The sequence below is a fragment of the Budorcas taxicolor genome, chromosome 5 (assembly GCF_023091745.1).
Source record: "Budorcas taxicolor isolate Tak-1 chromosome 5, Takin1.1, whole genome shotgun sequence".
NCBI classification, from domain to species: Eukaryota; Metazoa; Chordata; class Mammalia; order Artiodactyla; family Bovidae; genus Budorcas; species Budorcas taxicolor.
Window position 1 is genome coordinate 75085769 of NC_068914.1, and position 144179 is coordinate 75229947.

Genomic DNA, 144179 nt, shown 5'->3' on the forward strand with positions numbered 1-144179 from the left:
TGACATGCATGGATTTCCATTTTGATGGGAATACTCTAGCTGCTATAAAGAAACTGGAGGAGAGGTGGTAAAGATGAAAGCTGGGAGACTAGTTAGGGAACTCTTGCCATAGTCCAAGTGGGAGACAATGAATCCAGGGGATTTGGATCAGGAAACAGTGGAGAAGCTGGTGAGATATGACCAGATTCTGGATATATTCTAAAGACAGGGTGGGAGGGGTTGTCTAGTATCCATGCAGTTACTCAGGCCAAAAATCTAGATCTTATCCTTGATTTTTCCTTTTCCCTCATATCCCAAATCCAGTCCATCAGCAAACCCCTGTGGTTCTACCTCCAAAATACACATCAAAGTTACTATGTCTGTCCATTTTCACTGCCCCCACAACCCAGCTAAACCACCTGAGTTTACCTCTTATTTGGATTGACAGAGTAGCCTCTACTCTGTTCTCTCTGTTTCCTCTTACTTCCCTACAATCGGTTCTCCACAAGCAGGCAAACGGATCATTTATAAAACTAAATCATATCACAGAATGGATGCTTTTGCATCTTTTAAGGACTTTCTAATGCAATAAAAATAAAGGCCAAGGGGACTCCTTAGTGGTCCAGTGGTTAAGACTCCATGCTGCCACTGCAGGGGCACAAGTTTGATCCCTGGTCAGGGAACTAAGATCCTCCATGCCGTGTGGTACAGCCAAAAGTAAATAAATATAGTTAATATAGTTTTGTTTTTTTTTTAAGAATAAAGGCCAAAATTCATACCATGAACCACAAGGCCTAAAATGATCTGCCCTGATGACCTCTCTGTTTTCATCTCCTCCTTCTCTTTCTTGATCATCCTGCTCCAGCCACACTAATCTCCATCCTGTTCCTCAGTCTCTCCAAATTCTTTTCTGCTTTGGAGCTATGCTGTCCCCGCTGACTAGGCCATCTTACCCCAGCTCTTTGCCCAACTGAACCCTTTATCAAATGTCAAATCTCAATTCAACCCTCATCTCCTTAGAGACCTTTGTGATAACTCTCACCTAGTATAGCTACTATGCTGTATTTAGTATAGTCCATCACATTTTGTATCAGAAAATACAATCTTTCAGGGGAAATACAGTAGGTTAATGCTCATTAAGCAAGATCACAAATGAACAGGGGACTCTTGTCCCCTGAGAGTGTATGAAGGCTATCATACACTCGGGGCCGGAGGGCCCAGCCTCCCATCTAACACTTGAATCGCCTGGCAATGTTCATGTGAGGAGTACTCCACTGAGGGGGTCCCACCTAGCTGCTAGACAGCTTTGAAATTGTACTTTTCTTATTCTGAACTGCATTATGTTTCTTTAGAGCTATTACACTTCTGTGTCCCTCCAAGGAAGCATGAAACAAATAGAAACTGTCTTTTAGAGGACAGTCTTTTTGGTTTCTCAAGGCAGCTCTCACACCCTCAAACGCCCAACTTTTCCTGTAGGCTTGTCCTCCCATCTTCAGGGCTTCTCCTCTTAAGGTGCTTCCGCGGGTCGTCTTACCTCCCAGGGCCAACAGCTCCCTCCAGCAATCCGGGCGTGGTGGGGCTGACTGGAAGGGCACTCCTTCTCCCAGGGCCTCTACTCTCTCTCTCTTTGGCCTCTGCTTTCTAGAGCCGCGGTCCACAACTCTCCATCCTTTCGTTAGACATCAACCTCCCGGCCCCTTCTATACGCCACATCTGTCCGGCTGGAGAGAGCTCCTCAACATCGTCTCCCCATATTGTGCCTAGCACAAGCCTGCCACAGAGTAGTTTCTCTAAAACCGCTGGTGGAATCAAACAGTCTACAAGTGGTCCTGGGAAACTCTCAGAGTCCTAGATCTCTAGCAAGGCGGCAAGATTCGGAAGCCGAAATCTAGTAGCTGCGCGGCCCCACCCTCCTGCCCACCCCCTCCCAAGGTTGCCTCACCTAGCCGCTCAGGCTATCTCGCTCCAAGTCTCGCCTTTCCCTTTAATCACTTCCTCCAACTTGGGGCCTATAATACCTGATGTCTCCCAACAAGGTGTTTCAACTAGGAAAGACTTTAATTTCGGCAGATAACAAAATGGTAATATCTTCGCTACCATGGCCACGCCCCTTTACTTACGTAGTTGGGGCGAACCGGAAGGGATTGCTCAACCCTTAGTTCGTAGACGCGGAAGTAGACGGACCTCACGGAAGCCGGCCTTGGCCCTGCGGCTGCTGCCGTCGCCGCGGAGAAAGTGTTGGAACTGGCAGCCTAGGAATGGTGAGACTTCGCGGTTCGCCTTTGAGGGTTCTGAGGAGAGTTGGGGGTGAAATGGGGTTTCCCAGAGTGCTGCCGGGTACGACCCCCCAGGTTTGGGGCCCCGCCCCGGTAGCGCCCCGAAAATCTGCGCATGCGTGGGCCGGACCGGGCCAGAATCTGGTCCGATAAGTTACGCATGCGCAAAGGTAGCTTGCCAAAGGTGGGGTGAGAATTAGCCTGGGAGTTGACTACCTTCCCCCGCCACCGGCCCCTGGGGCTTGAATCAAGGCTCCGAGAACATCAGGGTTCATTCGGTGCCTTGCTTTTGAGTTGCAGGACTGACTTTACCACTTCTATCCCGAGCCTCTGAAACAGACCCGGACAAATTCCCTACTTTGGGTGTGCATTTGGCGGGGAGAACGAAGGGCGGAGGGCCAGAAAAGGAAGGGGGCGCAGACCCTGCCTCAGTGTAACGGCGGCATCGGGCTCTTCACCCTTTCCCCACCCAAGTGGCTAAATTCCCAACTGTATCCGATGGAGCGGTTTGACGAGCGCACCTGCGGGTAGGGCTGGAGCGCTTCCTAGTCAGAAGCGTCCCTGATCAGGAGGGGCGGGACCGGAGAGTCCCCAGAACCTGAGTTCTCCGGTCTTAGGCGAGGGTCCCCCAGACGGCGGTTGATGTTTGCTCAGTGACCAAGCCGCGTTTTTTAACTTGCACGAAGTAACGCCCTCTAAATCTTCAGCCAACGCTTCAAATGAAAAAAAAAAAAAAAAGGTAAACTGGTTGGAGTCCATCTCCTTTTCCTTTCCCGTGCTTTGGACTGGGAGAGCCGAGTGGGCAGCTGACGAAGCCAAAGAATCCTTTGTTTCTTGCTAGTTTGGAGTCAAGGCCCTTCACCTAGGGGCTGTTAGTAGAATTAGAGGGGTTTGTGAACTTCCTAAAATGTGTACATTTTTCTAGGGTTCCTAGCTTTTATCACTGTCTCAGAGATGTTGGTGACCTTCAAAGGGCCACTGGTTGATTAGGGTCATATTGGCAGAATATATTGTGTCTCTTCCGGTGTTTTCGCTAGCTTATGGGATGCTGAGGACCAGTTCCAGTATAAGGAGGTGAGGTTGGCCAGATGGAAATCTGAGCCTCAGGGAGCCTCATTTCTCCTTTGCAGAATCTCCTCTCAGCCTCTAAGCTCACCTGGTCAGAATCCTTGGATGAGCCTGTGGGACCCTTCCTTCTAGCCCTGTGGTTTGGAACCAGTGGCTTTGGGACTGTAAGAGGATGGACAAAGGTAGTATGAGGCCGGGCCAGCTCCCCAAACGCTCAGGCGCCAAGCATCTGCTGATTCCACCCCGTGCCTGGCACGTGTGTCTTTCGGTCCTGGCTGGGCATTGCCACCTCCCCCTGGGCCAGCACCACCCACGTACCTCTCGGCAGAGGCCACAATTGACTGACTTTCTGTTGAGCTGCTGCTCTTTGGCATGGCTGCATTTTGATGGCAGAGGGAGCAGTTATGCCCAGAGCCCGGTGTGTCGGCATCACCAGTCTGACCTGAGCACCATGTGCTGCACGACATGACACGCGGCACCGGGAGAACTGCCCAGCGTGGAAGGTCTGGGCCCAGATGGGACTGGATGGCCAAGGAACTCCCACCTTAAAACCTCAAATGTGAAGGAGGCAGGGGAGGGACCGAGGGCTGCCTGGGAAAGGGGGGCTGAGGAGGGGTCCCTTGTGCAGAGGCTCAAGGCTCTGCTTGGCAATTAGGAGCTCTGACTTCACCACTTCTCTTTTTTCTAGATTCTCAGGGGCTGCTAGATTCATCCCTGATGGCATCGGGCACTGCCAGCCGCTCAGAGGATGAGGAGTCACTGGCAGGGCAGAAGCGGGCCTCCTCTCAGGCCTTGGGGACCATCCCTAAACGGAGAAGCTCCTCTAGGTAATAAGGGTTTGAAGGGCCAGAAACGGAGACTGTGGCATGCCTTCACCCCCGCACCCCTCTGGGGCCTGTGCTGGCAGAGACTTGTGCTTTTCCTGACCTTACTAAGTCCCTCTCCTTGAGACTGAGCAAGGGAGGGAGATCTTAGGTCTTTGATGTGAGGTCTTTGTAGTGTGGTTCCCTGTCATCTCAGAGGGTTGGCGCATAGAGGTTCCACGCCTCGACCACTGAGCCAGAGCAGTGAGCACTCTGACTGCCGAGAACCTGCTCTCCTTTGGAGGTTGGGTGTGGGTGAGTGGGTACTGGGGGTGGGGCATGGAGAGCTCACTGAGTAGGACTCTTCACAGGTTCATCAAGAGGAAGAAGTTCGATGATGAGCTGGTGGAGAGCAGCCTGGCTAAGTCCTCTACCCGGGCGAAGGGGGCCAGTGGGGTGGAACCAGGGCGCTGTTCAGGGAGCGAACCTTCCTCCAGTGAGAAGAAGAAGGTGAGGATTGGGAGAATGGGGAGTAACAGGGGATGGGGGCCAGCGCCAGATTTCGTGTTTCCCCACAACCTTCGCCAGCTGGCAAGAACCCTGCAAAGGAGGCCTGTGAGAGGAACAAGCCGCCCCAGCCCCAACCTCAGATGCCTCCCTCCTGGGAGCCCATCTCACTATTCCCCCTTTCTTGCTGCCCCCCCACCGCCCTGTCAGCGCATCCTGTATCACATTCTGTGTGGGAGGCACAGAGCGTGCATCTATTCTGGGAGCAGACAGCCTGTTCCCAGCATTGCTGGGTGTAAAAATAACCCCCAGGTGGCATTGCTCTGGCCCCAGACACTGTACCAGCAAGAGTGTTTTCCTGGTATCCTCCCCACCCACCCTCCGCTCCGGGGTTGGGGGCACCATCAGCAAAAAGAAGACCCCATATGGTCTAGGACTATGTAGAAATACTTTGATGGGGGCGGGAATGGGGAGGGGCTGGTATTAGAAAGCTGAGCTCCCTGCCTGTGGCTTGTTGTTGGGTGGGGCTGTACAAAGCTCTGGGTCTAAAGCCCAGGCTTCCCTGGTGCCAGCTCTGAGCTCACTCTGCCCCTGCCCTCTGCCCAGGTGTCCAAGACCCCCAGCACACCTGTGCCGCCCAGCCCTGCCTCAGCCCCTGGACTCACCAAGCGTGTGAAGAAGAGCAAACAGCCGCTGCAGGTGACCAAGGACCTGGGCCGCTGGAAGCCTGCGGACGACCTCCTGCTCATCAATGCTGTGTTACAGGTAGTGCTTCCTGCCACAGGGGTCTTGTTCCCTTTTCCTCACCACTTCCAGTTCTCAGCCCCCAGGTAGCCTGGCAGTGTCTGGAGGTGGCTCGGGAGGGTATTTCCCAGTTTCAAGGCTGGAACAAACTGCTCTGGGGTCTTGCAGACCAATGACCTGACATCTGTCCACCTGGGTGTGAAGTTCAGCTGCCGCTTCACCCTGCGGGAAGTCCAGGAGCGCTGGTACGCTCTGCTCTACGATCCTGTCATCTCCAAGTGAGTGAGCTGGCCCCAGTGGCGGCACGGTACTGGGGACACCAGGATTTGGTTCTTGAACAGAAAAAATTTTACAAGAGAGGGGCTGGGAGGCAGGGCTCCCTGGGGCCTGGTATTCTCTGAGATGATACCAAGACCTCCCAGGCTTTGGGGGGAAGCTTCTTCCTGATATCAACCTTGCTAGTCCAGGCTGGATGCTGAGAACAAGGGCCTAGAAGCCGAGGAAGTAGCACTAGAGAAAACACCAGAATGAGTTCTGGGAGCCCTGTCCTACTGCCTTATTCATGGTGGTTTAGGGCGGTCACCTTCCAGCTTTCCCACACTGACCTCCCACAGTTTCTTCCTTCATAAGAAGTAGTTGGAACAGAAGAACACCAGGGTCCCTTCCAGTTCTAGCAGTCTGAGTTCCAGATATACCTGTGCACACACACAACACACACACTTCCTCCTCGGGCACCTCGTTTGACGTTATCAGAATAATGCTTAACATCCATCTTCTACTCCACAGACACTGGTGCACTTAAGCTATAGCCACAGCCCTGATACACCAGGAAATGGGCAGGGTGTGGTTTGGTGTCTAGTGGGTGGCCGCTTTAGTCAAGTAAGGGCGAGGGTCTTGGGGCGGGAGCAGCAACTGGTCTTAGGATCGCCCTCAGGACTGGCCTCTAGGCAGCTGTGCCCTTGAGTCTCTTCACAGGGTTGAGCACAGGAGCCTGAGTTTTCTGAATTGCCTGTTCATGTTTTTGACAAACCCACGAGGCCACCGGTGCCTTGCTCATCACCCTCGGTCCCTTCTGTTGAGGGCTTGGATCTTTGAGTTGTGGATTGCAAAGGCCTGCAGGCTTTGGAGAAGTAGGAACCCCAGATTGCTTGACACCCTGTCTTCAACCCTGCCCTGCTCTCTGTCTCCCTTCTTCCCAGGCTGGCCTGCCAGGCCATGAGACAGCTGCACCCAGAGGCCATTGCAGCCATCCAGAGCAAGGCGCTTTTTAGCAAGGCTGAGGAACAGCTGCTGAGCAAAGTGGGATCGGTAAGGCTGAGGGCTAGTAAGGCTAGAGGGTAGGGCAGGAAGCAGTCACCTGGAAAACTGACTGCAGGGAGGCTGTACTGCCTGGGGATTTACCCTGCAGACACATGTACACCTGCGGGGCCTCTGGACGGGGGCCTCTGGGAGAGCCAAGCCTGGCTCCTGGCAGGCAGGAGCTGTCACTTTTTCCCTCTCCTGATGGGGACTGGGGTAGGGGGTACAGATGGTGAGGCAGGGGCAGGACAAGGAAACCCCGATGCCCAGAGCATACTCCCTGCCCTGCAGACCAGCCAGCCCACCTTGGAGACCTTCCAGGACCTGCTGCACAGACACCCTGATGCCTTCTACCTGGCCCGTACTGCCAAGGCTCTGCAGGCCCACTGGCAGCTCATGAAGCAGTATTACCTGTTGGAGGACCAGACAGGTAACTGGGCCCAGGATCTGGCAGAGTGGGGGTGCGTATGTATGAGTGTGGAGGGGGCTGGATGCAGCCGCTCTTAAGTGCCTTGTAACAAATCCTCAGTGGTTCCCAGGGTCCTGTTCACCTCTTTTTGCAGCAAAAACCACTTCCTTCCAGAGGGAGGGAGCATGGCTGGAATGGTCTTGATGGTAAAGGTAGCCAGAATTGCCTAGAATCCTGAGCAGAAAGACTGAACAGCAGGGTCTTCTACTTCTTGATTAGCCTGCTTTTTTGACATGTTTGACAATTACATAATAACATGTTAATATTTTCTTTATAAGTAACTTTCAAACTTTAGTAAAATGCAAAAGTTTTTCAGTGCTCACCCTCCCCCCTTTCCCTCCCTGGAGATAAAGACCATTTTCTCTAAGCCTTTCTGTCCTTTCCCTCTCTCCACTTTCCTCCCACCAGGCTGTGGGGCTGCCTTCAGGCCACTCAGAAATCCCTGCGGGGGCTTCACACCCATGCCACCTGTCTTCCTCTTTCCCAGGGGTCAGAATGCTCTCCAATTCCTCTCTTCCCTTGCCAACAAGACGCTCACTCTCCTAATGAGTATTAGGAAAGTGGTCCGATTAGATGGGAAGAAACTCTTCAGTTAGATTTAAGATTCAGGGTCAGACCTGCATAGTCCGAGCACACTTCACTCTCGCTTCTTAAGTACTGTTGCATGTTGGCTGCCGTGTAGTGGTTCACACTGATCTGAAAATCAAGCCGTGGTTCTGCCCTTCACCTTACTCGCTAGGTTTTGTAGCTTCTGGATAATAAAAGATTCCTAGCAGAGAATTTTGGAGAGGGCAATGGCAATCCACTCCAGTACTCTTGCCTGGAAAATCTCATGGGCGGAGGAGCCTGGTGGGCTGCAGTCCATGGGATCGCGAAGAGTCAGACACGACTGAGCGACTTCACTTTCACTTTTCACTTTCATGCACTGGAGAGGGAAATGGCAACCCGCTCCAGTGTTCTTGCCTGGAGAATCCCACGGACGGGGGAGCCTGGTGGGCTGCCATCTATGGGGTCGCACAGAGTCGAACACGACTGAAGTGACTTAGCAGCAGCAGAGGATTTGGGGAAATCTTGTCGGGGAGGCCCCATCTTCTCTTCCTGAGGATCCGAATGTAGTGTGCAGTGTGCCTCCTTTGTTCCTGCAGCTTCCAGATCTCTGCTGCTCGCCCAGGCTCAGCTGTCACTGACGTCCCACAGAGAGAGCAGACACTGGATAAAGTTGATTTTTGCTGCTACAGCTAGCTCCTTTGTCACTCTTTTGAAAGTTACCTTGTGTAAATTTGCTAACGTAAAGGTATAACTTTGCAAGAGTCATGTTGTGTGGGTATCTGATTTCTTGGCTATTTGGTGCTTGGAGTCTCTAGCAACAGGGAGCATACACTGCTCACTTTTCAAGTCAGCTGGATGTTAGGTTGGTAGGATTCAGGCAGCTGTGGTGGGGTGACTGTCCCAGCCCCATCTCCCGCCCAGTCTGGACTAAAGTGACGGCGGGGGGTGGGGGTGGGGCAGTAGTGATGGAGCATTTGTGGCTCCTGTGCAGCCCCCCTCCCCGTTGCTTCCCCGTCAGTGACGACACCTCAGGGGTTGTCAGGCTCCTAAGCCAGCAGTTTCACTAGCTAATAGAACTCTTGCTGAGCAGACCCTGCAGTCCTAGGAACCACTGACCGTGAAGCAGGAGTTCTCAGATTTGGGGACCCTAGCTGTTCTACATTTTGACCACAAAGAACTGAAAAACTTTCATAAAACTTTTTCATTAAAAAAAAGTCAGTATTTATCCTATTACCTGGTGGGTGTAGTCTGTATCTGACTACATCTGATTATATTCCATTTCTTTTTTTTTTTTGGGAAAAAAAAGGCATTTAATGGCCCATTAACGCGTATTGACCCACAGTTTGAAAACACTGGCTTTAAGGCTCCCTTCTGGCACCTCCTGAATGAGACTTGACTGTCCTGTGCCTCTCAGCTCCTTGTGGCAGGAAATGTTTGGGAGCGTGTGAGGTAGTAGAGGGAGCAGTTTAGACTTGGAATCAGGAAAGCAGCCTTGATTCCCGATTCTGTCCTGAACTAGAGTCAGAGCTGAACCCGCCCTCCTCTGTTTGCTCATCTGCAACGCGCAGCTCGTAGTAGTGCCTTCCCTGCATAGAGCAAGTTTTATAAGCGGGAACTCTTTGTACCCTGAGAGAACACACAAAGGTCAGCTTTCGTTCCCTGCACTTTCTAGAGCCGCCTCTGCCCCAGCTAACCCTGGGATGCGCTGTGCCAGAGTAGCGCGCAGTCTGATCTGCACGCACTCCGTTACCTGTGTCAGGGTCACTGCTGTGGATTTCAGCGCGAGGCCGTCCCCACAGGGCTCTCTCTACAGTTTATCCTGTTAGTTCCTTTGTCTGCTCAGCGTCGCGGGGGTGAGTGGGAGCATTGGCACTGACCCTCCCTCCGTCCTTCATTCAGTGCAGCCGCTGCCCAAGGGGGACCAAGTGCTGAACTTTTCCGACGCAGAGGACTTGATTGATGACAGTAAGCTCAAGTGAGTGGCTGGGGTCACAAGCAGGGCACAGAGAGCCATGTGTCTCCCAAGGACTCCCCAGGCAGCTCCCACACTGCCCAGCCCTGCCTCTCACTGCAGGGCCTGGAGTCCCGTTTGCAGCTGTTGGTGCCTGGTCTTCCTGCTGAGCCCTCCTTACCCCAGCCTCCTCCCTTTGTACGTGACCCCCCACCCCAGGGAACGAGGCTCAGCTGGGACCAGAGGAGTAGCCTACAGGGCCGCTGGGCTGCCGTACCCTAGTGAGCCAAGTAGTACCTAATAGTGATGGCAGGTAAGCTTGAATTGGAGCTTGATTCATCCTTCTCTTCTCTTCCCCCAGGGACATGCGAGATGAAGTCCTGGAACATGGTGAGTGTGCCCTGGTGGGAACGTTGAGGGGGTGGGAGCTCCTGCTGGAACAGAAAGGAATAGTACAAGGTGCCGATGACCTCAGACCTTACACCCCACCTCACCCCAGAGCTGACCGTGGCTGACCGGCGCCAGAAACGGGAGATTCGGCAGCTGGAGCAGGAACTGCATAAGTGGCAGGTGCTAGTAGATAGCATCACAGGTGAGGAGCCCAGGGGCCAGCAAGCTCGCACTCCCACTCCCTTCACCACACCTCGAGCACCCTGGTTGCTGGGCTGGGCTCACCCTCCTCTCCCAGACCTGTAGCTCCTCTCCCTCAGTGGATCCTGGCCTGGTTCCCCGCCTTCCACACTGGGGCTCTTCCCTGACACAAGCTGCTCTCCCCCAGGCATGAGCTCCCCAGACTTCGACAACCAGACCCTGGCAGTGCTGCGGGGCCGCATGGTGCGGTACCTGATGCGCTCTAGAGAGGTGAGGCCGGCCCGGCCCTCCCTGTCCCCATCCCCATCCCCATCCCCACAGCCCCTTGTGAGGTTCCCCTGCTCTGTTGATCTTCCCCTCACAGCCCTTTCTATGTCTGGTCCTGATTTCTCATCTTTCCCTGGCCTGTGTGGACCCCTCCCATTCCTCAGGTCCCAGCCCTCACCTGCCCCATTTTCCCAGATCACCCTCGGCAGAGCGACCAAGGACAACCAGATTGATGTGGACCTGTCCCTGGAGGGTCCAGCCTGGAAGATCTCCCGGAAGCAAGGTATCTGCAGGAAGCCGCGTGAGAAGGTTCCTCCAGCCCCGGGCCTTGGCCTCCGTGGGAACGTTGGGGACAGACGGGCTGAGGAGCTGGCATTTCAAGATCCCTAACTTGGGGGTGCTGGGTGCCTTGTAGGGTCCCCAGGAAGCAGAGGGTACAATGGGTTTCAGACCCTTTTCTAGCTTCCCTCATCCCGTCATAGCCCTTTCCTTTCTTTTCCCATAGGTGTCATCAAGCTGAAAAACAATGGTGATTTCTTCATTGCCAATGAGGGCCGGCGGCCCATCTACATTGATGGACGGCCTGTGCTGTGTGGCTCCAAGTGGCGCCTTAGCAACAACTCAGTAGTGGAGGTGAGCTGGGGGGAGGTGGAAAGGCCAGGGTGAACCATGGGGTGTGGTGAGCCAGAGTGTAGGCTTGGCCCTAGCCCCAGTTTCACCTCCATCCTCAGCTACCCTTCTCTCCTGCCCACAGATTGCCAGCCTGCGATTTGTCTTCCTTATCAACCAGGACCTCATTGCCCTCATTCGGGCCGAGGCTGCCAAGATCACGCCACAGTGAGGAGTTGCGGTGGGACCCATGGGTGCTCTCTGGCCTCAGCGTCCCCTGCCATCCCAGCCCCTGGAGCTGGGGACTCAGGCTCCTGGAGAAACCAGAGTGGGCAGCGGGAGACTCGGCTCCTGGCCCCTCGATCTGAGCCTCTGCGGGAGGGTGGGGCTGGCCCTGGGGAAGCACCTGAGGCTGGGACCCTCAGCTTCCTTAGTACCAGAGCCCCTCCTTCTCTCTGCAGACGATCCTGCCCTTTCCCCCAGATTCCCGCCTTTGCTCCCTATCTTCAGCTGATTATTAATAGCTTCAGACTTTTCTTTTATTATTTTTCTTTTGTAAATACAAAGCACTGAGTTCCAAAGTAGTTTCTTTATTCTCTTTTTAATATAAAAAACATGGTGACAGGTGAGGCAGGGGCACATGCAGGGGATAGCAGAACCCCTCCTGGGCCTCGGGCCACTGTCCCCCAGCCTGCAGAGGGCGACAAGGTGGTCAGAGGAGCAGGCTGAGAGGAGCAAGGGCCCCAGGAGTAGGAGCCCAGAGATTCCTGGGCTGGGGCCTGCCCCTGAAGTTCCCACCCACCCTGTGAGTCCGGGGCCAGGCCTTCCATTTGCTGTCTAGCTCCCTGCCCTGAGTCCGCAGGTAGCACGGAGTCCCCGGGGGGTGGGGGGTGGCTGTCCCCTTCTCCACCCTGAGCTTGGGCTGAGCAGCAGATGGAAGCAGGTCTGGAAACACTGAGTTCTGAGGCTGGTGGTCAGACCCCTGTGCCTTCTTCCTGGGTCCACTGGACCGTGCCAGAGCCGTGGCAGCCGATAAGCACCATCTCCAGGCTATGGGGCTCCCAGGGCAAGGCATGGCCCCCCGAAGCTGGTGGGGGCTCTCCAGTGCTAGCAGCCTCAGGCTGGGTCACGGGCTCCAGAGGCCCAGTCCTAGCCCCTTCCTCAGGAGGCGGCGAGCCAGGGGTGCTGGGCTCAGGGCAGAGTTCTCCTGAGCCAGGGGGCTCTGAGTCAGAGGTGGAGGTCCAAAAAGCAGTGGCTCGAGGCCATGGTGAGCTCTGAGATGCGGGGGGGCCCCAGGGCCAGGGAGCCACGAGGGGAGGGGGCCCTGGACGAGGGTGGGGCCAGGTCCCACTCAAGACAGAGCCAGCTGAGGGCTGTAGGCAGTAGGAGGACACCCCAGTGTCCACACACAGGGGCTGCAGCAGCCCAGAGGCACCAGCCGGGCAGGGCCCCTCTCCTGACGCCCGAGGGCAGGGGCCCTCCCCGTGGGGTGCCAGGACCAGCTGCACAGCCTGCCGAAGGGACTGCAGCCCCTCCCGCATCTGCAGCACCTGCTCAGACAGCTCCATCACCTGCAGGGAGGGTGGGCGTGGTCAGAGTGGAGTCGGGACCTGCCAACAGCAGGCACACCCCACCTTGCCCCTCACCCACCGCCTGCCGAAGCTTGTCCAGCGTGTCTGTGTTCCTCACCTCGCTGGGCCCAAGGGGGACAGTAAGCAGGCCGTTCTCTGTGGACAGTAGGAAGGGGTTACCAGCCAGGGCTGGTAAATGAAGACAGCGTGGGGTCCAGGCCTCTGCCTAGTGAGTACAGACCACACTGGCCTGGCCAGGCCTGCCGCCAGGAGCAGCCATTTGTAACCTTGCCCAAGTTGCTAAATCTAGTGCAAACCGCCAGGGGGCCTCGGGCACACTGACTCGGGCTTCCCCCTCGGGAAGCTGCCTTCGTGACTGTCTCTTGTTCTGTCTTCCAGGCTAGGGGGACACTCAGTGCTGCCGGGCCTGCCTGGTGGCCATTTTCAACTCTGCTTCCCCAGCCTTGTATCTCCCACAGTGGGCCAGACGCTTCTAAGGGTTTTAGCAACATCATCTCGTTTAACACGCACAACCACCTTTTTACAGATAGGAAGCTGGCAGCAGAGATCTAAGCTCCATTTCAGCTACCTTCCAACACTAGCGTACTGGTGTTACCCACCAAACTCCCCCGCCCAAACCATGCAGGTGGATGAGGGCAAGAAGGCATCCAAAATCTGTGCCCTGCCAGTTTCTCAGAGAACCCCCGGACAAGGGGCCTGCTCTGCTAGCCTCCCCACGGACTAAGCCCCAGTACCTGGTCCAGGAGAAGGGCTGCTGCTACATTCCGGGCCAGAGTGCCTCACTCGGAAGGAGAACTTGGGCTGGTCGGAGCCACAGCCATCCTCAATCCCATCTACGACCCTGTGGACGCAGGTGCCAGGACAACAAATCAGTCAACAAACACCCACTGCAGTATTCTGTTTTACAGGACAAGATGCCCCACTGTTCACAGAAGCTACAAGAGCTGCTAGGCCAGGGGCTTGGGGTCCTAGGGAAAACCCTAGGAGCTTGCAGTTTCCAGCTTGAGCGATGTGAAACAGCAAGAGTTCTGAGCAGTGCATGGCCTGACTGGTGGAGTGGGGGCAGGGAGGAGGTGGGGTAGTCAAGGGGGGCTTCCTGGAGCAGGCTGGGAGGGGTTAGCATGGAAGGATGGGCATCTAGGGCAGCAGTGTGCCTGGCTGGGGACCCAGCCCTGTCACTATCTCTGCCTGACTTCAGTGGCCCAGAGCTTGCTCACCTGGGGCTCAGATCTGGGGGCACATTCCATGGCACAGGAGGCAGCCGCAGCCCCTCCAAGCTCCGGGGATGAGTTGAGGGGCCGGCCTCAGCCAGCAAAGCCCCTGCCCTGCCTGCCCGCCCTCTGCCTCCCAGCCGGGGCCGGGGCGCAGTTCGCCGCGGCGATAGCAGCTTGGCAGCCGAGGATGAGGAGGTGCAGCCAGGGGACAGCAGGGGGCTGGAGGGCTCATCAGCTGGGGCTGGGGAGGCTGTGGGGCCCTGCTCCCCATCTGTCTCCTTCTCCTCCAGGGTGGACATGAGGGTGTTGTCGCCACTCAGGGAGCTGGTGTCCGCCTGGCGAGAGCAGGGGCAGAGAGTGAGCACGGATAGCACCCACGGTGTCCCACTCACTTCTCCCCGCCAGGCCTCACGGTCCTAGAAGCCAGGCGCTGTTTTTGTTAAAACAGGATGCGGGTGTCTCCTACCTCCTGAGGAGGAGACTCAGCAGGGGGAAGGGCTGTTTTCCTGCTGCCATCACAAAGCCGCCAGCCCTGGAGGCATTCACTGTCCCTCAAAATTCTAGCCAAGCACGGACACGCTGTCTCTCTACTTGGTCTCTGAGGCACACTGAACTGTCCAGGAGGACCCGATACTAAACACTGGTTTGGAATTAGTGGCATAAGGCAGAGAAACTCAAAAGCCCCTCAGAGTGGTCCTGGGTCATGGCAGAGCGCTCTGCAGAGGTGGCCTGACCCGAGGGCACCGCCCCTCCCCTGCAGCCTCACAGCCTCCTCGTCTGGTACCAGTGGACTTGGTCAGACTCTCCTGGGCCAGGGAGAGCGGGAGAGGTGGCTGAGCAGGACGGGGCTGGGCTCTAAGGGCCAGTGTGAGGGAGTGAAGGGGCGGGAGAGTGTGGAACCACCCCCATCATGCATGCGGTGCTTACACCAGGCCATGGGCTCACACAGCACCCCCACGGACCCCCTCTCCAACTCCCCAGGCCTCCAGCCCTCCCACGCACAGACACAGCGCCCTCACCTCGGCGGGGCCTCCACCAGCACCCAGGTTGTAGCTGAGCTCCCCTCGGAGGCCCCGGCTGAAGCGGGGGGCAAACTCGGGGTACAGTGCCAGGCTCTCATGCAGCCCGGCCAGCTGCAGACACTGTAGGACGCAGTACGTCAGCCCCTTCACGTCGGCGTTGGCCTTGACCACCTGCTCACGCCGGGGCAGCTCACAGCCGATCAGGTCTCCCTTCCCTGAGAAGAGCCAGCAGAGGTCAGCAAGCCCTGTCCCTCAGCCACCAGGTGGGGGACGCCTGGGGCCTCTCCAGCCAGGACAAGAGCGGTGGGGCCCAGACGCTGGCCGGCCCCCACTGCCAGCCTCACTGGCTTCTCAGAACAGCCCTGTGGCCCGGGTGCTCAGTCACCTTTGGGGTCAAAGCACTGTGCTGAAACACCCGAATTTTAAGTCTAATGGTTCCCAAGTTGCATGTGGATCAGAATCCTCTGGGAAAGTTAAACCTATCAGATTCCCCGTACAGAATCGTAATATCTATTGGAGACCGCACAATTGTTTTTAAGCCCCGTGGGTGATTCAGGTGGAGCGTGTCTAGGAACCAGTATGTAAAACCAGCAAGTTAGTGCTGTGTGCGTGTTGGAGGGAGGGAGGGTCACGTTATTGCACCAGAGCCTTGGTGCCTCTTCTATATGGCAGACCCTATCCTGAACTGAGTCTGTGGTGCTTTCTCCATCTTACCAGAAGGTGTCAACGGAGGGGTTCCCCACCACCCAAGAGGCTGCCACCTGGCTGACAGCGATTGTTAAATGGCGTCAGAATCCACACCCCAATCTCAAGAGATGTTAAATTGCAGGGTGGGAGGGGGGCGTGGGGGGGAACATATGACTTAGAATCAGTAAAATAGGATGTCTCCAATCAGGGACACGATGAGGGTTAAATGAGTTAGTGCAGATAAAGTGTTGGTCACATAGATGGCCGGAGTTCATTTCCTTCCCTTCCCTCATGACAAGAATCCCCTATAGCTGATTCCCATCAGGGATGGCTGGCCACTGGGGCTTGGGCAGAGCACTCATGGCCCTCACAAGGAAGCTCAGCCCACAGCCAGACATTTCACAAGATTAGACAGCTTTTCCTCATCCTTAAGGAAAAAGATGGCTTGCCGCCACCCCCGCTGTGGGCTGCCTCCCGCTGCCAGCAGAACTCACTGAGCTTAAAGGCCTCCTCTAAATGTTCACGGACTTTTGCTCAAACTTAAGTGTAGAACGCATCATCGTTAAATCTTATTTTCTTGGCTCCCGGCCATCCTTCTGGTTCCTTCTGAGAGCTGTTTGGATCTCATTGTGATCATCTGATGAATGAGCTCTCTCTCCTCATGTGTGTCATCTGGAAATAGGATAAGGATGTATTTCTTGTTCTCATCCAAGAAGGGAGAGAAAAACAAGAGATAGGACAGGACCAAGGATGGAGTTCCATGCCACTGGTCTCAGGGACCAGCTTCCGGCTGACCTCAGCCAGAGCTTCCAGCTCAACTCATCAAGGCGTGTGAGGTCCTCCCCACACCATCACTCAGCTCATCTCCCTTTGTCTTGTCTCCGTCCTCCCCCATAACTAACTTTGCATGCCTAGCTGTTAGTTTATACACAGAGGTAGGGGCCAGAATTGATACTGCTAGACATGTGTGAGCCTTAGCTGCCAGGAGCAGGCAGGAAGCACCTGCACGTTCAACTAAAGAGGCAGGTGGGTGAAGGCAAAGCAGAAAGCCAGGCTATCATGAAGGCTAGGGAGCCGGACATCCATCAGGGCATCCAGTGCAGCCAAGTCAAAGGAGGAAACCGTCCATCTGGAACATACAGGCAGGGTCAGGACGGATCAGAGGTGGCGTACGTCCCAGCGTGGAGAATTCTGGAGGCAAAGGCGAGACATGGGCAGCGGCCCTCCTTGAGGCTGCCTTCACACCAGACACAGGCATTCTGAGATCTGGCGCCTGGCATCAAAGAGGGATTCTTGCAGGACCCATGCCAGCTGCCAGCCACGCTGCTTCCTCAGCTCCAAGCTGAAAGCCATCTGCTTAATAATCCACTGGACAATCTTGCTTTGGAGTGACCAGTTTGCAACTGTCAAAATCTTCTTTTTTGCCTTTCTGATTTATCTCCATTTCCTCATAATTTCTCCCGGATTGCCAGCCATACGTGAGTGGCCATAATTCCATTTGCTCAGGGTCCTGGCATTAACTGCACGTAGGGCCAGAAGCCAAACTTGTGAACAGTGCCTCTCTCAGTTCGCATGGTATTTCTTTCTTCTGTTCCTGTTGGAAGACCATCCTCAGAGGGGAGAGGATGGACACATGGTTGCTGCTGGGCATGTGGTTCTCCAGGTGAGTGACAAACTCCAGCCTCTCCAGGCAGCAGCAGCTGTCCCCACAGGGAGTGCACAAGCACTGCTGCCTGAGGGCTGGCTGTGGGCCGGGCACCTTCCATCCGTATGTGAGGCCCTCTGTCCCCCACAGAGACCACAGCGTCCCCACAGCCCCGGAGCCTGCAGCCCCGTGTTGCCCACCACCCTGAAATCGCCCCCTTTTTGCGGATGACTCTCCCCAGAGCAGAGCACTTAAGAGCGCAACGTCTGAAGCCTGAGGCTGAGAGTCAGCAGACCAGGTTCCAGCCCTAGTGGCCTGCCGACTCTTAACTTCTCAGAGTCTCAGTCTCCTTCCATGCAGAACAGGAATAGCAATAGTCTCTCCTGGCTGGGTTTTGTGAGGTTTGCGTGAGTTGAAGCATGTGAGGGCCTGGATGCAGGGTTGGCTCCACTGTGGGACCCCTGGGGCCAGCACTGTTACCACACCCCTTCCACAACTGCAATCTCTCCCTCCTTATCTAAGGGACTGACCTAAGGATCAGTCTTTTCTTTTGCCAAGAAGGGAAATGTATTTGGAGCCTGAGCTCTGTTGTCACCCATCTCAATCCCAGCCCTGCTCTAGGAAAGTAGCATCTCCTGTTTTCTAACAAAAATGGCATACACACACACATACAGTCGATTAATCTTTGACAAAGGAGGCAAGAATATACAATGGAGAAAAAACAGGCTCTTCAGCAAGTGGTACGGGAAAATTGGACAGCTGCATGTAAATCAATGAACTTAGAATACTCCCTCTCACCATACACAAAAATAAACTCAAAGTGGCTCAAAAACATAAGACATGGCACCATAAAAGCCCTAGAAGAGGACATGGGCAAAACATTCTCTGACATAAACTGTACTAGTAATTCTTTTGGTCAATCTCCCAGGGCAATAGAAATAAAAGCAAAAATAAACAGATGGACCTAATCAAATACAAGCTTTTGCACAGCAAAGGAAACCATAAACAAAATGAAAAGACAACCTATGGAATATATTTGGAGAAAATATTTGCAAATGATATGACCAACGAGCTTAATTTCCAAAATAAACAAACAACTCATACAACTCAACAACAACCATAATCACAGCATAAAACAACCCGATCAAAAAATGGGCATTAGAACCAAACAGACATTTCTCCAAAGAAGACATACAGATAGGCAACAGGCATATGACAAGATGCTCAACATCGCTACTTGTTAGAGAAATGCAAACCAAAACTACAATGAAGTACCACGTCACACTAGTCAGAATGGCCATTATTGAAAAGTCTACAAACAACAAATGCTGGAGAGGGTGTGGAGAAAAGGGAACCCTCCTACACTGTTGGTGGGAATTTAAGTTGATGCTGCCACTATGGAAAACAGCAAGGAGATTCCTCAAAAAACTACAAAGAGAGTTGCCATGTGGTCCAACAATCCCACTCCTGGGCAAATATCCAGACAAAATTCTATCAAAAAAATGCAAGCCCCTCTGTTCATAGCATTACTGTTTACGATAGTCAAGACATAGAAACAAACTAGATGTACACTGACCAACAAATGGATAAAGAACAGGCAGCATGTATGTATATATGTATAAGGAATACTGCTCGGCCATAAAAAAGAATGAAATAATGCCATTCGCAACAACATGGGTGGAACTAGAGATTATCATACTGAGTGAAGTAAGTCAGAAAGAGAAATGCCATATGATACCACTTATATGTGGAATCTAAGCTATGACACAAATGAACTTATCTACAAAACAGAAACAGACTCACAGACACAGAGCACAGACTTATGGTTGCCAAGGGGGAGGGAAGACAGGGGAGGGAGCGAGTGGGAGGCTGGGATCAGCAGATGCAATCTATTATATATAGAATAGATAAACAACAAGGTCCTGCTGTGTAGCGAAGGGAGTATATTCAATATTCTGTCATAAACCATAATGGAAAAGAATATTAAAAAGATTGTATATATATATATATATGTATAACTGAATCACTTTACCATAAAGCAGAAATTAACACATTGTAAATCAACTATACTTCAATAAATTAAAAGAAAAAAAATAGCATTCATGCCTCCCTTTTTCCTGCCTAAACACTTTCCAGCACTTGCATCTTTAGCATTTGATTTTTCCCCCTTGACAGGAAGTGCTCGTCTCCGTCCTCTCATAGACCAAAGGCCGGCCCTTTGGTCTCAGTCTGGCCTCCCGAAATCCACGAGATGAGGTCACTTCCTTGTGTTGCCACCTGGTGGTCACTGGGTCCACTCTGAGCTTTGCTTAGGGCTCCATGGCTGCTACCGAACCCACCCTGTATGCCCTTCCCTGGTGGCCTTGCCCACATCTTCTCTCTGCAGAAGGGGCCGTGGTTCCACCCGCCCCGCTCCCCAGCCCTGGCATCTTCCATTTCGCCCTCACAAACCTAGGATGGCGAGCACGGTGCCGCCCTTGAGCACCTCCATGGAGCCAGAGCAGACGAAGTAGAGGGCCTGGAGGGCGTCGCCCTGGTGGATGAGGTACTCGCCCGGGGTGCAGAAGGCGGGCCGCAGGGCCAGGGACAGCGCCCGCAGGCAGCCCCGGCTGGCCGCCTCGAACAGGGGCAGCTGCAGGACCTCCTTGTGCAGGTGCATGGCGATGTCAGCGCGGAGCTCGTCCGGGAGGCTCTGCAGCAGCTGCGGGTGGCACCAGGTGGGGAAGGTCAGAGTGGAGAATGGGGGCAGCCTCCCGCCAGCCCTTTCCACCCGAAGAGCCTGGGGAGCAAGGGGAGGCGTGGGAGGGACCGGCCTCCCGCCCCTCCAGCAGCCCTGCTTTTCTCCACCAGGCCTTGGGCTTGGACGTCAGTGAGCAGGGCCTGTAGATCTAACGACGGTGGAGAGGGGCCTCCGAGCCGGCTTGGCTGCCTTCTGCTCCTCCCCGCTGTCTCCCCAGGAGAGAGCGGAGGCACGGAGGTCAGAACGCTGCCTCCCTTGCCCTCCAGCCCGCTCCTTGGAATCTTGGGCGGAGCGCACGCTCCTAGAAGGAGCAGAGGCTGGAAGGGCCGGCCCTGGAGGCCTGCGCACCTCTGTGGTGTCGATACCGTTGTTCACCGCCCAGGTCGCCTGGAAGTACTCGAGCATGCGTTGCTTGAGGGGCTTGGGGATGCGGTGGATGCGGATGTAGTCGCGCAGGTCGCGGGTGCGGCTGTGGTACAGAAAGCGGCGGGCGTACATGCGCTGGATGATGGCCGTCACGTTCCCAAACACCACCGCGTGCATCAGGGCTGGGGAGGGGGGCAGAGGGGTCACCTCCAGGACCTGCCCAGCCCGGCCTGCCACGTGCTGGACACATCTGTCCCCCCAGTTCCTACTCCGCCCCCACGCTAGGAGAGGCCCCAGCTGCGGTGTGGCCTCTCCCGGCCCTGGCCTCGGGCTCCCTGCTCCTCTAAGGCAGACGCACCTCGGGGAAGGACCTGGGGACCCTTCGAGGGGTGGGGAGGCCGGGGCCGACCGAGGTCATGAGTATGGGAGGGGGCCCTGGACCGGAAGCGGGGCAGGCCTCACCGCCGATGAGCATGGTGCAGATGGAGAAGATCTTCTCCGTGTCCGTGTTGGCGGACACGTTGCCGAAGCCCACGCTGGTGAGGCTGCTGAGCGCGAAGTAGAGGGAGGTGATGTAGGCGCTGCGCAGTGAGGGGCCGCCCAGGAGCTCGGGCCCGGTCCTGTTGGCCTCGCCGAAGCTGCTGCTACAGTTGTCACTCTGGCCCGAGCTGTTCCCTGCGGCGGAGCTCCGGCCCACCAGGTAGTAGGGGGTCTCCAGTCGGCGGGCCAGCTCCTGCAGCCAGCCTGGGGAGAGAGCAGGATGGCGCTGCTGCACTGCGGGGACAAGAGTGCCTGCTGCTTCCCCTGGGGTGAGGGGGCACGTGGCTGCAGACCCACCCTCATGCTTCTTCCAGGAGCGTTCCTCCTCTGCCAGCCTTGTACACCCCATCCTCCCTTGACCCTCACCAAGACAAGCCCATGAGGATGAGACTGTCATCTCCCCAGACGGTGTCTCTGGGCGCCAAGGCTGCAGTGAGGAGTGCTGCACCCTCCTCCCCATGGTGGCACTAAACCCAGGCAGTGAGCCCAGCTGGAGGGGGCACAGGGGCTGGAGGGCTCCGTGTACCAGCCACAGCCTCACTCCCAGGCCTCCCTCCTCTGCCTAATCCTCCTAGATCAGGCCAGGCCTGATCAGGGCCAGGCCCCTCACTTTTTCTCTGAGCTCTGGAAAGCCATCCTCCATTCAGTCCCATCCTGCCCCACAACCACACACAACACCCAACCTCGTGCACATGTTCTCGGGCACATTGACACGGATGTGTGCCTATACCCCACTGAGGCTATAGCTGTGCTCCACACAGTCAAGAGGACAAGGACACACGTGTGAGCACAGACCCAGGAGCACAGCCATGCCTGTGCACACTTGGGAGAGAGACATGGACACACAGGTGCTCGCACACTGACACCCAGGTAGGAGAGGGACACACCTGCATGGACATGAGCACACAGGTAAGTGAACACAGAGGCTCTGCACACACACACACACACACAGGCCAGCCAGGGACACTGCAGGGAGAATGAAGATCGCCCCAGTCTCCGCATCAACCCCACATTCTCTGGTCAGACCTTAGAGGGAGTGGGACTGCGTACTGGTGTCTCTCAGGAGCCCACAGCTGCCCAAAGTCACTCAGTCCAGCTGGAGGGATGTGGGAATTCTAAGGTGTTAGATGAAGGTCCCCAGGGCCCACAGAAGTCCCAAGAGTCCTGGCAGAGATGGGGGCCACGGAGAGCCAGGGAGAAAGGGCAGCTCTAGCACAGGGGTCCAGAGGGTGGGCTCAGGATCACAAGCTGCGGTTAGACCCATCTTTCCACATGCCCCTCCCCAGGCCCCTAGTCCACACTCACCCTAACACCACACACACAGCCCCCTGTGGTCCTCACACCCCTCCTCTCACCCCCAGCCCTTCATTCAGTAACCTCACACATGTGCCAGGAGCTGGGGGACCCCCAGGAGCTTCCTGCAGAGGAAAAATGTACCCAGCACCTGAGGGCCCTGGGGTGGGGCTCAAACCCATGTGCTAGAGTTGGACGACTTCCTGAAAGAGGGGGCACTGGTGCTTGGTCTCAGAGGATGGGTGGTTTTGAGATAAAGAAACTGAGAGGGGCTCATTCCTGATCTAGGGAAAGGCCTGGACTAACCTAGATCTGGCCACAAGTGTAGGCAAGTAGCTTAGCTTAGCTAGAATGTAGGGTCCACGCTGGGGAGCAAGCTCCAGGCTGAGGAGTTGGGGGTATATGTGAAATCCTGAGCCAAGGCGAGGACTCACCCTCCTGTTATTTGAGGCGTGACTACACAAGGCAGTGCGCAGAGCTCTTGAGCTGCTATTTAGGTGGGCCGCTGAGGTGGAGCCCGTGGCTGGGGGGGTGGGGGGGGGGGGCTGGAGGCAGAAGGAGCAGGATGAAGGGAGGAGCCCCTCCTCACTTAGTCTTGGTCCTGGGGCGTCCACAGCCTCTGATGCTGGTGGTGGGATACTGCCTCTGCTCGTGGAGGGTCAACTGCAGAGGCTGTTCTGGAGGCTGATGGTATTCATACTGAGAAATGTCCCCAAACGACCTCCCTCAGTATTTAGCACCATCGTTTGAAAATCCAGCCCATCTCCACTGGGCTAATGGGACTCTGGGGTGGGAACTCTGTGTCCACACCCGGGGCAATGCGGCTGCCCAGAACCAAGGCAAGGAGGCCGAGGGAAGGCACCTCCCACCAGACAGAGCTGGGCCAGCAGGGGGCGCCACTCTCTCCAACGGACATCCCTACCAGGGTGGATTTCAGCAGGTCTGGGTGTAGCTCCCACCCAGTTAAGGGCAGTTTCCCTGGAGACGGAGTTAGGATTCCTGGTTTTCACCCAGGCGGCCCCGGTTCGACTCCCGGTGTGGGAACCCCAACACCTTTGGGCTTTCCTGGTGGCTCAGGGGTTAAAGCGTCTGCCTGGAATGCGGAAGACCCGGGTTCGATCCCTGGGTCGGGAAGATCCCCTGGAGAAGGAAATGGCAACCCACTCCAGTACTCTTGCCTGGAAAATCCCATGGAGGGAGGAGCCTGGTACACTAGAGTCCATGGGGTCGCAAAGAGTCGGACACGACTGAGCGATTTCACTTTCACTTTCCCTGGAGACGGAAGGGGCAGATGAAATTGTGAAGAACTTGGAAACTCCCCTAAAGTGAACTAGTGTGTGTGTTAGTAGCTCAGTCATGTCCGACTCTTTGCGACTCCACACGCTGTAGCCTGCTAGGCTCCTCTGTCCATGGGATTCTCCAGGGAAGAATACTGGAGTGGGTTGCCATTCCCTTCTTTAGAGGATTCCTGACCCAGGGATCAAACCTGGGTCCCCTGAACTGCAGGCAAATTCTTTACTGTTTGAGCTACAGGGAAGTTCCTAATGTGAACTAGTACCAGCCCCAAACAGAAAAATCCTCTGGAACTTAGGGTTCAAGGTATGATCTGCAAAACAGTCAGAAAGCCCCCTACAACCCCCATGCTCTCCATGGAAGGGCTCAGAGCTCCTCTGGGAGCCAAAGGTGCTCTTCATGTCATCTCAGCAACCCCTGTGAGGTGGTCAGAATGGAGAAGCCACATGGACGAAAGACTCAGGTGTCTGGATCCTGCTGTGGAAAGCAACTGACCCCAGGGATTTGCAGGAGTCTCAAGAGACTTGGGTTCGATCCTTGGGTGGGGAAGTTCCCTTGGAGTAGGAAATGGCAACCCACTCCAGTATTCTTGACTGGAGAATTTCACTGACAGAGGAGCCTGGCGGGCTAAAGTCCATGGGGTCACAAAGAGTCAGACACAACTTTGGGGTCAGGGCTTTGCGTCACTGTTACTGATCTCCCAATCCTCTGACCTCAGGGCTGCCTCCACCACAGCCTCCCTCTGGGAAGGGCAGGTGCCAAGGAGCTGACACTGTCTGGAACATTCTGGTTCCTGTGCTCAGCAACTAGAGCTTGGGGAATATCCAAGTGGGCCGCTGGGCTACACACCAGTCTCCATGGGCTTTGTGAATGGGGGAGGATTCGCAGAAGTCTCCTCATCCCCGGGCACTGATCAGAGCACGTGTCTAAGGCCAACCTGGACTCCGGGTGACCAACCCCACCAAGGAGCAGGTAGTCATAGAGGGGCGTCCGAGCAGCTAGCCTCTCACCCACTGACTGGAAAAGGGGGCTAAAGGCCAGTTACCAGGAAGTTGCCGGAGGGCTGGAGGGTGTGGGCGGAAGAAGGTGTATTCAATTTTGGAACAGAATGGTTTGGAGATAGAGAGGATGGAAGCTGAGATGTTCACGAAGTGGTGCCAGTGGAGTCACCCAGGGAGACCAAGGCGGGGGAGGGGTCTGAGGAAAGCCCGGGGCAGGAGGAGGCCTCATCCTGGGGCAGAAAGGTAGCTGGCAGGGTCAGGTGCTCTGGGGACTTCAAGGGGATAAGGGTTTGGACCCAGAAGGTCACTGCGACCTGCAGGGTGACATTTTGGGTTGAGCGGTGGGGGTGGAAGCCCTCCTGGCAGGAGTTAAGTCGTGAGTGGGAGGTAAGCAGAGGGAGGAGCTGTGAGCGTGGAGGTGAAATGAAGGAGAGTGAAGACACTGGTGGGGTGCAGGGAACGGCTGCATTTCAGGCAGGGGGAGGCTGACACGGGTGAGAGAACATGCTGCTGGAGGTGAAAAGAGCGGGGAAGGGGCCCTAAGAGCCACGGTGGTGGGGAATGAGTTTCCAAGAGATTGGCGGGAAAGTGCCAGGCATGCGAGGAGCCCCTGACCATGGGACACCATGGGAGAGAGGTCTCCTGAGAGGGGTGGGCTTCCCAGGTGGGCAGGGAGCAGAAGCAAGTGCCGTAGGCTTGGCCACGAGGAGGCCGCGATGGGTGAACAGCCTCTCCTAGGCAGCCTACCAGGCTTTTTCCACAATAAGGGGCTGCTGGAGAGCGGGCCTGCCTTGAGGGGGAGGCTCTGTCACACTCCCCTCTGCACATACACACCAGCCCCCGTCTCCTCCTCACAAGCACACACATACTTGTACACACGCCCCAGACACACAGCTGTGAGCATGTACACACGCAGGCTTGCACACATCTCTCTGACACCTTGTATCAGCTCACAGATGTCCCCTGACACACACTTGATCTCACATTTCCCTGACACACACACCCTTGAGTGAACAGATCCCTTGGGCACATGTGTACACACACACACACACACACACACACACACGCGCGCGCGCGCATGCAGCCTCTAGTACCGATCTCGGGCAGCTCCGAGGCACTGCTCTCAATTTCCCGCTGGCCGATGTAGAACCAGACACAGGCCACCCAGTGGGCGAGCAGGGCGAACACGGCCATGAGCAGGGTCAGCACCACGGCGCTGTACTGCGAGTAGCGGTCCAGCCGAGGGAGCAGGCGAAGCAGCCGCAGGAGTCGCACTGTCTTCAGCAGGTGCGCCCCGAAGTACTGAGGTGGGGGAGGCGGGGCGGTCACCCCAGGGCTGGCCTGGCCCATCCCGCCCCCGAGCCCACCCAGCCCAATCGCACTGACCACATTGACCTTGAAGGCGTGCAGCAGGTCGAAGGGCAGCGCTGCAATGACATCCAACAGGAACCATGTGGTAACATAGTGGAGGCAAATGGACTTGGGGGCAAACACCACCTGGCCTGACTTGGACACGAACGTGGTACGGAAATTCAGCACAATGTCTGTGGGAAGTCAGGGCGGGACTCAGCGTGGGTTGGGGAGGAGCCACATTTTTCTGGGCCCCGGGCTCAGTATGTGACACTGGCCTGGGCCCTTTATATGCATCGTCTTAGTTTTCACAGTAACTGCAAAGGGCAGGTACTGTCATGCCGATTTGATGGTGGGAGAAACAGGCTTGGAGAGTCTATGATTAGGTTGCGGTCAAGTGACCCATTAGCAGTGGAGACATATGGAACCTAGGTCCTATTTCAAAGGCCACGGGTCATAAACAAAGGGAGGGCCAGGGGGACAGCAGGGGGCAGTGGAAGCCATGCAGACTATCCCCACCAAAGCCCGGGGGTCACCAGGGGTGGGACGCACAGAGTGTACATACCGAGAATGAAGAGGACCTCCACAGCCAGGTCGCAGACACTGGGGGGGCCGCGGGCGGCACTGGGCTCCCGGGCTGTGCTCACGCACACGCTGTAGGGCACGGTGACAGCCACGTAGAGGGTGGCCAGCAGGATGAAGCCATCCCAAGTGGCCCTCAGCGCCCCACAGTGCAGCAGGATGAAGGGCGACTTCCGGATGGCAGCTACCTTGTACTCAGGCAGATTTGGCTTCTCCCCAAACACCCCCTAATGAGAGGCAGGGCAGGTCCAGGCAGGGAGGACAGGAAATTGGCACAGGCTGAGTTTGGATAGAGTCTGGCCTCCTTTCTCTCCCTGCATTCTCAAAACCACCTCTGACACAGGTTTTAGAGCCCGCTGGTTATAGATCAGAAGACTGAGCATTGGGGAGCTCCAGTGACTCAGCTGAGGTCACACAGCTGCTTAGCAGAGGAGCCAAGACTGAGCCAAGGGCCATCTGACTCCAGGGTCCAAACTCCTCCTTTTATCTTTGACAGTTCAGGCAGGTGACATTCTCGCCACAACTCCTGAAATGCTAGTGGAGCCTGAGTGGCCCCCTGAGCAGTCTCTCTGTGGTAGGCTCCGTTCCCCTTCTCCTCAGCCTGCCCCCACAGGGCCCCCCTCCCACACACACCCTAGCGCACAATCCACCTTATTGAGCTTGTGCTTGCCCTTGGGCTGCTTCTGCAGGTGCCCAGACAGGTGGTAGAGCACAGCCCGGCTCCGTCGCCGGTTGGCATTGAAACCTTTGGATCCAGCCCGGCCATATCGGCGTCGGCCACCACCTGCGAAAGAAGAAGGGCTGGCAAGAAGGACGGAGAGGGGCACGCACACACTTAGCCCTGGGGTGTGGGGGCAGACACCTGGCTCTGGCCCAGAGACTGGCTCATTGACTAGTTAGACTGTTCAGAGCTGGGGCTCCTGTGTTTCTCACTTCCTAGAGTCATTTGCCAACAACCCCAGCAACGAGCAGTGAGGAGGGTGCATATGGACCCTCCTCCCAGTGCCTTCTTCTAGGAGGAGGTTTGGACCAGGGCAAGGCAGGAGGGGATCTCCATAGGAAAGGCCTGAGAGAGGAGTGGGAAGATGGTGCCCAGAGTTGGGGAGTGCCGAGCTAGCAGGAGGCCATAGGGCAGAGTTGCTCACAGCTGGGGGATGGGAAGAGTACCCCAGCATTAGCAAATAGCAAAGAGGCCTTGGGGCAGCTTCCGTTAACAGCTCTGTGAGATGTCCAAAGGGCACTTCCAAGCCCTGAGAGGATGCAAGAAGGGAAAGACCACAAGGACTTAAAAGAGGGTTTTGGCTAGGGCTCCCCAGATAGGTTTGTATGAAGAAAAGGAACCAGGTGGGCCTCACTAATCAGTGGGAAAATGGTACTTCATGGACACTAGTGGAATGTGTTTTTTTTTAGTTTCTTAGTAAAGCTGACTTCAAAACTCCAGCTTTGGGGACTTCCCTGGTGGTCCAATGGTTAAGACTTTGCCTTCTAATGCAAAGGGTGTGGGTTCGATCCCTGGTCAGGGAGCTAAGATCCCATGTGCTTGACGGCCAAAAAACCGAAACATCAAACAGAAGCAATGTTTAACAAACTCAATAAAGACTTTAAAGATGGTCCGAAGCAAAAAAATCTTAAAAAAAAAAAACAAAAAACAACAACTCCAACTGTGTCTCAGCAAGCTTTCCCACCTGGGCCTGCAGAGATGAGAGAGCCACAGGCTTCTTAGCCAGCAGAGCGGGAGTCCATCAGTGTGGGTAGGGTGGGGGGTCCTCAAGCCCACACTGGGTGCTATGCCCCCGCCCAAGGCTGAGGTACCCAACACCCCAGGCAGAGCAGCCAGATCAGCGGCCCCTGGGCACCCACCTGACTCCTTCCAGCTGTCAGGCCCCCCTCGGTTCTTGGTTTCACTGATGTCCTTGTGAGAGACCAGGAAGAGGGCCACCTCCCCTTTCTCATTCTTTATGGGTATCACATCCAGGAGACACCAGAACGGGAGCCCTGGGCATGAAGACACAGCTCAGCTCCCATTTTCCGTGTTGCCCAAGACGACAGAGAGGCCATTGACACCCCTTAGTTAAGGCACAAGCCAGCTCCACTTAGGACACTCAGCCTCGATTGAGCAAGGAGAGGGAGGGCAGAGCGGACATTCAGACATGTGTGTTCAGAGATCTGTCCTGCTAAGTAAGATGGGCAAATTCTTCTGCTGGGGGGTGGAAATCCAAGATGGGAACTAGAGGACCGGCTGAGATTGCGGTGAGGACCGAAGAAAGGTGGAGAAAAGGGAGATGGGAATGTGGGAAGATGGGATGAGATGGGGAGATGAAGATGGGAGTGAAAAGGAGGGACTGTGGATGGGGTGGGTACCAGGCTGGGTGAGACCAAGAAAGTAAAGCAGGCTGGCCAGACGGCCCCTCACCACTCTTCCGGTACAGGATCAGCTCAGCCTTGAACTCCTTGTGCTCATCCAGGGCCTTGCGGATCTGTTGGCGGACGAGCTCACTCGTGTCTGGCCCGTAGAGGAAGGAGCAGGCGCAGCCCCGCTGCATGACCTCGGCCCGGGAGAAGCCCGTGAGGTCACAGAAGCCATCAGAGCAGTAGACCACGGGGAAGAGCCCCGCCACCTGGGCGTTGCCCAGCACGAAGTTGCTATCTGCAAGAGAGCGCCTCTCAGAGGGGCTGTGCGGCGAAGGGACGCAAGGCCCACTGCCCTCCTTTAACACTGCCTGCCATCAAAGGGGGGATGACAAATCTTGGGACTCCCGCCTGTGAGTGTTCGGGCTGGGGGGCTGGGGGAGGGTTAGGACAGGAGCTGTGCATGAACTGGAGTTAGAGTGTCGCCTGTGTGTCAGTGCCCTGCAAGGACCCATTCTTAGCACCGTGTGTGTACGTGTATTTGAGAATCGGCACACCTGAGCCCTGAGGCTGGTGAACACAGCCCTGTGTGGGTGCTCTGCTCTCTGGAGTGTGAGCTGAGCAGCTGGGGGTAAGGAGTGGGACTGGGATGTCTGCAGGAGAACTGCAGGACCAGTTCTAGGACAGCCTCAGCCCCACCCCAGCCTCAGCCGGCCAGGTTTGCTCACCTGCCAGGTGCTCAGGTGGGCTATTTGGCTCCTCCCATTGAGCCTAGCTGGGAGAGGCAATTGGAGCCATCATCTATTCTGCACTCTGTCTGAGCCCCAGCTGCCTGACCTGGCTCTGGAGGTAGTGAATGTGATCCACGATGGGAGTGTAAGGACGGTAGCTGAGCTCTGGCAGCCTGGAGCCAGGAACGTATTGTGGGGTGGGGGGCACTGAATCAGCAGGCTACGGGAGCCAAGTGCGGGCAAAGCAGAGGGAGAAGGCTGAAGGGGTCCTCAGAGAGGGGCTTCCACCCGCTATGAGGAGCCAGAGACTGAGGTAGAGAGCTGGGAAGCCACACCGGGGTCGGGGGGGAGGGTGGGGGCGGGGGGGGGGGTGGTGGTGGTGGGGGAGGGTAGTTTGAGGGAGGAGAAGGAAGGGAGCTCTCACGACTTTCCAGGGCTCAGAGCCATAGAAAACCATAACTCAGAACTCTGGTTGCCTTCTCCAAACTTCCCCAGTCTTGGTGGGAGTCACCAAACCTGTCTATTTGGGGATAGATGGGCTCAGTGGGTTTAGGCAGTGAGGTGAGCTTGAACCAACAGTGCTCTCCGGAGACCGGTTTACTCTATCTTGGTTTGCAAACCTCTTTTCTAAATCAGTTTTTTAAGCCACCGGGCTGTCTCTTGACGCTTCCTTGCCTCACTCCCCAACCTGCCAGTTCGAGGGTAGTCGATGGGACAGCGCCAGACGCAGGGATGGGATAGATTAGATTAAGTAGCTCCGGGTTCGCTCCCCCAGGCACAGACAACATGCCCGGCTCCCAGACTGAGAGTTCCAGTCATTTCGCCTGGCCTGGGGCAGCGTTGACTTTGAATTTTTCAGAAACGGCATCTGAAAGGAGACGGTGGTCCCAGCTTAAAGTGGGGCTCGGGGAAGGGAAGGCGAGAGCAGGAGGGCTCCAGTCTGAGATGTCAGGGTACCGGACTAGAGGGAACCCTGGCTAGGGACAGCTGGTCCGGGAGATAGTGGGACGAGGGTCGGGACTCACGCGTGCCGTCGAAGCGCGTGGCGATGGTGTCCAGGAAGGTGTTCTGCGGCGCCAGGAGTCCCCGCATGGCCGGCATCTTAGGCGGCCAAGGCCGCCCGCCCCATCCCTCCGGGGCGCGGGAGCTCAGCGCCGGGGGAGGGCGCCCAAGTCGGCCGCCCCCCGCCGGGCCCCGCGCCCCCTAGCGCAGCCGTCGGGGGTCGATGCCCACCCCGGGCTCGCAGGTCCTGCCAGCCGTCCGCGCGCAAGGGGGCGTCCCCGCCGTCGGGGCCCGGAGCATGGCGCGCTGCTCCTCGCGCCCTGGCAGCCCACGAATCCTGGACTCGCGGCTCCGCTCGCGCTGTGCTCTCGGCACCTTCCGCTCGCGGCGGCTGCAGCAGCAGCTCCCGTTTCGGCTGCGGGTCGGCTCCCTCTCGGGCTCCGCTCCGCACCGGATCCCCGCAGCTCCCTCCGTCTGTCGGGGAGAAGCGGCAGCCTCCCTCCTTCCCTCCTGCGCCCGCCGCCAGCACCGGGGTAACCATGGAGACGGGGCACACCCAGGCAGGGCCGCCTCCTTAAAGGGACAGGCCTCCCGCCGAGGGATCCCCCCTCCCCTCGGGACCTCGTGGGGGCCTGGGAGGCGGCGCCCTCCCTCCCTACCCGCGCCAAGCGGGCCGCCCGGGCCACCCCAAGCCGCCCCGCCCGCCCTTCGGAGAACGACGGGCAAGCGCCTGGTCCCGCTCGGGCTGACTCAGCCGCAGGGGCGAGGCGTCTTTCTCTGCAGCAAGGGGGTGCTCAGAGAGCCTGGCAGCCTCTCCTCCTCCGGAGGGACCTGGGGAGAGCTCAGGCGGGGGCTGAGCGGGGGTTGCTTGTTTTAGAAGAAGCTTTTCCCTTAGGAAAAATGTAACGGGAAAGGGGGCTGGGCCAGCAGGCGGAGGTGGTGAAGACCGGTGGTTGGCGGAAGCTGTGGGGCAGGGGAAGTCTGAAAGGAGATTTGGTGGATGGGGTCTAAACACAGCTTCTGGGCATCAGAGTCTTTCTTAGCCTCTACTTTACCCTCCGGGGAATGGATCAATCCCTCACTAAGCGCATCTCAGCCTGAAGCGGCGGCTGACTGGAGCTATCAGGGAATTGGAGGGTGGGCAGTCTTGGAAATAAGATTTAGACGTTCTTCGTGTGTGATTGGGAGGTGGAGGGGGTAGGGAGTGGAAAACTGGTGTGTGGGGATGGGGGCGCCCCAGAACCTTTGTCTTGCCCCTACATTTCTTTCGGTCACCCTTTGCCGCTTCCAGGCTGCGATGAAGGGTCAGGTTGCAAATACAGGTACGGTAGCCGTCAGAAGCTGGGGGAAACTTCCTAGCCCTGTGTTAGTGGGTCTTTGCGAGCGGGGAGTGAGAGGACCGTGTCTCCTCTGCCCCAGCGCCTTCAGTCCTAGAGCCCTAGGCTCTGCGCAGAAGGGGGTGCCGGTGGCTGAGGGACCCTCCCATCCAGCGAGGGGGTGGGAGGAGGGGCCGACCCTGGGCTGTGCTCAGCCCGGCCCGGGGCCGCAGTCTCTCGCCGGCCTCCCGCGCTGCGTCGGTCCCCCCAGCCTGGCGCTGCCAGCGCCGTTCCTCCTCCCTCCCACGATTTGCCAGTGAGCGCGGCTACCGCCCGCGCCCAGAGGAACCGCCGGGGCCAAAACAGCAATTTGTTCCCGAACGAGTGATGCGGAAGGCTTAGCACCCCCCCCCCCCCCCGCCCCGCCCGACTAAGGAGACACAACCAGAGTCATCAGCATCGGAAAGGGAGTGTCTCCCGCTCCACCCACCCCTCATCTGTGACAAGGGCCGAAGCCCCTGGCACCTGTATTAAAATGAGCTGGTACTACGGAAGGAACAGGAGGAATTTGTCTCCCCTAGTCCTCTGAATTCTGGAATCCCGGTCCCAGGAAGAGCGACCCTGAGTCTGCAGATCTTGCTCCTGACTCCCGCCGTCCCACCCTCTCACCTGTGTCCAGGGTTGCACAGTAATTCCTCCCCCATGTCTCATCTTTTCCCCTCCGGGCCAGTTCAAGCTGTACTGCTATGGAGGGGGTGCAGTTTACCAACTGTCTCACTTTGAAAGGATGAGGCTATGGTTGATAGCACCTAACTTGAGAGCCAGGTTAGGTACCTAGGTTTGAATATAGTTCTGCCACTTGCTGTTGTGATTTTCCTTGAGTGACTCAATTTTCTCCTCTGTGAAGTGGGGACAGTAACTACCGCAGAGTTGTTAGGAAAATTAAAAGATTAAAGGATCCAGAACAGTCTGTGACATTTGCATCATGTAAGTATTATCTGATTTTGAATCTTATAGGAGCCGGGTGACTTATGCAGAATAGATGATACTCACACTCCATCTCACAGATGAGTAAAAAGAGGCAGCGACAGAGACTTGCTCAAGGTTTGGTTTACTGCTAAGGTTCCAATCCTGACACTTTCCTAACCCCAGGTGCAGAGTCCACCTCACTGCAGTATAGTTGTCTCCCACCCTGAGGACCCAGAAACAGCCCCAGGCTAGCTGCATGGCACTCACAAGGACTGGTCATCTGGGGTTGTGCATCAGATCCAGATGGCCCTTGAGTCACCTGTGTGAGCCCAGGTGTTCACAACATTCAGTCTTCAAGCTCATAAGCCCGGGCTGATTTAAAAATGAAGCCGAACCAAACTCTGTGGGTCAGGGCCAGTCGGCGGTAGATGGACTGTGTGGGTGCTCCACAGAGTACCTGTGTGTACTAGTACAGTCCCTGACATCAACTTTGTGCCAAAGCACTGTGCTGAGTGATTTACTTGGATTATCCTGTTAATCTTTATCATAACTACTGTTATAACTGAAATAGCTACTGTTATAACTGACAATTTACAGATGGAAAGCATTAAGGCAGAGAGGTTAAATATTTTGTTTCAGGTGCACTGTCTCCTCCAGCAGCTCCAGGCACAATGCCTCTGATATCGCTTTGGTGCCCTGGTTGGTCCCAATTTCCAGAGTAAAACATACTAACATAAATTGAACATATGATCACTCTTATCTCAGAATGAAACAGCCGTGTTTTGGGCTTTAAACTGCTTCCACCATTGCCCATCATAGAATTTGTGTGGACGTGTATGGGATAGAAATGTGGCCACCAACCCTTTCCTTTTGTGCTGTTCAGTTGCTCAGTCATATCCGACTCTTTGTGACCCCATGGACTGCAGCACACCAGGCTTCCCTGTCCTTCACCATCTCCTGGAGCTTGCTCAAACTGTGTCCACTGAGTCAGTGATGCCATCCAAACATCTCATCCTCTGTTGTCCCTTTCTCCTCCTGCCGTCAATCTTTCTCAGCATCAGGGTCTTTTCCAATGAGTCGGCTCTTCACATCAGGTGGCCAAAGTATTGGAACTTCAGTTTCACCATCAACCCTTCCAATGAATATTCAGGGTTGATTTCCTTTATGATTGACTGGTTTGATCTCCTTGCAGTCCAAGGGACTCTGCAAAGTCTTCTCCAACACCACAGTTCAAAAGCATTGATTCTTCAGCACTCAGCCTTCTTTATGGTACAACTCTCACATCCATATATGACTACTGGAAAAACCATAGCTTTGACTAGATGGACCTTTGTTGGCAAAGTGATGTCTCTTCTTTTTAATACACTGTCTAGGTTGGTCAAAACTTTTCTTACAAGGAGTAAGCGTCTTTTAATTTCATGGCTGCAGTCACCATCTGCAGTGATTTTGGAGCCCAAGAAAATAAAGTCTGTCACTGTTTCCATTGTTTCCCCATCTATTTGCCTTGAAGTGATGAGACTGGATGCCATGATCTTAATTTTTTGAATGTTGAGTTTTAAGCTAACTTTTTCACTCTCCTCTTTCACTTTCATCAAGAGGCTCTTTAGTTCTTCACTTTCTGCCGTAAGGGTGGTATCATCTGCATATCTGAGGTTCTTGATATTTCTCCTGGCAATCTTGATTCCAGCTTGTGCTTCATGCAGCCCGGCATTTTGCTTGATGTACTCTGCATATAAGTTAAATAAGCAGGGTGACAATATGCAGCCTTGATGTACTCCTTTCCCAATTTTCTCAGTCCATTGTTCTATGTCTGGTTCTAACTGTTGCTTCTTTACCTGCATACAGGTTTCTCAGGAGGCAGGTAAGGTGGTCTGGTATTCCAATCTCTTGAAAAATTTTCCACAGTTTGTTGTGATCCACACAGCCAAAGGCTTTCTTTAGCATAGTCAATGAAGCAGAAGTAACTGTTTTTCTGGAATTCCCTTGTTTTCTCTATGATCCAACACATGTTGGCAATTTGATCTCTAGTTCCTCTGCCTTTCTCAAGCCAGCTTGAACATCTGGAAGTTCTTGGTTCAAGTACTGTTGAAGCCTAGTTTGAAGGATTTTGAGCGTGACTTTACTAGCGTGTGAAATGAGTGCAACTGTGCTGTAGTTTGAACATTCTTTGGCATTGCCTTTCTTTGGGATTGGAATGAAAACTGACCTTTTCCAGTCCTTTGGCCACTGTTAAAGTTTTCCAAATTTGCTGGCATATTGAGTGCAGCACTTTAACAGCATCATCTTTTAGGATTTGAAATAGCTCAGCTGGAATTCCATCACCTCCACTAGTTTTGTTTGTAGTGATGCTTCCTAAGGCTCACCTGACTTTGCATCCCAGGATGTCTGACTCTAGGTTAGTGATCACACCATTGTGGTTATCCAGGTCATTAAGACCTTTAGCCTGGCTTGATTGAAGGTGTCCTTCCCATCTAGATGAGTGTGTTCAGGCATAGGGTCTCAACCCACTTGACTCCCTTTCATGTCACCTAGTCCCTCAGGTCTCCCTGCCAGATCTGCCTTATAGAGGCTGCAGTGATGAATTCCTTGCCTCCTTCTTCCACCTCCTTCCCTGCATCTACCCTCCCACTTAGAATAAACCACACACACACACACACACACAGCAGGGACCCACATTTAGGAGACAGCATGGTGGAAGTTGGGGGTTGGGAGGAGTTGAGAAGTAAACAGAGAGCAGGGCACGGGGTGGGGTGGGGGTCAGGTAGCACTGGGCTCCTCATAGTAACCTCCTTTGCCTCTCCCCTTTCCCCAGCTCCTGCCTCACTGGCCACCGTGGGGAGTCACAGGGAAGGGAGGTTAAGGGGGGGGCCCTGTTCAGAGATAGCTCAGAGGCATTGTCAACAAGAAGAAACTCAGGAGGCTGAGTTTTGGAGCTGCCGTGGGAGGCCTGTGGGAGTATTATCTACAAAAGGAACAGGGAGAAAGAGAAGGGAAGAGCAAAGCAAGAAAAAAATTGCTCAAGACACAAAAGATGGAGAAAGCCCCCACCCCACCCCCAAGCGCAGGCGGAGTCGGTTGCTGTGTGCCAGGGTTGAGAACAGGTGACTGTCGGATCAGAGTCCAGGGGCTCCTCCCCTTCCCGCTTCCCACTCTCTCCACCTCGTTTCTGGAGGTCCCCAGGTCTCTCCTTCTCAGGCTGTGTTGTGAGGTGGGGAAATCTCAGGCTTTCAAGTCAAACTAGCCTGGGTTTGAATTCTAGCTCTGCCACTGAGTGACCTCGGGTGAGGACGGAGGACAGGTGCTAATCTTGAAGAGCATCAGTTCCTTCATTTGTGAAATAAACCTTTCTCAGAGGATCGTGGAGAGAATGAGATGAACTTAGTTAAGTGGTTATGATTCTTACTGAAAGTCCCCTGTGCTTGCCCTGGCCCCAGGTGCTGGGACCACAGAAATGAGCTCAACATGCAGCCTCGACGGAGGCTCCCCACCCCCACCAAAACATTCTGGAATACTCTGAGGCCTCAAGTACTTGGCCACCCCGTGTCTGTCTCATTCTAGACCATTCATTTTCTTTTAGTGGAGGGTCCCAGCTAGTATGAAGAAATCATGACAAACTTTCTAAAAAGGAAAGTTAAGTGGCTAATTAATGTGGCTAGTTAACTGGGGGAACCAGATATGAACCAGGAGTTGGTGAAGGAGCTGGCAGTTTGCTATCATGCCACGCTGCTGGGGGTGCCTTGTCCTGTCCTTTGAGAAACAGCCTATTAAAAGGGGACAGAATGGTTATTTTAGGTCATTTTTAGGGGTCCCCTGGTGGCTCAGATGGTAAAGAATCTGCCTGCAATGTGGGAGACCTGGGTCTGATCCCTGGGTCAGAAGATGCCCTGGAGAAGAAACTGGCAACCCACTCCAGTATTCTTGCCTGGAGAGTTCCATGGACAGAGGAGCCTGGTGGGCTACAGTAAATGGGGCCAGAGTCAGACATGATTGAAACACACACACACACACATTTTGATGTCACCTACTGTGAACAGCCACCTGGACTTCAGGCCGTTGGGGACACTGCAGTGGACCACAAGCCCTGCCCACTTGGATTTGCAAGGGAGTGAGTCTGAGAAATGCTCTCGATCTCTCACCTGCGAGTTTGAGCAACACCAGAAATGGGTTTGTTTGAAATCTAGTTACAGAGAAAGCCTAACTGGGTTAAGTTGAAGAGAGACATAAAAAGGAGACCTGACTTTTCCCTGGGGAATCAGAGTGGGTGGTATTTGTTCCTGCTGTTTTGACGGCTGTGAAGGGGCGGGTGGGCTGGAGAACAGTTGTGCTGCTGGTGGTGATGGTGGGTGAGTTTCCTCATCCAGAAAAATCTTCAGCTAGCGTTTCCCCTGGTAGGGAGTCACAGTGTAGGTAAGGAAACTCCCTCGGCACCCGTGGGGAAATGACAGTCCCTGGCTGTCCCCAGGGAGATGCTGCCACAGCCTCGCTCTTTGTTTGTCCTGTTTGGCACCATCAGCATCTGGGCTGTGTCACCCTGAGTAGTTCAGAAACAGGGGGGCAGGGAACAGGGGGGTATCTGAGGGGGGGCGGTGCTTTCTTGACAGCTGTCAGGACAGATGTGCTGGAGGGATATACATTCAGAGGAGAAAAGCTCCGCAAGGAATAGGATGATTCAAGTATTAGTATTTATTTATTCTTTTGGTTAATTAGGTCTGTATGGCTGGAGATTGGGGAAGTCTTTCATGCGATTTTTAACAGGGAGGGAGAGACAAAAAAGTAAAGAGTTGTTAGTGAATGTTTAACTTGTCACAGGTTAGCCTGGACATGAGAATCCTGCTCTCCAGCACCTGCTTGATACCTCCCTTACCCCTCTGTGAAGTAGTGACCACTGTCTTCACTTCCCAGTTCAGGAAGAGGTTCAGAGATGCTATTTGTCCAAGGTTAGCGGACCACATAGCTACCAAGTTATAAAGCCAGAATTAAAATCCAAATATATGTCTCAAAGGGCTTCCCAGGTGGCGCAAGTGGTAAAGAATCCACCTGCAATGCAGGAGACACAGAAGAGGTGTGTGTTCAATCCCCGGATAGGGAAGATACCACGGAGGAGGGCATGGCAACCCACTCCAGTATTCTTGCCTAGAGAATCCCATGGACAGAGAAGACTCACGGGCTGCAGTCCATGGAGTTGCAGAGTTGGCAATGACAGAAGCGATTTAACACATATGCATATGTATCAAAATTCCAGGGTCTTTCCACTCTACCGCACTGCCTGGCCACCAGACACTGCTGTTTAAGGAGCAGATAAGAGCTCTCGTTCCTTTACCTGCAAAGTGAGTGAGGAAAGAGCTGGGACCTCTTGGCCTCAGAACTCAGCAGAGTGCCTAGAATCCAGAAGGTGCCTCAATGTTTAAAGGAAAGAATACGTTCAGGTGGCTAAAGCTACCGGAAGTCTAGCTGGGCTAGTTTTACAGTATGTTGTTCTGGCTACTAGCATTATGGTCTGGTATTCTGAACTGGTTAAAATACTGACAAAATATTTCCTTGAATCAGCTGCTGACCTCCAAACATGTACCATTTTGGATACCTGTTTCTTCCATGAAGTGTGCTTCCCTGTGGATATAATTCTTCTCAGATGGGATAAGGTGGGATGAAACCTGTAGATTAGGCAAGACAAACACTCACTTTGTTCAGTCAGATGGCAGGAATTCCAGGACAACAAGCCATTACTCTAATGACCTTCTCCAAAAGCAGAGGCTCACAGATTGATAACCATGTGTTGTGGCTTTTCCAGGCCACTCCCAACCTAATTAATAGTCCATCCTGTTGTACCCCATACATATTTTCATACTCCCAAGACTATACCCTTGGTTTAGGATTCTGAAATATAAGCCACTGAACAAGTGCCTGATCACCCACTGGTATGGATCTAGCGGAAGCACAGGCCCTGTGAGCAGTGCTGCTCCTGCGCAATACTATTTATTACCTTGTATCGTTTTATCTGTCTATGTCAGTTGTCCCAAGTAGTTTATCAGCCCCAGGAGAGGCTATGTTTTAGTCATCTTTCTCTCTCCTTAGCTTCCAGCTCAGCAACTATAAAAAGCACTCCCAAACATTGTTGCTAAGAGTGTAAACTCATGCATCTTTTAAGAGTACTTTATCAGTAACTGTATGGTCTACCAATTCCACTCCTAGGAATTTATCCTAAAGATATACTCTCATATGTTATGAGTGATATATGTATTAAGAGAGCATTTGAGCAATACTTGTAATAGTAAAAAACTGAAAATCATCATTAGGGACTGGTTGAACTAATTATGATGAATTTATACAACAGGATACTATGCAACCATAAAAAGAACAGGTATATTTATGTATACCAATGTTAAGAGGCCTAAGCAGTGTACATTCTTCTGATATATCAATATAGCAAATCTCTGAAGGGAGACAAGAAACTCAACAGCGGTTGTTTGCCTCTGGAGAGGGAATACATAGTCTAGAGTGAAATGGAAGCTTATTTTTCATCATATATCCATTTGAACTGCTTAGGTTTGTTTTTTCCAAAAAACTATTCACATATATTGATTTTTCTTAAAGCCAAACAGAAACTAGTTATAAAAAGAAAGGACAAATTAAAAAAAGAAAGCAAGTTGTTTAGGAATATGCATAATACGATTTACATTTATATAAAGGAGAGAAAATATATATTTGCATGTTTGGATTTAGAAAGTTTGTGGTAAGTTATACAAGAAACTTATCAGTAATTTCTTCTGGGGAGTGGGACAAGGTAGCCAACGATTCTTTTACTTTCACATCACGTATCCTTTCATACCTTGAAAAAAATGAGCCTGTATTAGGTTTTTTTTTAAAGTGAATTTTAAAAACTGCTGTAAATAAGGGGCCCATTAAATATTTGATGCACCTAAAGAAGCCATGTTAATTTAAATTTTCTCTCTCAAGTGGCACATAATTGACAAAGCTAAACCTGAAGTTTCAATCCTATCTCGTAGTCTGGGAAAGGACACAAGATTGATCTGTAGGACAAAATAGAAAGGGAAGGAAACATGATGATTAGGTAGGATGTTTCTGCACACACAGCAGGAACTGCCCAGGGTACAGAGCCTCCCTTCTCTTGGAAGGAAGAGCTGTCATGGGTAGCAAAGGATGAGCTGCACAGTTCAAACTTAAGATAAACTTCTCTTCACTGAAGAAAGTCAAACCGGCAAATTTAGGAGCAGAATATTTACGACATGAGATCCTAAATTAATTATGGTATAGACATATTATCTAAAAAAAGAATGGTGAAATGCATATAGTATGCTCCTTTAATAAAAAACAAAACCAAAAATTAAAAGCCTATGTATGTATGTGTATATGTATATATATGCTTTGAAAAAGGGTTGTAAGGATATATGCCAAATTATTAACAGTCATTACCCCCGAGGAATAGAATGGGAACATGGAAAACTTTTTTTCCTTTTACATTTCTGCATTATTAGATATTTTATTTTATTAAAGTTTTTTTTAAATGTGGACCATTTTAAAAGTCTGTATTAAATCTGTTACAATATTGCTTTTGTTTTATGTTTTGCGTTTTTTGGCCATGAGACGTGGGATCTTAATTCCCTGACCAGGGATCAAACCTGCACCCCCTGCACTGGAAGGTGAAGTCTCAACCACAGACCACCAGGAAAGTCCCTATTTGATATTTTAGATGCTACTTTTATAATTAAAAACAATATATTAAAAAAAAAGCTTCATAATTTTCAAACTTTTTGTGGTCCTAGAAAAGAATCTTCAAATGTTTTTCTATAAGATTTTAATTTCAACTTGAAGGCAGTTTTGACAAACATGTGGCTTCCCATCTGTTTAGGTGGTTAAATAGTCTTGCCTGGATACAGGGATAGACCTCATAATCCTTCAAGGCCACTTCAATCTCTGAATTTCCTATAAAGTGTAGGTGACCAATTAATCAAAGAAGCAGGACTTTTTTCCTAAATAACAGCAGGCAGATGGTGTTGTTGGATAAATTCCCCCAAATGAGGTAGCCAGCCCCTTAGAAAATGGCTTCCCAGTATTCCTTGACTACTGTTTTCTTTATTGAAAGACACACACACACTCTTTCTCTCTCAATCTGTGCAACCAACCTGAACCCTGGCAGCTCAGCTTCAGCCAAAGGGCCAGGGGAAGCCCGGAGGCAGCTAGGTTCTGCACCACTGCCACTTACAGCCTGGGTGGCAGACTTGGGAGAACAGACCCTGAGAAGAAAAAGCTCTGCTGTGATTAAATCATAGAGGCTGGGGCGGCTATGGGGCGGCAGTCTGACATGTGCAGGAACCCGATTACGTAGTGACACCCACTATTTCTGTGAGGGGACAGGGTGGAGGACAGGGGTGCAGACAGAGCCTCTGCTGGAGCTACTGGCAGTCGGTTTTTCAGAGCTGGTAGGTTCTCCTTTGGAAAGTTACCCTTCCGTCTCCTACAGACCTCTTCCCAAGAGAAATAGCTGCATCTGCTCACCCTGACTTTTGTATTTAATTTGGTTCTGAAGCTAAAGCAGTGGACAAATGACTGAGGAACTGGATACCCTCACTGAAGCCCCAAACAAGCTGTCTGAGTGACTTCTATCCCATAAGGCCCAGAGAAAAACAGTAATGAAATGAAGTCGCTTCCTGCGGTGAAACAAATGTGGGAATATTTATGCATTTGTTTTTATTTATTCAACTCTAAAGACTGACTGCAGCAATTTTTGGATGGTTGACACCTTAGATTAACACTAATTATATTGCTATAAATTTGGTTCAGGGTCAGAATGGGAATCAGGAAAGAGGGAGAACAATAGCAACAAAAATCTTCAAACACTGAAATGAAGAAATACTTTTTTCCCTTGAATTAATGCTACTTTCCCATAGACTTCCCTAGACTGGTTTGCAGCCTAAGGTAATAGAAAACAAGGCTTGGGCATATGGAAGAAACCGCAGGTTAAGCCATGGTGCCAAGCGAGAGACTAAAACTGCTATCTGAGTGTCAGGCTCAGGCACAGTTTAGGAGCACAGGCAGAGTCTCAAACGTGTCCCAGGGTCCTTCCATTTCAACCTATTCAATTCCCCCTTTTCTGGCCAATTCAGAGCTGTACACAACCCCCTCGCTGCCTCTCCTGCTCACGCTGTTGTTTACAGGGAACCCGACAGGCACGTGCGGCTCCTGCTGCGACAGAAAGGCAGCAAGACCAGCCGCGATCCATCTCCTTCTGAACGCCTGGACAGTCGGGCTGGCTGAGGAAGGCTTCTTCAGGCCTCCAGAAGGCCTGGAGCCCCAAGAAGAACACTGCTTACCCTTGGGAAACCTGGCAACAGTTGCCTGTGATTTCTGGTGGAAATGACCAATCAGAATCAATCCATCTCACTGGAAAAGGTCAAGGGAAAAAAAAAAAAACAGCTTCCCTTCCAAAAATGGTAAAGAGGAAACGAGGAGAGAAGAAACCAAAATATTTAGAATGGCATAAAAAGTGATTATGCGTAAACTTCTTTTTGTTATTACATCTAACTATAGGTTTCCTAAAGTCCAGTTACCAAGTTGAATTGTGTGGGAAAGAAGAGAGAGACCGGCTGGAATCTTCCTCAGGAGTTCACAACTTCAGGCTGAGAGGTCCTAGGTTTGCGCTGGGGGAGCCCCTTCCTGAACGAGGGCTTGGGTGGGCCGGGCTCCATGCTGGTTCCGGTCCCGTTCGTCCCTGCAGAGTGAGCCTGGCCCCGTTCACTAGTGTCTCCTGGTGCCTGGGATGCAGCACTCTGGTACCTAGAACCAGATGAATACCATGAGGTATTTCTGTAACGACCCACGCTGTCGTGTCGCCCTTGGTCAGTGGGGTCACTGGACTTTGGGCCTTGTGGCCTGTAGCCTTGTCCTCCTCGTCTGTTTCCTGGCAATACCTAAGGATAAAAGAATACAATGTTCAGAGCACAGAGGTGTAAGGGCACCCCAGGTGTGCCAGTTCAGTGTATAGGAATATTCTGAAAGCCTAGCAGTGGTACCCCATGCTTGGGACTCGGTTCTCTCTTAATACTCATGCAGTTTGGTCAGCCGATCCAACCTAGACCTAATGAGAACTCATAAATCTTTCGCTACCTCCCCTCTGCCTTTCACCTCAGGGTCCTCTCCACTGAAGAGCTTTTCTTTAGCTGGGCTGAGGAAGAAAGAGCATTCTCTGGGGCTATTCTAAGCCCTCAATTGGGCAAGTGTCTTATCACATGTCTGAATTTTGTAGATCATAAGCCATTCGTAAAGATAATGAACATCTGAATAATGAAATACGCTTCACTATGATCTACTTTGCTATATATCATGAACCACAGATTAAACCACGCTGCTGTGACATTTAACACATTCACAGTACAACCCGGAGAGCTCATGGCACAGGATTTTATTTTTGTCCTCCAATTCCAACGTAATACCAGTCTGAAGAACTCCTTACCTCAGGGTAATGCACAGCACTGCCTTGGATGGCTCTTATGGCATCTTCCTCAAATCAAGGGAAAGCAGCTATGGACTCTGCTTCAGCTTTCTAGCGCCTGCTCCCCGCCCTACCTGGTTCATGCTCTCTCTCTCCCGGGATGCTCTCCCTGCGCTTCCAGGGAGCTGCTGCTTCAGACACATTCTGGCGAACCTGCCACTGTGGTGCTTTCCACCTCCAGATGGGTGCACGACTCCCAGTGTGACCAATTACCAGGCAGGACTACTGCCTACGACAGCGAGGATCACTGCCAACATCAGAAAGTCAGTAGTCCTGGCAACGGGAAATCTAAACTGGCTGGTGAACTGGAACATACACACCAAACCCTTTCTCTGGAACTAACTGAAGCTGGAGGGATTCAAGATAGGTGTGGAAGGGGCATAAAGAGAAGCGGGTCATGTACTGGGCTGTCATGTTTAAACTGTGACAACCTGGTTTAAAAGCTTTTCTGCCTAACACGCTCAGTGTGGAAGCTGGGTTACCTCTCGGTGAGGCTGGTAGGATCGGCCACCGGAGTTTGCTGTGGTTGCAGGCGTCTCCCCCGGTGCCGAGTTCTTCTTGTTAGCACTTGTAAGGCTGGGAGCAGAGGTGCAGGTGGAAGCAGCAGCAGCAGAGGCGTCACGTGGGCTACCCAAAGACACAGATGCGACCAAGCTACATCGGGACCGGGTTGAATAGCTGTTCTTTGGATGGGACACTGAGACAGAAACATGAGGAAGATGTGGTCACATGACAGAAAAGCACGCCTGGTAATGTTCTCCCTGTTTCTCCATTTCACAATGAGCAACTTAGGATAAAGAACTGTCTGAGTATTTGTAAAGCTAAGCTTTTAAGGAGGTAACAGGAAGGAAAACCTCCCTTCTGCCCTCTTCCTCCACGCCTTCCAAATCCCGGCCGCTTTGTAACAATCCGTCAGAGCGGTCCATCCCCCCACCAACTAATTATTTCTTGGCGTTCCTACCACCTCAATGCCTGGCTTTGGCTCCAGTGGCTGACTAAGCCTAGGAACAATAGTATGGGCCATATGTTCAGTTTCCTATGCAAGGAACATTTCTAAAGTACCGACTTCGCAAAGAAAGAAAAAGTTAAATGAAAAGCTAAATTCTTCTTTAAACATTTGAATGATGCAAGATGAGTTACGTACAAACAGAACTAGTCTTCACAACAAATATCTATCTTCCTAAGGTTCTTTCTGCAAACGTAACTCCAAATTCAAAATACCAATCTAGTTGAAAAATATTAACATTTTCAAGTTTTGTCAGAATTCAATGGTTTAAAAGTAGTCCCTAGATTTTTTTTCCTTGGTTTTAAGCCTGGGCTAATGAGTCTGAGTGAACTCCGGGAGTTGGTGATGGACAGGGAGGCCTGGCATGCTGCAATTCATGGGGTCACAAAGAGTCGGACACAACTGAGCGACTGAACTGAACTGAATGTTGAGTTCACAATCACTGCCCTAAGTCCAACATTTATTTCACTTTTACGCGGAGACTTAAAGAACAGAAGAGCTGAGCTCAGGGTCTCCAAGTTTGACTGATGCATCACTTACAAGTGCTCATCTTAGAGGCATCTCTGTTCCTGCCTCCTCAACCCCACCACTCCCGTTATGTGCCAGGTAAAGCAGGTAGTGTTACCTCCATTTTGGAGAGGAGTAAACTGAGGGCAGCATGTAGAGTATAGACACCGGGATTCAAACCTGGTCTGACTCCAGTGCACATGCTCTTTACACTGCAGCCAAACACCTCTCAGCTCAGCAGAAAATGATGAAAAAGCAACCACAAATTTAGGGAGCTGGGAAATGCCCATCCTCAGAGCTCAAAGCATCTGTGTTCACTGACTTGTTTAAGTGTCTCCGAGTCCCTTTTCATAAAAGCAAGCAAGCAAGCAAACCAAAACCCAGGAGGAAGCGAGAGTCAGGGGAGAAGCCAGTTGGCACTTCAGTCTCTAGTTAGGAGAGGGTGGTCTTCTCCTCACCGTCTCTGGCACCTTGAATCTCTCACCATCTCACCTTGTCCAAACGAATCAATGTTCTTCTTCAGGGTCTCTACATCACAGGTGAATCGGGCCACTCGTCCCAGATCCTCATCATATTTACGTTCACTAACAAAGTGCTGGAGAAAAGACAAAGACAAACCTCCAGATGAGACAAACAACGTGTGGGATTTCTAGCTTGCTATGCAATGCAGGAGAGCTGGCTTCAGTCCTGGGTCAGGAAGATCCCCTGGTAAAGGAAAATGGCAACCCACTCCAGTATTCTTGCCTGGAGAATCCCATGGACAGAGGAGCCTGGCGGGCTACAGTCCACAGGGTCACAAGAGCCAGACACGACTTAGCGACTAAACCAACCATAAACAGATAAACAGGATTACTTTCAACTGATTTCTTTTTGTGCTTCAAATTTCACTAAGTGGCCATATATTACCAATGCTGGGTGGCTGACGAAAGCCAGCCATTTTCTTTAAGAGTCTAAAGATAAGTCCATTTGGGAGCGTTATGAAATGCTGTATAAGGGTCATTAGGTGTAAATCAAGAGAAACTTAAGGAAGGAGAAGGAACTCATGATGGAGGGCCATCTTTCTCTCTACTCTTGGCTACTTTTCACACTGCTCCATTATATACACAGGCAGAGGCAGCAAAAATGTCCATAGTTACAACAATGATTCCATTTAAATAAATGGTTTGGTGTTCTTTAATAGAAACTTCCTTAGGAAACCCACTGCACCTCTTTATACAAAGTAGGATTTGTTAGTCCTTGAAATAGGAACAATTTCTTGAGTTGGAAAATCATTCATGTAAAAAGTCAGCTTTGCAAATCAGAAGAGTTTGTGCTGCAAGTAATTTAATCCTTTTAAGCAGACTGAGCTGAGAAGTAACCAACCTCTTGGGTCAAAAACTATCTATACTATAGAAATAGTGGGACTAGAAAAATGTCAGGAATCAAATGCTTCTGGGGTCTATTTCAATAAACAATTTCTAAGGTAGCCTGGAATCATTTTTTCAGATGAAAAAGAGAATCAGAAAGAAAGTTAAGGCCTAGATATAATTTGGAAGAACTGAACTCCTCAGAGCAGTCCTCTGTCTGGGGGTGTCCTAATTCCACTTTGGATTTTCAAGGGGTAGAATCAAATGCATCAAATCCTTGGGATGCACCTAGAAGCAATAAATGGGAGAGAAGGAATAACAATTAGCTTTGGGCCTTGAAGTCCTAAAGCTTCAGAGTATATTGTGGCTCAGGAAAGCTCATGAATCTCTATAACAAAGCCTTCAGACACGTAATATCAGTCTGAGATTAATTCTGAAGCAAATTCTAGGGTTTGCTGAGCCAAAGACATAACAGGAATGACGGAAATAAAATGATCTGGAAATAAGACATTTAAATTGCACAGCACCCACTTCAGTACACTGAAAACGTGGAGAAACAGATCCTTAGTCAGCCTGCAGAAATATTTCTAGCAGCTCTTCAACCACGTGGGAAGGGGAACAGATGAAGCCTATGAGAGCCAGAATTTCTTATCTAATTCCAAAGGGGTTTCCGGCTTCTCCCAGATAGTTGAATGAGACTGGCATCAATACGAGGAAGACTCTCCATAAAATTTAGCAAAATAGCCTTAGTTAATTAGAAAATGGTACTTTAAAACTTACATTGCTGGCTTCACTATTTCTCCCCAGTATAGTCTAAGGGGAAGGCGCAAGGGGCTAACACAAATATAGGTTTGCGTGAAAGACCAGGTCAGGATGGTAACCGGGATGCCTGTAAGGTCTCAGATGATCTTCTGTCTGTGCTTTTATTTTCCAAAGGCTGTTATAAAACCTCCCCAGCAAGTATTCCTCTTAAATATGGCAGTAAATTTCACACTTCAGAAAAAGCGGAGTTAGGTCTTGGGAGCAGAGAAGGCCAACTCCCTTGGTTCATACAGCTCACAGTTGAGAAACAATTAATTAGAGTGCCGGTGTCTACAACTACCCATGATTAACCCAGCTTCTCTTGGGTTCCCATCTTAGTCTCAGAAATACTGTTCTTTACATAAGAATTTAAAACGTCTGAGTATTGAATCCAAGTAATCTTTATAGACAGATTACAATATAACCAACATCTCAAACTCCTCATTTTTCTCTTATAAAATCAGAATTGACCAACCATTTAAATGTCTACTGAACACCTACTAGGTGTCAAGGCACTATGCCGGGGCCCTGGAGACACAGTAGTGCCTATCGAGTGAGGAAGACAGGTTACTCAACTACACATACAATTATAAGTGTGCTAGGAAGGCACAAACAGGGGATGTGACAGGAAAGCCAGAAAGGATGAGGAGATCAGGAATGAGATGTGAGCTGGAACGGTGCGGGGCAGGGGGTTGGGGGGGAGTTGGGGAGAAAGGAGGGAAGAGAATGTTCTGGGCAGATGGGAAAGCATGTGCAACAACCCTGAGAGGAGGGAACAGGTATGCCTGGGGCAAGGAGAGCTAGCACAGCTGAAGCGCGGGGAACAAGGGGGACAAGGTGCAAAGGATGGCAGCAGGGCCAGACCATACGGAGCCCTACAGGCCGTTAAGGATTAGAGACTATTCTGAAAGCAATGGGAAGTCTGAAGCAGGGTCTGTAGTGTGAGGAACAGATATGAACAGGTGAGGACAGCAAGGTGGTGGCCAAGTGGAGAACTGGAATTAGTTAAGAGGCTACTTCAGAAGTCAAAGCAAGAGATCCCAGTAGCTTGATCATGATGGTGGTGGTGGAGACAAAGAGAAAAGGTCAGATATGAGATTGTGCAGAAGGTCAAATGGACAAGGTCTGCTGACAGATTTAATTGTGGGGAAAAGGAGAAACTTTCTAAGGTTTCCACTTTGGACACTGGGCAGATGACAGTACCACTTACAGAGCAAGAGAACTTGGAAAAGGGCCAGGTTTGGGAAGAAGGGGTCATGAGTTCAATATATTGGATATCGCCATGAATTATGGAGATTTGCTACCTTAGTCCCTGAGGTAAGAAGAAAGGCAGAAAAGAGAAGGAAGTTTTACCTTGATATCAGCTCTGAGCTCGACCAACTGCTCTTCTGACATCCGAACAGCCACATCAGTCATTTTCTTTAGAAGTTCGGCTTTCTTTTGACGGCTAAGCAAAATTTCCACTGTAGAGGGAAAGGGAGCATAACTCTTATGGTCTGCTAAATAGGACAAAGAAGGACTGGAAATATAGGCCTTGCAGTGTGTACTTGCACAGCCAAAGGCTTAGCTGCCCACCCACCCAGAAAGTGAAAATACCAAAGGTCCAGTTTCCACCTTCTTGAGGGACTCTGAAGGCAGTTTATCTGGTAAACACTTTTTATGACTCATAAAGACTCATAAATCATGTCATTTTTCTTTCTCCTCTTCCGAGTTAAAAAAAATTTATTAAGAAGCATGTACACTGGGACTTTCCTGGTGGTCCAGTGGTTAAGACTCTGCACTCTCAATGCAGAGGGCATGGGTCTGGTCCCTGGTCAGGGACTAGATCCCACAGGCTTCAACTAAGAGTTCACACACTGCAACTACAGATCCTGCATGCTGCAACTAAGACGCGGTGCAGCCAAAAATAAATTAAATCTTCCACTTGACTCTGTGGTCCCCTCCCTGGAAGAAAACACTGACAACAATTTTTCATGTATATTTCCTAATATACTCTCTGCATATACAGAATACCACAATACTCAAGTTCTCTAATGATGCATATTTAGGTTGTTCACAGTCTTTTTTTGTAGAATAACTTTTTAAATATTTTAATTAGAAAAAAATTTTTTTTTGGCCACATCGTGGATCTTAGTTACCTGACCAGGGATGAACTTGAGCCCCCTGCAATGGAAGCTTGAAGTCTTAACCACTGGACTGCCAGGGAAGTCTGTTTTACTGCTTTTAAAAAAACATCATCTTCAGTTTGCTCTGAGGTGCATAAATCAGGTATGGCCATGAAGGATAACAGATAATAAAAAGTCTTCCAGAGTAAAGAGCCAGGGACTACAAAGGACAAACACCCTGTAAGGCTGGCTGGGGAGAAGGACAGTGAAGCCTGGGTCCCTCATATTATTTTGGAGATGCCCTACAGCCCTGGACTGCTTACCTCTGGACCTTTCATTTCATGAGAGAAAAATAACCTCACATTTATTTAGGCCATTCCATGGCATGCAGTTAAATTCAATTCCTAACTGTTTTGCACAGAATCCTGTAACCTACTGAGAAATTAGCCAAATTTAAGTTAGAAAAAAACAGAATTTTTGAAGAGCTACATTCGGTGTTACAGAGAGCTGGAATGTCTTTAGCAGGTTTTCTCAGTCTGATTTGCCACAAATGTGGATGGGCTGCCCATACCCCTGTCAGGTTAAGCAATAGGGCACACTTTTGCAATAAATTAGGAACATGCATATGAAAGTTTCTCAACACAAAGGCCCAACAAATACAAATGATTCATTGGTCTGGCTCCCAAGATAAAATCTATTTGTCATTTGTATCAAATTCACTTTCTCTCAGCTTCAGCATTCTAGGATTCTAAGATAAAATTACAAATCTCAAGATTTACAAATCTCAAACATGTCAAGTACAGATTTCTACACATAGCATATAATTCAGAGAGCCTAAGTATATGATCTTAGACAAGTCACATTTTTTCCAAGGAACTAGCTTTTTCATTTATGAAATGAAAAAAATTAAAAAGTCAGAAAACCTAAATCTCCTGTAACGTTGATGTTAAGATCAGATATGAATGAGTGTGTAAAACCCTAAACTGTGAAGTACTATGAATAAATAATTAATAAAACTATAATACATAAAAAAGAAAAAATAAATTTGATATTATTGGTAAAAGAGTAATTACATTAGTGTCATTGAGGACTAGGATTTTTAGTATGGGAGCAATGAGATACTGATATAAAATTGATGAATTTGAGCAAAACTCTGTAGCTCTGAATTTGATACTAAAAGACTGGCCATGAATTGATAATTGGTTAAGGCTGGGTGTTGGGGGAGAGGTAATTATATCAGCCTCTCTATTCGACATATGTTAAAATTTTTCTATAAAAGATGTATTTTTAAAAGCATCTTCTTCTCAACAGGAAGGACTATGTCTTTTTTCCTCTCTGAAGTTTCACCTTCAAAAAGAGAACACATCGGTACAAGAATGGACCGAAACTGGCACTAGAAATTTCAGGATATACCACTCAATTTAAGTGGTATCTCACCTCTGAAAAACAATGGATAGCATCTCTGCTATGTATCCAACACTTTGTTGCTGCTGTTGGTGCTGCTAAGTCGCTTCAGTTGTGTTAGACTCTGTGCGACCCCATAGACAGCAGCCCACCAGGCTCCCCCGTTCCTGGGATTCTCCAGGCAAGAACACTGGAGTGGGTTAAAATGGATCAAAACTGAACTCAATTCAGTGCTTCAAAGCTGCCTCCTCTGGCCCAAGACCACAGACACAAATGTGAGTCATCTCAACCTATATCCATTCTCAACAGTTTGAGAGCAGGTTAAAAGAAACAACTTTCCTAATTACAAATCTGGCATTCAATGCACAAAGATAAAAACTGCTGAAAAGCCCTAAATCAATGCCAGTGTACAAAGTGCAGTTGACATTCTCTTCTTTTCAGATAGCTGTCTATCTTTAACCTAATCCTTAACAGAAATGACAAAAACAGCTATCTGGATTCTTCTGTACAAAATCCCACAAATTATTTGACTTAGACTATTCTTTCAGAATCTATTTTAGTAATCTTTCAAAGAGTCCTAGTCATGGGTATCCTGAACCCTCAATTAATTGACTTTTTCCCTAGCCAAGGATAACAGACACTGAGTGAAGTTTCAACAAACTGAGAAAACAAAGTTCTGCAAGAGGTAATGACAGGGATATATATATTAATTGTAGGCAACCTGGTAACCTCTCTGATTATGCCAAAGGCTTTTTCCCAAGTAGGAAAACTCAAAGGAATTATTCAGTCACTGAAGGAAAAAACAAAATAAACCCCAGGCACCTGCAAGATAACCGATTTTCCTTAGCTGGTGCTGAGGTGGCAGATACCATGATGTAGACATTGAAATCTATATTCAAAATATTAAAATTTGGAAATATTGATAAACAGGCTATTATAAAGTTGCTTCACCTGAAAGCATTCCTATGCCAGCATAGTACAATTGCTCAAGACTGTTTAACTAAATATACAAACTCTTACTGTGGCATTTACAGTGAGCTTTTGTTATGGGGATTGAGAGGCAGGTACTTATTAACTGCTAATAGTTTTAATAAAGATCAATCTTACTTGCTTCAGCTTTCACTTTGTCCATTTCAGCAAGCAACGCCACTTCCCGATCCATTAAACTAGGAAGGGATGACAAAGGGAAAGAATGTTGGATCAGAAACTCAAACAGAAAAATGGCACAGTGTTAATAGTGGAGAAAGACTTATGCGTTTGTTCCCTAAAAGCATACTACAGAAAAAGCACTGTATATACCACATGAAAATCTTATCTCGCCCTCAGCAAAGACTATTTTAAAGATTTCAGTACAGAAATCGAATTCCCTTTTATTTCTACTGACACATACTACAGTAATCAGTAGCTAGACATTTAAGAGTTGAGAACCAGTAGATGGCAGTAGCGAACTACAAAACACTTTTTGGTAAGTTGTGCTAAAGCACAAGTCCTCACGAAAATTACGTATTTCTACATACGTGCATATATTTTATTTTATATTCTGGTCTATAAAACTGGTCAGTTTTGCTTGTAATGAATTTTTTACCAAGCAATACCCCTGCTAGGGCCCAACACATTTAACCATTAGGATTTACAGGTCTTCAACATTTTAGCACAAGTGCTTACCAAGTCCACTAGCACTTTTGTCTTTAGAATGCAGAGTAGTCAAAAGACACACATGCTGCTGCTAGTTTTGGATAAACGTTTAATAATAATCCAGAAAAGATGGATCAAAGGCTTCTGGAAGGCTTTTTTATCGAAAAAGAACATTAAACAGGCAAATAGAATTTTCTCCACTATAAATGTAAATGGTTTGTAAGCATGGGAAAGCTTTTCCATGTTCTTATAAAAGAGCCCACCATCTTCAATGAACATATAGAGAGATAGCAGGTTGCCCTAGTAGTAAACTTCTGGATACAAATAATTTTCCTTACCATATCAATTTTGCTTAGTAGTGGCAAAAAACAAACAAACAAACAAACAAAAACAAAAAAAACTACAGCTTTACTATCTGTACAAACATAAAATGTTCCAACTCTCTTCATAGTTGAAATTCATTCTAATTTCTCCTTTTGAATGGGTGTATAACTACAGGGTTAATAAAAGTTCTCGTTTCTGGTTGTAAAACTAATCACACACATATGCATATATATACACACACATATATATACACATACACACACACACAGGAAAAAAAAAAACCAACTCAGCTTAGCTCTATATGTTGTTATGTTAGCACAAAGTAGTTAATATGGAGACTACAGAGTGAGATATTCAAAAAACTATCAGGCAGGGACATTTTCTCAAGGAGTAAAATCCTTCATAGTGAAGTGATAAAGAACAGGTTTGCTAATCATTATGCATGATGTTAACACACAGACTTGTAACAAATTTGGTCAGCATATTAATTCCAAAGTGCCAGACTAGAGAGAAGAGGGCTTCCCTGGTGGCTCAGAGGTTAAAGCGTCTGCCTGCAATGCAGGAGACCTGGGTTCGAGCAACACTTTTGCTAAGAAAGCATTTCCCAAACCTTGGCAAACATTTTGCTCCAAGAACTCTAGCAGCATTTGGAATACCTAAAAGGCAAAACAAAAGCACATCTGAGACAGGAGCTGCCAGGCCTCAAGTTCAGTATTATCACTTCTCCCCTGCTGCTGAATCACTTTAAGATGCAGACGCTGTCCGTCAGATGACAAATTTAACTGATGAAGCTTGTAAAATATTTATTAAAAGAGCTTAGCAAACAAGTAAGCTTTCTGCAGCTTACAATCTTTATTATGAGGTAGCAGAGTGCCACAGGAGTGCCAGAGTGCCTTCCTCTCAGCAAGGAAAAACAGTGCCATCATCAGGAGACTTTTTATAGTGTCACTATGAGCTAGCACATCAGGACGGCACTTCTATTTCCTGTAAGCATGGTCAGCATCCCTTTCCACAAGCTTTGTTTCTTGAATCACTCATTGGTGATTATAAGAAATCCACAGTGCAGTGTGTGGGGAATCATGACGGCGTGAGTGCGCAGTTGTGTCTTGACTCTCAGCGACCCTATGGACTGTGGCCTGCCCAGCTCCTCTGTCCAGGGGACTTTACAGGCAAGAATACGGCAGTGGGTTGTCACTTCCCCTGCCAGGGGTCATATGACCATTCCAATAAGAAAATAAGCTTACCTTTCCATGCCAAAAAACACTGAAAGCAGTAAGGACTCTTATTTCTTTTTGTTCGTTGTCTGTCGTGTTACTATCTATCGATAACATCTACTGAAAGATTCTGTGATGTCAGCCAAGCATTAAACAGAGGAATCTATGGACTAACTGTTGGGATATTTTCTCAGAGAGAAGCCTGATGAATCTCTGCAATTTTCCATTAAAATTTTTACAAGTCTTTAAAATAGAAAAATGAATAAATGTTAAATTACATCTAGTGTAAGTACCTGACAATTAGTTTTTCTGATAATAATTTAAGTGCCCGACATTAAGCTTTTGGTTGCCGACATTCACTTCAAAGATAATCATCTCAGATAAATAAGCTTCACAAGAGAAAGGGCCAGGCCAGGCCATCCTCTTAGAAGGTCCTGGGTGAGCCACATAACTGACCACTTGAGTGACCGGAACTTTTCCTTCCCATGCTTTAATTCTTGCTTTCATGTTTTAAATCCACTAATAAAGAATGAACCCACAAAACTCAAGGCACCCCATCCTGGACCCCAATAAAGTCATGACTCAAGGTTCATGCTCTCCTTAAACACACTTTACTGTGTGGTTCTAGGCATGCCATGTACCCTCCAGGACTTGTGAGTAATAAACCTTGTTTTTGTTGCTGAGGTGTATGTAGCAATCATTAGAGCCACAAGGGCCTGTCTGCCACAACACTGATTCATGGGGTGGGGGCCACAAGTAGTCCAGGACCCAGGTGAGTGCCCTCAGGCACTGCTAGCTGATGGCATCACCAAAGTAAGCTGAGACCAACACAAACACTATAAGAACTTTCTTAAAAGTATATCACATAATGTATTACAGTTGTATAGATGAATGACTATGTTTTAGGTAATTAATGCTAAAGCATTTAGGGATGACACGTTATGATGCCTGCAACTTCCAAATGGTTCTACCAAAACACACACACACAGCAAAGACACTGATCACTGTACTACCCCTTCAACTTTTCTGTATTCTGAAAGTTTAAGTTGTGGAAATATGTGCATCACAAAATAAACAGAGAAAGTGAGACGAGTTAAGAAGTGGAAAGTGGCTAAGCATAAGACAAAGAGCAGAGGCAATTTTCACAATTAAAAGTAGTAATTTAATGTAACATAACTTTCTGATAATGAAGAAACTTTAGCTAAAGTTTTCCATCTGTTCCTAAGCTGTGATGGTGCCAGTAGGAATCTGTAGCCGAGATTCAAAAGTACCTGTGGTTTGAGGTAACAGTTTTTTATAGATGCCATAACTATGAGCAATGAGTCCTTTCAGAGTGATGAAAGGCTCATTCACACCACCAGACTTTCTGTTGTTACCTTACTCACTCAGTACATGAGGGTGCTAAGCTTGCAACTGTTCTGTCAATTTCCTGAATGGAAACATACCATGATGAGCATCTGATACACTAGACTCAGAAACTGCTAATGAAATTCTGCTAAATATCCTTGGGACTCTAGAAAGACACAAGGTCTTATTAAGCCTGGGCCTTATACAGCACACAGAATTTCCATATCCTGTCTTTGACCACAAAGGATGGTTTTAGATGTCCTGTCACTGTTAAGGAAAACGACTGGTAAATGTCTGAATGTTCTGTATTTCCTTCCCTCCTTACCAAGACTGTTTTTTTTTATCATCTTCCCATTTCCTCAACTTACTCTAAAGCTTTTTGTGTAATTTACTTGGTCAAAATAGTTGTCCCTGTAGCATCACCACTCATATCTCTAAGATACATTATATGTCCATCATTTAAAGCAGGCCCTTCAATTAATATTTTTAACATGTAGCTTACTGATTATACTATTACCTTCAGTAATTTCTTGGCTCCAAAAAACTATTAACTATCATTTGTTTACGATTGCTACATTAGTGTGTGTTCAGTCACTTTTTTTGTGTCCGACTCTTTGCGACCCCATGGACTGCAGCCCACCATGCTCCTCTGTCCATGGGATTCTCCAGGCAAGAATACTGGAGTGGGTTGCCATGCCCTCCTCCAGGGGATCTTCCGACCCAGGGATGGAACCCATGTCTCTTATGTTTCCTGCATTGGTAGGCGGGTTCCCAGTGTCACCTGGGAAGGCCCAGCTGCATTAGAAAACACTGTTATAACAGAAACAATTCTAGCAACTGTTGAGCCAAGTAATTATTTCAAGGGTTTATACTCTAAACCACCCAATAATGTTCTTACAAAACATTTATACTTGATTTTATTTGCTGAAAACCTAAAACCTATTTATTATAATTCCACTAAAGCAGAAATCCAAGCAAAGCCCAGCCAATGCAAACACCTTTATTTTTCTGAAGACACTTCCTCCTTCTCATATAAAACAACCAAAAAAAGAAAATTTTTAGTAGTTTTTGTTAGCAGAGAATTAAATGACACTTCATTTGTTTCATAAATCTCCGTATTCCCAACGCTGGTTTTATGAGTATGGTACACACATTTGGGCTCAAAGAGCATCTCAATTCTAAAGTAATACCAGGGACCATATGACTCGATGATATCTTACAATATGTTTTGGGAAAAAGAAATAGCAGCAGTGTGCAGGGGGGCACAGTTAGATTCTTGGTCTGGGAACTAGGAATCAAACCCGTGTGCGACACATGCCCCAGGAGTCTCTTGCAGCTTTAGTGCAAAAGTGAGCCATCAGTGGTGACGGGTGGGATGAAGATCACAGGTTACTGGGAGTCAGAATGCACAGATTCAAACATTGAGTCTGCGACTTAAATATGATGTCATGTTAGGCAAACAGCTTAACCTAAGACTCAAATTCCTTTTAACAAAAAAATTAAGGCTCCCTCTTCACAGGACAGAAATCAGTATGAAGAAATCAGATAGTATGATTGAACATGTTTGGAAAGGAACCTGCTTGTTTTGTATGTTACTTAGTTATTTTCTCAGATGGTTAAAGAGTTAGAATTCTTTTAAATTTATTTATTTCTAGTGGAGGATAATTGCTTTACAATGTTGTGTTAGTTTCTGCTGTACAACAGTGTGAATTAGCTGTATGTACACATGTATCTTCTCCTTCTGGAGCCTCCCTCCCCCCACCCCCACTCCACCCCTGCAGGTCATCACAGAGCACTGAGCTGAGCTCTCTCTGCTATACAGCAGCCTCCCACTGACGATCTAGTTTACACATGACAGTGCATATATGTCAATACTACTCTCAATTCATCCCACCCTCTCCTTCCCCTGCTGTGTCCACAAGTCCATACTGTATGTACATTTGCGTTTCTATTCCTGCCCTGCAAATAGGTTCATCAGTACCATTTCTCTAGATTCCATATATATGTTAATATATGACATTTTTCTCTTTCTGACTTACTTTACTCTGTATAACAGGCTCTAGGTTCATTCACTTCACTACAACGGACTTAAACTCATTAGAATTTTAAGTCAAAGACTATCAAGAACGATGGAGGCCAAATACTAGTAGAAATAAGATGCTAATGTACTAAACATGCAAAAACTGAAGAATAATTTAAAACTAAAGAGTGCTAGGTACCTTTCTGATAACACATTATAACAGTAGCCTATTCCTTTATTTCTATGGTTTTTTGACATTTTTGAAAGTGCTTTTGTTCATAAAATGATTTTCTGAATTTTCAGCATCTCTATAGATGAACTTTAAGGATCTAAAAGCATTTGTTAAGACTAATGATAGTTTAATATAATAAGAAAAGAGAAGCTCAAATAAAAGGAAGTAACTTTCCTAAGGTGAATGAACAATCAGCCAGGAAAAATTTCAGTCTTAAGCACAGGCTTATATTGACTTCATGTGTTGCAGAATCTCAAATTTTTTACGACTTTTCTCCTTTTAATAAGTATCTTTTGACTTTCAATAAAACAGAAACTTTATTTAAAAGGCAGGCTAAGCATGTATCCTTTGCCCTGACATGTACTATGAAAACCATTCAAAATAGTTTACACACTCTAGCTTCATGCTTCATGTTCCACTTCATATCCTGCTCCCTAACAGACCTAAACTTTAAGTCAACTAGGAGCTCCAACAATGTGTCAGACAGATTTTATTAATTAACAAGAAAAGTAAACCTGGGTCTACTGATGATTATTACTGGATGACCAATAAGGACAGATTTGACATTTTACATCCTGGAAAGCCGCTGCTTTTACCTCCCCACAGGTAAATGTCAGCTTTCATTTGGCCCCAGTGTGAAAGCACTTATCCATATAATTCCCCTAGTGCCCGGTCAGGTGTAATGTAATCTTACTGTTGCAAATATGTTAGAACCTTTTCTTTTCTTTTATACTATAACCAACACAAAAAATGGCTTCCTAAGTGACATTAACTCCAAGCTCTGGTTCAGTGCCAAAGGGAGTTAGCTCACCTGCCAATTATATCTTGAAGTAGCAACTACAAGGGGCATGGAAATAAGCCAGTTTAAAAACCCAGTCAGCCAGAGAGAAGGCTTTACACCAGCAGGAAAGTGCAGGTAATCTCTTTCCTCAAGTTAAACTGACCTGGTTGCTACACCTGCTAATCAATCCTAAATACACAGTTTCTAGGCAGGAAACCACTTCATTTGTCATTTATTAAAGGAGGCTCCCCCTGGCTGGGTTCCAAGTCAACAAGGACTCTTAAGTCTCTCTCCCGGAACTGTATTTCCTGGTTCAGGGTGGTTCTGAATGGAATCAGATCCTGTGGCTAAAGTAATCAGTAAACTGAACAATCATGGAGACCGGAGGCTTGTCAAGGCAAAATTGTGATGCTCTACTCTTAGTTCTTTCTTCTTAAGCCAATAATATCTGATGTGATAATAATCCAGGGTAAAGGGCATGGGGCTTTCTCCCAGAGGGTCAGAAAGAGGAGAAATCAGTTACCTAGAAAAACTTCCAGGGGAAGTCAGAGTTTACGTAACGTGAATTTGGGAGAACTGGTTGGATTTAGATAAGTACAAAGATACAAGAAAGCATTACTAGGTTGGAAAAGTAGCATCAAGGAGTGTATGAAAGAGGAGATGTGTACGTTAAATTCTGAGACAAGTAATCTGGCTGGAGTGAAAATGTATATAAGAAAACAGAAGATTCGACATTAAATTTCTAGCTGTAAAACCTCCAAGGGGAAACCGGGGATTCATGACAGCATGGGTAGATGAGCAGATGAATGATCTATTCTAAAGCACTTTTTGGTTCATGGACCATTCTACACTTTGGTAAAGCAGAGGTCAGCAACTTTCTGGAGGCTTTATGCAACCTCTCTGTTAATTCACTCCCTTCTTCAATTCCACAAAACAGGAGGACTGAGGCTACCCACTCTCCCTCTGTCTTTTGTCCACTGTGGCATGAAGTACCAGACTAAGTTTGTGAAGAGAGACACAGTTGAATATGACCTCAGGGAATAGCTCCTAGACAAGCAAGAAAATGTATGGATGGTTGGGAGGAAGAGTGGTATAGGTTCTCTACATTCATGAAAACTTCCTCTCACCCTTCAGATTCTTGAAAGTCTTACAAATAGGCAGTATGGACAGTCTCATATCCCCAAATACCAACCTAGCTGCTTGTCTTCCTGTCGTTTTACTTAATTTGGTCCTTTTTTTTTTTTTAAAGTCCATTATTAAATGAAAATACCTCCCCAAAGGAGTTATGGTTTAAAAGTTAGTTACCACTTTAATATCTAATAGTTAAAACAGCTTCAATGTTCTAGAAGAAAATTAGAATATATTTCTTCTCCCAAAGATTCTATAATCAAATATATTTTAGAAACAGCATAGTATAGTTCCCTCTTGTAAATTCACAATGCATATTAGCATTAAGGCATCAAGAAGTCCTGTAGTAAAGAAAATTTAAGTATTTTCAAACCTCTTTAACTACTAAACCCTATTTCACCTACAGAACACATATTAATACATTTTAAGATATGATAATTTTTAAAGTAAGTTTAAAAAATGCAAAATTAAAATAAATCAATGATTAATAATAGGTCATAGAAAGGACCGTAGAGTGGGGTGCATTAGGAAGGATGAAAGGAGGCAGAAAAACAAAGACATCTTTTCTACTTTATATTAATGTTGTTGTTGTTCAATCACTCAGTCGTGTTCAACTCTTTGCGACCCCATGGACTGCAGCATGCCAGGCTTCCCTGTCCATCACCAACTCCCAGAGCTTGCTCAAACTCATGTCCATTGAGTCAGTGATGCCATCCAGCCATCTCATCCTCTGTCATCCCCTTCTCCTCCTGCCTTCAATATTTTCCAGCACCAGGGTCTTTTCCAATGAGTCGGCTCTTCACATCAGGATGCCAAAGTATTGGAGCTTCAGCATCAGTCCTTCCAATGAATATTCAGGACTGATTTCCTTTAGGATTGACTGGTTGGATCTCCATGCAGTCCAAGGGACTCTCAGGAGTCTTCCCCAACACCACAGTTCATAAGCATGGATTCTTTGGTGCTCAGCCTTCTTTATGGTCTAGCTCTCATATCCATACACAACTACTAGGAACATCATAGCTTTGACTATACAGATCTTTGGTGGCAAAGTAATGTCTCTGCTTTTTAATATTCTGTCTTGGTCTGTCATAGCTTTTCTTCCAAGGGGCAAGTGTCTTTTAATTTCATGGCTGCAGTCACCATCTGCAGTGATTTTGGAGCCCAAGAAAATAAAGTCTGTCACTGTTTCCACTGTTACCCCATCTATTTGCCATGAAGTGATGGGACCAGATGCCATGATCTTAGTTTTCTGAATGCTGAGCTTTAAGCTAATTTTTTCACTCTCCTCTTTCACTTTCATCAAGAGGCTCTTTAGTTCCTCTTCACTTTCTGCCATAAGCGTGGTATCATTTGCATAGCTGAGGTTATTGATATTTCTCCCAGCAATCTTGATTCCAGTTTGTGCTTCATCCAGCCTGGCATTTCACATGATGTACTCTGCATATAAGTTAAATAAGCAGGGTGACAATATATAGCCTTGACATACTCCTTTCCCAATTTGGAACCAGTCCATTGTTCTATGTCTGGTTCTAACTGTTGCTTTTTGACCTGCTTACAAGTTTCTCAGGAGGCAGGTGAGAGGCAGGCAGGTGAGATTCCCATCTGTTTAAGAAGTTTCCACAGTTTGTTGTGATCCACACAATCAAAGGCTTTAGCCTAGTCAATGAAGCAGAAGTAGATGTTTTTCTGGAATTCTCTTGCATTTTCTATGATCCAACAGATATTGGCAATTTGATCTCTGGTTCCTCTGCCTTTCCTAAATCCAGCTTGAACATCTGGAAGTTCTCAGTTCACGTACTGTTGAAGCCTAGCTTGGAGAATTTTGAACATTACTTTGCTAGCATGTGAAATGAGTGCAACTGTGCCATAGTTTGAACATTCTTTGGCATTGCCTTTCTTTGGGATTGGAACGAAAACTGACCTTTTCCAGTCCTGTGGCCACTGCTGAGTTTTCCAAATTTTCTGGCATATTGATTTGTTCGAAAACATCATGCCATGGGTTACAGGTTCCTGGTTTAAAAGACAGACCCTAATGTAAAGGAGCATGACCTACTCTGTAATTATTTGTCCCTTTCCAAACAATATTAACCTTAGGTCCATTCCTAAAGCATGATTTTCTTTTACCACTCATTCTCACACTGTGACCACAAACAGAATGAAGCAGAAAGCAAAATACAGCATAGGATTTTTAAGTCTTCCTCCATTATGTAGAGTAATTAAGAGTTAGGAATTAAAGAACTTGGTGAATGGCTAACCATCTTTATCATTTTCGTGCTACTGATACAAAATGCAACTTAACTTACCAGCTCTGCAATTCGGCAAAAGCTTGTTTCATTTTCTTAATAGAAGCATCCATCTCTTCTTTAACTACAACTCGATATCGTGCAAGAGACACTGTGCAGCGCTGGAGGTCTTTCACAGATTTTTCAATATTAGAACCTTGGAAAGAATCCCAATTAAAAAAACAACATAGGTAACTTGAAAACTGGATCTGAATACCTAAGCATTTAACATAACTAACATCTCATAACTAAGAATGCTTCCTAAATGGCCACCCTCAACAAAAAACTGAATTTTTCATAGATTTTTTTTTAAAGTATCCTGGCCAAGATGGAGTAATAGGAATTGGATTTATCTTCCTGTCTTAAAAAACTTCACACATACACAAAATATATGAAACAATGGTTTACAGACAATGAACAATGTGCAGTACTTCTTACCACCCTCCACAAGAGCACAGAAACAAAAGAAGTGAGGCCTAAGATTGCCCCAACTTGCTGCCATAAGAGAGTTTCCAGGCTGCAATGCAAGGAGGAGAAATCCTAAGTTGAGTCTGAAAGTCTCCTTGAATTGAGGGGACAGAGTTGAGAGTTCAAAGAGGCCAAGATGGCTAGAATTCTCAGGGCAGAACAGTAAAGAGGAGAAAGCTACACAGCAGTGAAAAAACTATACAAAGATCCACAGAGGATTTTGAGTGCATGCGTACGCAGAACCACCCCAAACAGGGAAAAGAACCACTGGAAAGGAGCAGGGGTAATAATCCTGAGGGCTCACCCAGACCAGGAATAGTCTATGCTCACACCAGCATAGTGGGGCGCCAGGTAGAGTACTTAGAGGGGCGCTGCCTCAGTAATTAGCTTGAGACTAAAGGCTGCTCTATTTCTACTAACAAAGCTTAAGTAAGCAAGCAGACTGTTTCCAAATAACAGTTCCAGAACAAATCACAAGAATATTTAAAGAAATACAAAAATATCTAGCAATCAACAAAGCAAAATTCACAATGTCTGGCATCCAATAAAAAAATTACTAGAGGCAGAAAAATATGATCTATAATGAAAGGAAAAATTATTTAACAGAAACAGGTGCAGAAATGACAAAGATGTAGAATAAAGTCGGTAAGGACATCAAAACAGCTAATATAATCAAATATCACATGTTCAAGAAGGTGGAGGAATAGTATAATCTATTAAGGAGAGACATGGAAGATATTTAAAAAGATTCCAACAGAACCTCTGGAGATGAAAAAAAAATCAGAGATGGAAAATACACTGAATTGGATTAACAACAGATTAAAAACTTAGAGAAAAAAGATTAATAAATTTGAAGACAGCAATTTTAGAAACTATCCATAATGAAATTAAACACAGAGAGAAAAAGACTGAAAAAAAGAATCCAAAATGAAAAGCTATTTGAGTAGGTACCAAATTTTCAAAACTCCCTACATAACAGGATTTAGTAGAATACAATTCACCATGTAGATATTACAAAACTGATAAAGTTATCTCTTGATAGTACAGTCTGAATCATTATAAGTGGGTAAGTCAACACTGTAGATAAAGATGAAGTATATTTACCTACCCAATATATTTTAACCAGTTTCTGAGAATTCTATTATAACCTTTTTACATTCACCAATGTCAAAGTTATTACAACTTGTAGTTAGAATAACTGATCTAACAAATTTATAAAGTGCCAAGACACAGATTTTCAATCTTTAATTTAAATTCTTCTTCATCTCAACGTGATTTCTTTTAAAATCTACCTAAAAGCTTTCAAGCACTGTTTCTTTATTTTTGCTTGACTAAATATTCTCAGACTTGCCTTTCTGGACAAGCTGAGGGCTCTGTTAGAAAGATGAAAAAGGAGAGCCTCAATAATTAAATTTGGCTCATGCAGTATAAATAATTCAATACAGAGCTACAGGTTACAAGTGTCTTTTACATTTCTCTGTTTCATTTGTTCAGGTAAGTGGACTGCCATCCTTAAATGGACGATAGAAGGGCTATTATCTCTATCTAATTATTGGCTCATTATTTAAATAACTATTATAGCTAAAAAAAAAAACAAAACAGCAAATGGCTACCATCAATCAATGCTAAGTATTTACTTAAGAGAAAATGACCTTGTTTAAAGCTACAGTCTGATAGGTATTAGTAAAAGCACGAAGTTAAGAAGAGAAATTAAAATATTTCTTCAAAATATCATTTCAGAGATGGCAAAGCTTTTTACTGTTGTTATCAACCAGGAGTTAAAAATGAAGGAAATAGCACAGACATGTTGCAATAAAGCAAATAAAACGAAGGTTAATGTTATCAAAAACACCATGCTAGCCACAGAGTTTGACCCCCATTCACAAAAAAGGGATCACTATTGTTGTCTCAAGACTGTACGGCATTACACTACTATCAGACTCCAACTGTGTACACAAAACTGAGGAAAGGCTGGATGGTCATGGATAGTCACTGACTGGAAATGTATTACCTGCTTCCCCTTCTGAAACCTTATTTATGACAGCAAAGAGATGATTTGCCCTCTAGCGAAAAACACAGATTCTCTTTGCTTTCTCTCAAAGGAAGATCTTTGACTTACCAAGCTTTTTATTGGTGGAAGAGAGGGGAACATCTTCCATGCCTAGATTTGAAAGCTGAGGTCCTACAGTAGTTCTTGAGAGAGACTTGGCAGCATTCCTGTTTTGTTGAGAATTCTGAGTAGAGTGCATAGTCAAAGATCTGGACTCGAAATCAGAGACACCATTCTCCAGCATGGATCCTGTCAAATAAAAAGGCCAGTATTTTAGAGTAGAGTTTAGGGGTAAATCAAGGAGTCTTTAAGTACACACAAAGTAAAAAGGCAAAAGTGCAGCGAAACAAAGCCTCTTAAAAGGTTGTGAATAGAATCAACTGACAAAGCAGGACAAAGAGCAGAGTCAGTGAGGCTGTGAGTATCATTTGGCTTAGCCCAAGGAGGCACACTAACTGAAGAGGAGGGTTCTTTGCCAACCCCTCTCCAGACAGGCTAGCTTATTCCCTGTACCTTGTTAACTTCCTTGCAGTTCTGGGCACAAGGAAGTGAAGAGTCAATATCACCACCTTCTGACAAGCTTCTGTTAAGTTATGCTGAGAAAAAGATTTCTACACTGTCCCAGGGAAAGAAAGAAGAGTTTCAAAAGCTTTAGGAAATGGAAACGGCAAAGAGTTAGGAAATAAAGGAAAGCTAGTTCAGAAAAAAATAGAAGCCACTGACTATCTTTGGTTTGTTTGAGGTGCTATGTTTTTTTCTAAGTCTTTGTATGTGCGTGTGTGTGCTCAAACTAATCAATAAATAAAAACATCTGAAATATACAATATAATTTAAAAAATGGCACTACATGTATAAAGCCAGCAGCAATAGAGCAAGGGAAACTGGTTTAACAAACAAGTAATTAAAAAGCCTATTTTTAAAAGTATATTCCCAGTATCTTTCCAGTGCTCATCAAAACGGTTAATGAAAAATGTACAAGCTATCTGAATTTACAACTAATACTAATCTTAATTCTTTATTAAAAAACAAATGTGAGACCATAACAACCAACAGTCTACTTCTAATGAAAGCCATGGGATTACAGTTATGCTTATATATTCCTTATTGTGTTGTCTTGGAATAATAACATCAATATCAACTCATGATCATCGTTTCCTTTAATAAATGTGCAGTTAAAAAACATCTAAGGTCACCTTCTGTAATCTCTAAGTATTACAGAACTATTAAATTAGATTTCCACAAGGCTGATTTAGACTAAAATTAAAATATGAAACAAAGGAATAAGAATTATATTTTTCTAGGCCCTTGAAAATTACCAAATGTGACTCTTTCACATAAGAAGTAACAAAATTAAAAAACTAACTAGATTTAATTTATTGATTGCTTTCTCAGCCAAGAAGCCCCTGTATTTTTCAGTAGAATGGAACTTTCCAAGGACCTGTTAATACTCACCTGTTCTATCGAGCATTTCTGATGTGGCAGACTCAGGATCCTCCAGTTCTCTGGCTTCTATTGAAAGTGTCTCCATACCTTCACTGAGTGAGTCCACAGACTCAGTATCATTGATGGCACCATTGACATGATAACCATTAATACCACCTTTCTCTGAGGAGGGCGCAGATTGTTCCTCTTGAATGGAAACCGATTTATTGGAATCTGGGATACTGTTACTTGGTTCTGCTGCAGGTTTTGGCTTGCTTTTCTTCTTTTTGTTCTAATGGTTATTAAAGATTTGAAAAAAACAAAAGAAAAAGAAGACCCCCGACAATCCAGAGAGGTAACGCCAGCTACCCAAAGGCAACCAATGTTACCAATTTCTCATTTGCTCTTCCAGAAACTGAATACCATTTTTATATGTCAAACCACTGACTAAAATAACTATATAAAATACTTTAGATAAACTCAAACACATAAAAATAAAACAGCAAAGCATTAAAAACCCACTATAAGAAAAATCAAAAGATAAACTACAAAATGTGAGAAAAATATATACAAATGCGTAATATATACAAAGAAATAAATAGAGAGAGCTCTTAAACAAACAAAATAATAATCCAATAGAAAAACTGGTGTAGCTATAAACATGGAATGAAGTGAAACTTCAGTTTAATAAAGATAAATTAAATCTGCATTGCGGAGGATTTTGCATCAGAAACCTGTCTCCTCACCTAGACAACAATTACACTGGCAGAATCTGTCTAACTATTTTGGAACTCTGGAGTCTACTGAAGGCTTATAATTTCCAGGAGAAGGCTTGGATGATAAATTGCAGTTAGTCAGTTTCAGTCAATTTCAGTTCTGAGCACAGTAGCAGATACTCACCCCCCACCCCCAGTCAGGGAACAGGCAGCCGTGCACCTGTTCTTGGAGCAGCTGGCACATAGCTTGCTGGAATCAGGGTAGGAAAAAAGAACCCTGTCCTCCAAATATCTGGGAGCTGTGTTGTGGTCACTGACTGCTGCCTCTCACTACAAAGGTACACACAGAGGCAGGCAGCCACTGATGCTGCACCTCCTCCCACTGTTGCAAGCCCCTCCCCCTCTGGCTGAAGTTTAATTCCTTTAGGGGAGTTAAAGTGGTGGTGCCCTTCTTCCCCACTTCATTTTTCTTTATTCCCTTTCTGGAGACAGACATCAAAGACCAGGACATTCAAAAACAACTGTATATACAGAAAAAAATTGAAAGTAATCATGCATGCTCAGGGAAAAGCACAGACAAGATCTGAGAAGACCTTAAGTTCACACCTCAGGCTGACCCTTGGTACAAAGACAGCTTACAACAATTTTAAAATATAGTAATAACAAAAAACAGCAAACCTGGAGAAAGAAGGAGAAAGAAGGAGAATCTGGTTTCCAGAGTTATCAAATTATTAGATTCAAATGTCTAGCTTTCAGCAAATCACAAAGAACACACAAAAAAATAAGAAAGTATGGCCAATACAAAGGAAAAGAATAAATCAATAGAAACTTTCCCTGAGAAAGACTTGTTGGGAGATACATTAAAGACTTTTTTTTTTCATCCAAAGATTAATTTTAATTAAGTAAACATGGATTCTTAATATGTTTCCATAAAGAGGATTTTTTTTACTCAAACGCCTAGTGCATTTTTGGGCTTCCCTGGTGGTTCAGTGGTAAAGAATCCACCTGCCAACATAGGAGACATGATCTCTGGTCCAGGAAGATCTCACATGCTATGGAGCAACTAAGCCTGTGCACCCCAACTACTGAGCCTGTGCTCTAGAGCCTGGGAGCCGCCAACTACCGAGCCCACATGCTGCAACTACTGAAGCCCACGTGCCTAGAGCCCATGTTTAACAACAAGAGAAGCCACTGCAATGAGAAGCCTGTGCAATACAACTAGTCCCTGCTGGCTGCAGAGTACGAAAGAGCACAAAGCAGAGTAGTCCCTGCTTTCCGCAACCAGAGAAAAGCCCACCAGCAATGAAGACTCAGTACAACCAACCCCACCCCACAATATGAAAACAAAAAAGCTGCCTCAAAGGTGTTCAAAGAGCTAAAGGAAAGTGTGGGGAAGGTCAAGCAAACAAAGTATGAACAAAATGGAAATATTAATTAAGAGACAGAAAAAGAAGCTAAATCTAAAAAAGAAATAAAAACTGAAATTCTGGAGCTGAAAAGTACAGTAACTTAAATTTTTAAAAAAAATCACTGAAGGGACTCAAACGGAGATCTGAGAGGTCAGAAGAAAGAACCAGTGGGTTTGAAGATAGCACAACTGAAATTACCGAGTTTGAGGAAGAGAAAAAAGACTGAAGAAAAGTGAAGAGCCGAAGGGACCTGTGGGGCTCCATCAAGCAAACCAACATATGCGCTGTATAAACTGGAGAAGGAGAGGAGGAAAAGGGAAGAAAGAAAGTATAAAGAAATAATGGCTGAAAACTTTCCAAATTTGATGAAAGACATGACTATAAATATCCAAGAAGCTTAACAACCTCCAAGAGATGATGAAACACGTTGTAATCAAACTTCCAAAAGATAAAGAAAGAATCTAGAAAGCAGCAAGAGAGAAGTTACTTATCACACACAAGAGATCATCAATGAGATGAGCAGATTTCTCATCAGAAACATAGGAGGCCAGAAGGCAGTAGGCAGATATATTCAAATGCTAAAAGAAAAAAAAAACAAAAAAAACCCATCAACCAAGAATCCTCTATGTAGCTAAACTGTCTTTCAAAACAGGGATAAATTAAGACATTCCTAGATAAACAAAGAGGAGAGAGTTCATGACTACCAGACCTGCCCCGCCAGAAATACAGGAGGCCTGAAACATGAAGTGAAAGAACACTAGATGGTAATCTGAAGGCATACAGAGAAATAAAGAACTTTACAGAGTTTGTGCAATTACAAAAGCTAGTATTATTATAACAATGGTTTGTAACTGTACTTTTTGTTTTCTACATGGTTTAGAAGACTAACACAACAAAACGAAAAGCTGGTTCTTCATAAAAACAAAGTTGACAAAAGTTTAGCTAGATGGACTAAGAAAAAAGTGAGAAGACTCAAATTATTAAAATAAGAAAGTGGGTACATTACTATTGATTATAAGAGAATATTATGAACAATCATACACCAACAAATTACATAACCTAGATGAAACTGTTCAAATTCCTAGAAACACAAAGCCTACCTATACTATCATGAAGAAATAGAAAATCTAACTAGTTAGGAGACTAAATCACGAATCAAAAATCTCCTGACAAAGAAAATCCCTAGCTTCACTAGTGAATTCTACCGAACATTTAGTCTTGCCAAATTTAAAAAAAAAAAAAAAAAAAAAGCTACTTTAGAGAAGGGAACAATATCTAACTCACTCTATGAGGTCAGCATTACCCTGATACTTAGACAAAGACATTAGCTGAAAACTACAAAGCAATATCCTTTATGAACACTGATGCAAAAATTCTCAACAAAATAGTACCAAACCAAATTTAGCAACATACTAAAATAATTATATACCATGACCAAATAGGATTTATTCCCTGAATGCAAGAATGGTTCAACTTAAGAAAACTGATCAATGTAATACACCATATTAACAGAAAGAAGGGGAAAAAAGCCACATGATCATCTTAACTGATGCAGAAAAAACATGTGACAAAATTCAAATATCCTTTCATGATAAAAACACTAAAAAAAGCAAAAAAAAAACTAGGACTAGACAGAAACTACTTCAACATAATAAAAGACATATATGAAAAACCCACAGGGAACAATGGTCAAAGAGGAGAGCTTTTCCTCAAAGATCAGGAACAAGGCAATGATGCCCACTTTTGCCATTTCTATTCAACACAGTACTGAAAGTTGTAGCCAGTGCAATTAAGAAAGAAAAAGAAATAAAAGGCATCCAAGCAAGAAAGGAAAAAGTAAAATATGTTTGCAAAAGATATGATCTTATATATAGAAAACTTTAAAGATTACACACACACACACACAGAACAATTCAGCAAAGCAGCAGGATACAGTTAACACACAAAAATCAGTTGTACTTCTATACCTGAACAATCTGAAAAGTAAATTATAAAATGATTCAATTTATAATAGCATAACTAAATAGAAACACCTTATATATTTATGAATTAGAAGACTTAATATTAAAATGTCAATACTACCCAAAGTGATCTACAGATTCAATGCAATCCATAACAAAATCCCAATGATATTTTTTGCAGAAACAGAAAAACCCATCTTAAAATTCATATGCACCTTCAAGGGACCAAAACAACCCTGATAGTCACAGTAAGTGAAATAAGTCAGACAGAGAAGGACAAATATCATATGATATCGCTTATATGTGCAATCTAAAAAAAAAGGACACAAACGTATTTACAAAAGAAAAACAGACTCAAAGACATAGAAAACAAGTTTATGGTCACCAAAAGGGGACGGGGCTGGGAGGGGAGGGATAAATTGTATGTTTTGGACTAAAATATACACACTATTATATATGAAAAGATAATCAACAAAGACCTACTGTTGGGAACTATATCATATCTTCTAATAACCTACAATGGGCTTCCCTTGTGGCTCAGCTGGTACATTGGAAAAGAATCTAAAAAAATTTATGTATGTGTGTGTATATAACTGAATCACTTTGCTGTACCCCTGAAATTAACACAACATTGTAAATCAACATGTCAATAAAAAATTTGAAGAAAAAGAGGAACAAAACAGGGAGACTCATACAACCTAATTTCAAAACTTACTACAAAGCTACACTAATCAAAACAGTGTAGTAGTAGTGTAAAGACAGATGTATAAGGGACTTGCCTGGGGGCCCAGTGGTTAAGATTCTGCCTCCACTGTGGAGAGCAGGGGTTTGATCCGTGGTCAGGGAACTAAGGTCCCACAAGCCATGCAGAGTGACTAGAAAACTTATAAAAGACAAACACAGAGACAATGAAATAGAATAAAGAGCCTAGAAGTACACTCTCCCATATATGGCTTCAGTGATTTTTGCCAAAACTATTCAATGGAGAAAGGACAGTCTTTTCAACAAATAATGCTGGAAAAACTGGAATCTCCACATATAAAAGAATAAAGTTGGACTTTAACCTGAAACATAGCACAAAAATTAACTCAAAATGGATCAAACCTACATGTAAGACCTAACTCAATAAAACTTAGAAGAAAATGATGTAGGACAAAAGCGTCACGACATTGGATTTGGTAAGGATTTCTCAGAGATGACACCAAAGGCACAGTAAACAAACAAAAAAACAGACAAACTGGACTTCATGAGAAAGAAGACAATCCACAGAATGTGAGAAACTATTTGCAATCATATATCCGGTAAGGGATTTTTCCTTTCCACAATTCTCATTTCTCCTTTTCTTAATTACTTTCTCCCATGTGAGCTGGCTAAGTTTTCATGTCACTGTCCTATGCATGTAATACCTATCCCCAGTAATCGTTCATGATCATATCCTATTGAACTAATCCCAACAGTTAACTGGATGTGATTTGGGTATTTGGGATTGCCAAACTGAAGCCATTTTTCTTTCTCAAAATTGTAAGAAATTTATGTATCTCCAACACATACTTCCTTAGCTTTGTGCACATATTACATTACTAATAACCTATTATCCTTGGCCAATAAATTAATAAATCAGAATACGCACAGTTACTTAGGTTTGGTGAAAGCAATGGGAAAAAGTTAGGAAAATATTCAAAGCTACAGGTAATAGAGAGCTTCAGGGGAATCTGTGGTAGTATTAAGTTCTTAGAAAAAGTTCTCAAGGGTCATTGGAGCCAAGCCTGTTTTCTTTTTTTCCCCAAGTCTGGTTTAATTAAGACTCAGCAGAAATCCTAATGAAGTGATTTAGAGTCATCAAGAAAGTATTCCAGAACTCCAGCACTAACCTAACACAGACCCCAGAGAGATTTCATAGAGATACTTGATTCAAATTCACACTTCAAGCACTTCCTAAAGGAACTAGATTTAGAGTAAAGAGCTATGGGAAGCATGATGAGGTTAGCTAGTATCCTTTAGGGAAAGCATTTTTGGTTTCAAGTGGATAAGGAGAACTGATATGTCAGATATTGTATTAAACACTTGAGGAGACATTACTTTGTCAACAAAGATCCATCTAGTCAAAGCTATGGGTTTTTTTAGTAGTCATGTATGGATGTGAGAGTTGGACTATAAAGAAAGCTGAGGGCCAAAGAATTGATGGTTTTGAACTGTGGTGTTGGAGAAGACTCTTGAGAGTCCCTTGGACTGCAAGGAGATCCAATCAGTCCATCCTGAAGGAAATCAGTCCTGAATATTAATTGGAAGGACTGATGCTGAAGCTGAAACTCCAATATTTGGCCACCTGATGCGAAGAACAGACTCATTTGAAAAGACCCTGATGCTGGGAAAGATAAAAGGCGGGAGGAGACGGGGACAACAGAGGATGAGACAGTTGGATGGCATCACCGACTCGACAGACATGAGTTTGAGTGAGCTGTAGGAGTTGGTGATGGACAGGGAGGCCTGGCGTGCTGCAGCCCATGGGGTTGCAAAGAGTTGGACACGACTGAGCAACTGAACTGAACTGAAATACTTACAGTTGTCAATATTATTTTCCTATTTTAGAGATGAGCAAACTAAGGCTCACTAGGGTTAAACAATATTCCCAGGAAATAAAACCAGTAAGTAGTAGAATAGGATATAAATCCAGTTTTGACTGATTTCACAGTCCTAGTGCCTTCTATTATCTTCTAATATCTCCCTGAACTAGACCATCAGACCCCTCTGCATAGCTAACAGTAGCAAAGCCTCTCTTTAGGCTTTAAGCTAAAGCTGATTAATATCAGAGATTACAACACAAGCGGTCTGACTTAAAAATCTGAACTATTTTAACTGATGTATGATATGAATGATGTTGAAAACCCCTGGAATGGATCACTTTCTCTAGAGGAGCTCTGCTGTCCTTGACATGATCTCGTTTCATCCCTGCCTAATATTAATACACTCTCTGCAACTGCATGGCAGAGTAATTCTGCTTCCTGCCTGAAATCACATGGAGGAGACTGGGTACTCTATGTACATAGCAGTGTTACAATGTCCTGGAAGAAAACTTTTCTTAGCCAGGTAAACTGAAGATGCATATGTAAATCTTTCAATATTTCTGCAGAGCTTAATTTTTTTATAATACAAATACTGATATCACACTTTTAAATTTAATTCATTCTTACCTTTTTCTTGCCTGTTACTGTCCATTCTTTGAGTACTTCACTGGCACTACCTGTAAGAGAAACCAATCACAGATTTTTTTCTCCCAGCACTGGCATGCTCAAGCAGAAATTTGTGTCCCTGTAACTGCTGGAAAGTCTCCCTCTCCCAATAGGAAAAGTGATGGTTCCGGTATCTAAGCTAATGTAATGAGACAATCATATCATGCTTACCTTTTAGAATACCTGCCCATTTAGATCTCCCTTCTCCATTTAATTTCTTGAGTAAGTTCTTCCAGGAAGAGACTAATGTAGCCTGACCACTTTGAAGCTTCTTTTTATCTATGTAGCTTTGACCAAATACAAAGAGGACTGGTTTCAGCCCAAGTATGGTGTCCCCTTTCCTCCAGATTACATACCACCTAGTTACACTGTTTCAGAGAGAACTGTCTGCCACCCTAAACCCAAATACTAACATTATAAAAAAAATATGATGATAAAGAAAAACCTTACAGTATTTGAACCTGTTTATTCTATACTGGCAAATTCAGAAAAGTAGAAAGAGGGAGATCTATTTTGATATCACTGTCACTGTTCAATGAAAGAGACAACTTCAGACAGTTTTTCCCAAACAAGTTATGTTGAAAGAATTTTGTAAAATGCTCAACTCTATAAAATCAGAAGGTTTGACTAAGCATACCATTTTTTGTATGGTAGATAAGGAAACTCAAACCCATATATTTAAATCATTTGTCAGAGCCTGAAAAAGAATATTGAGTCCCTAAATCTGTCATCTGTAGCTGAGCCACTAGACCACTGCTCTGTCATTGCTTCTTAAATTCTTACTCAAGCCAACTCCAGTCAAGTCCCTTATACCACTGGCTACCTAATTTCTTCTTAACTGTCATTAGAAAACGTAATGAATAAAATGATGGAGTCTTCTCTGCTTGTCTCTTATTCCAGGTATCATATAGCTTATGATTGAATTACTTCTAGGGCTGAAATAAGGAGCTTTAAAAGACATCTTTAAAAATCGCACAGGGCCTGCTATATCATCTATAAACTACCAGGCTGCAGAATAAATGTTATAGAAATTTGAAGCAACTTCTAGTTGAACAAATATGAACTTATAAAAATATTGAGCTAGGGTTACCTTCCATGAATGCTTGTACTGTTTTGTCCACACAATTATCAAAGTGTTGCAAAACCAGGATAATTTCATTGTTACTCTTATTGGGAACTATTGCGCGCACTGCATTTATCTGAAAAAGAAGATAAGGTCATTTAATTCTAGTATCAGTAGATCAGTTGGAAACTGAGGTCTATTACAGAGAATAACAGTAAGGGTACCACTTCATCTTTAACAAGGTGCACCACATCACTTTAGTATCAGTGAGAGTACATACAACCATCTCACTGCAATGAATAATAGGGGAATGATGCCAGCACATAAAAAATTAAAACTTAGAAAAAGCAGAACATTTGCAGAAACACAGGATTTGTGCCAGATCTTATTTCAGGGTGGTTTAATTCAGGAATCAGGTATTAATTTAGCATCAACATTTCTTCATTTTTAGCATATTATACAGAAAGGAGCAAAGTTTAACAAACCACCAAAATAAAACACCAATAATAACTTAGATTTTTGTATAGCATTTTTTAAACATTTATTTCATATCATTTAATTGTATAATAATGCTATAAATATCATTTAAATTATTATAAATTATTTCAGGTATATAAAACATAATGAACACTCACTATGACACCCAGTTTAATAAAATAAAATACAGGCAGTTGAAGTGCCCATGAAGCTTTTCATAAACCCTTTTTCCCTCCTCTCCACAGAGATTTCTACCTTGAATTTGGTGTTATTTCGATATTTGTTTTTATACTTTTATGATGTATGTCTGTATCCAAGGGTAAGACATATTATTGTTTGTATTACATGTCATATCATACATATCTATTTTTAATTTGCTTTTGCATGTAACATTGTTTTTTAGATTTTTCATGTTGATAAATGTATCTCATTATTATTTATCAGCTATTTATTTTAACTGCTAAATAGCATTTCCATTGTGTGAATATAGCCAATTTAATCATTTTTCTGTTGATAGACATTTATATTCTTTTCAGTGTTTGGCTACTATGAAAAATGCCACAGTAAATATTCCTACGCTTATGGTTATTTACTGAATGCTTATGACAATGCTTAGCAAATTGTTAAAAAAAAGAAAACAAGTCTTCAGTGAACAGTGAGAGGATGTCTCTATTGTATATATAATCACTAGTAGAATTTCTGAACAGTTCAGTTCAGTTCAGATGCTTAGTCATGCCCAACTCTTTGCGACCCAATGGACTGCAGCATGCCAGGCCTCCCTGTCCATCACCAACGCCGGGAGTTTACTCAAACTTAAGTCCACTCAGTCAGTGATGCCATCCAACCATCTCATTCTCTGTCATCCCCTTCTCCTTCCGTCTTCAATCTTTCCCAGCATCAGGGTATTTTCAAATGAGTCAGTTCTTCGCATCAGGTGGCCAAATATTAGAGTTTCAGCTTCAGCATCAGTCTTTCCAATGAATACTCAGGACTGATTTCCTTTAGGACGGACTGGTTGGATCTCCTTGCAGTCCAAGGGACTCTCAAGAGTTTTTTCCAACACCACAGTTCAAAAGCATCAATTCTTTGGCACTCAGCTTTCCTAATAGTCCAACTCTCACAGCCATACATGATACTGGAAAAACCATAGCCTTAACTAGATGGACCTTTGCTGGCAAAGTAACGTCTCTGCTTTTTAATATGCTATCTAGGTTGGTCATAGCTTTTCTTCCAAGGAGCAACCATCTTTTAATTTCATGGCTGCAGTCACCATCTGCAGTGATTTTGGAGCCCTCCAAAATAAGGTCTCTCGCTGTTTCCATTATTTCCCCATCTATTTGCCATGAAGTGATGGGACCAGATGCCATGATCCTAGTTTTCTGAATGTGGAGTTTAAAGCCAACTTTTTCACTCTCCTCTTTCACTTTCATCAAGAGGCTCTGTAGTTCTTCTTTGCTTTCTGCCATAAGGGTGGTGTCATCTGTGTATCTGAGGTTATTGATACTTCTCCCGGCAATCTTGATTTCAGCTTGTGCTTCTTCTAGCCCAGCGTTTCTCATGATGTACTCTGCATGTAAGTTAAATAAGCAGGGTGACAATATATAGTCTTGACGTACTTCTTTCCCAATTTGGAACCAGTCTGTTGTTCCATGTCCAGTTCTAACTGTTGCTTCCTGACTTGTACACAGCTTTCTCAAGAGGCAGGTCAGGTGGTCTGGTATTCCTATCTCTTTCAGAATTTTCCAGAGTTTGTTGTGATCCACACAGTCAAAGGCTTTGGCATAGTCAATAAAACAGAAGTAGATGTTTTTTTGGAATTCTCTTGCTTTTTCAATCATCCAACGGATGTTGGCAATTTGACCTCTGGTTCCTCTGCCTTTTCTAAATCCACCTTGAACATATGGAAGTTCATGGTTCACGTGCTGTTGAAGCCTGGCTTGGAGAATTTTGAGCATTACTTTGCTAGTGTGTGAGATGAGTGCAATTGTGTGGTAGTTTGAGCATTCTTTGGCATTGCCTTTCCTTGGGATTGGAATGAAAACTGACCTTTTCCAGTCCTGTGGCCACTGCACTGCTGAGTTTTCTAAAGTTGCTGGCATATTGAGTGCAGCACTTTCACAGCATCATCTTTTAGGATTTGAAATAGCTCAACTGGAATTTCATTACCTCCACTAGCTTTGTTCATAGTGATGCTTCCTAAGGATCACTTGACTTTGCATTTCAGGATGTCTGGCTCTAGATGAGTGATCATACCATCGTGATTACCTGGGTTGTGAAGTCTTTTTCATATAGTTCTTCAGTGTATTCTTGCCACCTCTTCTTAACATTTTCTCCTTCTGTTAGATCCATACCATTTCTGTCCTTTATTGTGCCCATCTTTGCAAGAAATGTTCCCTTGGTATCTCTAATTTTCTTGAAGAGATCTCTAGTCTTTCCCATTCCATGGTTTTCCTCTATTTCTTTTCACTGATCACTGAGGAAGGCTTTCTTATCTCTCCTTGCTATTCTTTGGCACTCTGCATTCAAATGGACATATCTTTCCTCTTCTCCTTTGCCTTTCGCTTTTCTTTTCACAGCTATTTGTAAGACCTCCTCAGACAACCATCTTGCCTTTTTGCATTTCTTTTTCTTGGGGATGGTCTTGATCACTGCCTCCTGTACAATGTCACAAACCTCTATCCATAATTCTTCAGGCACTCTGTCTATCAGATCTAATCCCTTGAATTTATTTCTCACTTCTGCTGTATAATCGTAAGGGATTTGATTTAGGTCATACCTGAATGGTCTAGTGGTTTTCCCTACTTTCTTCAATTTAAGTCTGAATTTGGCAATAAAGAGTTCATGATCTGAGCCACAGTCAGCTCCCAGTCTTGTTTTTGCTGACTTCATAGAGCTTCTCCATATTTGGCTGCAAAGAATATAATCAATCTGATTTCAGTATTGACCATTTGGTGATGTCCATGTGTAGAGTCTTCTCTTGTGTTGTTGGAAGAGGGTGTTTGCTATGACCAGTACATTCTCTTGGCAAAACTCTGAACAGTAGTGAATCTAAAAACTCATTAGAAATGCCAAATTTCCCTTCAAAACAAACATGCCAAATTCGTCAAGTTATTCCTAAGGTATTTTGTATCTTTTGAGGTTAAAAATATACACTTTACAATAATTGAATATTCTCTTTTCATTTTTGTATGTCAATTTTATATCCAGCTATTTTGATGACTTCATTATTCCTAATAATTGTTGCTTTCTTGGTTATTCTATGTAGGCAATTCTATTATCTATAATAACAGCAGTTTTTTTCCCCTTCCTTTTTAGTCTTTATAATCTTCATTTTTTGTCTTACTGGACAATGTGAAATTGGTTATTTCTTCAAGAAGACCCATTTTTTTTTTTTTTGGGTAGGGAGTGGTAGTTAGAAACCAAGATCTAAGAGCTAGGTGTGTTTATTCCTATTAGATTGACGTAAAAGTAATTGTGGTCTTGCATTGCTGAGCTTTGCCGTTTGATATTGGACTACATTCTCAAATAAATGTGGTTATGTTATACATCATTTTAATGCACATTTCTCGCTTTTTTTTTTGCTAATGACATTACTTGCTGTTTATTTTATATTTACTTTAGACTAGGGAAATGACATTAGACAAAAAGCAAATTCAAGCAATTTTCTTATTTGAGTTCAAAATGGGTCATAAAGCAGTGGAGACAATTTGAACATCATCAATGCATTAGCCCAGATACTGCTAACGAATGTACAGTGCAGTGGTGCTTCAAGAAGTTTTGTAAAGGAAAGGAGAGCCTTGAAGATGAGGAGCACAGTGGCCGGCAACTGCAAACTGATTCTCTTTCAACTACACGAGAAGTTTCTGAAGAACTCAATACCAACCATTCTATCGTCATTTTGCATTAGAAGCAAATTGGAAATGGGAAGAAGCTTGGTAAGTGGGTACCTCATGAACTGATAGCAAATCAAAAAAACCACTGAAGTGTCATCCTCTTTTATTGTGTAACAACAAACCATTTCTCGAATGGATTGTGATGTGCGACAGAAAGTGGATTTTATACGACTCCTGGCAATGATCAGCTCAGTGGTTGGATAGAGAAGAAACTCCAAAGCACTTCTCAAAGCCAAAGAAAGTGAAACTGAAAGTGTTAGTCGCTCAGTTGTGCCCAACTCTTTGTGACCCCATGGACTGTAGACTGCTGGGCTCCTCTGTCCATGGGATTCTCCAGGCAAGAATATTGGAGTGGGTTGCCATTTCCTCCTCCAGGGGATCTTCCGAACCCCCAGGATCGAACCTGCATCTCTTACGTTTTATCTTGTATTGGCAGGCAGGGTCTTTATCACTAGCGTCACCTAGGAAGCCCCAAGAAGGTCCAAAGCACTTCCCAAATCCAAACTTGCACCAAAAAAAGGTCATGGTCACTGTTTGGTGATCTGCTGCTCATCTAATTCACTACAGCTTTCTGAATCCTGGCGAAATCATTACATATGAGAAGTATGCTCAGCAAATCGATGAGATGCACTAAAAACTGCAATGCCTGCAGCCTGCATTGGTCAACATAAAGGGCCCAATTCTTCTCCATGACAACGTCCGAATGCACCTCGCACAACCAACACTTGCTTCAAAAGTTAAATGAATTGGGCTATGAAGTTTTGCCTCATCCGCCATATTCACTTGACCTCTTGCCAAACAACTACCACTTTTTCAAGCATCTTGACAACTTTTTGGAGGGAGAATGCTTCCATAACCAGCAAGAGGCAGAAAACGCTTTCCAATAGTTCGTCAACTCCTGAATCATGGATTTTTACATTATAAAAATAAACAAGCTTACTTCTTGTTGGCAAAAATGTGTTGATTGTAATGGTTCCTATTTTGACTAAAGATGCATTTGAGCCTAGTTATAATGATTTAAAATTCACGGTCTGAAACCACAATTACATTTGCACCAATCTAATACTAGGAAAATACTAGTATTTCCTAATACTGTGGAAAATTCTGAAAGAGATGGGAATACCAGACCACCTGACCTGCCTCTTGAAAAACCTATATGCAGGTCAGGAAGCAACAGTTAGAACTGGACATGGAACAACAGACTGGTTCCAAATAGGAAAAGGACTATGTCAAGGCTGTATATTGTCACCCGGCTTATTTAACTTCTATGCAGAGTACATCATGAGAAATGCTGGGCCGGAAGAAGCACAAGGTGGAATCAAGATTGCCGGGAGAAATATCAATGACCTCATATATGCAGATGACACCACCCTTATGGCAGAAAGTGAAGAACTAAAAAGCCTCTTGATGAAAGTGAAAGAGGAGAGTGAAAAAGTTGGCTTAAAGCTCAACATTCAGGGAACGAAGATCATGGCATCTGGTCCCATCACGTCATGGGAAATAGATGGGGAAACAGTGGAAACAGTGTCAGACTTTATTTTTGGGGGCTCCAAAATCACTGCAGATGGTGATTGCAGCCATGAAATTAAAAGATGCTTACTCTTTGGAAGAAAAATTATGACCAACCTAGATAACATATTGAAAAGCAGAGATATTACTTTGCCAACAAAGGTCCGTCTAGTCAAGGCTATGGTTTTTCCAGTGGTCATGTATGGATGTGAGAGTTGGACTGTGAAGAAGGCTGAGAGCCGAAGAATGGATGCTTCTGAACTGCGGTGTTGGAGAAGAAGACTCTTGGGAGTCCCTTGACTGCAAGGAGATCCAACCAGTCCATTCTGAAGGAGATCAACCCTGGGATTTGTTTGGAAGGAATGATGCTAAAGCTGAAACTCCAGTACTTTGGCCACCTCATGCAAAGAGTTGACTCATTGGAAAAGACTCTGATGCTGGGAGGGATTAGGGGCAGGAGGAGAAGGGGACGACAGGGATGAGGCTGGATGGCATCACTGACTTGATGGATGTGAGTCTGAGTGAACTCCGGGAGTTGATGATGGACAGGGAGGCCTGGCGTGCTGCGATTCATGGGGTCGCAGAGAGTCAGACACAACTGAGCCACTGAACTGAACTGAACTGAATACTAGGATGTGATTATTTCTAGGTCCTTTCAGTTGATAGAACTAGGAAATTTTGGTTTTTACAACATAAGTTTATACTGACACCATCAGTTTAAATATAATATTAAAAGGCTTTTTTTTTTTTCTTTTTGCCACACCGTGCAGCATGCAGGACTGAACCTATGCCTTCTGTAGTGGAAGCACGGAGTCCTAACCAGTGGACCTAGAGAATTCCCAAAAGACTTTTTATAAAATGGTTTTTAAACATGTATTTCTCTTCTCTAAACTGAAAGTTTTTTAGCTCTTAAAAAGATTGACATATTTCTTGACTTGCTTTATTCTATAATATTTATAAAATAATTATAGAATATAATATTACTAATGAAAAAAGTTGAATTCATTTTCACTACATTCCTCTCAACATTTACAGTAAGAATACTAATATTGTGTTCAAAGTCAGTGGGAAGATTTGTTCTAGTTTACCTTTCCCTGAAGATGAAGCATTTTCAGGATCTCAACCTTATATAAGATCTCAGTTCCAATTTCTAACCCAGGACAAGCTTTGTGCTAAATCTGGGGCCTGTGTGGTAAAAACCCATTTGTTACTGAGACTGGCAAAACATATCAGCATTACCTAGCTCAGGCTTGCCACTCAGCTTTTTAGTTTCTTCTATATTTTTGGCCCCTAGGGATTTCTCTTCTTGTGTTCAGCTATGCTTTTTTTCTTTTTTGGCCACGCCATGTAGCCTGCAGGATTCTTAGTTCCCAGAGCAGGGGTTAAATCTGGGTCCTTGGCAATGAAAGTGGAGTCCTAACCACTGGACCACCAGGGAATTCCTTGGCTATGCATTTAAAATGATGTATATCATTTTCATTCTGTATTTGTAAGCATTTTACATTAGAAATGTAATGTAAAATTTTTTACAGATGAAGAGAAGTAAAGTATCTTGTTCAAGTTATTAGCAGAATCTGTAACTTGCCTTCATGTCATTCTATAATTTTTTTTGTTTCAGGCTTAATTGAACAATGAGGAAGTACAAAACTATACAAGCAGGATGGTATATAATCTATAATTCAAAGAGTGTGAATTTATAATATATACTTTTGAGATGAGCAAAAAATTACCATGATCACTAGAAAATGGGCTTCAGGCAAAACGTACAGATTCAATGATAAAGGGAAAATTCTCATAACTGAAAATACAACATTGTTTATATTATTGAACCAATATGTATCTATGACTCCAGAATCAATGATTTACTTTCTAAATGAGATGGAGAACATATGTAAAGCTTTTATGTTTTTTCTCAATATAGCTCATTAAGGGTTATATTATTAAAGACAACCTGGTTCCCTTCCAAAGATACATTACTTAGAAAATTTCTCCTCTTGCTCTAAAGTCTCCTGGTCTTAAAAATCCTCTTCAAGTGAATGGGACGATCCTACTCAAGACTATTCCTTAAAGAATGTTAGCAAATTAGATACACACTTAGCCATACACATACTGTTGTATTAATTAATATTAAGATGTCCAAGAGAATTTAGAAATATATGTATATGGATACATGTAAAGAAAATTGTTCATACTTATAGGCTCTGATTCCTCAAAACCTTCATGGCAGTTACTCTCTGATATACAGCGGCATTCATACAGTTTTGTTCTTAATTTTCACTTTCTTAATGAGTTTGTAGCCAATGATTTTATTAGTACCTAAATTTTAACAAGACATTCAAGTTTCCTATCCACAGTAAATAGACATACCTTTTCTTTCATGTTTTCAAAAGCTCCTCCTTGGGCCAGTACAGTATTGGACTGCAAATCAAAAATGAATCCTGATGAATCTGAAAGAATGAGAAGAAAAAAATATATTCAACAGGGTCCAAAACTAACATAACAGCCTGCAAAATGTAAGGGCCAATACTAGCTGCTCTTTCCCCATAAACAGCTAATAACTAAATAGAACTTAATTGTTATTTTGCAAATTCTATTATATAACTGATAACTACCTTTGCATTCAAATTGTGAAATTAAATTTGATTTTAGTAGAAATTGTCACAGCTTGAGAAAAATATTGAAATCAATTATATTAGACTATACAGTAATCCTTGATATCTTTAACTATCTTAATATAAAAGCCCCTCTAAAAATACTGTAAGTAAATAGCTCAAGGTAAAATTTAACACTAAAAAATCTGAATATGTGAGAATGAAAGCTTCTATAACATTAATAATAACAACACATAAAAGTACTTTCCATCTTTTAGACTACAACACACACACGTCACATTCTTAAGACTATGAATTTCATATATTTGTGTTCCCAGTATAATATACAAAAAGCAATGTACCAGTGTTTATATTAATAGCATAAATGGGAAAACTTAGTTCAACGTAAGAAATTATAGAAAATAGTTTGCACTTAGAAAGAAAAGGCTATCTGTGAATTTAATCAGTTTCTTTACCCATGACTATGTGATCAACAAATTACCTCACCTTTTATACTTGATAACTTTGTTTTACTCTAATGAGATGTGATCCTAGGAAACAGCTAGAGTGCTTCTCAAATTCTGATGTGTATACTTATCACTGGGGGAATCTCAAGTTAAATAGCAGGTTCTGATTCAAGAGTCTGATGTGTGGCCTGAGATTTTTACTCTCAGGTGGTATCAACGTTGCAGATCCAAGCTATCATACTTGGGAATACTTTGGGGGTTCAAATTTCAACAAAGCAAGAAAAAGGGGAAAATTTGAGAAGAGGGGTTGCTATAGTCTGAATGTTTGTATTTTCACCTCCAAATTCATATGCTGAAATCCTAAAGTGATGGTATTAGTAGGTGAGGCCTTCGAAGAGCAGAGTTCTCATGAATGGGATCAGTGCTCTTATTAAAAAGATTCCATAGAGACCTCTGCCACCATGTGAGGACACAAAGAGAAGTCTGCAACCCAGAAGGCCCTCGCTAGACCATGTTGGCACTCTGATCTCGGATTTCCAGTCTCTAGAACTGTGAGAAGTAAATTTCTATTGTTTATAAGCTACTCAGTCTGTGGTACTTTGTTAGAGCAGTCTGAACAGAATAAGATGGGAGTATAAAACATACAGTAATATTTTAGTACGCTTTCCAAATTCTTTCAGTATTATTACAGATGTGTTTTAATTAAAGCCTCTTTTATAGCTCAATCTTTATCCTGTGTTTTATATAATACCTCCTAGTTGCTGCAGAAGACTGATAATTTATACGTTAGAATGATAATAGTATTTTGTTTCTAAAAGTAGAAAAGAGGATATGAATAGATCCTGTGTCATTCCAAGAGAAAGTACACTTGCCAATTACCACTGAATTGTGAATCCACTTTTAACCTCTGTAATACTGGCAGTTTCATCATTGTTACCCAAAGGAAAAATCAGGTTACATTTACACAAACTCAATACTTAAAGCCGGAATTTTCTAGATGATGACCTAATATGGTTAACACTGAATTATCTTTATTAACCGCAAAGAAACGTAGTATATACAGATGAAAATTTTACACAGCCAAAATACTATTGAGCAACCTTTTCAGAATTGCTTTAGGTTATCCAGATGATATAACTTGACTGCTGTTAAGTACAGCTGACCTTTGAACACTGCCCAGGTCTACTTATACACAGATAGTTTTCAATGGTAAGTACTACAGCATACACAACCTGCAGTTGGTTGAATCCACGGATGCAGAACTGTGGACACTGAGGCCCAGCTGGAAGGATTTTCCACTGCACTCAGGGGTCAGCACCTTTAACCCCATATTATCCAAGGGTCAACTCTACTCTCTCTCAAAGACACATTAATGAGCACTGATATGATACAAAGAACATCGGTAATCTTAGCAAAGAATCCAACCACCAACCTCTTTTAGGAAAAGGTGCTTAAATGCTCAGTTGTGTTTGACTCTTTGCGACCCTATGGACTGTAGGCTACCAGGATCCTCTGTCCATGGGATTTCCCAGGCAAGAATACTGGAATCGGGTGCCATTTCCTTCTCCAGGGGATCTTCCTGACCCAGGGATCAAACCCATATCTCTTACATCTCCTGCACTGGCAGCAGATTCTTAAGAGGGGACACTTAATTTTATTTTTTTTCTTTTTATTTTAATTGGAGGCTAATTACAATATTGTGGTGGTTTTTGCCACACATTGACATGAATCAGCCACGGGTGTACACGTGTTCCCCATCCTGAACCCCTCTCCCACCTCCCTCCCCATCCCATCCCAAGAGGGGATACTTAAAACAGCATTTAGGGACCTATATTTAAATAAGCTATTGGTATCACTAACTTCTTATACATCATCTAATACCTTTTATTTTTTTCTGTTAAACAACACGCTAGATGAAATGAAGCGCAATGAAAACAAAGGGTAGTTCTACAAACACTTTCAGTGATCGCCTGCCCCAAATTAGCGTAAGTATTATTAGAGTTTATCTGGCATACCAGTTGGGATAATGATTAAAAATACATACAGAAGCTATTTCAGTCAGGATCTCAGCAGGAAACAAACAGCACATTGAGAGTTTAATGAAGGGACTATTTTCGAAGGTGCTGGTAGGGAGTAGGGAAACCACAAGAGAGAGCACAGTACTCCTTGGCTAAGAACAGCCATGTATATTGCTACTGGAGGTTTTAAAGACGGTAAGGAGGGAGCAGTCACTGGAATCCGGAGACAGAGGCCTCTTTCATCTTTGTTTCATCTGGTGTGGAGATGGCCATAGGAGAACAGTCCTTTAATCAGAGGACACAGTAAGCCCACAGTGACCCTTCAGGGAAAGACTAGGGGAACAGATACTCCTATCTTACTCTCCTCCCTGCCTCTGGTCTCCTGCTTTATGCTGCACAACAGCCAAACTCAACCAGAAGCCCAAGGCAAGAAACCTGTAGTCTGACTTGCAGTCTGGACAGGTCAGCCTCCTGGGGTACAAATGCTCATTTTGTATTTATATTCTAAATCATAAGTTTGCCAAAATGGGAAAGCAATAATTTAACATCTTAACTTGTCTATTCACCAGCTAATATTGTCTTTTTACTTACATGAACAAACTCAAGTAGGTTAAAAAAAAAACCTGCTTCAATGAACTGGAGCTTAAGTGCCTCTCAACATTATAGGGAAAATAAATTTTAATTCCCACCAACAATATTTAGTGATTTAACAGTTCTCCTATTTTTTCATGCAAAGAAAGCCTAAGATTTACTTAATTCCACTGTTAGTAAATGAGGTAAGATCTCATCCTTTTGTACCTACCCTATGATAGAAGATCATAAATTTTTAAAGAAAAAAACTGAAGTTAAACTCAGGCAAGATTCATAAAGGATATGAGGAACCCTTGAGATTATCATCTATTTCATTCTATCAGGAACCATCTCACAAGTTCCTTGGAATTATTTCAAATATCACACATTTAGGAACATTTTGCGGCTTCCATGATGGCTCAGATGGTCAAGAATCCGCCTGCAATGCAGAAGACCTGGGTTTAATCCTTGGGATGGGAAGATGCCCTGGAGGAGGAATAGCTCCCATTCTAGTACTGTTGCCTGCAGAATTCCATGGACAGAGGAGCCTGACGGGCTATAGTCCAGGGGTTGCAAAGAGTCAGACACCACTGAGTGACCAACACTAGTTTCAGTGGATAAAGTATGCTATTTATAGTATCACTGACATATCTGTAAACATTAGAAAACAAATTGTTCTCACTGGCTTCAAAAATCAGACAAAAGTTGTTTCAACGAGGACAACATAGAAATACCTGAGTCTGACTATCTCATGTATCAAATCAGACTTGAACAAGTTTTCTTTTTTTTAACTGAGGTATAATTGACACACGCATATATATCATTACGTAGTTTCAGGTATGTAGCATGATTTGATATTTGTATATACTGTGAATTGATCACAAAAAGTCTAGTTAATATCTATCAACATACACAGTTAAGGGAAACTTTTTTCTTGTGATAAGAACTTTAAGATATATTCTCTTAGCAACTTGTAAATATGCAATACGCTATTATTAACTAGAGTCACCATGCTATACATTATATTCCTAGGGCTTATTTATTTTATAATTGGAAGTTTGTACCTTTTGACCTCCTTTACCCATTTGGCCCTCCTCCCACCCAACATTTTTGATAACTATCAATCTGTTCTCTGTATCTATGAGCTCTTTTCCTCTGTAAGTTTTGGATCCCACATATAAGTGAGATGATACGGTCTGTCATTCTCTGACTCATTTTACTCAGTATAATGTCCTCAAGGTCCATCTGTGGTGTCACACATGGCAAGATTTTTTTATGGCCGAATGATATTCCGTTGTATAAATGCACACCACATTCTTTATCCATTCTTCCACCATATGAAGACACTCAGGTTGTTTCTGTATCTTGGCTTTTGTAAATCATGCTGCAATGACCACGGGGGTGCATATGTCTTTTCAAGTTAATGTTTTTGCTTTCTTTGGATACATAACCAGAAGCTGAACTGATGAAATGTTCTATATTTCCTGGCCAACACTTATTATTTCTTGTCTTTAATAATAACTATTCTTACAGGTGTGAGGTAGTATCACATTATGGTTTGGGCTGCATTTTCCTGATTAGTGATGTTAAGCACCTTTTTATGTGTCTGTTGGACATCTATCTCTATGTCTTCCTTATAACTGAACACATATCTCAACAAACTGAAACACAGTCTAATTGTTTTTAATTAATAATTTAACCTGAAGACCATACTGTAGTTTCATAATTAATTTGGTTAAAAGTTCTGATTATATGCACAACTCTGAGGATGGCAGGAAGAAAGGCAGGCAAGCAGGAAGGGACAGAGGGAAGTGGGAGGGAGGAAAGGAAGAGAGAAAACAAGTATTGGTGAGGATGTGGAGAAACTGGAACAGTCATACATTGCTGGTGGGAAAGTAAAATGATACAACTGCTATGGAAAGCTATATGGTGGCTCCTTAAATAACTGAAGATATAATTATCATGATATAGCAATTCCATGCCACTCTAATGGCAGAAAGTGAAGAGGAACTCAAGAGCCTCCTGATGAGAGTGAAAGAGGAGAGTAAAAAAGCTGGCTTAAAACTCAACATTCAAAAAACTAAGGTCATGGCATACAGTCCCATCACTTCATTGCAAACAGATGGAGAAAAAGTGAAAACTGACTGATTTTATTTTCTTGGACTCCAAAACCACTGCAGGCACAAAATTAAAAGACACTTGTTCCTTGGAAGTAAAGCTAGGACAAATCTAGACAGTGTATTAAAAAGCAGAGGCATCAGTTTGCCAAAAAAGTTCTGTATAGTCAAAACTACAGTTTTTCTAGCAGTCATTTACAGACTTGAGAATTGGACCATAAAGAAGGCTGAGCACCGAAGAATTGATGCTTTCGAATTGTGGTGCTGGAGAAGATTCTTGAGAGTCCCATGGACTGCACGGGATCAAATCAGTCAATCCTAAAGGAAATCAACCCTGAATATTCATTGGAAGGACTGATGCTGAAGCTAAAGCTCCAATACTCTGGCCACCTGATGCGAAAAGCCAACTCACTGGAAAAGACCCTGACCCTGGGAAAGACTGAGGGCAGGAGGAGAAGGGGTGGCAGACGATGAGATGTTAGACAGCATAACCATGAATCTGAACAAACTCTGGGAGGTAGTGAAGAACAGGGGAGCCTGATGTGCTGCAGTTCAGGGGTCGCACAGAATGGGACACGACTTAGAGACTGAACAACAACAAATGCACATACTAGACCCCCACCACAACAAATGAGGAGGAGCTGATTAAAAGCTTTACCACTTGGTGTTCTACCTAAAAATACTTAGCAGAATTACTATTATGAAGGCATGGTAAGGCTCCCTGAAAGGACTGAAGTGAATTCAATCTGATTATCAATGAGAAGACTGTTTCTTTCATGGAAAAGCCTGTCCCCCCAAATTCCTGGCTGCTTACAGTAGAGAGAAGCATAGAGGGAGCTTCCCAGGCATGGAGTAGGTCTAAGGATTCTCACAGGGGTTACTGAACGTGTGTCTTTGAATTTAACAACTAAAAACCTATTGTTTTAGATTGTTTATGTACTTTTTCACTGACGCGATGGTAAATTATTGTATTATCTTATCTGATAAGCAAAGAGAAAGATGGAAATATGATCCCTTCCAAAATACCTTCTCTTAACTTTACAATGATGAGAAAAATCAGTTATGGTACTATTCTGTACCCAAAGCTTGCAGTAAGAAACCTACTGCAGAATCAAAGACTGAGCCCAAGTTTTATGCTATCCATTAGTGCTGTAACTCATCGAATATACTAGTTCTCAAGTTGCATTATTTCAACAAAAAGGCGGTATATCATGTTTCTTCCAAGGATCTCAGATTTTTGTTACTACTCCCTGATATTCCTCATACATACATGAAACAAGCTGGGTAACAAAATTATTAACACTTCACCATGGCCAAAGACAGACCATACATTTAAGAGCCAATTAAATGCAGATAAGACCAAGGGTGAAGAACTCTAGACAACCTAACAAGTGTGATAATCACTTGTCACATTTTCTCAAACTATCAACTCCCTCTTAAAAATTAAAAAGCAAACTCAAAAGCAGAGGCAATGTGCCAGAAGTGTTATCTCATGAACAATGAAAGAATCTGAAGTTCTCCTTAGTACTCAACCATGTAAAAGAAAATAATTAGCCTCTTGCAATTGCTTCTTCTCATGCCAGTTTTGAGAACAATCCACACGGTGGAGTTCATTTCCTTCACATGAACTAATGGCGCGCATAGGGATGGGGGTTATATTGTACAAATGTGAGGGCAAGGCAAAGAGTACTGTCACAGGCACTACTGCTAAAGCCTAGGAGTGTATTCACAACTTCAGAATTGAAGAAGCCACCAACTTTAGCTTCCTAGGTGGTAATTCTTTCTTCTGTCAACTTACCACATAAGCTTGGAAGAATTATGACTGTTTTGTGTAAGAAATAAGATACCAATTATAAAAGGTGGGGGGATTATGTATAAATAAAGGGGAATCAGGCTTAGAAGGGAAGCAAATCAGAGATGAGAAATTAAGAAAGGGAACTATGTCAAAGTGCCCTTTTTTAAGCTTTCTAATTTGCTTTAAGTATTTCTACTATAGTGTACTGTTGTAGCTTTCTGAAATGCTAACACTTTTAAAATATATTAAATTGTTAAAAGTTATTTAAGAAACCTCCATCCTAGTTGACAATGGCCTAACACAAAAAATGCTGTTAGTAGGTTGTAAGGGGTCTCATCAACTGGTCTTCTTAGCCATTTCAGATAACTAATGTAGCTTAAATGTCCAGAAAAACCCACACTTCAACAACTGATCTGCTAAGTGGGTCTTTCATGAAACAGTTTTCTACCTTTCTGTTATTTCTGCTGACATTTATCATCTAGTCTTTTGTTTTGTTTGTTTGTTTTTCGCCCTTGTTGTAAGGCTTGTGGGACCTTAGTTCCCCCCAAGCAGGGACTGAATGAATGAATGAACCCACATCCTCGGCGGTGAGCACGGGTCCTAACCACTGGACCAGCAGGGAATTCCTAAGCAAGTCATCTAGGTGTATTTTGTGCCTCTTTTCATAGACATTTATGTTGGGAAATTTCCTAACATCTAGAATAAGTTCTGATTTTTCAAGGTAGAGCTTGATGGAAAGTCACTGTTTTTATTAAGCAAGAAATTGAATTCTACTTTACTCTTGCTAGTAGATTTTCCCAGGTTTCAAGCAGATGCAACTGAATAAGCTTCTATTTTTTAAGTTCCAAAAGTTCTTGAATGGTCTCATTATTTAAAAAGTTTGCTGGCTGAATGGAAGATAGGAAATTCAGTCCACCACTTTTCAAATTTTTCTTAGTGATATATTCTAGAGAATAGCCAGGAGGCAGTAATATTGATTTTAATGTCCAACCTCTTCTGTCTCAATGCCATCTCTCATTAGTCTGGAAATAGTATTCCCATATATGAAATAAAATACGTAATTTAAAAAATTATTTCCTTTTCCATACTGTCCTTCAGACACTCAGAATCCTGCCGACTGTTTCAAAAAAGAAACTCAACTTCGTAAGTTGAAAAGATTAAAGCACTTAAAAACTAAGATTAAAAAAAAAAGAACTCAGCTAAATCTTCAATGACAAGATCAGTACGTGTTATTTGCTGATTCTACATTATCTCTGAACTAATATTTTATTTGCAAAACTTTGTACATAAATCCACAGATTACATGAATTCAAATAGCTATTTAGAAAATTATGAAGCCACATGGCAATTATTTTGATATCTGCTTATAGCCAACTTTCAGTTTTGGTTTTTTTTTTAAGGAAAGTAGCACTAAAATAGAATAAAAAGTAAAATATCTAGCTAAATTTTTCTTTATTTCCAAGTAGTGAGAAGGACTGACTGTGTTTCATCTTTCCACTTGTTAATCTCTTCCTGCCCTTTGTGAAAGTAAAAAATAAACTGTGGTGTGTCTAAAAGATGGATAGCCAGTAAAAATGTGTGTGTGTGTGTTTATGTGTGTGTATAATCAAGGAAACTAGATAATCCAAAAATCAGAAAATCAGTCTGTGAATAAATCAAGTCTTCTAATATGCATCTGTGTGAGCTGAGTCTGAAGAAAAACATTACGTCTGAAGAAAAACATACTTTCCCCTACCAAGGGCCTATTTTTAGTCTCTCTTACAAGTCAAACCCTCTTTACAGGTTTTGCTAATATTTCTCTAGTTAATGGCTCTTCTATTTTATGGAATCATCAGTCTTGGATGTCCTTACAATATATGTCATAGTTCTGGGTTTAAGATAGGAACTGGGTGAGTTGAACGCATAGGTTTTTATTTTTGTTTTTTTAAACTGTTTTTTGCTCCTCATGGTCCTTCAGATTTTCAAGAATTCTGCCAGCTAATCCAGGAAAGAAACTCAATTCCATAAGTCAAAAAAATTAAAACACTTATGAACTATGATGTTTAAGAGTAAAACAAACCTTCAGTTACTAAGATCAGTGCACACTAACTGGCAGAATTCCTGAGAAGTTGAAGGAGAGTAAGGAGGAGCAAACTTTTTTAGAATTCCTATGTGGTAGAACTAATTTCTGTTTAGATTTAAGAGACATCCTACTTGTCATTATAAAAGATTTTGCTGTGGATGTTCCTTCTAATACTGTAAAATAGTGAATGTCTTCCTTCTCTATCCCAACTCATCCCCCTACTTCAAACTACAGAAATTAACAAGACAAATCTAATTACATACTTCTGTCTCCAACAAAATAATGACTTTTCTCATAATATACAGCACTGCCAAATCTGTCACTCTTCATTCATTAACCTTCGTGCAAATAAGAATTAAATGTCAGCTTTTCTTTCTTAAAATGACTTAGGGATCAATAACCTACTTTGATTATAAATATTTCTATTTCTAAATAGTTGTTACAATTATCACAAAGTGGACACTAGATTTTAATATTATACTTCTGAATGTAAGAAACATACTACCTAAATAGCACACTTGTTTAAGTCCATCTATCTTAGTAAACTCTTTAAAAAATTTTTTTATTGTGAAATATATGGAGTTATTATATTTAAAATTACAATTACGGAATTAAATACTTTATGTGTGTGTGCCTTTACAGTGCCTGTAAGATCATGTGTCTTCTTACAAGTAAATATAGTCTATTCTTTGCTAAATAATATTTTATTTCATGACTCAGTTCAGTTCAGTCGCTTAGTTGTGTCTGACTCTATGCGACGCCATGAATCGAAGCACGCCAGGCCTCCCTGTCCATCACCAACTCCCGGAGTTCACTCAAACTCATGTCCATCGAGTTGGTGATGCCATCCAGCCATCTCATCCTCAGTTGTCCCCTTCTCCTCCTGCCCCCAATCCCTCCCAGCATCAGAGTCTTTTCCAATGGGTCAACTCTTCACATGAGGTGGCCAAAGTACTGGAGTTTCAGCTTTAGCATCATTCCTTCCAAAGAACACCCAGGACTGATCTCCTTTAGAATGGACTGGTTGGATCTCCTTGCAGTCAAGGGACTCTCAAGAGTCTTCTCCAACACCACAGTTCAAAAGCATCAATTCTTCGGCGCTCAGCCTTCTTCTCAGTCCAACTCTCACATCCATACATGACCACTGTAAAAACCATAGATAGCCTTGACTAGACAGACCTTTCCATTGTTAATCTAATCTGCTAATGAAGGACAACAGAAGCCAGTACAATCAATATCGTTTTGAATATTCATGTACCAGTCTCCTGGTGTACCTGGAAAGGCATTTCTCTTGAGGATACTCAGGAACAGAAGTTAAGTCATGGGCATTTCTCCAAAGAAGACATACAGATGGCCAAGAGGTACATGAAAGAATGTTCAACATCACTAATTATTAGAGCAATGCAAATCAAAACTACAATGAGGTATCACTTCACACCAGTCAAAATAGCTATCATCAAAAAGTCCACTCACAATAAATGTTGGAGAGGGTGTGGAGAGAAGGAACCCTCTTACATTGTTGGTGGGAATTTAAATTGGTACAGCCACTATGGAGAACAGTACAGAGGTTCCTTAAAAAACTAAACCTAGAGCTACCATATGACCCCACAACCCCACATCTGGTTGTATATCTGAAAAAAAACAACATGGTCCGAAAGGATACATGCACCACAACGTTCACTGCAGCATCGTTTACAACAGTCAAGACATGGAAGCAACCTAAAAGCCCACTGACAGAGGAAGGGATAAAGAAAATGTGGTACATACACAAAATAGAAAATTACCCAGCCATTAAAAAGAATGAATAATGCCATCTGCAGCAACATGGATGAACCTAGAGATTGTCATACTGAGTGAAGTTAAGTCAGACAGAGAAAGAGAAATATCAGAAATATTCTATGACATCCTTATAAGCAGAATCTAAAAGTAAATGATACAAATGAACTTATTTACAAAATAGAACAGATTCACAGACTTAGAAAACAAACTTATGGTTGCTGGTGGGGAAGGATGGGGGACAGGATAGTTAGAGAGTTTGGGATCGACATGTACACACTGTTATATTTAAGATGGATAACCAACAAGGACCTACTATATAGTACAGGGAACTCTGTTCAATGTTATGTGACATCCTGGATGGAAGGGGAGTTTGGGGGAGAATGAATACATGCATGTATATGGCTGAGTCTCTTTGTTTTCCACCTGAAACTATCACAACATTGTTAACTGGCTATACTGCAAAATAAAATAAGAAGTAAAAAAAAAAAAAAAAATCATAGGGTATGCATATCTTCAGCTTTAGTATGTAATATCATAGTGCTTTGCAACTTTCTTTTCCCATCTTGTGACCTGTCATTTTAATTTCTTGACTGTACCTTTTGATAAATACAAGTTCTTAATTTTAATGTAATAATGCACTGACATGAGTTTTTTTTCTGTTATGATTAGTGATTTTTATGTCTATTTTAAAAGTTCTTCCCTGAGATGATATCAGAAACTTACTTTGAAATAATCCACTAGGGGTGAAGAAAAAAATTGGACATGTGTTGTTAATTATGGACCTGTGTTATGGGTTTATGGGATTTCACTATATTATTCTCTCTACTTTTTATACAAAAATTTGAAGTTTTCAATAGTAAATTTTTTTAAATGTTATTAAAAATTCCTGGATTTAAGTGATTATAACAAGGTTGCAGGATACAAGGTTAATATATAACTGCAACGAACAAGTGAAATTTTTCTTTAAACAAGTGAAATTTGAAATTAAAAACACAATATATTAGCATATCAAAGAAAATAAGGTATAAATTTAATAAAGTATGTGTAAGATATATATGAGGTAAACTATAAACTACAAACCTCTGAGAAAAAAATGAAAGAACTAAATAAATGGAGAGATATTCTATGTTCATGGACAGGAAGATTCAATATTGTCAAGATTTCAGTTCTTTCCAATTTGGTCTACAGATTAAATGCAATCTCAATCAAAATCCTAGCAATTTAATTTGTGAATATTGACAAACTGATTCTAAAGTTTCTATGAAGGACTTCCCTGGTGGTCCAGAGGGTAAGGTCCTGGTCTGGGAAGATTCCACACGTCATGGAGCACCTAAGTCATCTGTACCACAGCTACTGAACCTTCACACTAGAGCCCACATGCTACAGCCACTGAGCCCTCATGTTGCAAACTACTGGAGCCCAAGTGCAAGAGCCCAAGTTCAAGAGCCCACGCTCTGCCTCCAGAGAAGCCACTGCAATGAGAAGCCCCTGCCCTGCAACTAGAGAGGAGCCTATATTCGCCGCAACTGGAGAAAGCCCATGCACGATAGCGAAGACCCAGTGCAGCCAAAAATAAATAAGTAAATAAATGAATCTGCTTTATTAAAAAAAGTAGTTTATATGGAGAAGCAAGACCCAAAATAACCAGCATAATACTGAAAGAGAATAATGTTCAGAAACTGACACCAACTTTAAGACATACTGTAACGCTACAGTAATCCAGACAGTACAGTGTTGGTGAAAAAAATAAACAAAATGATCAATGGAACAGAACAGAGTTCAGAAATAGACCCACATGGATTATAATCACCTGATCTTTGACCAAGGAACAAAGGCATACAAAATGAACCGAAGATTGTCTCTTCAACAAACAGTGCTAGAACCACTGGACACCCACATACCAAAGAGCAATCTAGACACAGACCTTACACCTCTCACAAAAATTAACCGAGAATGGATCACAGACCCAAATGTAATACAAAACTGTAAAACTCCTAGAAGATAATTTAGGAGAACATCTAGATGACCTCAAGTTTGGCAGTGACTTTTTAGACACAACACCAAAGGTACAATACATGAAAGAAGAATCGATAAGTTGGACTTCATTAAAATTAAAAACTGCTCTGCAAAAGACACTGTCAAGAGAATGAAAGACAAGCCATAGGCTGGGAGAAAATATTTGCAAAAGATTCAAAATTTATGAAGAACTCCTAAAACTCAATAATAAGAACCAATACAATTAAAAATGGGCCAAGGACCTTAATCAACGCCTCTCCAAAGGAAATATATGGATGGCAAGTATTCCTGTGAGAAGACGCGCCACATCACACGCCATTAGGGGAATGCGAACTAAAATGAGCTGCCACTACACATCTCTTAGAGTTTCCAAAATTGAGAATATTAGCATCAAAGCTGGCAAGGATGTGGAGCAACACGAACTCTCACTTATTAGTAGTGGGAATGCAAAATGGTATAGTCATCTTCGGAAGACAATCTGGTACTTTCCTATAAAACTAAGGATCCTCTCACCCTATGATTCAGCAATTGCACTGTTCGGTATTTAACCAAACTTATGACCACATCAAAACCTGAACGTGGATGTTTAGAGAAACTTTACTTATGACTGCCAAAAGCTGGAAATAACCAAGATGTACTTCAGTAGGTAAACAGACAAACTATGATACGTTCAGGCTTCCCGGGTAGCTCAGCTGGTAAAGAACTGGCCTGCAACGTGGGATACCTGGGTTCGATGCCTGGGTTGGGAAGATCGCCAGGAGGAGGGCATGGCAACCTACTCCAGTATTCTTGCCTGGAGAATCCCTATGGACAGAGGAGCCTGGCGGGCTACAGTCCATGGTGTCACAAAGAGTTGGACATGACCAACACCAAGCACAGCAGCACAGCATGATACATTCAGACAATGGAATACTAGCCAGTGCTAAAAAGGAATGAGCTAATGAGCCATGAAAAGACATGAAGGAATATTACTAAGTGAAAGAAGGCAATTTGAAAAGGCTACACAATGTATGATTCCAGTTATATGACATTCTGGAGAAGGCAAAACTATGGAGACAGTAAAAAGATCAGTGGTTGCCAGAGGTGAGGGGAATGAAAAGACTGAATAAGCAAAACACAGAAGTTAAACAGTAGGTCTGTTAAACTACTCTGAATGACACAATACCAGTAGATACATGTGACTGTACATTTGTACAAACCCAAAGAATGTGCAACACCAAGAGTGAATACTAATGTAGACCTTGGAATTTCAGTGATAATGATGTATCAGTGTAGGTTTATCAACTGTAACAAAATTGTAATTTTGGTGAAGGATTTTGACAATGGGGGAGGCTTTGTATGTTTAAGAGCAGGAGGCATATTAGAATTCCATATCCCTGCACTTCCTGCTCAATTTGTTGTAAATCTATAACTGCTCTAAAAAATAGTCTATTAAAACATTTAAAAAATGCTACTAAGGAAAAAAGTAAAAATGACAACAATAAAAAACCAATGGTCCTTCTTACTGTCAGGTCTGGAAAGATAACAACTAAATTATCAAGTTTTGCTGTTTTGCCATTTATATTTGGATCTATAGCCCAAACCCTGGAGTGGATTTATAGGCATACAGTAAAGTGAGAAGAAGTCATTTCAGACTCCCTTAGACAGCAAGGAGCTCAAACCAGTCCATCCTAAAGGTAATCAACCCTGAATATTCATTGGAAGGACTGATGCTGAAGCTCAGGCTCAAATACTTTGGCCACCTGATGCAAAGAGCTAACTCACTGGAAAAGATTCTGTTGCTGGGGAAGACTGAGAGCATGAGGAGAAGAGGATGAGAGGATGAGATGGTTGGATGGCATCATCGACTCAATGGACATGAGTTTGAGCTAACTCCAGGAGATAATGAAGGATAGGGAAGCCTGGCATGCTGCAGTCCATGAGGTCACAAAGAGTCGGACATGACTGAGTGATTGAACGAGTAAAGTAAGTAACAAGAGATCTATCTTTACCATATAGATTTCTAAATGTCTCAGAACAGAAAAAAGACCATCCTTTCCTTAGTGTTCTTCAGTATCACCTTTTCAATAAATAAAACTCTTTATATGAATAGATCTGTTCCTAGGTTCTGTTCTTCATTTGTCTATATTTCTGACTCAAGGCTATTTCATATTATCTTAATTACTGTGGCTTTGTCATATCTTAATGTCTGATACAACAAATTCTCAGACCTTGCTGTTGTCCTTCAAGAATTCTTTAGCTATTCTTGGCACTATGCATTGTTATATACATTTCAGAATCATTTTGTCCAACTACATTTTTTAAAAAGTGGTTTTTTTTTTTTTTTTTAACTGGAATTGGTGGTTTAGTCACTAAGTCATGTCTGACTCTTTGCAACCCCAGGACTGTAACCCGCCAGGCTCCTCTGTCCATGGGATTCTCCAGGCAAGAATACTGGAGTGGGTTGCCATTTACTTCTCCAGGGGATCTTCCCAATTCAGGAATCGAACCCAGGTCTCCTGCATTGCAGGCAGATGATTTATGAACCGAGCTATGAGGGAAGCCCTTAATGGGAATTGCATTAAACCTATTACATAAATCCATTTTGAATGGCACTTATCTTCAAAATATTGAGTCTTCCAACCCATGAATGTGGTATATCCTTCTCCTTAAATGTTTTTTCAATAATGCTTTATCACTTTCTGATAGTGTTTTTACACATCTTTCATTAAATTTCTATTTTATACTTTTGGTACAATTGTAAATGGCATCTATTTTTTAAATTTCATTTTCTAACTACTTATTGCTGATATAAATAGTTGGGACTGCTTTTCATAAAATGATCTTATATTCAGCAACATTGTTAAAATCACTAATTCTGATAGTTTAGATTCTTTGGGGCTTTTTATGTAGGTATCTAAAAAGTCCCATAGAAAACATCAACACAGGGTGAAATGCTGAGACAGCTTTTCCTTTGAGGTCAAAATAACAAGATAAAATGATGGCTTTATTACTTCTTTTTTACTCCTCTCAACTTTACTGAAGAATAACTGACAAAAATAGTTGTATATGTTTACAGTACACAGCATAATGATCTGATATGTATATACATTGTGGAAAGATTAACAAAATCAAGATAATTAACACATTCATCATCTCATATACCACATAGTTAACTTTCTTGCTTCATTACTTCTGGTCAACTTGTGGTCTTAGCAATTACAATAAAGGAAGAAAAGGAAGAAATATCATAAATATTAGAAATCTATTATTCATGGATCATTCCATTTCCTTTAACATTTTTGAATTATTTTTATTTTCCTAACTTCTTAAGATACACACTTAGTTCACTGATCTGCAGACTATACCTCAGAGGTATTGCAGATTTGGTTCCAGACCACTGCAATAAGGTAAATATTGCAATACAGTGAGTCACACAAATTTTTTGGTTTCTCAATGCATATAAAACTTATGTTTATACTATGCTATAGTCTGTGAAGTGTGCAACATGTCTTATTAGACTTATGTCTAATTATGTTTAAAAAATCAATGAACGTATCTTAATTTAAAAAATATTTTATTAACCATCATCTGAGGATACAGGGTTGCTACAAACCTTCAATAAAAAGAAAAAAAACACACTATCTGCAAAGTACAGTAATATCAACCAACTCAATGGACATGAATTTGAGTAACCTCTGGGAGAACTAGTGAAGGACAGGGAAGCCTAGGCTGCTGCAGTCCACAAGGGTTTCAAAGAGTTGAACATGACTTAGTGACTGAACAACAACAACATCCAGAACATTTTTCTTTTGTTTAGTCACTATTTCTTCCCTACTGTGGTTAAAAAAAAAAAAAAAAAGCATACCATAAAATTTACCATCTTAACCATTTCTAAATGTACGGTCAGTTGTATTAAGTGCATTCACATTTTTGTGCAACCAACATGCAGTCTTTTCATCTTGCAAAATTAAAACTTCATAATCTACTGAACAATACCCCATATCCCCCAGCCCCTAGCAACCACCATTCTATTTTTCTGAATTTAACTAATCTAGATACCTCATACAGGTGAAATCATACAATATTTGTATTTTTGTGATGGGCTTGTTTCACTTAGCATAATATCTTCAAGGTACATCTGTGTATCTAGTTTCCCTGGAGATCATAATGTCTGTTCAGTTTAGTCGTTCAGTCATGTCTATTACTGACTTGCACAATCTTAATATTAATTAGTAGCTTTACCTTCTTCCTTGACAAAGCAAGAAAGCTTATGTCCCTCCAAACTTATGGGTCATTGATTTTGTATTATCCTTTATGTATATTTAAATACTAATAAGAAAAAAGCCTCTTGATGAAAGTAAAAGAGGAGAGTGGAAAAAGTTGGCTTAAAGCTCAACATTCAGAAAAGGAAGATCATGGCATCCGATCCCTTCACTTCATGGCAAATAGATGGGGAAACAGTGGAAACAGTGTCAGACTTTATTTTGGGGGCTCCAAAATCACTGCAGATGGTGATTGCAGCCATGAAATTAAAAGACGCTTACTCCTTGGAAGAAAAGTTATGACCAACCTAGATAGCGTATTCAAAAGCAGAGACATTACTTTGCCAACAAAGGGCCATCTAGTCAAGGCTGTGGTTTTTCCAGCGGTCACGTATGGATGTGAGAGTTGGACTGTGAAGAAAGCTGAGCACTGAAGAATTGATGCTTTTGAACTGTGGTGTTAGAGAAGACTCTTGAGAGTCCCTTGGACTGAAAGGAGATCCAACCAGTCCATTCTAAAGGAGATCAGTCCTGGGTGTTCTTTGGAAGGAATGATGCTAAAGCTGAAACTCCAGTACTTTGGCCACCTCATGTGAAGAGTTGACTCATTGGAAAAGACTCTGATGCTGGGAGGGATTGGGGGAAAGAGGAGAAGGGGACGACAGAGGATGAGATGGCTGGATGGCATCACTGACTCGATGGACATGAGTTTGAGTGAACTCCGGGAGTTGGTGATGGACAGGGAGGCCTGGCATGCTGTGATTCATGGGGTCGCAAAGAGTCAGACATGACTGAGTGACTGAACTGAACTGAAGACATTCTTATTATTTTTATACAATCAATATTCATTTAGATTTGCCCATAAATTTGTGGTTTTCATTGCTGTTCATGCCATCCTGCATCTCCAACTGGGTCATCCTTCTTCTCTATTCAGAATACCGTTAGCATTTTCCTCCTTGGATTCTGATAATGACGATTTCTGTTTTATTTTGGGGGGTTTTGTTTCTGTTTAAGCCATTTATTTTTTCTCTATTCCAGAAGGATATTTTCACTGCAGATGATGTGTGTAGAACTGTAGACTGGCAGCTATTTTTATTCAGCCCTTTCAAGGTATCATTCCTCTGTCTTTTATTGTTCCTGTTGAGAAACTTAGCTCATGTTATTCTTTCAAGATTGTAAGATTTTCAAGATTTCCAGTTCTATGTTAAATTTCTCCAAGTATTCTTTATTTCCTTGCACACTTTAAGAATATTTATTTTAAGTCCATTTGGGGTAAGTCCAATATTTGGGTCTCCTGTATGTCATTTCTGTGTCTACTGCTTCTTGTTCCATACTGTTATTGTTTCATTGCCTCATGTTTCTAATTATTTTTCTTTGTGTACTAAACACTCATAAATTTTTAAAATTTATGGTAAAAGTAATTTGTGAGGTTATCCTCTTCCAAAGAGGATTTGTTTGCGAACCTATATTACCTCAAACCTATCCTAGAGCAAAGGAAAATGACAAGGGCCCCTTTACACCCCAGAAGACCCTTTTCATCAACTGCAGTCTGCCTGGCCCCAGGATATGTCAGCATTCAGCTTCTCAGCTACTCTATTCTCTCAACTTCATCCAAGCCCCTTGTATGAGTTATCAAGAGTGGTCAAATTCATAGACAAAAGTAGGATGGTGGATGTCAGGGGTTGGGGGAAGGGAGAATAGGGAGTCACTGTTCAGTGGGTACAGAATTTCAGTTTTACAAGGTGAAAAAAAATGAGGTGGGGAGGGGAAGAGAGAAATATATCGGCAGCTCTGTATAAGACAAAAGGTACCAAAGGAATTAAGTGATAGTATATGGTACCACAGGATAAAGAAATGGTCAAGTATGATTAACTATGAAATTCAAGTCAGCTATTTTAGTGTTTTAGAGGTTTAAATATCAAATGTGGAAGTATTTTATAGCTGAATAGTTTTACAAAGGAGAAAAGAGGAAGAGAGAGAACTAAATATAAATGTGAGATGAAGTCAACCAAAAAAGTATACTACTTATGAATTTGCTCTTAGCTTTGTAATCTGATATAGTCAAGACACTGACAGACAAACAGTTTTCACATCTAGAACAGTCAGTATTAGCAAACCTGTTATAAAGAGTCTAGTATACCACTCTTAAGATAGTGATTCAAAAAAATTGTTTTAACCTCTAGGATGATTTTGATACATAGTTAAGTTTGGGAGATAAAATCATCTGACAAATCAGTACTCTTAAAATATAACATACAATTACAATGCTTGGTCTCACCCTTCTCTAGTCTCTAAAGGCTCTTTGAGACAGAATTAGGAAGAATGTAAGATACACTAGTAACCTGTGATATTCCCAACCTTGGGTTACCCCTAGAGCTGGCTTTCTGTCATCCAGCGCTGAATTCAGTGATGAGTCAGGAAAAGGTAAAAAATTATGCATATCTATCCCACTATAAATTCACACTGTAAATTTAATAGGGTCTCAAATATTTGCCATGGGTTCTACTCACAGGTTCTTTTGTTTATCTCATGATTTTCAACATTTAGACGTCCAAAAAGCAGTACACAAAAACCAAGGGTAAGCCCACAGGAGATTTCTGGCAGAAACATTTTTTATCTAGTTAACTAGTAAGCCACATGAGTCAGTAGACTTAACTCAGTGCTAGTCAAACAATCTATAATAACTAATCATTGTTTCAATTTCTAATCCTTTGAGCCCCAATGCTTTTATAAAAATACAATAAAAACTGGAGTGAAACTGTTAGCCACTTCAGTTGTGTCCAACTCTTTGGGACTCCACGGATTGGGGACTCTTGCCCCACAAATTCTCCAGGCAAGAATACTGGAGTGGGTAGTCATCTCCTTCTCCAGGGGATCTTTCCAACCCAGGGATCAAACCCAGGTCTTCAGCATTGGAGGCAGATTCTTTACCAGCTGAGCCACGAGGGAGGCCCAAGAGGTGGTGAACAGGCTGGCAAATCCTCTCCTTAAAACACAGGAATGAAATTGAATAAAACTGCCAAGGACAACCATTTCAGGGCTATGGAAATCAACCAAAGGCACACAACAAATTATTGAGAACCTGCTAGAGCCTTATGTCAGAAGAGCGGAGTCTGCACCCTTCTTGCCTAGGACTGCTCCCATTCTATTTCCACCTGCTAGGGAACAATAGCTTCTATTAGGGCAGAGAAGGCCATGAAAATCAACAGCTTTATTCCCAAAGAAAGCAGCCTTGATCTGGAGAGGAGGGCAAAAACCTCTGTCAGCTACAGTACAGAACTCAGTAGGAAATGAAAAACTCACTGCTTTGCTCCTCTGAATTTGGAGTCTTAGTTGACTGAGTGATAAACAGGAAATTTATCAGAGAAATCCTATACATGAAAGAGCCATAGTAAAGCTAGAGAGAGAATTCTCTGGCAGTCCAGTGGTTAGAACTCCATGTTTTCACTGGTTGGGGAACTGAGATCCTGCAAGCAGTGTGGTGCAGCCAGAAAAAAAGAAAGAAGAGTTAAATAAACTCTCTACACATCCCTAACTAAAGGAGAAACTATGCATGTGCACCAGGGAGACCCAAGAGGCCAGTGGAAAGTAAAAGTCAACGTAAAACTGAGAACTGTCTGAACTCAATGTGCTCCACACAAATCAGTCAGCAGAGGATAAAAGTCTATGGGTTTGAGATGTCTTGAGCACAACCTCGGTCCAAATCACTGGCTGACCACTAAACACTGAAGACGCAGGGACAACCCCCCAAAAAGCAAAGTTAAAAAATAAAAATTAGAATTAAAAAATGTGCTGATTAGTGAGTGTACACATGGAGGAAGCAGATTCTTCATCACATTCAGACTGATTTTTAAAAATACCCTCAGAAAATTAATACAAACCCAGAGTTAATACAACATATGATCTAAACTATCTACTTTTTTTTTTTTGCCTCTTTAAATTTTATTTATTTATTTTTTTTAATGGTTGTTAAATTTTATTTTTTTTAATTTTTTTTTAGTATTAAGTTTTTTATTTTTTTAATTTTAAAATCTTTAATTCTTACATGTGTTCCCAAACATGAACCCCCCTCCCACCTCCCTCCCCATAACATCTCTGTGGGTCATCCCCATGCACCAGCCCCAAGCATGCTGTATCCTGCGTCAGACATAGACTAGCGATTCAATTCTTACATGATAGTATAAACTATCTACTTTTAAAAAAAGTTTTAGAAGAAGAAAGATTCACTCATGTACAGGAAAAAACTCAAACACCAGTCAACAGACACTTATTCTGAGAAGGCTCAGCTAGCAGACTTAAAGACTTTAAAACAGTTAATATAACCATATTCAAGGAATTAAAGGAAAATATGTCACGCTGACTTGGCAAATAGAGAATCTCAGTAGAGAAACAAACGACAAAGAGGAGCTAAAAAGAAAATCTAGCTGAAAATACAATACCCAAATGAAAAATTTACTACATAGACCTAACAGCAGATCTGAGATGGCAGAAGAATCAGCGAACTTAAAAAGAAATCAACAGGGCTTCCCTGGTGGCCCAGTGGTAAAGAATCCACCTGCTAATGCGGGAGATACAGGTTCAATCCCTGGTCCGGGAAGATCCCACGTGCTGAAGGACAACTAACCCCACGAACCACAATTACTGAGCCGCAACTACTGAATCCCAACAGTTCTAAAGCCTGCAGTTTGGAGTAAGAAAAATCATTCCAATGAGAAGCTCATGCACCACACCTAGAGAGAAGCACCCTCTCACTGCAACTAGAGAAAAGCCCAAGAGCAACGAAGACACAGCAGAGACAAACAAATAAATAAGAAAACAACAGAAAGTAAACAATCTGAAAAGTAGGGGGGAAAAAAAGCAAGAAAAATGAACACAGCCTCAGTTACCTCTGGGATAACACCAAACTTACCAATATACATACACTAGGATTTCTAGCAGGAGAGGCACAAGAAAAGGCAGCAGGAAAAGAAACTGATGAAATTCCCCACAGGGTCATACCAAGCTGTGTAACAGTCAAACTGTTAGAAGACAAGCAGAGAATCTTACCAGCAACAGAAGAAAAGTGCCTCATCACAAACAAAGAATATTATATATAACATATTCACTGGAATGGCATATTCTAAGGGCTAAAGGAAAAAAAAAAAAAGTCAAAGAAGAATTCTGTATCCAGTACAACCATTTTTCAGAAATGAAGGTTAAAATACAAACATTCCACAGTTTTAAAAAGGCTAAAAGAATCCACTCCCGTCAGGTATGCCCTTCAAGAAAAACTAAAGGAAGCCCTTCAGGCTGAAAGGAAATGAAGCCAGACAGGAATTCAAAACCAGAGGAAAGAATTAAGGGTACTCAAAATGTAAAATACTTGGGTAAATATTAGAGATTAGGTACATATATTTTTTCTCTTCTCTAATGTCTCCAAAAAGCATAAGATTGTTAAAGCAATAAATAACATAATATTGTTATAATTAAATATATAGTTATATCTACATAGATATAGTATATGTGAAAACAATAGTACAAAACAGGAAGAGAGGAAATGAGGCTATACTGGAACAAAGTTACTATATTTTACCAGAATTAAGTCAATAATAGCCTGAAGTAGCTTGTGATAAGTAAAAGGTGCATATGAAAACCTAGAGCAATCATTAATAACTTTTTTAAATGGCTTTAAAAATCAGAAGAATTAAAACACAGTAAAAAGTATGTTTAACACAAAAGAATGCAATAAAGGAGTAACAAAGGAATAAAAATGAGACATACAGAAGACAACAAATGGCAGGCATGAACCATACTGATAATTATCTTAAATGTAAAGGACTAAATAATCAAAAGGTAGAGTTGTTAGAGGGGTTTCCACGGTGGCACTAGTGGTAAAGAACCCACCTGCCAATGCAGGAGATATAAGAAACAGAGGTTTGATCCCTGGGTTGGGAAGATCCCCTGGAGGAGGGCAAGGCAACCCACTCCAGTGTTCTTATCTGGAAAATTCCCAGGGACAAAGGAGCCTGGCGGGCTACAGTCCATGGGGTCACAAAGAGCTGGACGCTACTGAAGCCACTTAGCATGCACATATGCAGAGTTGTTAGACTGGATAAAAAGCAAGATCTACCTATATAGTGTCTACAAGAGATATCCCTGAGATTCCAAGATATAAATAGATTGCAAGTAAAGGATGAAAAATATATTTCTTCCAAATGGTAACTATAACAGAGCTGGGATAGCTATATAACCAGCATAAAAACTAAAACTTTAAAGACAAAAATATTACTAGAGATAAAAAAATTATAATGATAAGAAAATCAATATATCAGCAGTATATAACCAATTATAAATCTATATACATTTAATAAGAGTCCTAAAATATGTGAATTAAAAACCAGAATAGAAAGGAACAATACCAATTCAACAATTACAGCTGAAGATTTCAATACTCTTCTCTTAGCAAATGACAGAACTAAACAGAAAATGACGAAGGATATAGAAGACTTGAACATCATGATCACCCAACTTGATCTGACACATACAGAATACTCCACCTAACAGATCAATACATATTCTCTTTAAGCACACACGGCATATTCTTCAGAACAAATCATACACTAGACAAACACACGAACAGAAAACTGCAGACCTCTCTCATGAATACAGGTGTAGATATTTATTACAAAATATTAGAAAACAGAGAACAGTAACATAGCCAACTATGACCAAGTGGGATTTATACCAGAATGCAGAATTGGCTTAACATATGAAAGTTAATATAATGCTCTATATAAATAAAGGACAGAAACACATGATCATAACAATAGATCAGAGTTTCTCAACTTCAGCAGTATTGACATTTTAAGCCAACAAATCTTTGTTGTAAAGGGCTATCCTGTGTACTGTAGGATGTTTACAGCATCCTGGACCCACACCCACTAGATACCAATAGCACCATGGCCCCAAGTTGTGACCAATAAAACATGTCTCCAGACATTGCCAAATATCCCCTAGGGGCAAAATCACCCCCGTTTGAGAACCACTGGAATAGATGCATAAAAAACATATGACAGAATCAGAAACACATTCATGTAAAAACTCAGCAAGGTAAGAAAAGAGAGGACCTTCTTCAAACTGATAGAGGGCTTCCAGGAAAAACCTACAGCTAACATCATGAACTGAAAGCGAAAGCTGCTCAGTCAAGTCTGACTGTTCGTGACCCCATGGACTCTACAGTCCATGGAATTCTCCAGGCCAGAATACTGGACTGGATAGCCTTTCCATTCTCCAGGGGATCTTCCCAACCCAGGGATCAAACCCAGGTCTCCCACATTGCAGGCGGATTCTTTGCCAGCTGAGCCAAAAGAGAACCTCAAGAATACTAGAGTATCCCTTCTCCAACAGATCTTCTCAACCCAGGAATTGAACCGAGGTCTCCTGCATTGCAGGTGGATTCTTTACCAACTGAACATCATACTCAATGGTAAAAGATGAAACGCTTCTCTCAAAGGGTGAGAACGAGGCAAAGCTGTCTGCTCTCATACTTCTTTGCAACAATGAACTGGAAGTTCAAGCCCATGCAGAAAGCAAGTAAAAAGAAATCATAGTCATCTAGAATGGAGGAGAAGAAGAAAACCAACTTGATTCATAGAGGACATGACATTGTATATTGAAAATCTAAGTTAGCTATCAAAAACTACTTGAACAAATAAGTGAGTTTAACAACAACAAAAATCCAATGTCCCATTCACAGCAGCATTAAAAAGAATAAATTACTTAGGAATAAACTCAACAAAGAAATTGCAAGGTCTATGTACTTAAACCTGTACAACATTGCTGAGAGAAAGTAAGATCTAAATAAATGTAGAGATATGCTACAATCATTAACTGAAAGATTCAATATTGCAAAGATAACCAATTCACCACAAATCTATCGATTCAATGCAGTCACTATCAGATTCCAAGCAGATATTTTTGCATGAATTGATAAGCTGAGTCTAAATTTCTATGGAAATATAAAAGAACCAGGATAGCCAATAAAGCTTTGGTGTGGGAAAGGGTTGGAGGACTCACTCTGTCATTGTTCAGTCACCAAGTTGTGTCCAACTTGTTGTGACCCCATTGACTGTAGCCCGCCAGGCTCCTCTGTCCATGGGATTTCCCAGGTAAAAATACTGGAGTGGGTCGCCATTTCCTTCCCCAGGGGATATACCCAACCCATAGATCAAACTTGCATCTCCTGCGTTGGCAGGTGGGTTCTCTACTGCTAAGCCACCAGGGAAGATCAGATTCACTCTTCATCTTATTATTCTACACATTAAGAAAAGATAGAGTGGGTTTTATCAAAGTTAAAAACTTTTACTTTAAAAAAGACACCACTGGGAATTCCTGGTGGTCCACTGATGAGGAGTTTTAAGGACTAGGTTCAATCCTTGATCAGAAAATTAAGACCCCACAAGCTGCACATCAGGGGGAAAAGAAAAAGAAACCATTAAGAAAATGAAAAGATAAGCCAGACTGGGAAAATATATTTGCAAATCATATACTTGATAATGCTCAGAATTAAAAATCCTTACAACTCAGAAAGCAGACTTACAATCTCTGATAATAACTATAAATATGGTATAACCCCAAAGAAAGGTAATGCCAAAGAATGCTCAAACTACCACACAATTGCACTCATCTCACACTCTAGCAAAGTAATGCTCAATATTCTCCAAGCCAGGCTTCAACAGTAAGTGAACCGTGAATTTCCAGATGTTCAAGCTGGTTTTAGAAAAGGCAGAGGAACCAGAGGTCAAATTGCCAACATCTGCTCGATCATCAAAAAAGCAAGAGAGTTCCAGAAAAACATCTACTTCTGCCTTATTGACTATGCTGAAGCCTTTGACTGTGTGGATCACAATAAACTGTGGAAAATTCTGAAAGAGATGGGAATACCAGACCACCTGACCTGCCTCTTGAGAAACCAGTATGCAGGTCAGGAAGCAACAGTTAGAACTGGACATGGAACAACAGACTGGTTCCAAATAGGAAAAGGAGTACGTCAAGGCTGTATATTGTCACCCTGCTTATTTAACTTCTATGCAGAGTACATCATGAGAAACGTGGGCTGGGTGAAGCACAAGCTGAAATCAAGACTGCCAGGAGAAATATCAATAACCTCAGATACACAAATGACACCATCCTTATGGCAGAAAGTGAAGAGAAACTAAAAAGCCTCTTGATGAAAGTGAAAGAAGAGAGTGAAAAAGTTGGCTTAAAGCTCAACATTCAGAAAATGAAGATCATGGCATCTGGTCCCATCACTTCATGGCAAATAGATGGGGAAACAGCGGCTGACTTTATTTTGGGGGGCTTCAAAATCACTGCAGATGGTGATTGCAGCCATGAAATTAAAAGACACTTGCTCCTTGGAAGGAAAGTTATGACCAACCTAGATAGCATATTCAAAAGCAGAGACATTACTTTGCCAACAAAGGTCCATCTAGTCAAGGCTATGGTTTTTCCAGTAGTCATGTATGGATGTGAAAGTTGGACTATAAAGAAAGCTGAGCACCAAAGAATTGATACTTTTGAACTGTGGTGTTGGAGAAGACTCTTGAGAGTCCCTTGGACTGCAAGGAGATCCAACCAGTCCGTCCTAAAGGAAATCAGTTCTGAGTATTCATTGGAAGGACTGATGTTGAAGCTGAAACTCTAATACCCTGGCCACCTGATACGAAGAACCGACTCATTTGAAAACAGCCTGATACTGGGAAAGATTGAAGGTGGGAGAAGGGGATGAGATGGTTGGATGGCATCACCGACTCAATGGACATGAGTTTGGGTAAACTCTGGGTGTTGGGTGATTGACAGGGAGGCCTGGCGTGCTGCGGTCCATGGGGTTACAAAGAGTCGGACACGACTGAATGACTGAACTGAACCCTTAAAAATCATGAATCATTCAGGATGGGGAATACATGTACAACCGTGGCGGATTCATGCTGATGTATGGCAAAACCAATACAATACTGTAAAGTTATTAGCCTCCAATTAAAATAAATAAATTTATATTAAAAAATCATGAATCACTATGTTGTACACCTGAAATTTATATAATATTGTAAATCAACTATATCTCAATTTAAAAATTTTGCAGGGTATGGGGGAAAAGACCTATAACCCGATTTGTAAAAATGAATAAAGAATTTAAATAGACATTTCACCCAAGAAGATACAAATGGCTAATAATCACATGAAGAAACAGTGAACATCGTTGACTATCAAAGAAGTACAATCAAAACCACATTAAGGAAGTATAAATCAAAACCAGAATGAAGTATCCTTACACACTTAGGTTAAAAATAGCTATATTTATAAAAATGGCTATAATGAAAATGATACCATACCAAGTGTCAGCAAGGACAAGAAGCATTCAAAACCAACACTTAGTGCTGGTGGGATTATAAAATGGTCAGCCACTTTGGAAAACAGTTTGGCATGGTAATTTCTTTGAAAGTTAAACGATTCTGCTCCTATGTATGTCCCCAAGAGAAACAAAAACATATGTCTACACAAAGACTTGTAGGCAAATGTTCATAATTTATAATTGTTCGTAACAGCCACAACTGGAACTAACCCAAATAAATAATTACCTGGTAAGTGGAAGACAAAATGTGATATAACCTGTGATATTGCAATATAATAAGAAATAAATATTTTGGTCTTCATCCCTAACTCCAGCTAATACTCCTAAAACCTTCATAACTCCCTAAGCAATGAAGATGCTAGGAGCATCTCGTTGTTCTAATATTTGGTATTTGATTCCAGTTCCTAATAGAGATTGTGAATGCCTTGAAATTTCCTGGTTGACAGGAACATCTTTAGCTCTAACAGACCATTTTTGGGCTCCTGGAGAGCTTCAGGAAGGGGGCTTTATCACCAAAAAGTTCAACCCATGATCAGAGGCTTGGAATGTTCAGCCTCACTCCCATCTGTCGGGTAAGGGAAAGGAGAGGAATTAGAAGTAAGGGTTAATACTTGATCACATTTATGTGATAAAAGCTTGAAAAAAAATTCTGTAAAGTATGGGGTGCAGAGAGCTTTCAGGTTAGTGAATGCATCGGTATGCTGGAAGAGTAGTACACCTCAACTTCATGGAGATGGAAGTTCCTGCACTGGGGACCATTCCAGATCTTACCCTATATATCCCTTCATCTGGCTGTTCACCTGTATTCTTTATAACATCCTCTACTATGTATATAAACCAGTAAAAGTAGGTAAGTGGTTTCCCTTACTTCTGTGAGCATTATAGCAAATTACTGAATCTGAGAAGGAGGGTTGTAGAAACCACCCATTTGTAGTCAAGATGGACTGAGGGTGGATAACTTGGGAACCCGATCCTCGTGGACTGGTGCCTGAAGCAGGAGCCGTCTGGGGGACTGAGCCCTTAACCTGTGGGAGCTAACACGAACTCCAGGAAGACAGTATCAGAATTGAATCGGACTGTAGGGACACTTGGCTGGTATCAGAGAACTGGTCAATATGGGAGAAACATCCACAATTCTGGTCACACAAGTATCATGAGTAGCAAAGTGTAAAAGAAATACTCTGCAACTTGATAACCTTAACACTACTCAGCAGTAAAAGGTGGTAAGCTACTGATACATTCAAAAACAACAATGAACCTCATAAACAGCATTAAGAAGCCAGACACAAAACCATACTGGATTACTCTGTTTATTAGAAATCTCTAGAAAAGGCAGAACTGAAGACAGAGAAAGTAGGTATGTTTGCCTGGGAAAGCAGGAACTGACTGTAGACAGGTAGCTAAGTATACCTTTAGGGGTGAGGAAGGTGTTTTAAAATAGGATTGTGGTGATGGCTGCACAACTGTATACATTTACTAAAAACAGGGAATTCTCTAGCAATCCAGCGGTTAGGACTCTGAACTTTCACTGCTGAGGACCTGGGTTCAATCAGTCCCTGGTCAGGGAACTAAGATCCCACAAGCTGCACAGCATGGCCAAAATTTACAAAAAAAAAAAAAATGTTTTTACTAAAAGTAATAAAACTGTACATTTATAATAGATGAGTTTTGTGTAGTATTTAAATTATACCTCAAAGAACTGCCTTTAAAAGGTCTGGATGTTACAGCACTGTCAAACCACTATAAAAGAGTTTCTAAACACTCTCCATTTTAAAGTATTTCTTTAGTTCACAGACCACAGTTTGAGAAGCACTGATCTTATTGACTTCTGCTAGGTGTTGGGCTAAAAGGCTTGGAGCAATCAATAGCTGTAATTATAATTCACCTTAACTTAAGCCATACAAGTTTAACTCCACTAAATAGTTCATTAAGAAATTCACAAGTGTTACTGATACAGGAAAATATGGAAACATGGTCTACTGTGGAATAAAACATAACTCATTACAAAATGACACTTAATAAATCAGTTGTCTCTAGAGAACAAAAACTACCATAGTATCTATCTTTTTAATGTATTATAACTAAATTGATAAAGTCAGTATAATTATTAGACTACTAAAATTAAAAGACGCTTGCTCCTGGGAAGAAAAGTTATGACCAGCCTAGACAGTACATTAAAAAGCAGAGACATTACTTTGCCAACAAAGATCTATCTAATCAAACCTATGGTTTTTCCAGTAGTCATGTACAGATGTGAGAGTTGGACTATAAAGAAAATTGAGCACCAAAGAATTGATACTTTTGAACTGTGGTGTTGGAGAAGACTCTTGAGAGTCCCTTGGACTGAAAGGAGATCCAACCAGTCCATCCTAAAAGAAATCAGTCCTGAATATTCATTGGAAGGACTGATGCTGAAGCTGAAACTCCAATACTTTGGCCACCTGATGCGAAGAATCGACTCATTTGAAAAGACCCTGATGCTGGGAAAGATCGAAAGCTGGAGGAGAAGAGAACAACAGAGAGAGGATGAGATGGTTGGATGGCATCACCGACTCAATGGACATCCATTTGAGTAAACTCCCCGAGCTGGTGATGGACAGGGAGGCCTGGTGTGCTGCAGTGCATGGGGTCACAAAGAGTAGGATACAATTGAGCGACTAAGCTGAACTGAACTGAAAACCCAAAACAATGTAATTTTAAATATATAAATGAATTAAATGAGATAGAATTTTATATGAATTTTGTATTTTTTTGGTTCAAATATCTGAACCTATATATATATTTAAAACCAATATATATATAGGTTATATATAAGTATATATTTGTTTCAGAGAAAGTCCTAATGACATAAAAGCTTTCTTTTGTTTCAACTAAGTGTATATGCAGGCTATGTTTAGTTGAAATTTGTTAGCATTTAATGCCTGTGATGTGATCTAAATCTACATTTACTGTATAGTAACTGGACACTAATTATAAAAAGCAATGATACTTTTTTTATAGCTGTGGAACAACATAGAGATGAAATAAACAAAGACTCTAGTTTTTAAAAGGCCAAAGCAATCTGCTAAAGTTTACTTTTTTGGGAAAAATTAAATGCTAAACTTTTTAGATGATATTTTTAAAACTTTTCAGTTGATAAATCTCACTACCTTGAAGAGTTCAGCTTCTTTAGTAATCTAACCATTCTTTAGAGCTCAGATATTCTTTACACAGGTTTGCTATACAATGAAACTATAGCTTTCAAAACCACAAGCAGCTCTGGTATATTGTTTTCTTATAGTGAGGTTTTTGATTTGCCAAGTCAAAACTAAGAAGTTTAAAAGCATTTCCTTCAATTTAAATGTCCATCAACAGACGAACTGATAAAGAAGATGTGATATATACACACACACACACACCCACCACCACTGGACCACCACTCAAGACATAAAAAAGAAAGAAATTTGCACCAGCAAAGACAGATTTGGACCTAGAGATTATCATATTAAGTGAACAGAGGAAAACAAATATCATATGATACCACTTATATGTGGAATCTAAAAAAAAAAAAAAGATACAAATGAACTTATTTATATAAAACAGAAACAGACTCACATACCTAGCAAACAAAACTTACGGTTACCAAAGGGGACAATGGTGGGGAGGGATAAATTAGGAGTTTGGGATTAACATATATCCACTAGTATATCTAAAATAGGTAAACAACAAGGAACTATATTCAATATCTTACAATAACTTATAATGGAAAAGAACAGTGCATATGTGTATACATACATATCTGAATCACTTTGCTGAACACCTGAAACTAATGTAACATTGTACACTAACTATGCTTCAATTAAAAAAAAAAATTAAGCATTCCCTTCATATTTAGCATGTGAGACCTGGATCTATAGCTTTGTTTTGAATTAAAGAACATCAACTTTAAATTGAAAGTTAAACTAAATGAGGGGAAAAAAATCTAGGATAGCTATGGTCATTCTTTTAACAAATATATTCCAGTTATGTGTGACAGTTTTAAGTGCTATTGGTCCCTTTACATTTTTGCAGGTCTTCTTGGAAAGCTGAAAAAGTGTAGTCTCTGTTGTCCTTTCCTCTGTATAACTATTTTTGATATTTCTTGACTCTCTGCAATTTACACTTTACTTTACACAAAAAGCTAGAGTCACAATCCCAGGAGGAAAGATAAAGAAGAATCAGTGACTAGAAGCATTTACTTGTTTCATTTCCTGTCTCCAAAGAAACATCAACTCACATGATATAGAATATCCTGCAGTAAGTTATATCCTACCTCTATAACATATGTTCACCCTCCAAAAAGTACACTTTCAAGATGTGTTTGGATTTCCTGAAATTATATTACAATTTAATAAGTTTATAAGAGTAGAAAAGCAATTGTTATATGAATTCCCAAACTAGTAACACAAAAAGCTATAATCTAATACCCAGCTAGTTAAAGGGACAACAGATAATGTTGTGAATGTTCCATGCTCTTCTAAAAGTAACTGTAGTCATGACTAAAAGATAAGTTATAATCATCAGTAGTACTGCCCTAGGTGAGCAAAAGTATAACACCACTCAAAACACATTAAGAGAACGTTTTTTAAAACCATGTACAGATAGAAATGGTGATCATGACTCTACAACTATGCTTTTAACAATTAATGCCCATGTGGAACCTTACCCTTCTGGTTTTGTTTCCTAGACATTGCAGGTTTCTTTAATCTCAAAAAATGCAGAAGAGAAGTATTATTTTGCCTTGTCTTGGTTCTGACTGTAGTTATCTTTGATTTAAAAGGAGGCGACCGAAGGCTGTAGTTGGAGGTGATAAACAGAAAATCCTGGTTATTTGAAATCCCGTTCACTAGCCGTCGATCTCTTTTTCTTCTCTCATATCAAATTCATGTCAAGAAATATCATTGCAGACATTCATGTCTCTTTTTCCAGGGAGATTCTAGGGGGAAAACAAACACACACACATATTCACTATGACAGTAACCGCTATACAAAAAGTTTAACAGATATCCACATGCTTTATTTCATACTTTTTCTAAATGAAACTAGTTATTAAAAGAAAACTACTCGAGGATTTCCCTGTTGGTACAGTGGATAACAGTCTGCCTGCCAATGCAGGTTCATGGGTTCAATCTCTGGTCCAGGAAGATTCCATGTGCTACAGAGCAACTAAAGCCCGTGAGCTACAACTACTGAGCCCGCATGCTGCACCTACTGAAGCCTGTGCGCCTAGAGCCTGTGCTCCGCAATGAGAAGCCACCACAAGAAGCCCCTGCACCTCAACAAAGAACAATCCCTGCTCTCCACAACTAGAGAAAGCCTGCGTGTAGCAAGAAGACCCAGCGCAAGCAAAAACAAACAAATTATTTTAAAAAGAGAGAGAGAGAAAAACCAGGGTATTCACTTGTTTAAAAAAAAAACTACTCTAGAAAGAACAGAGTTGTAAGAAGCAATATTTTAATTAATACAACATTGTAAATCAACTATAATTAGATTTTTTAAAGTTTCTCAAAAAAGAAATCATTGTAAACCTTTTCTAAAAAAAGCAATAATTTGCTCCTTAAGAAATTTTAATCTTATAATCAAACTATCTTCTCAGTTCAGAAAGCATGTTTTCTTATTCTTCTTGTGTCTTTCTCAAAAATCTTATCTCCACCTCTACTTCACAAACTAAAATAGTTACTTCTTATCACTCCCTAAGATCTCTCTTACCACCTGCTCTTCCTATATAAATCAAAGGTCTTTTCTCTTCCTCTATAATTTCCTTTATCTAACCCCTCCTCAGGTTTCCCAGCTCAAAGATAGTTGCAAGACATTTGGGAGGAGGGTGAGAGGGAAAAGGAGAAAATAAAGGGAATTTAATAAGGAAAACTGAAACATCAGAATATGGATTAGCCAATACTACAGAAAGCTTTTATAAACTGCAAATATACAAATGCCTTTTTCCTCCCTTATTACTAAACATTTAATACATACATGTCCAAAATTTCTGGGTAAAGAAAGCATGAGGAGGATCATGGAATTCTTATACCTAGAAACCTGATAGGAAAAAAAAAAAAGAAACTTTATAAAATGTAACCCAAGAAGGAAATAAGAGTAAACTTATATGAAATATTTTTTCAGTGTGGAGAATAAAAGGGATAAGTCACGAGTAAGCTAAAAAAAAATCCATCAAGAGTAAAACCCTGTTCTCAGAGTCGCTCTGCTGTGCACCTGAAACTATCACAACATTGTTAACTGGCTATACTCCAATATTCCAGTGGTCATGTGTGGATGTGAGAGTTGGACTGTGAGGAAAGCTGAGAGCCGGAGAATTGATGCTTTTGAACTGTGGTGTTGGAGAAGACTCTTGAGAGTCCCTTGGACTGCAAGGAGATCCAACCAGTCTATTCTAAAGGAGATCAGCCCTGGGTGTTCTTTGGAAGGAATGATGCCAAAGCTGAAACTCCAATACTTTGGCCACCTCATGCGAAGAGTTGACTCATTGGAAAAGACTCTGATGCTGGGAGGGACTGGGGGCAGGAGGAGAAGGGGACGACAGGATGAGATGGCTGGATGGCATCACTGACTCGATGGATGTGAACTCCGGAGTTGGTGATGGACAGGGAGGCCTGGCGTGCTGTGATTCATGGGGTTGCAAGGAGTCGGACAGGACTGAGCGACTGAGCTGAACTGATACTCCAATATAAAATAAAGTTAAAAAAAAAGGATAAATGTAAAATAAAGACTTCAGAGCAAGAGCCTCTTAGGGAATTCCTTGACAGTCCAATGGTTAGCACTCTGAGCTTTCATTGCCATGTGCCTGGATTCGATCCTTGACTGGGGAACTGAGATCCTGCAACGTACAATCAATAAAAATGACACAGCAACTATCAAATCTCCAGTAACAAAAGAGAAAGACAATGAGAGAAAATAAATTACCATGTAGCGGATAGCAGAATAAGAACTAAACCTGGAAAACAATATAACCCCCCAAATCAAAGATTTTTCATTGAATACTTATTTGAATACTTTAAATAAGAATTTAGATTAAATAAAATAAGAGCTAGGAAATAAAGGAAAGAATGAATAAGGATAAATAGAAAGAAAAGAAAGATGACTGCAAAGCTAAGAAAATCTGAAAAACAAAATACTACAATTACAGATTTAATAACGTATCAGAAACAGAACAGATTCAAATGAAAACAGAATGAATGAGATGGAGAAATGGGATGGCTTTCAGAATAATAATAATAAAAACATAAAAGAAGTTAAAGCAATTAGAAGATAATATTAGAAGATAAAAATGATCTAATCTAAGGATAATTAGAATCAATATAATAGACTCCAAAATCAGAGGACTCAATAAAGGGATCAGAAAAACCTTTCACAGATGAAATACAGGAAAATTCCTTTGAAATAAGCGATCAGTATCGTTCCCTCCCTACTACCAATCCATCAGAAGAAATCCTCTCTGTTCTACCTTTTACATACACCAGAACTGGCCCACTTCTTACCATCTCCATTTGCAACCACTTTTGTCCAAGACACAATCATTTCTTACCTGCATTGCTATAATCAAGACTATAATAGTCTCCTAACTGGCATCCTGAGTCTGCTATTCTGCCACTCTCTAGCTTCTGTTTCACATAGCTGTTTTAAAATTATAAGACATTATGTCCCAACTATGCCGTTCAAAGCCCTCCAGCAGCTCCTCATTTCATTCAAAGTAAAAGCCAGAGCCCTCAGAGTGGCTTAAAAGGTGTTATCTGCTCTACCACCCTGTCCGCATGCACCCTTTCCCTCTCTGACCTCACATCCTGCCACTCTTCCTCTCAGGTATTCTATACCAGCCACACCGGCCTCTTTATTGTGAAATACAGGAAAGGCCCTTAAGGTGTTGCCTCTGCCAGCAATGTTCTTCCCTAGATAGCTACATGGAATATTTCCTCACCTCCTTTAGGCTTTTTCTCAAATGTCACCTTCTCTGCAGTTGTTCATAAGAAACTGCTGAACTTGGGGTGAGAACAGAGGGAGTCTGTGGCATTACTGTCTGAAGTACTCCCATCCCCAGAGGTCAGTGGGGAAGTTGGTTCTACCAAGGTGGTAAAAACCAGCAGCTTCACTGACAAAGGCTGACTTTACTTAAAGCAAAGCACAGAAAAAGCCCATGCCTATCCTATCCACATTGTCAGTAAGAGTTTGCATTCTTGGGAGCAAACAGAAAAGCAAGACCAAGGGCTCCAATAGCCTGAGGTCGCCGTCATGTTACTGCAAACAATGGGGCAGCAAACTAGTCAGAAATTAAAACAGGAAATCTGGAGAAGAAACTATAAGGGACCTCGATAAATGTCTACACATTCACACACCAGGAGCCTGCATAAACAGGCAGAAAAGACACAAAAGGGCCCGGTGGAAGGTAAAAGGTAGGGCAGACTTTGAAATGGTCTGAACTTGGAAGGAGCTTCCTCAAACAGGTAAAGATCAGCAGAGAGTAGAAGTCTTACTCGGTATTTAGCACAATAGCTAGCACATTACCTAGCAATCTCTGACCAATCATTAACTGACCACTAAGCAATGCAGATGCAGGTGTCACTCCAGGAAGTCAGACACAAAAATTAAAACAGAAATTAAAATAACAAAAAACTAAGCAGACATCAGCAGTCATACACCACACAGAAAAATTCCACAGATTTAGCTCAGGCAAGTTACTTAATAACAAAGCAACAACAACTCTCAAAAGGGAAAAAAATCAGAATCCAAAACTGCTACAATATATTATGTAAAATATCCACAGTTTCAACAAAAATTTGTAAGATGTAAAAATGCAAGAAAGTACGACCCAAACTGAGAAGGGAAAAAAGACCCCATGTGATTGAAAATATCCCTGAGTAGACCCAATGCCAGCCTTAGCAAACATAGACTTCAAAGTGCTTTAAAAGACTAAGGAAAATTTTCTATTTGTTTAAGGCATTGTTCTTATAATTTTCCTTAGTCTTTTAAAGCACTTTCTCAACAACAAAAAATAATTATAAAAAAGATGAACCAAAACCCCAGAGTTGAACACTGAAGGAGAATAAAAAATAAACCTGAAGAAAGAGTAACAGAAATTACCTAATCTGAAAAGAGAGAAAAGAATAAAGAAAAACAAACATAGCCTTAAAGACCTGTGGAACAATGTCAAATGTACCAACATACATGAATTACGAGTTCCAGAAGTGGAAAGGATATAGAAACAGTGAGCAAAAACTATACAAACTGACTTTTACAATTAATCTACACTTTAAGAAGCTAAATGAACCATGACAACAGAAACACAGAAATCCATACCTAGATATATAGCAAAACTGATGAAAGCCCCAAACAGAAAATCTTGGGAGTATCATTTTACAGGGACACAAAGATATAACTAGTGGCTAACTTCTCATCAGAAACAAGGGAGGCCAGAAGGCAATGAAATAACATATTCAAAATGCTGAAAGAATATACTGTCAAGTAAGAATTCTGTATCCACAGATGGCTAATAAACACATGAAAAGATGCTCAACACTGCTCATTATTACAGAAATGCAAATCAAAACTACAATGAAGTATCACCTAACACTGGTCAGAAGAGTCACCATCAAAAAATCCACTAACAATAAATGCTGGAGAGGGTATGGCGAAAAGGGAACCCTCTTGCACTGTTGATGAGAATACAAATTGATAACAGCCATTATGGAGAACAGTGTGGAGATCCCTTAAAAAACTAGGAATAAAACTACCATATGACCCAACAATCCCACTATTGGACATATACTCTGAGGAAACCATAACTGACGAAGACACATGACCCCACTGTTCACTGCAGCACTATTTACCACAGTTAGGACATGGAAGCAACCTAGATGTCCACTGACAGGGGAGTGGATAAAGAAGTTGTGGTACACATATACAACGGAATGTTCAGTTCAGTTCAGGTCAGTCGCTCGGTCGTGTCCGACTCTTTGTGACCCCATGAATTGCAGCACGCCAGGCCTCCCTGTCCATCACCAACTCCCAGAGTTCATTCAAACTCACGTCCATCGAGTCAGTGATGCCATCCAGCCATCTCTTCCTCTGTTGGCCCCTTCTCCTGCCCCCAATCCCTCCCAGCATCAGGGTCTTTTCCAATGAGTTAACTCTTCGCATGAGGTGGCCAAAGTACTGCAGTTTCAGCTTTAGCATCAGTCCTTCCAAAGAAATCCCAGGGCTGATCTCCTTTAGAATGGACTAGTTGATCTCCTTGCAGTCCAAGGGACTCTCAAGAGTCTTCTCTAACACCACAGTTCAAAAGCATCAATTCTTTGGTGCTCAGCTTTCTTCACAGTCCAACTCTCACATCCATACATGACCACTGGAAAAACCATAGCATGGACTAGACGGACCTTTGTTGGCAAAGTAATGTCCCTGCTTTTGAATATGCTATCTAGGTTGGTCATAATTTCCTTCCAAGGAGTAAGCGTCTTTTAATTTCATGGCTGTAGTCACCATCTGCAGTGATTTTGAAGCCCCCAACAATGAAGTCTGACACTGTTTCCACTGTTTCCCCATCTATTTCCCATGAAGTGATGGGACCAGATGCCATGATCTTCATTTTCTGAATGTTGCGCTTTAAGCCAACTTTTTCACTCTCCTTTTTCACTTTCATCAAGAGGCTTTTTAGTTGCTCTTCACTTTCTGCCATAAGAGTGGTGTCATCTGCATATCTGAGGTTATTGATATTTCTCCCGGCAATCTTGATTCCAGCTTGTGCTCAGCCATAAAAAGGAACAAATTTGACTGCATTCTAATAAGGTGGATGAACCGAGAACCTATTACACACAGTGAAGTGAGTCACAGAAAGATAAATATTGTATTCTAACACAAATATATGGAACCTAGAAGGATGGTACTGATAAACCTATTTGTAGGGCAGCAGTGGAGACAGACATGGAGAAAAGACTTGTTGACACAGAGGGGGAAGGGCAGTGGGACAAACGGAGAGAACAGCATTGAAACATATGCACTGCAATATGTAATTTAGATAGCTAGCAAAATTTACTGTATGAGGCAGGGAGCTCAAATCAGTGCCCTGTGATAATCTAGAAGGGCAAGATGGGGAGGAAGGTGGGACAAAGGTTCAGGAGGGAGGGGACATACCTATACCTATGGCTGATTCATGTTCATATATTGCAGAGGCCAACACAATATTGGAAAGTAATCATCCTCCAATTAAAAATAAATTAAAAAAAAAGAATATTGTATCCAGATAGCTACACTGTCTTTCAAAAATGAAGATGGGGTTCCTTGGTGGCTTAGTAGTAAAGAATCTGCCTGCCAATGCAGGAGACACGGGTTCAATCCCTGATTCAGGAAGAGTCTACATGCTGCAGAGCAACTAAACGCATGTGCCACAACTATTGAGCCTGTGTTCTAGAGCCCAGGAACCGCAACTCCTGAGCACACTGGCTGCAACTACAACAGCCTGCATGTCCTAGAGCTCATGCTCCACAGCAAGAGAAGTCACCACAATGAGAAGCCTGTGCACCACAGCTAGAGAGTAGCCCTGCTGGCCTAACTAGAGGAAACCTGTGCAGCAACGAAAACCCAGCACAGCAAACATAGAAATAAAATGATTTTATAAAATGAACATGAAACAGAGACATCCCCAATAAATTAAGAGAATCCACTGACACCAGAGGGTAGCTTGAATCTACACAAAGAAATGAAAAGTACTGGGAAAAGAAAATATATGGGTAAATATAAAAGAATGCATTCTAAAAATTTTATTCTCTTGGGACTTCCCTGGTGGGTCCAGTAGTTAGGACTCTGTACTTCCAATGCAGGGGATGTGAATTTGATCCCTGTTTGGGAAACATAAGATTCCACATGCCATATATATATATATACACATATATATATGTATATATTCTCTAAAATTATTTAAAAGATTGTATAAAGCAGTAATAACAACACTATTGTTATGTTTATAACAAATATAATATATACGACAATTACTGTACAAAGGAGGGAATAAGAAATGCTATCTTACAGAATTAAACTAGCATTAATCTAAAGTAGACTGTGATAAATTAATGTGCATTTTGGAATGTCTAGAGCAAGCACTAAGAAAATAACTCACCACTTGGAAGCCTTTGTATTTTAAATTATTTGCTTCTTTTAAATTGACCACATTAGCAATTTCTACCTTGCTTAGTATACGGACAACTGTCCTCACTAAACAAAATACACAACATCAGGTATTTCTCACTGAAAAACACTGTTGAGTTTCTACTGAGGTTTTCTCCAGTTGTTGTGATAGGGGTTAACTATTCTTTTTATTTTCTGGAGAAGAAATACAAACCCATCAAGTTTATAATATAAAGAGTGGTACTTCAAAAGTCTGGAGACATAAAGGGTAGCTGATTTAAAATTTAAAAAAGGAAAAGAAAATAACTCAAAGACAGCAAAAACAAAAGACAACAGCAAAACAAAATAATTAAAATCATACACTTAAAAAAAAATCTATGAGCTATTTAAAATCCTAAAAGATGATATTGTGATTAAAAAGAATGCATTTGAATCTGTTCTAATGAGGTGGATGAAACTGGATGGAGCCTATTACAGAGTGAAGTAAGTCAGAAAGAAAAAGACCAATACAGTATATTAACGCATAAGTATGGAATTTAGAAAGATTGTAATCATGACCCTATATGCGAGACAGCAAAAGAGACACAGATGTAAAGAACAGACTTTTGGACTCTGTGGGAGTAGGCAAGGGTGGGATGATTTGAGAGAATAGCACTGAAACATGTATATTACCATACATGAAACAGATCACCAGTCCAGGTTCAATGCATGAGACAGGGCGCTCAGGGCCAGTGCACTGGGACAACTCTGAGGGCTGGGATGGAGGGGGAGGTGGGAGGGGGGTTCAGGTGGGGGACACATGTACACCCATGGCTGATTCATGTCAATGTATGGCAAAAACCACTACAATATTATAAACTAATTAGCCTCCAATTAAGCAAATTAATTTTTTAAAAAGATGATGCTGTGAAAGTGCTGCACTCAATATGCCAGCAAATTTGGAAAACTCAGAGTGGCCACAGGACTGGAAAAGGTCAGTTTTCATTCCAATCCCAAAGAAGGGCAATGCCAAAGAATGTTCAAACTACTACACAATTGCACTCATCTCACACTCTAGCAAAGTAATGCTCAAAATTCTCCAAGCCAGGCTTCTAAAGCACGTGAACTGAGAACTTCCAGATGTTCAAGCTGGATTTAGAAAAGGCAAAGGAACCAGAGATCAAATTGCCAACATCCACTGGATCATCGAAAAAGCAAGAGAGTTCCAGAAAAACATCTACTTCTGCTTTATTGACTATGTCAAAGCCTTTGACTGTGTAGATCACAACAAACTGGGAAATTCTTAAAGAGATAGGAATACCAGAACACATGACCTGCCTCTTGACAAATCTGTATGCAGGCCAAGAAGCAACAGTTAGAACTGGACATGGAATAACAGACTGGTTCCAAACCGGGAAAGGAGTACATCAAGGCTGTATATTGTCACCCTGATTATTTAATCTATATGCAGAGTACATCATGAGAAATGCTGGGCTGGGTGAAGCACAAGCTGAAATCAAGATTGCTAGGAGAAATATCAATAACCTCAGATACGCAGATGACACCACCCTTACGGCAAAAGCGAAGAAGAACTAAAGAGTCTCTTGATGAAAGTGAAAGAGGAGAGTGAAAAAGTTGGCTTTTAACTCAACATTCAGAAAACGAAGATCATGGCATCCGGTCCCATTACTTCATGGCAAATAGATGGGGAAACAGTGGAAACAGTGACAGATTTTATTTTTGGGGGGCTCCAAAATCACTGCAGATGGCGACTGCAACCATGAAATTAAAAGATGCTTGCTCCTTGGAAGAAAAGTTATGACCAACCTAGACAGCATATTAAAAAGCAGAGACATTACTTTGCCAACAAAGGTTCGTCTAGTCGCTATGTTTTTCCAGGAGTCATGTACAGACGTGAGAGTTGGACTATAAAGAAAGTGAGCACCAAAAAATTAATTGATGCTTTTGAACTCTGGTGTTGAAGAAGACTCTTGAGAGTCCTTTGGACTGCAAGGAGATCCAAGCAGTCTATCCTAATGAAATCAGTTCTGAATATTCATTGGAAGGACTGATGCTGAACCTGAAACTCCAATACTTCGGCCATCTGATGCGAAGAACTGATTCATTGAAAAGACTCTTATGCTGGGAAAGATTGAAGGCGGGAGGAGAAGGGGATGAGACGGTTGGATAGCATCACCGACTCAATGGACATGAGTTTGAGTAAACTCCAGGAGTTGGTGATGGACAGGGAGGTCTGGCGTGCTGCAATCCATGGGGTCGTAAAGTGTCAGCAATGACTGAGCGACTGAACTGAACACAAAATAAGGTAATAAAGGAGGAACAATTAAACCAAAAGATATAATATAAAAAACAAATACCAAAATGGCAGAGAGAAACCTAGCTATATAAAAATTATATTAAATATGAATGGATTATGAAGGCAGAGGAACCAGAGATCAAATTGCAACATCTACTGGTTCATAGATAAAGCAAGAGAATTCCAGAAAAACATCTACTTCTGCTTCATTGACTATGCTAAAGCCTTCAATTGTGTGGATAACAACAAACTATGGAAGATTCTTCAAGAGATGGGAATACCAGACCACGTTACCTGCCTCCTTAGAAATCTGTATGCAGGTCAAAAACAACAGTTACAACCCGACATGGAACAATAGACTGGTTCAAAATTGGGAAAGAGTACACCAAGGCTGTATGTTGTCACTCTGCTTATTTAACTTCTACGCAGAGTACATCATGTGAAATGCCGAGCTGGATGAAGCACAAGCTGGAATCAAGACTGCTGGAAAAAATAGCAATAACCTCAGATATGCAGATGACACCACCCTATGGCAGAAAGCGAAGAGGAACTAAAGAGCCTCTTGATGAAAGTGAAAGAGGAGAGTGAAAAAGTTGGCTTAAAACTCAACTTTCAAAAAAATAAGATCATAGCACCTGGTCCCATCACTTCATAGCAAATAGATGGGGCAACAATGGAAACAGTAAGAGACTTTATTTTCTTCAACTCCAAAATCCCTGTGGATGGTGACTGCAGCCATGAAATTAAAAGACGCTTGCTTCCTGGAAGAAAAGCTATGACTAATCTAGACAGCATATTAAAAAGCAGAGACATTACTTTACCTACAAAGGTCCATCTAGTCAAAGCTATGGTTTTCCCAGTAGTCACGTAGGGATGTAAGAGCTGGACTATAAAGAAGGCTGAGTGCCAAAGAATTGATGCTTTTGAACTGTGGTGTTGGAGAAGACTCTTGAGAGTCCCCTGGACTGCAAGGAGATCCAACCTGTTTATCCTAAAGGAAATCAGTCCTGAATATCCATAGGAAGGACTGACGCTGAAGTTCCAATACTTTGGCCACCTGATGCAAAAAGCCGACTCACTGGAAAAGACCCTGATGCTGGGAAAGATTGAGGGCAGGAGGAGAAGGGGACAACAGAGGATGAGATGGTTGGATGGCATCACCAACTCAATGGACATGAGTTTCCACAAACTCTGGGAGATGGTGAAGGACAAGGCTCTTAACTTACACCACATACAAAAACCAACTCAAAATGGATTAAAGACCTAAACATAAGATCTAAAACTCCTGGAAGAAAACACAGAGGAAAAGCTTCATGATACTGACGTTGGCGGTGATTTCTTGAATATGACACCAAAAGCAGCCAAAAAAAGCAAAAATTGACAAACTGGACCATCAGAAAATTAAAAACTTCTGTACATCAAAAATAATCAACGGAGTGAAAATATTAGCAAATCATATATCTGATAAGGGTTTAATAATCAAAATATATAAAGAACCCCTACAACTTAACACAGAAAAATAAATGACCCAACTTAAAAATGGACAAACAACTTGAACAGACGTTTCTCCAAAGAAGATAAGCAAACAGTCAACAAACACATGAAAAGATGCTTGACATCACTCAGAGCTAGAGTGATGTCACAAATCAAAATCACAGTGAGCTATCACCTCATAACGATTAGGATGGCTGCGAACAAAAACAACAACAGCAACAAAACAAAACACACACCAGAAAATAAGTGTTGCTGAAGATGTAGAAAAATTGGATCGCTTGCGCACTGTTGGTTGGAATATAAAATGGTGTAGCCACTGTGGAAAATAATATGAAGTTTCTCAAAATTTTAGAAAATTTTAAAATAGAACTACTATATCCAGCAATCCCACCTCTGGGTATATATCCAAAAGAAATTAAAGCAGGATATCGAAGAAGTATTTGCACGTCCATGTTCACTGTAGCATTATCTATAACAGACAAGAGATGGAAACAGCCCAAATGTCTATCGACAGACGACTGGGTAAACGAGATGTGGCATATACATGCAATGGAATATTATCTGGCTTTTAAAAATAAGGAAATCTTAATACATGCCACAAAATGAAGGAACTCTGAGGATATTACGCCAAATGAAGTGTCAGTCATAAAAAAGAAAAATACTGTATGATTCCACTTAGATAGGGTATCTAAAGCACTGAAATCCACACAAACAGAAGGGAGAATGGCGGTTAGCCAGAGACTAGAGGGAGAGGGAAATGGAATGTTGTGATTTTATTGGTACAGGCTCACCTTGGAGAGATTGCAGGTTCAGTTCCAGATCACTGCAACAAACTGAACATCACAATAAGGCAAGCCACAGAAACTTTTTGGTTTCTCAGTGCATACAGAGTTATGTTTACACTACACTGTAGTCTATTTAGTGTGCAATAGCATTATGTCTAAAAAAAACATGTATGTACTTTAGTTTAAAAATACATCATTGACATGAATCCACCATGGGTGCACATGCGATCCCAAACATGAACCCCCCTCCCACCTCCCTCCCCACAACATCCCTCTGGGTCATTATTGTAAAGTAAAATAAAGTAAAAATAAAAATTAAAAAAAAATACATTATTGCTAAAAGAATGCTAACCATCATCTGACAATGCAGGGTTGTCACAAACCTTCAATATGGTTTTTTTTTTTTTTTTTTTTTTTCAGGGCAGAATTTTAAAAATCGTTTATTCATGAATCTGGAATGGATTCCCTCTCCTCCAACCCCTACACGCATGATGACAAGAGGAAAAGATGGCAAACAATGGTGTCCAGTCTTATTACACAGTGAGGATAAGATTCTCAAGTCAGTCTACTGATCACAACAAAGAGGACACTACCATCAATGAACTCAACACGACCACGTTTAAGAAGTTCATCAAAATCGGGTCTTTCTTATGAAAGCGGATTTGGAGTACAACCTCAGACAAGAATAACAGCACAGTTCTCTCTTACAATGTCTATTTCACCGCACTCTGCCTACAGAGAGGAGCTAGCTAGTCAAGTTCAGAGTTCACTGGGGGGGTTGCCTTGCAAGTTTCAACCTCAGGCTCTTAGTCTCCTGGAGGTCAGATCAGCTAATGTCCGGATGTGTGTGTGTGTGTGTGTGTGTATGTGTGTGTGTGTGACCAGCTAATGTCCAGATGTGTGTGTGTGTGTGAGATCAGCTAATGTCCAGGTGTGTGTGTGTGTGTGTGTGTGTGTGTGCGCACGCGCACACACATACTCAGTCACTCAGTCCCGACTCTTTGTGACCCCATGGACTGCAGCCCACCAGGCTCCTTTGTCCATGGGATTTTCCACGCAAGAATACTGGAGTGGGTTGCCATTTCCTTCTCCAACAAACCTTCAATATGTTTTAAAAAAAAAAAAGCAATATCTGTGAAATACAATAAAGTGAAACACAATAAAGCAAAGTCTGCCTGTAATTTCAACGTTTGTGTCTCGGGGAATAGGGAAGCCTGAGGAGAGGGAAGAGAGGTAGGGGAATGGTCAGTCGGTGGGTCAGTCAGAATCGATTAAATTTTCCTCCTGTTTCGGCATAGTTTGTGGCACTCTAAAACAATTACAGTAGTAACATCAAAAATCGCTGATCAGAGATCACCATAACAAACATAACAATAATAAAAACATTTGAAATACTGGGAGAATTACCAAAATGTGACAGAGACGCGCAAAGTGAGCAATGCCAGTGTAAAGATGGCACCAATAGATGTGCTTAATGTCTATCAGTGGGACGCTAGTTTGATAAATTATGGTTTATTCACACGATGAGATACTATGCAAATATTTTTAAGGAAAGAGAACATCCTTTTATATATTGATATAAGATATATTGTTAAGTAAATGATGGGGAGAAGAATAATTTATACTATCATATATACATAAATATCGTGTATCTGAAAGGATAAGCAAGAAACTAGCCAACAGTGATGATCCACTGAAGAACGGAAACTGAAAAAATAGGAAACAAGGATAAGAAAGACTTTTTAATCACCCTTTTTATTTGTTTCAATCAACCTTTTATATATTTCTTGCACTGAAACATATAAGCATATTATCTCTTCAAAACAATTGTAATACTTTTTTAAAAAGACTCATTCCCAGCAAATTAAACCAAAGCTGAAAACTCTCAGTTTAACCTAAACAATGTTTATTTCAACTTAGAAATCCAACCAACGGGTTCAAGAAATGTGTCACTAAGAACCTACAAGCACTAACTCTCTAGACCTGCAGAATAACAACCCAAAATAAGAAAATGGGGAGTTTCAAATAAGAACATTTTTCCTGACTTAAAGAGTTTTGGTTATGATAAAACAATCAAGAGTTCTTATTCCACAATGTATCATCAGTTTGCCAATAAATATTCTCATTAGCCTTATAAAGTATGAAAAAGCAGAGAGACCCAAAGTAATGCATTGATATACTCTAAAAAATAATTAGCAACAAAGGAGATGATGTCCTTAGGCCAAAAGCTGACATTTCCATACGTCTGTTTTCTCAACAAATGTCTTTATTCATTGGCACTAACTTTCCAATCCATGTATCATTCTAACCCCCAAACTCCCATAATTATAAAGCTGATCACCACAAATTTTATTCTGGAAAATGGAATTTTCATTTAGAAAAACCAATAAATTCCTCATTTAAAATGTAAACATTGAATTGGAACAAGACAGAATTGGAATAAAATAATATTTCTGGAAATTTAGAATACATTCTAAGTGGAAAATCAGAAACCACGTGATATCACAACTCCTCTTACTACTATTAAAAGGCACAAGATCCTCCAAATTGCTAAACATTAGTCATCAGTGGCAGCTGTAGTGTGGGAGTAGAGGGGGCTCAAAGGAACAGAGAGGCAATACACACGTTTGTCTCTTCCTATTTCACTGCTAGCTGGGTGGTTAGAGTTGTCTATAGCCTCCTCCTCCTCACGCAGGTGGCTATAACCCAAGCCTAATCAAGCCAAATTATCCCCAGCTGTATAAATTCTTCAATAATGGTTTTAAACAATACTGATCATTTAATCCTCATCCCCTCCACACACATATAAACTCCATTCCTTCCATCTCCCCAAAGCACAGATGCACAAGCAACACAAGAGAATAGAGGCAGCTGTGAGGCAAAAACAAAATACGGCAATTAAGAGCTTTATTCACTGACTCTACTCTATAAAGGGAAATCCCATGCACCCAGAAAAAGTGATTTCTAAATACACCTGCTAACTTAAAAAACTGATCAATTAGTAAGTAATTAAGATAACGTCCTATGTGCCAAGAAGGGTAGCACTAAAGAATGTGCTAGCCACTGGACAACTGCACTCATCTCCCATGCTAGTAAGGTCATGCTTAAAATCTTTCATGTGAGGCTTCAGGATTATGCAAACCAAGACCCTTCAGATGTCCAAGCTGCATTCAGAAAAGGAAGAGGAACCAGAGATCAAATTGCCAACATTCGCTGGATCATAGAGAAAGCCAGGGAATTCCAGAAAAACATCTGCCTCTGTTTCATTGACTAGGCCAAAGCCTTTGACTGTGTGGATCATAATAAACTGTGGGAAGCTCTTAAAGAGATGGGAATACCAGAACATCATGACTGTCTCCTGAGAAACTTGTATGTGGATTAAGAAGCAACAGTTTGAACCCTGTATGGGAATAACTGATTGGTTCAAGATTGGTTTGTTTAACCTATATGCTGAGCCTATCATGAGAAATGCTGGGCTTGGTTGAGTTACAAGCTGGAATCAACATGGGGGGAGAAACATCAACAACTTCAGATATGTGGATGATACCACTCTAGTGGCAGAAAGTGAAGAGGAACTAAAGGGCCTCTTGATGAGGGTGAAGGAGGAGGGTGAAAGAGCCGGCTTAAAATTAAATACTAAAAAAACTAAGATCATGGCAACTGGTTCCATTACTTCATGGCAAATAGAAGAGGAAAAGATGGAAGTAGTGACAGATTTCCTCTTCTTGGGCTCTAAAATCATTGGGATGGTGACTGCAGCCATGAAATCAGATGGGGTCTGCTTCCTGGCAGGCAAACTGTAACAAACCTAGACACTGTGTTGAAAAGCAGAGACATTACTCTGCTGTCAAAGGCCCATATAGTCAAGGCTATGGTCTTCCCAGTGGTCACGTACAGTTGTGAGAGCTGGACCATAAAGAAGGCAGATGGCCAAAGAACTGATGCCTTTGAACTGTGGTGCTGGAGAAGACTCCTGAGAGTCTCTTAAACAGGAAGGAGATCAAACCAGTCAATCTTAAGGAAATCAATCCTGAATACTCATTGGAAGGACTGATGCTCAGGCTGAAACGCCAGTATTTTGCTCATCTAATGCGAACAGCTGACTCATCGAAGAATCCTTGATGCTGGGAAAGACTGAGGGCAGAAAGAGAAGAAGGAGTCAGAGGATGAGACAGCTGGATGGCATCACCAATACAATGGACATGAACTTGGGCAAATTTCGGGAGATGGTGAGGGATAGGGAGACCTGGTGTGTTGCAGTTCACGGGGTCTCAAAGAGTCAGAGACAGCTGGGTGACTGAACAACAACTATGTGCCAATACTTGACACACACTAAAAAACCTTTATCCATTCTCAACAGATAAACCTTGAGGATGTAATGCTTAGTGAAATAAACCAGTCACAAAAAGACAAATACTGTATGATTCTAATTATACAAGGTATTATATGAGAATATATTCTACTTACATGGGAATCTACTTATATGATTCTACTTACAGAGTGGTCAAATTCATAGAGACAAAGTTGCCAGGGGCTGTAGGGGTGAAGACTTAGGAATTAATGTTTAATGGGTACAGAGTCTCAATTTGGGGAGATGAAACAGTTTTAGAGATGAATGGTGGTGATAGTTGCACGATAACGTGAATGTACTTACCATCACTGAACTGCACACTTTAAATTGGTTAAAGTGGTCAATTTTATGTGTATTTTATCGTGATTTTCAAAAATTTTAATGTAATAAGAAAAAAAATTATGAAAGAAAAATTGGTTTCTTGACCCAGCAAGAAATCCCTAAGAGAAGAAGAAAAAAAAGGAAAAAAAGCACAAATATCAGTATCAGGAATTTTTAAAAGAAAACTATACATCTTACAGACATTAAAATATAAGACAAAAATACAACCTTATGTCAATACATTTGAAAACTCAGGTAACAAATTTCTTAAAAACACAAATCACCAAATACACATAAAAAATAGAAAATACAAATTGTCCTACATTGCTAAAAGTAACTAAGGTTATAATTTTAAATTCTCTCATAATGAAAAGGATCTCATCTCTGATCTACTGCTGATAAGAATATACAACTGGTATAACTTCTCTGGAATATAGGCATTATTTCATAAAGTAGAATATTTATCAATGTTATTACCCAGAAATTACTTTTCTAAGTTTCAAGGGAAATTCTTGCTCACAGTACACCAGAAAACATGTAGAATTCGTAACAGTAAGAAATGGAAACAACCCAAATGTCACCAACAGGAAATAAATAAGGTGTGATATATCCACTAAATGAAGTATTATATGGTAGAGAAAATGAGTCAGCTACAACTGTATGCAACAATACAGATGAGTCTCGGCAATATAATGTTAAGCATTAAAAAAAAAAAAACTGATTCTCAGACTGCATGATATTCTTTTTTTAAAAAATACACTAGACAATATATTATTTAGACACACATATACATCTGATAAAACTATTTTTTGAAAAGGCTATGGAAAGATTAAAAAAATTAGAATATTAGTATTTACTTTGAAAGACAGCAGGACAATAGAGAGGAGAACATGTAAGACTGTCAATATTCAGTACTAAACTCTGGTTAAATGGTGGGTTCATGAATATTCTATAAAATACTTTTAAAAACCAAATATACAAACAAAATGATAAAAATAAATACATAGGAAAGTTTTCCTTTAAAGGGCTATCGGGGAGTATGGAATAACTGATTCTCACATATTGCTAGTTCAGTTCAGTTCAATCGCTGAGTCGTGTCCGACTCTTTGCGAGCCCATGAATCGCAGCACCCCAGGCCTCCCTGTCCATCACCATCTCCCGGAGTTCACTCAAACTCACGTCCATTGAGTCAGTGATGCCATCCAACCATCTCATCCTCTGTCGTCCCCTTCTCCTCCTGCCCCCAATCCCTCCCAGCATCAGAGTCTTTTCCAATGAGTCAACTCTTCGCATGAGGTGGCCAAAGTACTGCAGTTTCAGCTTTAGCATCATTCCTTCCAAAGAAATCCCAGGACTGATCTCCTTAGGATGGACTGGTTGAATCTCCTTGCAGTCCAAGGGACTCTCAAGAGTCTTCTCCAAAACCACACTTCAAAAGCATCAATTCTTCAGCCCTCAGCTTTCTTCACAGTCCAACTCCCACATCCATACATGACCACTGGAAAAACCATAGCATGGACTAGACGGACCTTTGTTGGCAAAGTAATGTCTCTGCTTTTCAATATGTTATCTAGGTTGGTCATAACTTTTCTTCCAAGGAGTAAGCGTCTTTTAATTTCATGGCTGCAATCACCATCTGCAGTGATTTTGGAGCCCCCAAAAATAAAGTCTGACACTGTTTCCACTGTTTCCCCATCTATTTGACATGAAGTGATGGGACCAGATGCCATGATCTTTGTTTCCTGAATGTTGAGCTTTAAGCCAATTTTTTCACTCTCCTCTTTCACTTTCATCAAGAGGCTGTTTAGTTCTTCTTCACTTTCTGCCATAAGGGTGGTGTCACCTGCATATCTGAGGTTATTGATATTTCTCCCGGCAATCTTGATTCCACCTTGTGCTTCTTCCACCCTAGCGTTTCTCATGATGTACTCTGCATAAAAGTTAAATAAGCAGGGTGACAATATACAGCCTTGACGTACTCCTTTTCCTATTTGGAACCAGTCTGCTGTTCCATGTCTGGTTCTAACTGTTGCTTCCTGACCTGCATACAGGTTTCTCAAGGGGCAGGTCAGGTGGTCTGGTATTCCCATCTCTCTCAGAATTTTCCACAGTTTATTGTGACCCACACAGTCAAAAGCTTTGGCATAGTCAATAAAGCAGAAATAGATGTTTTTCTGGAACTCTCTTGCTTTTTCTATGATCCAGCAGATGTTGGCAACTTGATCTCTGGTTTCTCTGCCTTTTCTAAAACCAGCTTGAACATCTGGAAACTATTATCTACTAGATAAAGCTAAAACTTTTAACTGTAAACAAATTTACTTATTAAAATGACAAATGAGAAATCAAATTCACCAAAGCTGAGATGCTGTATTTAAAAGAATATGCCCCCAAAAAGATTATGCCTGTGGTGCCATACTGGCTATTATTGTTAACAAAAGGGCAGCACAGTTAGCCTATCCCAGCATAGTCTGGTTAGTGCAGTGAAGGTTTCAAAGAAGACAGATGTTGAGAGGACTATTTGGGGCTCAAGAACCAAGGTCTGAATATCACTGAAATGGAAAAACCATGGTGTGAGTGCTGTTGATCTGAAAAAGAGGAAACACGCTTTTGCTAATATATTTGCTTTGAGAGTTAAACTTTCTCTAAAACAAAGTATTCAAAATTTCTTTCTGGAATCTTATATAAAAGAGGGATTTCTGAAATAACAAAATTCATGTTATACATCAGCATCTAGTTAGATTGAATTTAGGCATAATGGCTTCTTATTAGAATTCTTTAAAAGCATTGATCAAAAGCATTAGAAAGCCCTTAGTGATAGTACTTTAAAGCTTCTCATTTCATTCATTATTCAACTAATACCACTGAATGCCTATTACATTCTAAGCCTTGTGGGAGTTTAACTGGGAGGGTGTTGTTTCAGATTCAGGGGGAAATTATGGTGTATCAGAATGCAAGGGTTTAATGAGAGAGTAAGGTGGTGGAAAAGTGGCAGGCAAACCCCTTACCTATTCAACCAAGAAGTCTGACAATAAAGGAATGAAAGAAACAGAGTATCAGCCAGAGTTTTAGCAAGGCCAAGCAAAAGGGGCTTTCCCCTCAAGAGTTTATCCCTTAAAAAGGAAGGTTTTTTGAAAGAAGAGGAGGAGAGAACCCTCATACATTGTTGATAGGAATGTAAACTGGTGTAACTGTTATAGAGAATAGTATGGTAGTTCCTTAAAAAACTAAAAATAGAGCTACTACATGATCCTGCAATCCCGCTCCTGGTCATATACCCGGAGAAAACCATAAACCAAAGATGCATGCGCCCCAGTGTTCACTGCAGCACCGTTTGCAACAGCTAGGACACAGAAGCAACTAAAATGTCCACTGACAGAGGAATGGATAAAGGAGACGTGGTACACATACACAATGGAAGGTTACTCAGCCACAAAAAAGAATGAAATAATGTCACCTGCAGCAACACGGATGAATATGGAGATGGTCATACAGCATAAAGTCAGAGAAAAACAAATGTCATACGATATTGATTGCTACTATGTGGAATCTAAAAAAAGATGGTACAAATGAAGCTATTTACAAAACAGAAACAGAGTCACAAATGTAGAGAACAAATTTATGATTACAAGGGAGGGGAAGAATGGAGAGGGATGAACTGGGAGACTGGAATCAACATACACACACCACCATATATGAAACAGATAAGGATTTACTACCGCACATGGAACTCTTCTCAATGCTCTGTAATGAGATGTATAAGAAAAGACTTTTTTAAAAGAGTTGATAATATGTATATGTTTAAGAAAAGAAGGAAAACTCAAACATACAACAAAGAGAGTAATACTTAAAGGAAAGGTAATATCAAAGGTAATACTAACCTTATTTTCAGATACAATTAATCTTCCTTTGATGCATAATATGTGCTAGAATAAGTACTAAGCAATTTCATACACATTATTTTATTTAATCCTCAAAACAACCTTGTGAAACAAAAGAAACAAACAAAAAAGAAAAGAAAATATACACCTCTGTACAGAGATGGAAGAGGGAAGATGCAGGAGGTCATACCAAATGACTCCAATTGTTTCCATAATGGAAACTAGAGGAGAGAAGGCAGGGAGGCTTGAAGGTCTAAGAGCAAGAGATAAGAAAACTAATACATACTGCCTACCATGCACTATTACATCATTTATATACAAATTTCATGTAATCCTCTTTAGTAGTTATTAGTTATTTAACTGAAGAACTTAAAACTGTGAGAATTCCCTAGGAACTAACAGCTGGTAAATGCTAGGGTGATGATTCAAACCCAGGTCTATGAGACCACAAGTCTATCTTTCTACTATAGCACACTGCTGGATCAGTATCAGGAAAGTGAAAGAGAATAAAGACGAGAGGAATAAAAAGGTCATGAAACAGCAAAGGTTCAGTTACAAACAGCGTGAATATGGAGTAGATAACGCCATCGCTATGCCCTCTCGGCAAAGTTCAACTGCCCAATTAAAAAGTATTTAACACTGGGAAGTTACTAAAGTTGCAATAATATATACTTTTAAGAATTAAAATTGGGCAAGAGACTTCCACTTTCCTTCAAATTACTACTATTACTCTTTACTAACTGAATATCTACAAAATATTAGCATTGGTAGTCTCAATGAATTTGCTACCTAACCATTCAAAGCTACAGTTTAAGTACTGGCCAATGGTCCAAAATTCAATACTAACCTGAACAAGTGTTCCAGCGTCGATCAAAATATCCATCAAGAATAGCTTAGTGTTCTTTCACATTGAAGACTGACTTTATTTACAAGTAATGAGAGTTAAGTCCCCAAGACTAACAGACACAGGACTGTCATAAAAAAGTGAGAATACAGATCCATGTACTATGTCCTTTTATGACAAAGTGTGACAGACCTCTTAAGATCACTTGGTATCCATCGTCAATGGAAAACTGTGTGTGTGCTTAGTTGCTCAGTCATGTCTGATTCTTTGAGACCCTTTGGACTGTAGCCCACCAGGCTCCCCTATCCATGGTATTTTCTCAGGCAAAAATACTGGAGTAGGTTGCCATTTCCTCCTCCTGGGATCTTCCGGACCCAGGGATCGAACCTGCGTCTCCTATGCCTCCTGCATTGCAGGCAAACTATCCACTGAGCCGTCAGGGAAGTCCATATTTATTTTGTCCTTTTATGACAAATCGTAAGAGACTTTGAGATGGACCAAGAAGATCACTTGGTATCTTCAATGGAAAACTGGGCACTGTGTAACATGCACCTTTCCTAGTTACCTGATTCTACAAGGTCTGCATCCTTCATGGCCTCTGAGCTGTTTTACAACTGTTAAATGACAGCAATACAAAGGATTCATGTCCATACATTTACAAACAAATTCCGTCCAGTGAGGGAGGAATCATTCCCCCCATCCCTATGCATAGGCCAGTTTTGCATAGATCTGTAAATTCATTTTAGCATACCTGATCCTATACACATACAGTACTTTGAATTCTCCCTTATCTTTCTGGTTTTCCCATTAATTAATAAATTAAATAACATATTTTACATGTGTTCATTTTACATCCATATAAAAATCAAGACTTTGTCTAACTATCCTTTAACAATGAGTTTTATACAACACATATTATATACCATGGGAAGACAAAAATTTTAATGCAAAAATTCAAGGGAAAGAAACATCATTTTATACTAATATACTTAAGGAAGGCCAGACAAAACTTAGGCCCTGTCTCTACCCAGTTCTGAAATTTTAAGATTTTAAGAAGCACAGTCATTGTTCTAAGAAGCATAGTCATTGTTGAAATTGATCGTTCTTAAAAGAGTCTATAATTCACAAAAGAATTCCTTGAAAATTATAGTTCCAGCTGCTTTTTTCTCCTAATGCATAGTGTAAACAAAGGACTGTCTCAAGAACAGAGTTTCATCATTTCAGACACACTTAGAATCTTTTGTATGAACTACTTTTGTTAATTACAGTCACTAAAAAAAGATAGTTACTCAATCTGTAAAAACCTCTATGGGAAAAGAATCTGAAAAAGAATTGACATATGTATATGTATGACCAAATCATTTTGCTGTACACCTAACACTAACACAACATTGTGAATCAACTATACTCTAATATAAAATAAAAACTAAATTAAAAAATACAATAAATAAAGTTATATTCAATTTTTTAAAAGATGGTACATCTTCATATTAAGGTAAAAACCTACATGTGACAATTGCTTTCCTGATCATAAAGATTTTTTTTTGCCAGTCAACAACTGTCCAATCACAAAAATATTAAATATATATGTTGTTTAAATATAATAGTTGTCTTCTATTGGTGTATGTCACAAGAAAAATTAAATATTTTTTAACTAACTTGATTCAAATAAACAACCTAAAGAAGCCAAAGCCAGAAATCAATACACAAACCAAACATTAAATCAAAAACATATTTTAAATCCATAATACAGGCGGAAAAGGCATATCTAATTCTCAGATCTGGCTTTCTAAGTCCAAAATTTAAAATAGCTCTAAAACCAGTGTAGTCTCTACGGAATTACTGGTTTCACAAGGCAGCTTTTATCCTCACTCAGGATCAAACTAATCCCCTGACACTCTCAGGAAAGAAAGAGTAAAATCAAGTTGTACCAAAAATCTTTATACTCAGCATTCATTCAGATCTTCAAAACCACTTTCATGGCTTGTAACACGCCAGAAAAATATTACTCTAGCAAGTAATTATTCTGTACAAAAATAAATAATTTAAATTGGAAATAATTTGCTATCCATGTCATTCATAAACCCATGCTACTATAATTCTTAATATGAATGCATAATACATGCAGCATATCATGCATTAAATATTCTAAAAGATAAGTTCTCTAGCCGAAATTAGTTAAGTAAATACTAGCCAATTTAAAAGCAAGAAAAGTTAACTCTTCCTTCTCTCCCCCTCCATCTTGACTCCCTCCAAACCAGCAGGAATCTTTCAGGTGCTAATGTGTATCAATTAGAAGAAAAGAAAATGGGGATAAACAAAACAACTGGAAAACGTACAGAATGCTATGACCCAAAAGAGATGTTACTCTTCCAAGTTGCAATTGAAGTTAAACTACAGTGAGAAGTCTTCACCATTTTCAGTAGTTCAAAGTAAGGTAGTTATTGTCCTCCTTCTTGGGAATGTAACTCATTCCAAAACTTTCTTTCCCAGCTCTTGCATAGAGCATGTGCTTGTAGGATTCTATTAAAGCTTTGTAAAGGTTTTTTTTAAATACCAAGTAAAAAAAAAAATAACTGAATTATTTTAAATAAAAGTTAACAGGCTTTTCTCTCTACCCTCAATTCAACAATGTATAGATCAGGAGACCAAGGGGGAAAAAAACAAACCAGGTAAATCACTAAATACAGTCATTTCTTCTTCCCCTAGTGGGAGGAGCAATATGGTAGGCAGCTATTTATTTAACAACTTTCTATTCACTAAGCCACCTTCCTTTTTTCATATCATCAGAGAATTTGGGTAAATTCCCTCATGATGCACAAATCCAAAGAGAAAAGTAAACAAAGAAGCAACACTGGAAAAAAAAGAAAACAAATAGAACACAAAGATGCAATATTCACATTGCCTATTGGACCATAAACAATAAAGTAAAATATATTTACTACCATCTTCTTTTAATCTAGAGAGAAAAAATAACACAATAACCTCTACAAATATATATCAAAATATCCCAAATTTTCCAAATATTTTATCTCCAGAACCAGATCACTATAGTAAGGTTTATGAGTAAAGTCTCCTCAGGTGGGTTCAGACAGTAGAGTGGTTCCAGAGACTACTTCTTGATGCTATTCAAAGTTTCTTACAACCAGCTTTACCACCTGCTCTAGAGTCCTCAAATTTAAAATTCTATCACCTGCCCCCTTTTCAAAATCTCCCTTAAAGGTATTCCTGCAGGCATTAAGAAAGCTAGCTAAACTCAATTGAAAGTGTAAATGACACACAGGTACACATACTCTTTAACCCTTGGAAAAATTTACTCATCAATTCAAACAAATCTCAGTGGTAGAACTTTTTAACAGTTGGGGAGCTTTTTTTCAATTTCCTTGTTTGTTTTCTCCTTGAGATGGAGGTACCATTATACCTGCTGCTGCTGCTAAGTCGCTTCAGTCATGTCCGACTCTGTGCAACCCCATAGACGGCAGCCCACCAGGCTTCCTCGTCCCTGGGATTCTCCAGGCAAGAACACTGGAGTGGGTTGCCATTTCCTTCTCCAATGCATGAAAGTGAAAAGCGAAACTGAAGTCGCTCAGTCATGTCCGACTCTTAGCGACCCCATGGACTGAAGGCTACCAGGCTCCTCCGTCCATGGGGTTTTCCAGGCAAGAGTACTGCAGTGGGGTGCCATTGCCTTCTCTGATCATTATACCTACTCTCATACAAAAGAGAGCCCAGGCTCTATCTCTACTGAAGCAGAGAGGGTTTGTAATGGTGAAGTCTCCTTCCATAGCTCCTGACAAATCCACTCTTCAACATTAAACCATGTGAGGTGCTCTCCTACCTCCACCATCCCCATAAACAGGGAAGAGAAAGCCTGCTCTAACAAAGCGCGACCCACTATCTGCTAGCTTCCAAATTTTTTGATAGGTGTATGGGTGGGGCATTTTGCATTTTAAAACAGGTCTGCAAATTCTCTAATCTTACTCCTATCAAAAAAAGATAAGAGTCTGGGACTTTTCTGGCAGTCCAGTGGTTAGACTCCACGCTTCTACTCCCAGGGGCCTAAGTTTAACCCCTGGTCAGTTCAGTTCAGTTGCTCAGTCGTGTCCGACTCTTTGCGACCCCATGAATCACAGCACGCCAGGCCTCCCTGTCCATCACCAACTCCCGGAGTTCACTCAGACTTATATCCATCGAGTCCGTGATACCATCCAGCCATCTCATCCTCTGTCGTCCCCGTCTCCTCTTGCCCCCAATCCCTCCCAGCATCAGAGTCTTTTCCAATGAGTCAACTCTTCCCATGAGGTGGCCAAAGTACTGGAGCTTCAGCTTTAGCATCAGTCCTTCCAAAGAAATCCCAGGGCTGATCTCCTTCAGAATGGACTGGTTGGATCTCCTTGCAGTCCAAGGGACTCTCAAGAGTCTTCTCCAACACCACAGTTCAAAAGCATCAATTCTTCGGCGCTCAGCCTTCTTCACAGTCCAACTCTCACATCCATACATGACCACTGGAAAAACCATAGCCTTGACTAGATGGACCTTTGTTGGCAAAGTAACGTGTCTGCTTTTGAATATGCTATCTAGGTTGGTCATAACTTTTCTTCCAAGGAGTAAGCGTCTTTTAATTTCATGGCTGTAATAACCATCTGCAGTGATTTTGGAGCCCAAAAAAATAAAGTCTGACACTGTTTCCACTGTTTCCCCATCTATTTCCCATGACGTGATGGGACCAGATGCCATGATCTTCGTTTTCTGAATGTTGAGCTTTAAGCCAATTTTTTCACTCTCTTTCACTTTCATCAAGAGGCTTTTTAGTTCCTCTTCACTTTCTGCCATAACAGTGGTGTCACCTGTATATCTGAGGTTCTTGGTATTTCTCCTGGCAATCTTGATTCCACCTTGCGTTTCTTCCAGCCCAGCGTTTCCCATGATGTACTCTGCATAGAAGTTAAATAAGCAGGGTGACAATATACAGCCTGACGTAATCCTTTTCCTATTTGGAACCAGTCTGTTGTTCCATGTCCAGTTCTAACTGTTGCTTCCTGGCCTGCATACAGATTTCTCAAGAGGCAGGTCAGGTGGTCTGGTATTCCCATCTCTTTCAGAATTTTCCACAGTTTATTGTGATCCACACAGTCAAAGGCTTTGGCCTAGTCAAGAAAGCAGAAGTAGATGTTTTTCTGGAACTCTCTTGCTTTTTTGATGATCCAGCAGATGTTGGCAATTTTATCTCTGGTTCCTCTGCCTTTTCTAAAACTGGCTTGAACATCAGGAAGTTCACAGTTCACGTATTGCTGAAGCCTGGCTTGGAGAATTTTGAGCATTACTTTACTAGCGTGTGAGATGAGTGCAATTGTGCAGTTGTTTGAGCATTCTTTGGCATTGCAAAGAAAGGCAATCCTTTCTTTGGGATTGGAATGAAAACTGACCTTTTCCAGTCCTGTGGCCACTGGTGAGTTTTCCAAATTTGCTGGCATATTGAGTGCAGCACTTTCACAGCATCATCTTTCAGGATTTGAAATAGTTCAACTGGAATTCCATCACCTCCACTAGCTTTGTTCGTAGTGATGCTTTCTGAGGCCCACTTGACTTCACATTCCAGGATGTCTGGCTCTAGATGAGTGATCACACCATCATGATTATCCAGGTCGTGAAGATCTTTTTTGTGCAGTTCTTCTGTGTATTCTTGCCACCTCTTCTTAATATCTTCTGCTTCTGTTAGGTCCATACCATTTCTGTCCTTTATTGAGCCCATCTTTGCATGAAATGTTCCCTTGGTATCTCTAATTTTCTTGAAGAGATCTCTAGTCTTTCCCATTCTGTTGTTTTCCTCTATTGCTTTGCACTGATCTCTGAAGAAGGCTTTCTTATCTCTTTGAGATCCCACAAGCCACGTGACATGGCCACTTACAAAAAAAGTGTACTTTAATTCTCCTCCCCATGAAGAGAACACAACAGAAGTGACGCTGAACAACCTCGGAAGTTAGGTCATAAAAGGTGATAAACCCTCCGTGTGACACCCTCCCAGTTCAGACAAGCTTGGGGTCCTGAATTACCATGTAAGATATCCAGCCACCCTAAATCCCTGATGCTAGAGAGTCTATGGCTCAGAGGTTAAAGCGTTTGCCTGCAATGTGGGAGACCAGCGTTCAATCCCTGGGTTGGGAAGATTCCCTTGGAGAAGGAAATGGTAACCCACCCCAGTATTCTTGCCTGGAGAATCCCATGGACAGAGGACGGTGGGCTACAGTCCACGGGGTCACAAAGAGTCGGACACGACTGAGCGACTTCACTTTCAGAGAGTCTATGGACTGAAGCCTCAGAGGGTTAGAGACAGGGGTGCCAGCTGTTTGAGTCTTCCCAAGTTCAGCCACCAGACTTGTCAATGAGGAATATCCTTGGAGACCCCAGGCTCAGCTACTATCTGCCTCTAACTGTGTAAGAGACTTTGGTAAGGAATGCTTTTAAGATCTGATTCCAGACCCAGCTATCATTTGATAGCATCCTCATGAGAAACCATGAGAAAGAACTGCCTACCTGAGTCCAAACATCAAAAAACCGTGAAAGAAAAAGTGAGTGGTATTTTACATCACTTAATTTTGGCAAAGTGTGCTATACAGCAACAGATAGCCAAAACAGATTTTGGTATAGGGAGTGGGTTACTCCCATTACAAAAATTAAAATGTTTAGCTTTGGGACTGGGTGGCAGGAGAAAGCGAGAAGGGCCTTGAAAGTGTTAGTGAAAGCCTGAAGGATCTCACTGTTTTCATTTATATTTTATTTTTGGTCACACTAGGGCTTCGAGGCTGCGAGTTCTCTCTAGCTGCAGTGACGGGGTGCCACTCTCTGTTGCGGTGCGTGGGCATCTCACTGCAGTGGCTTCTCTCGTTGCAGAACACAGACTCTAGGTGCACGGGCTTCACAGTTGCATCATGCGGGCTCAGTAGTTGTGGTGTGTGGCTCTAGGACAGTCCTTGAAGGGCCTTAAGGACACTGGTAGGAAGTTGTCAATATAAAGATTTAAAACAGGGATCACCAAACTACCATCTACTGGCAAAATTCAACCTGCCTGCCTGTTTTCATAAATTAAGTCTTCTGGGAACACAGTCAATATTCATGTTTACCTACTGTGTATGTCTATGGCTGCTTTCTCACTACAAGAGCAGAGTTGGATAGGTGTGCCTGAGACCATAAAGTTCAAAATAAAATATTTATTATCTGGCCCTTGACAGAAAAAGGTTACTAATCCTTGGCTTAAAAGAAAGTGAGGAGGACCTCCTTGGTGGTTCAGCAGTCAAGAATCCGTGTGCCAATGCAGGAGACACAGGTTCAACTCCTGGTTCAGGAAGATCCCATGTGCCATGGAGCAACTAAGCCTCTGCACCACAACTACTGGGTCGTGCTCTAGAGGCCGGGGGTCACAGCTTCTGAAGCCCATGCAGCCTACAGCCTGTGCTCTGCAACAAGAGAAGCCACTGAAATGAGCAATCTACGCACTGTAACTAGAGAGTAGTGCTAACTCTCTGCAACCAGAGAAACACCCAGCAACAGGGACCCAGCAGAGCCAAAAACAACTAATGAAACAACAAATCAATACAGTTATTAAAAAAACAAACAAACAAAGATCGTCAACAAAAATAAAGTAAATTGATTATTGGAAGCTTACATCAAGAATAAAAATAAAGTCAGGAGAGTGCTATTGGAAGCAACAGGAAAAGAGAATCTTATAAGATAATGGTGGAAAGTTTAGCAAAGCTGACACCTGCAGAAATGTGAAAAATAGATACAACAAATGTACTGACAAATATCTATATACTGAACTAATAAAATGATGAATCTGGTTCGGAGATTTCCAGGAAGAATGTCAAATGTGTCAACTGTCTGTGGTTGTGTTTTCAGCTGTGATCCATAAAGCACAGGCAGAGATGAGAAAAAGAAGGAATTATATAATTTTCGAGCAGAATATAGAGAAGGAATGAGGAGCCAGTGCACCACAACTAGAGGGTAGCCCCTGCTTACCATAACTACTGAAAAGCCCTCATGGCAACAAAGACCCACCAGAGCCAAAAATAAAAATAAATAAAATTATTTTTAAAAAAGAAGAAACGCCCTCTGAGCAATGATCAAATTCAAGGGAGTGTCAGGGAAACATGGCCTAAATATTACTCTTATTCAGACCAAGGGTTGGCAAACTTTTCCTATAAAGGGCCTGCTAAGTATTTTAGGCTTTGAGGGCCTTACACAGTCTCTGTTGAACATTCTTCTTTTATTTTTTAACAGCCCTTTAAAAACAAAAAAACAGGGAATTCCCTGGATGTCCAGTGGTTAAGGCTCCACACTTCCATTGCAAGAGGCGCAGGTGTGATCTGTGGTGGG

At 42.8% G+C, this 144179-nt stretch overlaps 3 protein-coding genes and 1 non-coding gene across 6 annotated transcripts; 2 read left to right on the plus strand and 2 right to left on the minus strand.

Annotated features, from left to right (window-relative positions):
* The first annotated feature begins 2077 nt into the window (after positions 1–2077).
* On the plus strand, positions 2078–11684 carry MCRS1 (microspherule protein 1). 3 transcript variants are annotated; one of them, XM_052639724.1, is made up of 15 exons: positions 2147–2240; positions 3386–3505; positions 4012–4150; positions 4498–4636; positions 5240–5398; positions 5546–5655; positions 6577–6685; positions 6968–7106; positions 9594–9669; positions 10007–10035; positions 10145–10237; positions 10424–10506; positions 10699–10786; positions 11009–11136; positions 11258–11684. In XM_052639724.1, exons 2-15 carry the CDS (start codon positions 3496–3498, stop codon positions 11342–11344), a joined length of 1389 nt encoding a protein of 462 aa, XP_052495684.1. In that variant the 5' UTR covers positions 2147–2240; positions 3386–3495; the 3' UTR covers positions 11345–11684. The 3 variants fall into 3 exon arrangements, with proteins under 3 accessions (XP_052495683.1, XP_052495684.1, XP_052495685.1); XM_052639723.1 differs by lacking the exon at positions 3386–3505 and having other exon boundaries at positions 2078–2240; XM_052639725.1 differs by lacking the exons at positions 2147–2240; positions 3386–3505 and adding an exon at positions 3523–3826.
* Positions 11685–12086: 402 nt separating this feature from the next.
* KCNH3 (potassium voltage-gated channel subfamily H member 3) lies at positions 12087–30618 on the minus strand. Its single transcript, XM_052640660.1, has 15 exons — positions 30543–30618; positions 28851–29084; positions 28298–28432; positions 27088–27221; positions 26421–26664; positions 25892–26049; positions 25600–25807; positions 20841–21122; positions 20361–20560; positions 19724–19973; positions 14938–15155; positions 13922–14253; positions 13439–13545; positions 12763–12839; positions 12087–12683 (listed from the first exon to the last, which is right to left on the minus strand). The coding sequence occupies exons 1-15, from the start codon at positions 30616–30618 to the stop codon at positions 12087–12089; spliced, it is 3252 nt and encodes a 1083-aa protein (XP_052496620.1).
* Positions 23274–23346, plus strand: TRNAS-GGA (transfer RNA serine (anticodon GGA)). Its single transcript has one exon. It is a non-coding gene; the product is annotated as a tRNA-Ser (tRNA).
* Positions 30619–41495: 10877 nt separating the features above from the next.
* Positions 41496–114438, minus strand: SPATS2 (spermatogenesis associated serine rich 2). Its single transcript, XM_052640822.1, has 12 exons — positions 114378–114438; positions 82009–82088; positions 73790–73898; positions 72661–72710; positions 65414–65675; positions 64031–64210; positions 61465–61600; positions 51588–51646; positions 48325–48434; positions 45317–45419; positions 43794–44008; positions 41496–42730 (listed from the first exon to the last, which is right to left on the minus strand). The coding sequence occupies exons 1-12, from the start codon at positions 114400–114402 to the stop codon at positions 42419–42421; spliced, it is 1641 nt and encodes a 546-aa protein (XP_052496782.1). The 5' UTR covers positions 114403–114438; the 3' UTR covers positions 41496–42418.
* Between the last annotated feature and the right edge of the window lie 29741 nt (positions 114439–144179).

Excerpts from the sequence above, each read along its gene's own strand:
- MCRS1 (XM_052639723.1), top strand. The coding sequence starts at position 2,078 with ATGGCCACGCCCCTTTACTTACGTAGTTGGGGCGAACCGGAAGGGATT. Across the intron at positions 9,670-10,006 it reads ATTGATGACAGTAAGCTCAA|GGACATGCGAGATGAAGTCC; the intron begins GTGAGTGGCTGG and ends CTCTTCCCCCAG. Across the intron at positions 10,507-10,698 it reads ACCTGATGCGCTCTAGAGAG|ATCACCCTCGGCAGAGCGAC; the intron begins GTGAGGCCGGCC and ends CCATTTTCCCAG.
- KCNH3 (XM_052640660.1), bottom strand. The coding sequence starts at position 30,618 with ATGCCGGCCATGCGGGGACTCCTGGCGCCGCAGAACACCTTCCTGGAC. Across the intron at positions 21,123-25,599 it reads CTCGGAGCTGCCCGAGATCG|GCTGGCTGCAGGAGCTGGCC; the intron begins GTACTAGAGGCT and ends CTCTCTCCCCAG. Across the intron at positions 15,156-19,723 it reads CACCGTGCTCGCCATCCTAG|GGAAGGGAGACCTGATCGGC; the intron begins GTTTGTGAGGGC and ends GGCTCTTCTCAG.
- SPATS2 (XM_052640822.1), bottom strand. The coding sequence starts at position 114,402 with ATGTCTAGGAAACAAAACCAGAAGG. Across the intron at positions 82,089-114,377 it reads TAGGAAACAAAACCAGAAGG|ATTCATCAGGATTCATTTTT; the intron begins GTAAGGTTCCAC and ends TCATTCTTTCAG. Across the intron at positions 48,435-51,587 it reads CAAAGTGAAAGCTGAAGCAA|TGGAAATTTTGCTTAGCCGT; the intron begins GTAAGATTGATC and ends TTCCCTCTACAG.